The following is a 144,179-nucleotide window of genomic DNA, read 5'->3' on the forward strand; positions in this document are numbered from 1 at the left end:
TATTGTTTTTCCATCACTGTAATGAATCCTTCCCTATACTCATCGTTTATGGAGGAATATTTCGGACAAAATGAAATAAATAAATAAATAAATGCGTAAATAAATAAAAGTACTGTGAAATGTGAGCATAAATAAATAAATGTGTCACGAAATATGTTTTTCGTTGCTTATTTATTTATTTCATTTTGGCCGTAACATTCCTGCAAACCGTCATGAAATACGACTTGAAATAAAACTGTCACTTTCACTCGTCAAAGTTGAGAGGGTGGGCTCTAACATGCCCTCTAGTTACTGATTGGTGAATCGATAGCACAAGAATTAATTAGAAAAATGCTTACTACTGCCGATGAAATGGATTCTGCCGAAGATATTACGTATTTCAGAGAGAGAATTAAAGATTTATCGGAAGAAATTACAATGTTGGCGGCCCTTTTAGACTCCGATATAGATGAAAGTCTTTTTGAAATTATCGAAGAACAAGTGGAACGGACTCGACTACACTGCAGTTCAGGTGATGCAGTTCGCTGCTCTGGACGTCCATCCTTTGACATTTCAGCTGAGTCAATAGAACACCTTCTGTTATGCGGTTTAAAAGTACGACAGATTGCAGATCTATATGGTGTATCAGCGAAGACGATCACAAGGCGAATGAGCCAGTTTGATATACGGTAAGCTGCAACGGCCCTATTAGTGCAGGTACTTTGACATGGAATGCCCAAAGCAGCTCCAACTAATATTTTGAACTGAACAATTTTATCACTGATCAGAGCTGTACAGTTGTTTGAAAAAGTAGCTGCGAATATGCACCTGACTTTATACTCGTAAAACAAGGGTCAAATACTCAGTTTAAAAGGGCCGCCAACATTGTAATTTCTTCCGATAAATCTTCAATTCTCTCTTTGAAATACGCAATATCTTCGGCAGAATCCATTTAATCGGCAGTAGTAAGAATTTTTCTAATTAATTCCTGTGCTATCGATTCACCAATCAGTAACTAGAGGGCGTGTTAGAGCCCACCCTCTCAACTTTGACGAGTGACAGTGACAGTTTTATTTCAAGTCGTATTTCATGACGGTTTGCAGGAATGTTACGGACAAAATGAAATAAATAAATAAGCAACGAAAAACATATTTTGTGACACATTTATTTATCTATGCTCTCATTTCATGACACATTTATTTATTTATGCTCACATTTCACAGTACTTTTATTTATTTACGCATTTATTTATTTCATTTTGTCCGAAATATTCCTCCATAATCGTTGACATCGCTTAAATTTGGTGGAAAAAAGTCGAGAAGAGAATGTAAAAATGACATCTTCAGTGACATTCTGGCTCCCGTAAGCTGATACGCTTTCAGCAGGTTCTCCACAAGCTCATTATTATTCTCTGCTCCATGACTATCAAGAAAATTCTGGACATCCCGCACGAACGAGGGTGCTGATTCAGTGGGCTTCAGTTTCCTTTTGAACTCATCGTCAAGCATCAGTTCACGGATTTCAAGGCCAACAAAAACACCTTCCTTAATTTTGGCGTCACTTTTCTCGAGACCAAACTTATTTCTTAAATGCTGAAATGCATCGCCTTTACTATCCAGTCACCCTAGTTGTCCAAGACCTGGAACATCCATCCATCCATCCATTATCCAACCCGCTATATCCTAACACAGGGTCACGGGGGTCCGCTGGAGCCAATCCCAGCCAACACAGGGTGCAAGGCAGGAAACAAACCCCGGGCAGGGCGCCAGCCCACCACAGGACCCTTCACATCATAACTAAAAAATGGGATGTGCTGCTGGACAAAAACAGTTTTCAGATTTGGAGTCAGCAACTGAAATGTGTTAAAGTAAAAGGTGAAAGAATCCCAGTAGCAATCAGTGATTATCTTGTCATAGGATGAAGTGCCGTCCGGTGAGTTTGGAGGCCTTTACTGAACCTGAGAAGATCGGGTGTTTCTACACACCTCAGAATTCCTTGTGCCGTCAGCAGTTCCATCATCAGTGAAGAGAAGTGTGCCAGCCATACATGCCAAGCCATGCATCCCCAACACCGGCATTTCCTGTTTACAGATGAGGTGGTCTGCTGTGGATCTCAGGCAGTTCCTTGTGGTCTCCACACTTTGCTCTCGCCATCACTCTGATGAGGTTCATCTTTGTTTCGTCAGCCCACAAGACCTTTTCCCAGAATTCTGCAGGCTGTTTGAAGTCCGTTGTCACAAACTGTAATCTGGTGTCACACACGTGCGAGTAGGAGCCAACTAAAGGGCCTGAATAATGGCGATTCCACGTCCGACCTGGGGGCAGCAGGGTGCACTAACTGTCTTTCTCAATCCCTTGCAGACCATTCTCGGAAAATCCCACAGGGTTCCAGCACCTTTGATGACGACACTTCTGGTTTTGGCACTTTTGATGACGTCACTTTCCGGGCTCGCCTCCGATGACAACACTTCCACTTCCGGCCCCCGATAATATCATTTCCTCCACTGGCGTTTAAAGCCGCCATTTCGTCTAAATGTGACAATTCTGCTTTGGACTCAGTCTTGTGAAGAACTCGTAATCTTCAACTACCTTTTTGCAGCCAAGGCATATTGTTCTGGTGGCTGCATCTTGCAGTGCATCCTCTTTGTTTCTGCTCATGAAGTCTTCTGCTGATAGTCGTCTCTGACACGTCCACATCGGCCCCCTGAAGTCTGTTTCTGATCTGTCATTGGGAGCTTTTTCTTGAGCATAGTGAGGATTCTTCTGTCCTCAGCAGTGGAGGTCTTCCTTGGCCTACCAGTCCCTTTGTGATTACTGAGCCCACCTCAGTGTGTTCTTTCTTCTTCATGATATTCCAGACGGTTACTTTCAGCCACCTAAGGTGTCACTGACTTTCACAGGCACAGCTCTTGTCCTCATGTTGAACAATGGTAGCTACAGACTCCAAAGGCTGAGGTATCTTATGAAGCCACCTGAGGAATCACAAATATCTAAGACACCAATTGTCCCAAACATTATGGTTCCCTGAAATGGGACCACATAGAAAAAGTGTGGTGTGACCACAATGTGTGCAAATCCCCTTCAATGAGAGTCTGTAATGTGCACTTTAGTCACAATGTCTGAACTGTCTGATTTGTAATTTTAAACTGTGGAGCAGAGGGGGACATCAAGGAAAAAAATGTGACTTTGTCCCAAACGTTATGGGGACACCTTATGTTAATGTTACTCTTAATCATTATCTGCTTTGTCTTCTGTGCTTCTGCTATGTGCCTTGCATCATGTGGGTGGTTCCCCAAGAGGCGGAGCCACCTGCCCATCAACCCCAGGGACTGCCCCCAAAGTTATAAAGCTAAGCGTTTCCCACAGTTCCTGGCGGTTCATTCCAATGCCTTATGGAGTCGATGAGGTTACTTGTGTTTGCTGTTCTTGCGTTTTATTTTTTATTTATTTTTTTTATTTTATTAATTTTATTGCAATCCATACAAAGCAATCAAGTTTTTACAAAAAGAAAAACTGAGTTAAAGAACAGATCGATCCCCACCCCTGGGAGAGAGAGCAAAGCCAAACGGCGTAAAATTTAAGGCTTGTAAACATACCTAAATTAATAAATTCTCTGTGCTTTATAAACTTATTTTAAAATATTACTGATTAGATCCTGCCATGTTTTGAAAAAAGTCTGTACGGATCCTCTGAGTATTTGATTTTTTCCAATTTCAAATTATATAACACATCGGTTTCCCACTAACGTAAAAGAGGTTGTTCTTGCGTTTTAGGAATTTTTTTGACCCTCTGTTGTTTTACCGGCCATTCTCTGGATTATGGGATTGGGATTTTGCTATTGGATTGCAAACAACTTTTGCCTTTTGTGATCTATGGAGCTTTCTTTTGTTACAGAGCAAATCCCCTTAAATGAAAGTCTGCAATGTGCACTTTAATGACGATGTGTGAATGGTTTGATTTATAATTTGAAACTGCGGAGCAGAGGAGGTGAAATGAAGGAAAAATGGGTCTTTGTCCCAAATGTTATGGGGGCACCTTATGTTAATCTTACTGTTGCTATTTATCTACTTTCTCTTCTGTGCTTCTGCTATATGCCTTGCGTCATGTGGGTGGTTCCCCAAGAGGCGGAGCCACCTGCCCATCACCCCCAGGGACTGCCCCTCAACCTTATAAAACTAAGCATTTCCCAGAGTTCCTGGCGGTTCATTCCAATGCCTTATGGAGTCGATGAGTTTACTTGTGTTTGCTGTTCTTGCGTTTTAGGATTTTTTTTTTGACCCTCTGTTGTTTTTTCGGCCATTCTCTGGATTATGGGATTGGGATTTTGCTATTGGATTGCTGTTGTCATGGGGAACACCAGTTTTCTTTTTACAGTGCAAATCCCCTTCAATGAAAGTCTGCAATGTGCACTTTTATCAGGTCTGAATGGTTTGATTTGTAATTTTTAACTGGGGAGTTGGGGGGTGGTAATTAAGAAAGAAAGGTGTCTATGTCTCAGATATTCTGAAGGGCACCGTGGGAGGGTCCTTGTGCTCTTGAGTGCCCCCCACCCCATGGCTGAATCACCATCACCTCTTTAAGGCTCATTAGAACTTCCCTCCTTCATCTTCCTCTTGTTCCTCCTCTTCATCTACAATTCTTTTTATCAATGCCATGACTATGGAGGCACCCGTTATTTTTTGTCCTCTTTGAGTACTCCGTGTCTCCTTGACTCATTTATTCAGACTTCACTTCTATTTCCTACATAAATGATTTGACATCACATTTGCCACAGATCCAATGACGGTGGTGTCACAGGCTATCTTCAGCAGGAGATAGCAACTTGTTCCACTTTTAAAAGTCTGTATTGCCAGTGCTTGATTATAGATTGTAGATGCCGCATGGGCTGGACGGGCATCTCAGACATTCCTTACCCGGACAGAATGCTCCTAACAGGCAGACAAACATCCCAACCGGGGAGGAGAAGTGGATCAGACCTGGAAGGAAGGACCTAAAGGAATGGATGGACAGCCCACAGAAAAGAGAAGACGCCGCTGGGAGTTTTTGACTCCCCCAGCACATTAGATGGCAGAGGCCCTGGGTATCAGTGCCCAGTTGGAAGCCAGCAGGTCATGCTGGGAGATGTAGTCCGGTAGAGCAGCCCTACTGGGGTCAAGCTCCCTGTTATAATGGACTTTCACATGACTTGGAAGTATAGAAATAAATGTTGTTGTTCTTGTGATTGATTTGAGATGCCATTTTGGTAAATTTTGTCACCGTTGTAATTTTGAGGCGACGCTAAGCAGAATGACACTTCCACAGTGTGAGTTTCCCATTGATTGACCTTGACCCTTTTGTGGAGCTAGCGCTCCCTGCTGGATGCACTAATTCATGGTCAGTTCACAAACAGTGTATTTTAAGGTGTTTGCTCTGTCAGAGTTTGGTTATTTTTTCTTTTTTTTTATTTTCTTCTTCTTTTTTCGGCTGCTCCTATCAGGGGCTGACACAGCGGATCATCTTCTTCCATATCTTCCTGTCCTCATCATCTTGCTCTGTCACACCCATCACCTGTATGTCCCCTCTCATTACATTCATAAACCTCCTCTTAGACCTTCCTCTTCTCCTCTTTCCTGGAAGCTTTATCCTTATCACCCTTCTCCCAGTATACTCAGCATCTCTCCTCTGCACATATCTAAACCAACAAAAATCTCGCCTCTCTGACTTTGTCTCCCAACAGTCCAACTTGAGCTGACCCTCTAATGTCCTCATTTCTAATCCTATCCATCCTCGTCACACCCAATGCAAATCTTAGCATCTTTAACTCTGCTACCTCCAGCTCTGTCTCCTGTTTTCTGGTCAGTGCCACCGTCTCCAGCCCATATAACATAGCTGGTCTCACTACCGTCCTGTAGACCTTCCCTTTCACTCTTGCTGATACCCGTCTGTCACAAATCACTCCTGACACTCTTCTCCACCCACTCCACCCTTCCTGCACTCTCTTCTTCACCTCTCTTCTACAATCCCCATTACTCTGTACTGTTGATCTCAAGTATTTAAACTCATCCACCTTCACCAGCTCTACTCCCTGCATCTCACCATTCCACTGACCTCCCTCTCATTCACATACATGTATTCTGTCTTGGTGGTCCTACTGACCTTCATTCCTCTCCAGGGTCTCCTCAACCTGTTACCTACTCTCGCTACAGATCATAATTTCATCAGCAAACATCATAGTCCACAGGGACTCCTGTCTCATCTTGTCTGTCAACCTGTCCATCACCATTTCAAATAAGAAAGGGCTCAGAGCCGATCCCTGATGTAATCCCACATCCATCACTCCTACTGCAGACCTCACCACTGTCACACTTCCCTCATACATATCCTGTACAACTCTTACATACTTCTCTGCCACTCCCGACTTCCTCATACAATACCACAGCTCCTCTCAGTCACCGTGTCATATGCTTTCTCCAGGTCCACAAAGACGCAATGCAACTCCTTCTGGTCTTCTCTAAACTTCTCCATCAACATCCTCAGAGCCAACATTGCATCTGTGGTGCTCTTTCTTGGCATGAAACCATCCTGCTTCTCACTAATCATCACCTCCCTTCTTAACCGAGCTTCCACTTCTCTTTCCCATAACTTCATGCTGTGGCTCATCAATTTTATTCTCCCGTTGTTACTGCAGTCCTGCACATCCCCCTTATTCTTAAATATCGGCACCAGTACACTTCTCACTTTCCAAGATTCCATTAAACAATCTGGTTAAAAACGCCACTGCCGTCTCTGCTAAACATCTTCATGCTTCCATAGGTATGCCATCTGGACCAATGGCCTTTCCATTCTTCATCCTCTTCATAGCTGTCATTACTTCCTCCTTGCTAATCTGTTGCACTTCCTGATTCACTATCTCCACATCATCCAACCTCTTCTCTCTCTTGTTCTCTTCATTCATCAGCCTCTCAAAGTACTCTTTCCATCTGCTCAACACACTCTCCTCGCTTGTGAGTACGTTTCCATCTTTATCCTTTATCACCCTAACCTGCTGGACATCTTTCCATTTTTTTTATTTTATTGATTTTATTAAAAATAAATAGCATTTCATACAAATAGGAGTTTGGCTTTTCAATGCATTTTGTTGTTCCCTAATTCCTCCTGGGGGGATAACCCGAGCAGAAGCAAAAAGTAAGTGACATCCTGCTGTTTTATCAAGAAGGTTTTGAATTCCAATGCGATTACCGTGAACAATGCCAAGCTCTGGCTGATGCCATTTAACAAAGACAATTCAAGAACTGATGAAATGGGCGCAGCTTCTACTTCCACTTGATGAAGTGAAACTAGTCACTCTGGTGACTTTAAATAACTCCCATGTGCCTTACAGAGGGGAACTGACACAGGCAGACGGGACCCGCCTTAGAGAGTGGGACCCTCCTTGCTCCAAGGAGAAGCCAGCGTGCAGATGACAACGCGCGGATCATGTGGCCCCCTGAGGCAGGCCTTGGTCAGAGTGAAAAGGAGAACCGAGCCGAAGTCGACAGATTAACTCAAGTTACTAATCCTGACCCCAAAAGCCACAACCCTTAGGCATCCAAGTAAATTTTTACCACATTTCCTTTACGAATTTTAAAATGATTCATGTACTTGGCATTTACACCCTGGGTATGACGTTGTCTCATTGCTGAGGAAGCAAAGCAATCATTTGAGTGAAATTATTTTAAGTCTGCTGCCACCCCAGAGCTGATTTCAGCTTGGAGTGCCCCTAAAATTGAATTACGTGGGATTAATTAAACTACAGGGGTTAAGACATGACCCTAAATCCTGGGATGCACCTGGGTGGTCTGCTCTTCACTTCTTCACGCACTGCTGCAGTGTGTCTTTTTATAGCAAGAATAACCGTGACATCCTACCTTTACAAAGACAGTCATGTGTGAGTCCACCTTATGAGAAGGATTTAGGAGTCATAGTGGACTCTAAGATACCGACTTCCTGACAGTCTTCAGAAGCCATTAAGAAGGCTAACAGAATGTCAGGTTATATAGCGCCTTGATGTGTGGAGTGCAAGTCACAGGAGGTTCTGCTCAATGTCTATAACACACTGGTGAGGTCTCAAAAAGGGCTACGAAAGGACATAACAGCACAAGAGAAAGTTCAGAGAAGAGCAACTAGGCTGATTCCAGGGCTACAGGGGATGAGTTATGAGGAAAGATTAAAAGAGCTGAGCCTTTACAGGAGATGAAGAGGAGACCTGAGTGAAGTGTTTAGAATTATAAAGGGAGTTAGTGCAGTGAATAGAGACGGTGACTTTAAAATGAGTTCATCAAGAACATGGGGACACAGCTGGAAACTTGTGAAGAGTCAACGTCACACAAACAGTAGGAGGTTTTTCTTTACACAGACACTTGGAATAAGCGACCAAGTAGTGTGGTAGACAGTAAGACTTTAGGGACTTTCAAAACTCGACTTGAGGTTATTTTGTAAGAATGCCAGGTTATATAGCAACAACAACAACATTTATTTCTATAGCACATTTTCATACAAACAGTAGCTCAAAGTGCTTTACATAATAAAGAATAGAAAAATAAAAGACACAGTAAGAAAATAAAATAAGTCAACATTAATTAACATAGAATAAGAGTAAGGTCCAATGGCCAGGGGGGACAGAAAAAACAAAAAAAACTCCAGACGGCTGGAGAAAAAAATAAAATCTTCAGAGATTCAGACCATGAGACTGCCCAGTGCCCTCTGGGCAATCTACCTAACATAAATGAAACAGCCCACTTTGGATTTAGGGTTTTCACGGAAGGGCTTGATGATGATGGTGGTCACATAGACAAGATATGCTTCCCGTGCGGTGCTTGTTTGCTTTTCTCTGTCTCTCTCACTCTCTCTGCCTGACGGAGGGAGTGTGAGCAGAGGGGCTGTTTGCACAGAGGACACGGACGCTCTTCTACAAAATGCCGCTTTATCGCGGTGCTTCTGTATACTTAAAAGCATGTATTGATTTTTTGATTGTTTGCTTTTCTTTCGGCTCTCTCTGATATTTTCTGCTCTGACGGCTCCTTTAAAGATAAGATATATTTGCTTTCTTTTAATTGTGAGAAAGAACTGCCATCTCTGTCTTGTCATGGAGCACAGTTTAAACGTTTGACTAATGGGTGTTATTTCATGTCTAGAGGGCTCTAATAATGTTAACAGTGTGGGAGAGTTTATAAGGGCTTAAAATATATAAAAATAACTACACAAACATATGGTTTCTACTTCGCGGATTTTCACCTATCGCTGGGGGTCGGTCTGGAACGCAACCCGCGATCGAGGAGGGATTACTGTAATGTGTTTTCAGCAGTGTTTTAAAGTGCTCTACTGTATCAGCCTGGCGAATTCCTATTGGCAGGCTATTCCAGATTTTAGGTGCATAACAGCAGAAGGCCGCCCGCCTCACCACTTCTTTTAAGTTTTGTTCTTGGAATTCTAAGGAGACACTCATTTGAGGATCTGAGGTTATGATTTGGAATATAAGATGTCAGACATTCCGATATATAAGATGGAGGGAGATTATTTAAGGCTTTATAACCCATAAGCAGAATTTTAAAGTCAATCCTGAATGACACAGGCAACCAGTGTAGTGACATCAAAACTGGAGAAATGTGCTCGGATTTTCTTTTCCTAGTTAAGATTCTAGCAGCTGCATTCTGCACTCGTTGCAAGTGATTTATGTCTTTTTTGGGTGGTTCTGAGACTGTCCACATGGAACTGGATCTGTCAGGTGGCAGCACTGATGGCCATGATGCCCACGGCACTTTTCCATTGTTGTGATCTGAATCCTAGATCTCTGATACCACAACACCCTCACCGTGCCACAACTCTTCCTTTTTTTCTTGTCTGACATTTATTTTTGTTAGCTTGTTGCTCCAATCTGAGTTTTGTGATTTTCCTTTCAGTGCCCTTTTTTAACTTCTTTTTTTTTTTTTTTGGTAAAAAGCCTTGCGGAGGCTCATGGACAGCATAAAATACTCACGCGAAAGGGAAGTTGTGACAAATCTACTGCTGTTCGAGTTGCCAACGATCACAGACCTCTTGACCAGCGAATGACTCTCACAACGCTGACGCCACACAAGCAGGTATTTGCACCTTTTTTTGTTTGGCTTTGCTTTTTCTGGTGTGAATACAGTCATAGGCTATAAGTTTTGACAATGACCCAAGTTTGCTGCTTCAGTGTTTTTAGATCTTTCTGTCAGATGTTTCAATGGTACACTGAAGTAGAATTACAAGCAGTTCATTTCAAAGGCATTTATTGACAGTTAGGGCTGCAAGGTGGCGTAGTGGGTGGCGCTGCTGCCTCGCAGTAAGGAGACCTGGGTTTGCTTCCCGGGTCCTCACTGCATGGAGTTTGCATGTTCTCCCCGTGTCGTGTCTGCGTGGGTTTCCTCCCACATTCCAAAGACATGCAGGTTTGGTGCATTGGTGATACTAAATTGTGCTTGGTGTGTGTGTGTGTGCCCTGTGGTGGGTTGGCACCCTGCCTGGGGTTAGTTTCCTGCCCTGTGTTGGCTGGGATTGGCTCCAGCAGACCCCCGTGACCCTGTAGTTAGGATATAGCGGGTTGGATAATGGATGGATGGATTTATTGACAATTAAATTTATGCGCAGAGCCAATATTTGCAGTGCTGGCGCTTCGTTATTTATCAAGACCTCTGCAATTCACCCTGGAATGCTGGCAATCAACTTCTGGGCCAATCCTGCCTGATGGCAGCCCATTCAATGCTTGCAGTTTGTCAGAATTGCTGGCTTTTTGTTTGTCTACTCGCCTCTTGAGGATGGACCACAAGTTCTCAGTGGGGAGTTTCCTGGCCATGGACCCACTTAGTTGTCACTTTTGCCTTATGGCCCGGTGCTCCATCATGTTGGGAAAGGCATTGTGGATCACCAAACTATTCTTGGATGGTTGGGAGAAGTTGCTCTCAGATGATGTTTTGGTTCCATTCCTTTTTCATGGCTGTGTTCTTAGGCCAAATGGTGAGTGAGCCCTGCACTGCCTTGGATGAGAAGCAACCCCACGTGACATGAATGGTCTCAGGTTGCTTTACTGTTTGCCTGACACAGGACTGATGGTAGCGCTTGTGGTACAGCGGGTCCGCGGCGTCCAACAAACAAGGCCAAGTTTTAAATCCGTGCCTCATTGGCTTCCTGCGGTGCGTGGAGATATGTATATATATATGTATACGGGTCGACACCAGGAGAGGAGGGAGCTAGAAATGGAAGGAGAGAGATCGATCGGGAAGAAAGGAAAATGGAAGTTAAAGGACGTGAGAAAGGCAGTCTAAGCAGGAGGATCTGGCTACCTGTAAGGAGGAGACGAACGAGCTGGGGCCCCGCGGAGGAGCGTTTGTTGGTGGCGTTCTAGGGGCTAGTTTGCCCCACTGAAAGTTTGAATGAGTGGGGTGAGCAAGGTAGGTGTCCTCCCGAGGGATACGAGGAGCGACTTCGGGAGCGCGAAGGATGAAGGGAGGAGTGCCGACCCCGAAGGTCTGGCAGTGACTTCCGAAAGGATGCCAAGACGGAGGTTGGCAGAAGGAGCTCGTGGCTGTTGGGTCTCTGCTGGCTGCGAGAGCAATGGGTGAGCCGTAGAGAAAGAAAGACGGAGGTGGGCCGGAGAGTAATGAGTGAGAGAGACTGCGTATTAACCTCCGATTTTATTTATTGTTTTAGCCCCACTGGACACTGGTTTTAAGGAATATTTATTGAATTTGATGCACTGCACTTTTTTTTGGTTTTGATGATTGTTTTAATAAAAGCACTATTGCACTTTTGTATATATCCCCTGGCTTCATATGAGATTTGTCCTCACTTGTCAGCTCATCTTGGTGACATTATCGACGGTGTTGGGTTCAGGACTCCCATAGGGATGTTGGGAGTGTGGAGTGAACCCGCAGCGTCACAGAGCTGCTCACCTTGTCTTCTCTGGACTATCGGAAAGGGGATTCATCCGAGAAGATGACTTGACCACAGCAGTCCTCAGCAGTCCAATCTCAGAATGTCAGTCTGTCCCTGATGTTTTTCTTGGCTTCTTTGCTGCCCTTCTTGACACCCACCATGCCATGGGATTAATAAAGTATCTATCTATCTATCTATCTATCTATCTATCTATCTATCTATCTATCTATCTATCTATCTATCTATCTATCTATCTATTATATAATGCCATTCGTATCTATCTATCTATCTATCTATCTATCTATCTATCTATCTATCTATCTATCTATCTATCCTCCAAAAGTCTTCGCCATTACTCACACCTGCCTGCTGTCATTCCTGAGCAAGCTTTGCCCTGCCGGTGCCCGCAGCTGAATCACCTTTAGGAAACGGTCCTGGCACTAGCTGGACTTTCTTGGGCACACTGAAGCCTTCTTCACAACAACTGAACCTCTCTGTTCTAACTCATTCAGCATGACAGAGCAACCTCCAGCCTTGTCCTCGTCGACACTCTTAACCGTGGATCACTGAAATGATGCCAGCAGGTCCTTTTGTGGCAGGGCTGACATCAAGTTCAAGAGTATTTCTTGTCATTTCATCCATATACAGTAGTACAGCCTACAGTAAAACGAAACAACGTTCCTCTAGGACCATGGTGCTACAGAAAACACAGGACAAGATAGATAGATAGATAGATAGATAGATAGATAGATAGATAGATAGATAGATAGATAGATAGATAGATAGATAGATAGATAGATAGATAGATAGATAGATAGATAGATAGATAGATAGATACTTTATTAATCCCAAGGGGAAATTCACAAAGAACATAGAATCCACGGAACATAATATAAAGACACATAATATATAACAAGGTCCATGTGAGTCATTGCAGAGCAGATCACCATATATCAGATATCAGGCCGGTCCATGAGTGTTCAGGAGTCTGACTGCTTCAGGGAAGAAACTGTTCCACATTCTGGTGGTGAGGGCCCAAAAGCTTCGGCACCTTTTTCCCAATGGCAGGAGTGTAAACAGTGAATGTGAAGGGTGTGTTGGGCCATTCACAATGCTGGTGGCTTTGCAGATGCAGCGCTTGGTGTAAATTTCCATAATGGAAGGAGGACAAACACCGATGATCTTCTCAGCTGTCTTCACTATCTGTTGTAGGGCTTTGCAATCCCTGACCGTGCAATTTCCAAACCAGACAGTGATGCAGTTGCTCAGGATGCTCTCTATGGTTCCTCTGTAGAATGTTGTTAGAGTAGCTGGTGGAAGATGGTCTTCCCTCAGCCTAACGAAGGAAGTAGAGCCGCTGCTGACTTTCTTGGCTAAAGAGCTGGTGTTGTGGGTCCAGGTGAGGTTCAATGCCAGGTGAACACCCAGGAATTTGGTGCTATTGACAACCTCCACAGTTGAGCCATCAATGTTCAGTGTCAGATGGTCACTCTTAGTCTTCCTAAAGTCAACAATTATCTCCTTTGTTTTGTCTACATTCAGAGACTGGTTATTGGTTTTACACCAGTCCGTTAACGGCTACACCTCCTCTCTGTATGCTGACTCATTGTTGTTGCTGATGAGACCCACCACAGTCGTGTCATCGGCGAATTTTATGATGTGATTAGAGCTGAGCATTGCTGCACAGTCATGAGTCAGCAGTGTGAACAACAATGGACTGAGCACACAGCCTTGAGGAGCTCCAGTGCTCAGTGTGGTGCTTCTGGAGATATTGTTTCCAATCCTGACTGACTGAGGTCTCTCAGTCAGGAAGTCCAGAATCCAGTTACAGAGGGAGGTGTTCAGTCCCAGCAGGCTCAGCTTTTCCTTCAGTTGCTGAGGAATGATCGTGTTGAATGCTGAGCTGAAGTCGATAAACAGCATTCGAACATATGTGTCCTTATTGTCCAGATGAGCGAGAGCCTAATGGAGAGTGGTGGCTATTGTGTCATCTGTTGAATGGTTCCAGCAATAAGCAAACTGCAGGGGGTCCAGTGAGGGGGGCAGCAGGGTTTTGATGTGCCTCATGACAACATTCTGGAGTCGATGCAAATTGCCATCATAAACAGCAAGGCAGCAGACATTGTGAAAATTAATATTTGTGTCATTCTCAGAACGTTTGGCTACAACTGTACATTTTGATTCAATGGCTGCTTGAGATCTGCTAATTCACCTTGAGAAAATGGACAGAACGAGGGAAACACTTGAGAAAATGAGGGATGAATCTGGTGGTCTAACGTGGGGGCTGTCATTGAGATAATAAAGCAACAAACATCCCATCATGCTTTAGGCCAGACTGAGTCTTTCCGTAAAGTGATGGGACAGGTTTTGCAGGAGCTTTGACCTCCTGATGTTTCATGAGGAACTGTGCCAAGGGTGATACTGGCATGAAAGTCAGAAACAAGAGCGCCATCAGCTGAAACATCGTCAGTCCAAAGTGTAAACTTCTTGACCATCATGTCTGTCCATTGGTTTAGGGGGGAAAGAAACAGAGAGACAGCAGGGGGTCATTTAACTGTGCAGGTCAAGCTGAGGTGGAAGTGGAAACTCCTGAGAGGTCCGAGTGGTTAGGCTGTGATACGTAGAGTGGAAAGAAAAGTATGAGGACCTTTTGGAATTAACTGATCATAAAATGTGATCGGATCTTCATCTCAGTCACATGTATAGACAATCACAACATGTTTAACACACAAATATTTCAAATCCTTCATGTCTTTATTGAGGACACCCATCAAACATTCACAACGTGCTGTGGAAAAAGTAAATGAACCCTTGGATTTCATGACTGGTTGGATCTCCTTTGGTTTCAATAACCTCTAAGATGTGATTCTGGTAGCTGCAGAGCAGACCTGCACAATGTTCAGGAGAAAATGTGGCCCAATTTTCCTTACAGAACTGTTTCAGCTCAGTCATATTCTTATGATATTTGGTGTGAATGGCTGTTTTGGTCATTCCATAGTGTCTCCATCGGGTTAAGGTCTGCATTCTGACTGCATCACTCCAAAAGGTGGACTGAAGCCACTTTGTAGAAGATTTACTTTGATATTTAGGGCCAGTGTCCTTCGGCATCATTAAATCTTCTACTGAGCTTCAGCCAAATTGGGCGGCTATCCTGACATTATTTTGTAGGATACCTCAATAAACCAGGGAATTCATTTACCCCATGATGATAACAAGTTGTCCAGACCCTGAGTCAGCAAAGCAGCCCCAAAATCCTGAGGCTCCCTCCACTGTACTTCACCACTGGGATGCTGTGCTCATGTTGATTCTTTGTGCCCTTTGTAGGACTTACTGTATGTGCTGCTGCACAAATCAACCTGAGTTTCATCACTCCAAAACCTTTTTCCCAATAGTGTTGTGGAGCGTCAAGGTGGTGGTTAATAAACTTGAGGTGTGGAGTGGGGTTGGTTATTTATGGAGACTTATGAGACTCACTCTGAGATGTTCACCTGCTCCAGTGATTCCACCAGGCCTTTAGGTCTTACTTTAGGGTTCTTTCTTACCTCTTTATGTATTCTGTGTTGGGTCTTTGGAGTTATCTTGGCTGGCCAACCACTTCTAGGGAGAGCAGCCACACAGCTAAATCATCTCCATTTACACACACAGTTTGTTTAACTGCATACTGACGAATACCTAAACTCTTTAAAATGACTTAGTAAGCATTTCCAGCTTTATGGAAATCAACAATTCATAGTGGCAGATAATCAGAGATCTTTTTACTTGCGAGGCATCCTTCACATCAGCAGATGCTTCTTGAGAATAGCAAACTCAAAACATTTCAGACTTACCTACAGTTAAAGGTGCTATATAATAGATAGATAGATAGATAGATAGATAGATAGATAGATAGATAGATAGATAGATAGATAGATAGATAGATAGATAGATAGATATGAAAGGCACAATATTAAAGATAGATAGATAGATAATAATTCTTTGCATTTATATAGCACTTTTCTCACTATTTAAAATGCTCAGCAATTGCAGGTTAAGGGCCTTGCTCAAGGGCCCAACAGAGCAGAGTCCCTATTGGCATTTACAGGATTTGAACTGGCAACCTTCTTATTGCTAGTGCAGATCCCTAGCCTCAGAGCCACTAGATAGATAGATAGATAGATAGATAGATAGATAGATAGATAGATAGATAGATAGATAGATAGATAGATAGATAGATAGATAGATAGATAGATAGATAGATAGATAGATAGATATGAAAGGCACTATATAGTATAATAGATAGATGGGAGAGCAAATTCAGTAAAATACGTAGAAGGACGATGTGTAAGTTCAGCTGGGAGACTGCAGTGCTTAGCGTGTGTTTCCCATTTCCTCTTTAGTGGCCGTGGCTTCTTAGTGAAAAGAGAACTTCTAAAAGCGCTGCTAAAGAAACTTAACTTTATAAATGGGCCCTGCTTATTTCAAAGATATACAGAGAGGAGAAGCACAACATGATAGATAGATAGATAGATAGATAGATAGATAGATAGATAGATAGATAGATAGATAGATAGATAGATAGATAGATAGATAGATAGATAGATATGAAAGGCACTATATAGTATAATAGATAGATGGGAGAGCAAATTCAGTAAAATACGTAGAAGGACGATGTGTAAGTTCAGCTGGGAGACTGCAGTGCTTAGCGTGTGTTTCCCATTTCCTCTTTAGTGGCCGTGGCTTCTTAGTGAAAAGAGAACTTCTAAAAGCGCTGCTAAAGAAACTTAACTTTATAAATGGGCCCTGCTTATTTCAAAGATATACAGAGAGGAGAAGCACAACATGATAGATAGATAGATAGATAGATAGATAGATAGATAGATAGATAGATAGATAGATAGATAGATAGATAGATAGATATGAAAGGCACTATATTATAGATAGATAGATAGATAGATAGATAGATAGATAGATAGATAGATAGATAGATAGATAGATAGATAGATAGATTGTTCTATTCCAGAAGAAATATTGATCAGTCTTGAAGACTTGGATAGCACCTCTACAATTTATAAAAATAATTTGAAGTCCCTCCTTTTCAAAGACTGCAGAGTACATTGGTGAAAGGATCTGTCACTCAGTATTTCAGAAAAGGAGTGGAAGGCAGCCATGCCCAGAATACACTCAAGCTCCATATGCGCAAAGCATACAATCATCCATCCAACCAATATCCAACCTGCTATATCCTAACTACAGGGTCACGGGGGTCTGCTGGAGCAAATCCCAGCCAACACAGGGTGCAAGGCAGGAAACAAATCCCGGGCGGGGCGCCATCCTACTGCAGGGCACACACACACACACACACCAAACACACACTAGGGCCAATTTTAGAAACACCAATACACCTAACCTGCATGTCTTTGGACTGTGGGAGGAAACCCATGCAGACACAGGGAGAACATGCAACCCGGGTCTCCTAGCTGCGAGGCAGCAGCGCTACCCACTGCACCACCATGCCACCCATCTCAAGATTTATCTCATTTAAAATTGTCCAAAATGTTTCCAGGGTAAGATTCAACCTGTGAACGTTGCAATCAAGCTCTGGTCTCATGGGCCACATGTTCTGGGCCTGCACCAAATTAACATCATTCTGGACTAAAATCTTTAAATGCCTCTCAGACAGCCTTGGTGTCACAATCCCTCCCAGTCCACTAACAGCTGTGTTAGGTGGCCTCACAGGTGATCATAATGAGGAGAAGGACAAACAAACTGGAATTACCTTTGCCTCACTACTAACACGTAGACTTATCCTCTTCAAATGGAATAATCCCAGCCCACCACCTTTAAGTCAATTTAAAATAAGGCAGGATCTAATCAATAACTTTTTAGATTAAGCTTCCATTTTGAGGAAATGATGCTCTTCCATTTTTGTTGCTTTTTATGGAGCAGCTTTGGTTGTTGGCTCTCCTCTCGTTCTCTTGAGGGAGGTTGAATTTTGTTTTGCTTGCTTAAGTCTGACTTAATTGTATGGAATGTTATCTGCTTCTAATTAAAATCAATCAATCAATCAATAAAAAAGAAATTTGTTTTCTGAAGTGGTCCCTTTAGCTTTACAATATGATGCTGCCACCCTCATTTTTGACAGCTGGGGTGTGTGCTTTGCCTTTCTTCCTCCATGCATAGTGGTGATCATTATGGCTAACCAGCAGCCATGCCACATGCTCTTCAGAAGAGTTCATCCACATGAAGCTAAGCATGTTGGGGTAGTTCTTGGATGGGATCTTGGGTTGAAGCTGGAAAAGGCGTTGGTGAGACCAGCAGGAGGCGCTTACCCTGTGCTTGTGGATGCCAATGCCTCCAGTGCAATGACAGGGTCACTGTGCTCTCAATATGGCGCCGTCCTTTGGATGAGAAATAAAACTGGGGTTTCTGACTTTCTGTGGTCATAAAAGATCCCTGGGCCTTCTTCATAAAGAGTATGGTGTATCCTGATGGATGTCCTGGCTGAATTGCCCACCTTAGTCATTCTGGCCCCCTCATCATCCCCTGTCTCTAATTGTTTTTCTCTCCCTCCATTTCAACACCTAACAGCTCATGTATGGCGAGTGTACTGGTGCAAAAATGGCTGCCATCACATCATCACCATCCAGTTGCGTGCTACACATTGGTTGTTGCAGTGGCTCCCCTCTCTCTGAAGCGTTTTGAGTAGTGAGAAAAGCACTATAGAAATGTAATTAATTATTATTATTATTAAACAATTCTATTTGTTTCTCTGACCATGGATGGTCATTACCTTGATCTCTGACCCCACTTTTTTGCCAAATTAGTCTCTTTAGTAGGGTAGCGCCAGGCTTTTTCTTAAGATTGTAAAGGCCATCCCTGACACAGACAGACGTAGGACACAAGTTCAAGCACACGTGAGTTTTTATTTTCTTTTTCCCTTGTGGGAAACGCCTTCCCCGTTCCCACAAGCTCAACACAGTCCCAAACCACACAGCACACAATTCTCTTCTTTCTTCCCTTCTCTTTCTCTTCTCCTCCACTCCTCCCAGCAAGCTTTGTCTGCCTCCTCTCGACTCTGGCTCCTGGAGTAGTGGCTGCTGGTTCCTTTTATAGCCCACCCGGAGGTGCTCCAGGTGTTTGATGACTTATTTTCAGCAGAATAGCTGCTCTGTAGGGCTACAGCACCCCCTGGTGGCACCCATGGATTCAAACAGGGCTGCACCAAACTCCAACTACCATTAAGCCCTGTAGGAGTTCTAGGTACCGCTGCAACCGGGGTGGTTAACACTCTGGATAGGCTGGCTTCCCCAATCCTCCCAGCATGGAGGTGTCCCGTCCGCCATAGCATTTGTCAGGAGGCCCCTTCTCCCTTATGTAATTCCATCTTTACCCAAACAGTCTGACCCAGTGTGGTGAAGCAGGTCCACAGCTCCCGTCAAAGAGGCCATTTTTATTTAAATAAATAATCGCCACACTCGCGGCTTAGAAAGGGGGCATGGATGTGTGGCCAAAGTGGTTCCCGGGGTGATTCATGATGTGGACGGTCCTCGCTTAAGTGCACAAGTGAGGAGTCGTCCACATCCGTAATTGTTGCCAGGAGCTGCTGATTGCTACACCTGACCCACGTCCTTGTAATAAATAGAAGCACAAGGCTGCTAGGAAAGAAGAAAGGAAGGAGGAAAAAGAAAAAAAGTGAGCGGAGGTTAAGAGAAGAGAAGAAGGCAGCAAGAAGCAGGCAGGAGAAAGCCGGTGTGTGAGTGAGCAAAGTAGGTAGCTGAGCAGTGAGCTCTAGCGGGGTGTTTGGCTGACACCTATGGCAGTCGGTAGTGACCAGAAGAAGGATGGCTCGCCGCGGAAGACAGCGGGAGTTGGGAGGCTTGGGAGGTGGATGCCCCAGCGTGAGCATCCTGGTTGCTGGGGAACCCAAGTCTCGGTCTGGGAAGAGCAGAACCGAAGCCAGGGATCGGGAAGCCACCAGGCAGGTCAGCTGCAGCTAGGGCAACTCAACCTGTTGCGGGACCGGTTTGGGAGAAGCAGGGGAGCCGCCAGTAGTAGAATAACAAGAACAACAACCTTTATTTCTATAGCACATTTTCATACAAATAATGTAGCTCAAAGTGCTTTACATGATTAAAATCAGAGAACACTAATTAACATAGAATAAGAGTAAGGTCCGATGGCCAGGGAGGACAGAAAAAACAAAAAACTCCAGACGGCTGGAGAGAAAAAATAAAATCTGCAGGGGGTTCGAGGCCATGAGACCACCCACCCCCTCTGGGCATTCTACCTAACATAAATGACCAGTCCTCATTGTATTTAGGGTTCTCATGGAAGGACTTGATGATGATGGTCACATGAACTTCTGGCCTTTAATCCATCAATGTAGGAACATCACGGTGCTTTGATTAGGTGGTGGTGGCGCAGGTCATCACCACAGAAAACCGAAAAAAGAACAGAAGAGAGAGTAGGGGTCAGTACGGATTTTAGAGCCACCATGAATAGTAATGATAATTAATTGAATATGCAGAGCATCAGGATTAATTTAAAATGAAGTTATGAGAAGGCCATGTTAAAGTACAGTAATCCCTCGCTACTTCGCGGTTCACTTTTTGCGGATTAATGACTTCGCGGGTTTTAAATATAGTAGTAGTATTTCCTAGTCTAAGAACAACAAAACAAGTTCGGTGACTAAGTGCGTTGTAACACGGGCTGTGATTGGTACATGGGAGGGAGACGACAAATCACAGCTTCCCGCTTTCTAATCGGGCCCGTGATTGGTGCTTTGACTGATGCCCAGATCGCACAGCACCTCCCCTTGTCTCTCTGTCGTGGACATTTCGCTTCAAGCTTTCTTGCCGAGCGGTTTACTTTACACTGTACTGTGTGTGATATTTTTTGTGGTTTCTTTGTGTTGTCTGCAATGGCTCCCAAACGTGCTCCTTCTTCCAAGGCTGGTGCTGAGCCTAAACGCCAACGAAGAATGATGACGATCGCTGAGAAGGTGGATATGTTGAAGGAAGGGAGAACATCCGTGGCTGTGGCTGTGGCTGCAGACTGGCTAAGGATCTGCAAGAGCGGTCACAGGAATGGGACGACAATACGGTTCAATCGGTCCAATTTTGCAGCAAGGTCAACGACATCATGACCGCCTACAAGCTGCTCTTCGACCGAAAAAAGAAGCAGCGGCAGCAACTGCCGATCACAATGTTTTTGCAGCCTCGCAAAAAAGAGCCAGTTCCTACTACTACTACGGATATACCTTCGGAAACCGTGGAAGAGGTGCCCCAGGAAATGGCACCGCCGTCTGAAGAGACGTAAAATACAGTCATCAGCTGCGCAGTAAAAGTCATCATCACCTTCATCGTCATCATTTTTACTGCACAGCATATTCATCAACATCATCACGTCATATATAGGTACGTGTACTTCGCTGTACAGTAACTGTAAAATTATCTACCATTTTCATATTGCTTAACAGTTGTCCCTGTTATTAATAGAGTAAAGGGTTGGTTGTAAACAGTACAGGGAGGGTTTAAAAACATCCAAATAAACGTTAAATAATTAAATAAATATGGTGTCCCTACTTCGCGGAAATTCAGTTTTTGCGGCCGGCCTTTTAACCTATCTCCCGCGATAAACGAGGGATTACTGTAACGTGTTTTTAGCAGTTTTTTAAAATGCTCCACCGTATCAGCCTGGCGAATTCCTATTGGCAGGCTTTTCCAGATTTTAGGTGTATAACAGCAGAAGGCCGCCCGCCTCACCACTTCTAAGTTTAGCTCTTGGAATTCTAAGCAGACACTCATTTGAAGATCTAAGGTTACAATTTGGAATATAAGGTGTCAGACACTCCGATATATAAGATGGAGCAGATTATTTAAGGCTTTGTAAACCATAAGCAGTATTTTAAAGTCAATTCTGAATGACACAGGTAACCAGTGTAGTGACATCAAAACTGGAGCGATGTGCTCGGATTTTCTTTTCCTAGATAGGATTCTAGCAGCGAAAGGAACCAGGTTGATTTTAGAAAGGACATCTTCCAGCCATTGTTTTAACCTCGTTCTTTTTCTTTAAAGGATTTTTTTTTCTAGTGGATTTTAACCTCCACTAATTTGCTTGTTTTTACGGATTATTTATTTATTGACTTGAATGTGAAGCACTGCACTTTAATTTGAACACTGTTTTGAGTTTAGTTGTTTTAATAAAAGCACTTTACACTTTTACGCCATCCCCTTGCTTTGTGGTGCCTCGCTGCCTAGCTCATCGGTGACATTACTGACGGTGCAGGGTTCAAAGGCTCCCAGACACAAGATGGGAGCATGGAGCGAACCCGCATCGTCACACCCAGTCATTGTCTCTGAAGGTCCCCCACATGCCGTTTAGTGCTCTTCTGTCTTCCTGGCTACTGCTAGGATGCTGCCCCCCCCAAACTGGTAGCAGGTTCCCTTTTGTCTGTAGGCCTCAACACTCCAAGTTTTCAGGCATTGGTTACACCTTCAAAATTCAATTCTCACCCATATTGAAACTCCGAGGTACACAAGCCCTCCACCGCATCAAGGTAGGAATCAAGGAGGATCAAGAAATCAGGTTAGGCTTTACGTTCCCTAAATTGTCTCACCTTTGGTGTTTATTTTTTCCTCTTTAACTTCAAAACCTAACCCTGGTTATAATTGATTGCTTCTGTATGCGGTCTTGATGTACTCTAGATAGTGATGAGTCCACTATGACTCCCACATCCTTCCCATCAATGGTACTTTGAAACTCTAAACCCCCCATTCTGTATTCAAATCAGACATTTCAACTCATATAGTCCTTTAACTTTATTTCTACAGAAGTTCATCTGCCACAAATCTACCCAACCTTGTGCTCTGTCCAGGTCCAAACATTAGTCATTTCCGCTGACTCTTTATTATCTAAACTTTTACTTAGTTTGGTGTCATCTAAAGACTTCACCAAGCTTGCTATTTATTTTTTTAAAATTGTGCATGTTAAAAGATCAGTGGCCACAGCATTGACTCCCAACGCACACCATTTTTAAACTCTCACCTGATTCAGATAAAGTTTCTCACGCTGTAGCCCTTTTGCTCATTTTGTACCCACCTACACACAGCACCCTGAATACCCACATCTCTCAGTTTGATTGCTAACCTCTCATGTGGTATCAAAAGTTTCTGATAATCGAAGTAAATAATCTGATGTGTGTAATCGGATTGTCTGCTTTTATTTTGTCCTCATAGAATTTCAACGTTAGTGAAATATGACCTTCCTCATCTAAACCCAGGCTGACCGTTGAGTAAAACTTCTGTTTCTGCTCGATATTTACATTTATAATTACTTCCATTTTGTTGTGGGGTACAAAATCTATACATTTTGGTTTATATTTCCATCATATTTTGTTCAAGACAAAACAACAGATGAACAAAATTCAGGACACATCACAGCATATCCTCTTCCTAGTTGTACCTCACTTTTAAAACAGCTGTTCCAACAAAAAAAGGAAGACATGCTGGTGCCTAAGGCTATTGATTAGTTTATACCCTGGGCATCTGGGACAAAAGTAGCTAAGTTATTTTACAGCCTTAGAAAGGAAGACATGCTGATACCTCAGGCAACATCAAAAAAGTTTTATTGTTTGGGAAAACGGACAGTGAATTCATTCATCATATTGACAGCCAGCCCAATCACATCTTGCTAAACCCCCCCGGTAAAATTTTATAATAAATATGCCTCATCTGAAGAGCGAAGTAGGAGGGAGGAAGAAGAAGAGACAAAGACATCAGGAGAAGGGAACAGAGCGACATCAGAAGAGGGTGCCGGCAACATGCGACCATTTCCAAAAGCATCTCATGAACAACTACGAGTGCTCAATCACAAGCTGCCTGCGACATTCATCCTTGTCATCTTAACTTTTTCGTGAGCTTTTTCTAAAGACTATATATACTCAGCAAAAAAAGAAACGTCCCTTTTTCAGGACTGTGTATTTCAACAATAATGTTTTAAAAATCCAAATAACTTTACAGATCTTCATTGTAAAGGGTTTAAACAATGTTTTCCATGCATGTTCAATTAACCATAATCAATTAATTAACATGTACCTGTGGAATGGTCGTTAAGACCTTAACAGCTTACAGAAAGTAGGCATTTAAGGTCACAGTTCTAAAAACGCAGGACACTAAAGAGACTTGTCTACCGACTGTGAAAGATGCCCAGGGTCCCTGCTCATCTGCGTGAACGTGCATTAGGCATGCTGCAGGGAGGCATGAGGACTGCTGATGTGGCTAGGGCAATAAATTGCCATGTCCGCAGTGTGAGACGCCTAAGACAGCGCTACAGGGAGACAGGAAGGACAGCTGATCATCCTCGCAGTGGAAGACCACGTGTAACAACACCTGCACAGGATCGGTACATCCGAATATCACACCTGCGTGACAGGTACAGGATGGCCACAACAACTGCCCGAGTCACACCAGGAACACACAATCCCTCCATCAGTGCTCAGACTGTCCGCAATAGGCTGAGAGAGGCTGGACTGAGGGCTTGTAGGCCTGTTGTAAGGCAGGTCCTTACCAGACATCACCAGCAACAACGCCGCCTATGGGCACAAACCCACCTTCGCTGGACCAGACAGGAGTGGCAAAAGTGCTCTTCACTGACGAGTCACGGTTTTGTCTCACCAGGGGTGATGGACGGATTCGTGTTTATCGTCAAAGGAATTGAGCACGTCTGGGACCTGTTGGATCGCAGGGTGAGGGCTAGGGCCATTCCCCCCAGAAATGTCCAGGAACTTGCAGGTGCCTTGGTGGAAGAGTGGGGTAACATCTCACAGCAAGAACTGACAAATCTGGTCCAGTCCATGAGGAGGAGATGCACTGCAGTACTTCAAGCAGCTGGTGGCCACACCACATACTGATTTGTACTTTTGATTTTGAGCCTCCCTTCATTCAGGGACACATTGTGAAACATTTTTAGTTTATGTCTTATGGTGTTGACTCTTTTAGTGTTCATACAAATATTTACACATTAAGTTTACTGAAAGTAAAAACAGTTGAAAGTCAGAGGACGTTTCTTTTTTTGCTGAGTATATATCCAGACTTTACTGTCAGTCCTATTTTCTATTATTCTTTGTTCCACTGGTATTATTATTATTATTCCTGTAATAAATACCACACTGCTTTTATCTTTCTATGCTTTGTCTTAATGTCTAGAGTGATTGAAGTAATAAGTCAGATTTCTTTGAGCACCTGGGGCTTCATGTATAACGCCGTGCGTAGAATTCGCACTATAACATGACGTAAGCACAAAAGCCGAAATGTGCTTACGCACAGAAAAATCCAGATGCAGGAATCTGTGCGTACTCCAACTTCCACGTTCTTCTGCTACATAAATCCCGATCAGCGTGAAAACTAACGCTCGTGCACGCCGATTATGTAACGCCCCAAATCCTCCCAGAATTACGCCTATTTGAATATGCAAATCAATATAAATCACCCTTAAGCTCAGCCTTCTGTGAAAAGACAATGGGAAATGCACGGGGAAAATATAAGAATTTCAGCGAATATCAAGTGGAGGCAAAGGAAAAACATACTATTTGTTCAAATAAGCCGTGGTATAATCAACAAAAGGAAGTTGATCGAGTGGCATAGCGTGTTGGAGAAACTTGAAAGCTCACGTTCACAAAATCGCACAGTGCCGGAAATCAAAGTCGCCGTGGAAAGCCGAGTTGTAGCCCACTGTCTGAGTGTCATATGAAAGTTTATTAGGGTACAGAGAAAAAAAGGCACACAGTGGGGAAAAAGCACGAAATGTCAACTTCAATCTCGACATTTCCACTTTAATCACGTAGTTTATTTTGTCATTAAAGTAGAACATCATAAAATTCATCTTAAAATTGTTTAATTAACCAGTTTCTAAAATCACATCGTAATTAAAGTAGCACGTTAAATGCTTTGTTTTGTATTTGATTTTCTATGTGCTCTGTGTGTGTGAATCACTACTTGCTTCTTAAACCGGCTCTCTTCCTCCAACTGGACACAGAGTCCATTACATTTGTGATATTACAGCTCTCTGAATAACTAAAATACTGAGATGTATACGTGATGTCATTTTCATGATGATAGGAGTTAAAGAATGTTTGTCCTCATGACACAAGCATTTAACTTTTGCTGAAATTTGTTGCTGCGTTTTTAGCTTTGTTGTTATTTTATCTTTCTGTTTTATATTCAATATATATTGGCGTAGCCGTCACTGCAGTCAGTGCTTTTCTTTACCCAAGTAACCGATCGCCATACAATCAGCTCTGTAATAGAAGTTAAGCCATCTGTAAGCTTAGCGCCGATTCTTCAAAACGTTTAAAGAACATTGAAATATCTTCGTAGTACATGTTTAATTATTCTATCCTTAAAGACACTCCCAGTGAAGAATATAGATTATTTAAATGAAGTTAAAGTTTTATCTGTATAATTTAATAAACATATTTTGCTGCATGGGCGGCACGGTGGCGCAGTGGTAGCGCTGCTGCCTTGCAGTTAGGAGACCCGGGTTCGCTTCCCGGGTCCTCCCTGCGTGGAGTTTGCATGTTCTCCCGTGTCTGTGGGTTTCCTCCGGCGCTCGGTTTCCTCCCACAATCCAAAGACATGTAGGTTAGGTGGTTTGGCGATTCTAAATTGGCCCTAGTGTGTGCTTGGTGTGTGGATGTGTTTGTGTGTGTCCTGCGGTGGGTTGGCACCCTGCCCAGGATTGGTTCCTGCCTTGTGCCCTGTGTTAGCTGGGATTGGCTCCAGCAGACCCCCGTGACCCTGTATTCGGATTCAGCGGGTTAGAAAATGGATGGATGGATGGATTTTGCTGCATTTCACCTTAAAAATGATATCGTCATCATATGTAAATACGCGCTTTACAAAGTGGCTCAGGTTGTGCGATATTATAACTATAGTGCAAGTTTACAGTGGGGTGATTGTACTTATAAGTACAAACAGTTCTACAAGGAGCACTTGATTGGCTGCATTTAAAGTACTTGGGATTAAACTGTTTTGAACCGCGAGCTCCGTACAGGAAAGGCTTTGAAACGTTTTGCAGTGGCAGAGACAGCGTGTCCTTAATGCCGTATACCGATAATTCTCTTTCCGATCAGCTGCTGCTGTTATTCACACTCAGATACAGTGATAGAAATACTCCGAGTGGTGCAGTGAGAGAAATATGGAAAAAGATGATCCGCTGTGGCAACTCCTAACGGGAGGAGCTGAAAGAAGAAGAGGAAGAAGAAGAAGAAGTGAGAGTAACAACGCTAAAGCAGTTATGGTATTTGGAATACTATGGCTGTTCCCTGGACCATTATATTGTTACGAGTTAATTACAATCAGATGCGTTACACTAATAAACAATATGCGGTTAGTTTCTGTGTATTTATAAAGCCGCGTCATGAAAATAATGAGTAATCACACAAGAACAGTACCATTGCTTTGACGCTGGGTGCCGCCAGTTTGCAAAACCGAGCGGAGAACTTGCGTACGACAAGGCATGAGGTACCGTGGAAAAGTGCGTGGCTTTACGCCAAGTGTAGGTTTTATACATCATGATTTGAATGTGGAAAAGTTCTTACGCAACATTTCTGTGCGTACGCACCGTTTATACATGAGGCCCCTGGTGCAGCCGGAGGTTTGCCATACGCTCTGTGTTGCAAGGTTTATTAAGGTTGAGGGTGAGTTCTCCACCCAATATTAGGAAACAGTAAGTAAAGTAAGGCAATCTTGGCTGATAAATGGCCTATAGTCAAGAGTGCTGAGCCTTTGTATGTTTAAATATATTCTTGGAGACCAAAAGTAATATTTAGGTCTGAGATATCTTTAAAACATTGTGTGTTGTTTGTGCCGATAATAAATAAGTCTCTTGAAGTGCTGAGAGAGTGGCAGGCTGTGTTATTCCTAAGGCACTTGTGAGGTTTTAAGTACTAGAGGTTAACAAGCTGTGTGTGTGTCATTTGTAGGGCACTGTTGAGTTAATGTGTGTATGCATATAGCTATGTATGTGTGTGTTCATCTTAAGGTGCAACAGTAGATTAACCCGGTAACGAATCTGATGAGTACACTTACCCCTACGTAAAGGGTAAGTAGAGGGAAATATCACAATAATACACATTTATTTACCGGTGATGCACATTGATCTTTATGGCATATACTTATTTAGATCCACCCAATCTCATGTCTACATAATGGAATAACATTTACTGGCCTCCAGGCTGGAGCAGTACAGACTAGAATCCCCATAATTCCATGTTCAGCTTCTTAATGATGAGATTTTTTTTCAGGGACTCCTTAGTGTCCAGCCATCATGATTATACACAGAGATAGAAGTGTTTATGTAATTTCCCATCTCAGCATACATAATTTTATGTGGTTCAGTTTGTGCAAACGTAACATGTGTAAAATGTTAGAGGTCGCTGTTTGCCCCTTTCAACCCAACAGACAGCCACACTGAACACAGGGTAAAATCACCAAGAAGGTATTTAATTATTCTTCCTGTTACAGTAGTGCCCTGTAGCACCTCTGCCACCATACACAGGCAATACAATACTAAAAAATACAATAAATCAACACAAATCTCTCCTCCACACCTCCCAGCAAGGTTTACCTCCCAACTCAGGCTCACTTGCTGGGTCTCCAGCAGTACTTTATATAGCGTCTGACCCAGAAGTGCTTCGGTTCTTCCATCCACGTGTCTTTTACTGCACTTCCGAGTCAGCTGGAGAAGTTGAGTCTTTTGTCAGCCCAGCAGTACTTTGGAACTTCTGTCCCCGTGACTCGATAGCACTTCCAGGCTATGGAAAACATATGAATCCCCAGGTCCCCTTGCAGCGTCAATGGTATCCAGCAGGGCTGAGAAGCCGATCTCCAAATCCCATGGTGCCCTGTGGGAATCCGGGGCACCGCTATGCTGCAGGGAAATCGCCATGTGACGTTTTGAGGGAGGAAGTGTCCCACAGTAGCTGCCTTCCCCCATCCTTGGGTGTTCACCACACGTGCCAATTATAGGCCAAACTAATCATAAACGCCTGAAAGAGAAAGCATGCAGATGCAGACAGAAACCAGCCCCTCTGTGCCCAATTACGGTCTATCCTGTGATTTCATGACCATGCAAGTGTGAAGGATACACAGGATGGCAATGTAAGCTGTGCAAATATCACACCCAGTGCCGTTTGACTTCTCAGATCAATCAGAATGTCCAAGATGAAGTCAAAGATTTGAAGGACTCTGCATTGATTCATCCATTATGATTATACACAGAGTTAGAAGTGTTTATGTAATTTGCTATCTCAACATACAAAATCGTATGTGGTTCAGTTGGTGCAAACTTAACATGCCAATTATAGACCAAACTAATCATAAAAGCCTGAAAGAGAATGCAGAAGTCAGCCTGTGTGCACAATAATGGCCTATCCTGTGATTTCATGACTATGTAAGTATGAAGGAAACATGGGATGGCAACAGAAACTGTGCAAATATCACACCCAGTGCCGTTTGACTTCTCAGATCAATCATAATGGTCAAAATGGAGTTGAAGATTTGAAGGACTCTGCACTGCGTCACAGTTTCATGCAAAACAAGAGGAACATCGGGTAGATTCACTCTTACAGGCATTGGGGGGTACAACTGAATTTAGACATTGAGTAGCCCAAGCCGATGTCCTGACTTGGCAGGAAAACATATAACTAATTTCTTGAGAAAAACAAGAGGTGCGAGCAAAAGGCAAATAAAAGTAAATCAAAACGACTTACGAAACGAATTAAAGTCAAATTATATCGAAAACCAGACAAGAAAAATAATCACACAAGAAGTCAAACCTGAAAATAAGGATTTTATCTACAGATAAGATAAGGCTCAGAGTAAAAAGTCAACCTTTTATGCTGTTTATTGGCTAAGTCAAGGTCATGACCCCAGAGACCACACCCCTAGAAACATGACCCTGACAATGGTGCACAATATGGCTTCTCTAAAAGGAAAAACTTACAAAACATCAATATTTAACCTATTCCATAACAACTGATTAAGAGGGCAGAATCAGTTATGGGACGTCTCCTGGACCTGCTGGAGGTTGTAGTGAAGCAGAGAAAGAAGACAAACTCAACAATGCACCACATCCTCTCTGTGACACATCAGCATTGGGGACATTCAGCCAACAAAATTATTCAGCAGAATTGGGCCAAGAAACGTGACGGGGGGGCTCCTTCGTACCAACAGTAATATGCCACACTGTGACTGTGTCTGCTCCTTTAATCTTCAGCCAACTTTTCTTCTCTTTTGTAATTCTTTTGTGTGTGCTGTTGTTTGTTAGAATATTTCTATATTACTTAAGCTTCTCTAGAAAGTGCATTCAACCTTGTTATGCCATGAAAGAGAAATCAGGATGAAAAGGAGATGAAATGTAAAATATAGCCAAGGTTGAAATCCAAGATCTGTTATACCATTCACTGCAACCATAACCCTAAGAATCAAATAATCGTAGTTAGGACACAAAACAAAGAGTCAGAAATCAGGAAATCTAAAGCACAAGAATTAAGAATTAAATGTACTTACGTATGTATGTTTTTTGAGGATATCCGCAAACCCCGATCAAGGGTCTGTATTTGGACCATTACTTTTTGATATAATAAATATATAATGATATAATTTTGGATCAGTTCGTAAACTTGTGAAATCTGCAGATAACACTAAAATTGGGGAAATGGCAGACACTGAGGAGGCAGCAAAAAGAATTGAGAAAGACCTGGACAAGCTTCAGAGCTGGACAAACACCTGGAAAATGTGGTGGGCAAAAAATAACATCTCTATATATATAAAATCCAACATCTGTCTGCATGTCTGTCCGCTTTTCATGCGAGAACTACTTAATGGATTTAGATAATAATAATTTGCTTGAACATTCTGGTTAATTTTGCGACCTACCTCATCATGCTAAGTATTATAGTTTGCTTGTGGTACCGATTTATTTGCACGAATCCGAGAGAGCTGGGGCGGGGCCCTCCTCACTCACGTGCCAGCCTCGGGGCATACCTCTACTTAGCTAGTAAACGACAGAACTACTTACCGTATTTAGATCGTGTTTTTCTATAATTTGCTTGAACATTCCGGTTGATTTTGTGACTTCTGTCATCACATTAAGTATCATAGTTCACTTGCGGTACCGATTTATTTGGGTGAATCCAAGAGAGAGAGACTATGGGTCAAGAGGGTGTGGGACCTCAGGAGTAGGGAGCTGGACAGGGCCCTCCTTACTCACATGCCAGCCTCCGTTCAAGTCGCTCTACCTCTTGCCACGTGTTGGAGTGCATCTTGCCTCTGCTTAGCTAGCGATACCTGTTTGTTCACCAGACATTATCATCTAAAGATTGTTAAGGAGTAACGTTTGACATTTTTGAGAGAGATACAAATTCTAACATTTTAAAAAAAAAATTTCTTGATTTTTAAAATTTGTCCTGTTTCACTACTACACAGGCAGAGCTGTGGCGGACAGTTAATCTACTGTATACAAATAAAAGGCAAAGCCCTCACTGACTGACTGACTGACTCACTCACTCTCTCACTCACTGACTCATCACTAATTCTACAACTTCCCGTGTAGGTAGAAGGCTGAAATTTGGCAGGCTCATTCCTTACAGCTTACTTACAAAAGCTGGGCAGGTTTCATTTCAAAGTTCTACACGTAACGGTCATAACGGTTGATAACGGTCGACAACGTCCGCCATGTTGAACTTTCTTATTTATGGCCCCATCTTCACGAAATTTGGTAGGCGGCTTCACTGCGCTAACCGAAACTGATGTACGTACTTATATCAGTGGTATGATGCCACTGTCAGCCGCCATATTGAACTTTCCAATGTCACTAATTCTCCAACTTCCCGTGTAGGTAGAAGGCTGAAATTTGGCAGGCTCATTCCTTACAGCTTACTTACGAAAGTTAAGCAGGCTTCATTTCAAAATTCTATGCGGAACGGTCATAACAGTCAACAACGTCCACCATATTGAACTTTCTTATTCATGGCCCCATCTTCACGAAATTTGGTAGGTGGCTTCCCTGCACTAACCGAAACCAATGTACGTACTTATTTCAGTGGTATGACGCCACTGTCGGCCGCCATACTGAACTTTCCAACGTCACTAATTCTCCAACTTCCCGTATAGGTAGAAGACTGAAATTTGGCAGGCTTATTCCTTACAGCTTACTTACAAAAGTTGGGCAGGTTTCATTTCGAAATTCTACGCGTAATGGTCATAACTGGAAGCTATTTTTCTCCATATATGCTAATGGAGTTGAGCTTGATGGCCGTGGGGGCGGAGTTTCGTGTGACATCATCACGCCTCCCACGTAATCACGTGAACTGACTGTGAAGGCAGTACGTAGAAAACAAGGAAGACCTCCAAAAAGCGCTGAAGAAAACATGCATTATATAATTGAGAAGGCAGTAAACAATAAGAAGCGGCGAGTGACATATACTACCATATTCATGAGTGCTGCTACTGAAACAAAGCACGGTGTAAACCTAAAGTTTAAATTAAGTTCATAGACAGGCTGCTGCTGGCGTTTGTCATGCCCACGGCTAATGCGGGATACAAGTTTAATGAGAGGACGCAGGATATAAACGAGAGTTTTGATTACTTTGTAACTAAGTTAAAATTGCAGGTGAAGGGGTGTGCTTATGCAAATTCCGAGAGACTGTGTTTGTGGGGGATTGACAGTTAAGGCGGGTGGGGGAGTCACGTCATCATCTCCCCTTCCATTCACCTCATTTCGCTCTGAGCTGAGCTCCACGGCTAACGCTGTCTTCCAAAGCAACTTCGTCAGACTGCCACCAAATACTCACAGAAAAATCCACAAGTTAATACACACGCTGTCTCTAGAGTTTCTCCACACTGAATCCTCCAGGCACTACTTACAAAAGGTTACATTGACAATCGTGTTACGTTATTTTTAAAATGTTTCCTTTTCTTAGCACAAGCACAGCTGAGAAGCTTTGATGCATGTGCTCCATAACACGTTAAAAAATAATGCATTTAATCACACTTTGCATTCCAAGCAAAGGGGAACTTCTGTCAATGTATGATTTCCTGGTACACCGATTACATTGATGCACACATCAGAGCTACAAAAATGTTAGAGTCGGAAGAAAGCGCATTGCTACGACTGATTTGAGGAAAATTTCATTTCAAAAGACTACCCGACGGAAGCCTTGATAAAAGCGTGGTTTTGTGCACATATATATGTATATATATGTGGATGTATATGTATATATACTGTATATATGTGTGTATATGTATATATATATATGTTTATGTGTGTGTTACGTTATTATTAAAATGTTTCCTTTTCTTTTTTATTACTTCTTTAACATACTACTTTCTCCGCCAAGTAAGCTCAGTATTTTGCTAGTCAATAATAAATACAAGATGGGAGACACTGAGCTACAGGAAGTGTCCTCTGTAAAGGATTTGGGGGTTTATGTTGATTTGTTTTCAACAACAATGTGCAGTAGTGATTAAAATGACAAAATGTTAGGTTATATCATAAATGCCGTTGAATATAACTCAAGTGACGTTATTGTCACGCTATACAACGCACTGGTGAGACCACATCTGGAGTCCTGTGTGCAGTTCTGGTTACCACAAGAAAGGCAGAGCAGAACCTGAAGCTGTGCAGAGGAGAAGAACCAAGTGCATCATGGGTCTTAAAGACGAGTCCTATTGTGGCAGACTCCGACAATTAAACCTGTTTAGGAGACTGCGTGGGGACCTCATCCAGGTATTTAAAATCCTCCAAGACATTGACAAAGTAGAACTAAATGGTGAACCACATACTTGAGGACAAAAGTGGAATTTAATGGGGAGTGCATTTAGCACTGAAGCCAGGAAGAACTTCTTCTTGCAAAGAGATGTGGGAATCGGGAACAAACAAACAAGAAATGGAGTTGAAGCAGAAGCCTTGACAGCCTTTGAGAAGGATCTGGAGGACATATTAGCACAGCTTAGATATTAGCTAAACAAACAAGCCTGATGGAGTCAATGCTCTCTTCACATTTGTCAAATTTCTTCTGTTCTTATGGGCCCGTGTGCAGAAAGAGACAGGAGCAAAGGTGTGAAACTGTCCTGAGAGCGTCGCTTTGAATTTTTATTACCAAAAAGCTCAGCATTGCTCTCATCTGACCACAAGACCTTTTCTCAAAGTCTCACTGGTTTACTCTTGTGCTTTTGAGCCTTCAGATGACTCTTTGAGATTAAAAAATCTTCCATGATAACCACACAATTACACTCAGGCACATCACTAGAAGCCGCTGAACTTACTCAAGGTGTTTCAAAGTTGGGGGCTGCGTTTTGATGGACGTCCTTTAGTAGGCAGTGTGTGTGGTCACCTCATTGCTTGATATACTCTGGTAATGACAGGAAATTGAGTTTGATGTCTTCATGTCTGACTTCACCTTAACAGGAATCACCTCGAAAGCTAACTGGTCAGGTTATTATGTGCTTTGTAAAATGACCTGTACTCAATATAACTAAAATTAGATAGAGAGCTTGAAATGAAAGGCACTATATAATAGATAGACAGACAGACAGACAGACAGATAGATAGATAGATAGATAGATAGATAGATAGATAGATAGATAGATAGATACGAATAGCATTATATAATATATAGATAGATAGATAGATAGATCGATAGATAGATAGATAGATAGATAGATAGATAAGAAAGGCACTATAAAATGATAGAAAGATAGATAGATAGATAGATAGATAGATAGATAGATAGATAGATGGATAGATAAATAGATAGATATGAAAGGCACTATATTATAGATAGATAGATAGATAGATAGATAGATAGATAGATAGATAGATAGATAGATAGATAGATAAGGCACTAAATAATAAGTAGATAGATAGATAGATAGATAGATAGATAGATAGATAGATAGATAGATAGATAGATATGAAAGGCACTATATTATAGATAGATAGATAGATAGATAGATAGATAGATAGATGGATAGATAGATAGATAGATATGAAAGGCACTATATTATAGATAGATAGATAGATAGATAGATAGATAGATAGATAGATATGAAAGGCACAATATAATAGATAGATAGATAGATAGATAGATAGATAGATAGATAGATAGATAGTGTAGCCTTAGGGTTAGGGTTTTATCATGTAGTTCTAATCACTATTCATGGAGCTGGATACTTTATTGATCCCGAGGGACATTCAAGTACCATTAGCTAATTATCCATCAATCCATCCATCCTTTATCCAACCCGCTAAATCCTAACTACAGGTCACAGGGGTCTGGTGGAGCCAATCCCAGCCAACACAGGGCGCATGGCAGGAAACAAACTCTGGGCAGGGCGCCAGCCCACCACAGAGAGTTAATGATACCAAGTTAAATACAAATATTTCAGTCCTCTTCCTACACAAATACCATACAAATAACGCAATCTCACTACACTAGATGGTACATCCAATAATGCCAGTGCAGTGCGATTTGTGTAATAATACCACTACCAAAGTGACAGGTGGCACCTACTTTTAAAGTCAAAGTGACAGAAACTAAAGTGACTTCATGTCAATGTAAAACAGAATAAAGTGACATGATTTATGCAGGTAGGGTAATAACGCTTATGTAGTTTAACTTTGCTAATTTTGCAGAACACCTCAGCCAAATTTTAACCTGCAAAGTGGACTCCTGAGTTATCATTATCATCATTTTAGTTTCATTTTAAATTGTGCATGAAAGGGGTTGTTGACGCCAGAGGCCACAAGTGTTAAACTGTCACAATACCTGCCAGCGTAGACCCTGCACTTTACTTTGTATTTAGATGTCTTTTTAAGCAGTGTTCACACCAAAAATATCAGTAACAATATTCGGACGTGAAGATGTCACTTCACACCACCTGTCGAGATCAGCCAAATGCTAGCAGAATAGAAACAAGCTCCTTTCACACCAGCTGAGGAAATGGTGATGTGGAGGTTGCAACAAAACAAGTGTGACAAGATAAACTAAACATGTCAGTGTGGCCTTAATATAAAACCACCAGTGATTCCAGAGAAGCACACCAAAAAGTACACGGTGCTCTACAAAAGACCTGTCCAAAATGACCATATATGGTCAAATTACAAATGGTACTTACGTATCTTGTTCCAAAATGTAATTTATTACAAACTTGTAGGGCACAGATGGTGTCGTCATCCAAGAGGAATGAAATGTGGGGGTGCCAACTGGGTCACCCTGTTCAAAGAAATAATAATTTGACAGAAAAGAACAGACCCACAATTGCACAAACTGTGACAAAAAGCTGTTTCGGCTGTTGGTGGATTTGATTGAGTGGTCAGGCCTCAGGGTGGTGCTGCGTCCGGCTTGGTGCCGGACCAAAAATAAAAGAGAGAGACGCCTCCTTACGGGTCAGAACCTGCTCTTAAAGTCTGTAGATTGGAAAGGGGCGGAGTCAGTTGTCCTTATTTGGGCATCTTCTTGGAGAGGTGGGTAGAAAACAAGGCAAAGCAGTCAGCAATTGCACCCCCTGGTGTCTGGGGGTGGTAGTGCTTACCTGTGCCGAGCCTGGAAGATGAGTGACAGTGGAGACTCCTGAAGAACCTGCACCATGTTTGATTTGGTTTTTTTTTGTACTTCAATTTTTGTACAATCCATACGATGAATAATGATAATAATTGCAAACTCATCTGATCAGACACTCTTATCATCATATATCCAAAACGACTTACAAAAGAGGTCAATATACATCAGTACACTTCAGACCAGGGGACTATTTGGGAACGAGTGTGACAGGACAAGGTGACAAATCTGATCATCACAAGTAAAGAGTTTGAAACAAAATATACAAGCAGCTTACACTTCCTTACTTACAAGACCCACTCAAAGCCAGAAGTCCACCAAACAAGAATGTCTTCAAACTCTCCTTCAACACTTTAAAGTAGTCCAAGCAGAGGTGAGCAGCTTGTTCCACCAGTTAACAGAGAGTCTGGATTGACATTTGATGCCATGTAGAGGTGGCATCACCAGACCCCCCCACTCATCAGCAGATCTGAGAGTGGTCAAGAAGGAGCATAAGACCTCACAAGTGTCTCCATATCTTGAGGTGCAGACCACTACTTTGTAGTCAGTCATCGAGTATTTGAACTTAACGTGTACAACTACATGTAGTGCCCTGCAGAGAGGAGTGAAGTGTGGTCACCTCGGCTGGCTGAACACCAGATGTGCTGCTGCAGTGGTTTGGTGGCACATGCTGGTCCTCCTGCCAGCTGAGGGGTGCAGTAGTCCAGATGTGACAATGTCAGAGCCTGGATCAGGAGTTGTGCTCAGTTAGGTACGCTCTGATCTTGTAGAGGTTGTGTAGAATGCATCTGCAAGACCGATATACTGAAGCCATGTGGTCTCTGAAGAACAGCTGGTCATCAATCACCAGCCCAAGGTTGTGTGCAGGGTGTGGGTGATACAAAAAGTGGGTGCAAAGCAGACAAACAAGTTGGGGGATAACAAAGAGATATCTGTGAAATGGGCTGCCTGAGGGCAAATCTCACCTTAGAGCAGCCGCTTCATAGTGGAGCCATTACAGTATCTGAAAAGGAGCTGAGCTCACAGCCTTTTATCTCCAAGTCTTATGAGTGGAGCAAACATCAGGTCTACATGTAGACAGCCAGGAACCATGCCAGCAAGTCTCATCATATGGCGATCTTTAAAAACAATGAAATCTACTGATTGGCCCCTCACACCCCCCACCTCCCAGACAAGCTAAGACCATGGCAGTGTTAGCGTCACTTGGGTTATGGGCAGCCTCATCGCTTTGAATTTTTTACCAAAAAATTCTGCCTTGCTCTCATCTGACCACAAGACCTTTTCTCAAAGTCTCACTGGTTTACTCTTGTGCTTTTGAGCCTTCAGATGACTCTTTGAGATTAAAAAATCTTCCATGATAACCACACGTTTACTCTCAGGCACATCACTAGAAGCCGCTGAACTTACTCAAGGTGTTTCAAAGTTGGGGGCTGCGTTTTGATGGACGTCCTTTAGTAGGCAGTGTGTGTGGTCACCTCATTGCTTGAAATACTCTGGTAATGACAGGAAATTGAGTTTGATGTCTTCATGTCTGACTTCACCTTAACAGGAATCACCTCGAAAGCTAACTGGTCAGGTTATGTGCTTTGTAAAATGACCTGTACTCAGTATAACTAAAATTAGATGGAGAGCTTGATGTGAAAGGCACTATATAATAGATAGATAGATAGATAGATAGATAGATAGATAGATAGATAGATATGAAAGAAACTATATTATAGATAGATAGATAGATAGATAGATAGATAGATAGATAGATAGATAGATAGATAGATAGATAGATAGATAGATAGATAGTGTAGCCTTAGCCATAATGTCTTGGACAAAGTGACATTTTTTCCATGATTTCCACGTTTGCTCTACAGTTTAAAATGACAAATCAAGCAATTCAGACCTTGTGATTAAAGTGCACATTGCAGACTTTCATTTAAGGGGATTTGCAGACATTTTGGTCACACAGCACATTTTCCACATGGCCCCCCCATTTCAGGGCACGATAATGTTTAGGACACAGCAATAGCAGGTCTGTTAAAGCCGTTGTCATATTTAGTTCTTTGTCACATGTCCCTCACATGCAATGACTGCTTGACGTCTCCACATTCATTGACATCAGCAGGTGCTGATGGTCTTCTCTGGTGATACTCTGCCAAGCCTCTAATGTAGTCATCTTCAGCTCCTGCTTGTTTTGGGGGGCTTGTCCCTTTAGGTTTTCTCTTCAGCATATGGGAGGCCTGCACAACTGGTTTGTCCATTCAAGAATTTTCTTAATGATATTCCATCATCCTAAGGTTTTGGAGATGTCTCCAGTGGTGTTCTTGTTTTTCAACCTCCTGATGGCTTCTTTCATTGGCAAAGCTATTGGAGTCATGTTGAATAAAGACACCTACAGAATGCAAAGGGTAGAAACAGGCCAAGGTATCTTATGAATCCATGAAACCCACTTGAGGAATCACAAACACCTGTGACACAATTGTCCCAAATATGATGGTACCCTGAAATGAGGGGACTGTGTAGAAAAAGTGTTGTGTGACTACAATGTGTGCAAATCCACTTAAATGAAAGTCTGCAATGTGCACTTTAGTCACATCTGAATTGTTTGAAAAATGTGTCTGTCCCAAACATTATGGAGGGCACATCTATCTATCTATCTATCTATCTATCTATCTATCTATCTATCTATCTATCTATCTATCTATCTATCTATCATATAGTGCCTTTCACATCTATCTATCTATCTATCTATCTATCTATCTATCTATCTATCTATCTGTCTATCTATCTATCTATCTATCTATCTATCATGTTGTGCTTCTCCTCTCTGTATATCTTTGAAATAAGCAGGGCCCATTTATAAAGTTAAGTTTCTTTAGCAGCGCTTTTAGAAGTTCTCCTTTCACTAGGAAGCCACGGCCACTAAAGAAGAAATGGGAAACACACGCTAAGCACTGCAGTCTCCCAGCTGAACTTACACATCGTCCTTCCACTTATTTTACTGAATTTGCTCTCCCAGTGTCAGGTCCAGTGAATTCAGCGCCTGTCCCAGAAGCAGTGTCACATCAGGCTGTCATTTATTTGGTTTATCCCATCACACACACACACACACCCAGAGACCCCTGTAAGCCCGGGTCCATTTTAGTGCCACTAATTCACCTCAGGTGTATTCGGCCTGCCTGGCTTTGACGCCTGCTTTGTTTCACACGTACAATTTTGGGTTTTTTTAGATTTACTGGATTTGTCTTTCTTTCAGGTTTTGCTTCTTTTGTCCTGACTTACCTTTCTTGTGCTTCTTTGTTTTAATGTTTTGAATACATTTTTAAACATAAAGTTACTTGTCATTTTTGTATGACAGTTTTCCTCTCCTCCATTTTTGTCTTCTGCTTATTATTAGCCTTTGCCTCATTTTCTGTGGGCCTGTGGAGGCTGACAGCCTGCTTTGTGAGTTCAGGGCTAGGCTGCCAGAGGTGAGGCCCACTCTGTGCACTCAGTTCCTCTGAAGAGGGCACCCCACCGGGTCTTTAGGTTGATTTTCAGGTTTGCATGCCCTGCTCTAACTTTTTGAAACAGCAGGAACCATAACAGAAGACCCCCTTGAAATGCTGGACCCTCCTTATCTCGCACCATCAGTCATACAGTGCATTTAGAGTCTTCAGACCCCTTCACTTTCTGCACTTCACTGTGTTGTACATTTAATCTGAAATGGATACATTTGCCATTTTTACCTATCAGTCCACACTCCATTACCTATAATAACAAAGTGAAAACTTATTTTCAGAAAGACTTGGACAGTTGTTAAAAATCAAAAACGGAAACCTCTCATTTATTTAAGCATTCAGCCCCTTAATTTAATGCTTTGTAGAAGTAACCTTGGCAGAAAATCCAACATTGAATCTTTCAGGTAAATCTCAACAAGCTTTACACTCCTGGATTTGGGCTGTTAATCCCATTTCTTCCTGGCAGATCCTCTCAAGGCACCGTTAGATGGGATAGGAATGCTTCTGTAAATGGCTATCTTCACGTCACCTCTCAGATGTTCTGTGGGGTTCAAGTCTGGGCTTTGGCTGGATTACCCAGAGGCTTTTCCTGAAGCCACTCCAGTGTTGTCTTGGCTGTTTGTTTCGAGTCGTTGTTTTGCTGAATGGAGAAGCGTCACCCTTAGTCTGAGGCGGTGCGCACTCTGGAGCAGCTGGCTTTCTTCAAGGACCTCTCTCTGTATTTGGCTTCATTCACCCTTTCCTCAATTCTGACCCGTCTCCTTGTTCACATATGTGATGTTACCACCACCATGCTGTTTGGTTGGTAATGAGGAATGCCTGGTCTGCACAAGACATAGTGTTTGACGTTCTGTCCAAAGAGTTCAATTTCTATCTCATCAGACCAGGGATTCTTTCTCCTCAAGTCTTTGCAGCAGCAGGCATCAAAGTTAGAACAAGGAGGAAGCAGCAGGCCAACCAGGCCTTCACCCAAGGTGAAGCATAGCTGTGGCACAACTAAAGGGTGGGAGCCTTGGCATCTGGATGAGCCAGGCTCAGTGGTTTTCCAAAACCATATGATGAAGAAGCCCAATGCTAGGAAAGATGTCAGCTGGCCCAGGAAGAGGTGTAAGTGGAAGTGAAACAACAACAACAACAAAAAACATTTATTTATATAGCACATTTTCATACAAACAGTAGCTCAAAGTGCTTTACATATTAAAGAATAGAAAAATGAAAGACATAATTATAAAAAATAAATCAACATTAACATCGAATAAGAGTAAGGTTCAATGGCCAGGGGGGACAGAAAAACAAAAAACTCCAGACGGCTGGAGAAAAATAAAATCTGTAGGGATTCCAGACCATGAGACCGCCCAGTCCCCTCTGGGCATTCTACCTAACATAAATGAAACAGTCCTCTTTGGATTTAGGGTTCTCACGGAAGGGCTTGATGATGATGATGGTCACGTAGACTTCTTCCTTTTAATCCGTCCATCATTGTTGGAGCATCATGAAGCTTTGAGTAGGTGGAGGTGGCGCAGGCCACCACCACAAAGAAACCGGAAAAAGAAACAGAAAAGAGAGTAGGGGTCAGTACCGATTTTAGAGCCACCATGAATAGTTGTTATGATGAATTGAACATACAGAGTATCAGGATTAAGTTAAATTACGATTAAAATGAAGTTATAAAAAGGCCATGTTAAAGTAATGTGTTTTCAGCAGTGTTTTAAAGTGCTCCACTGTATCAGCCTGGCGAATTCCTATTGGCAGGCTATTCCAGATTTTAGGTGCATAACAGCAGAAGGCCGCCTCACCACTTCTTTTAAGTTTTGTTCTTGGAATTCTAAGGAGACACTCATTTGAGGATCTGAGGTTACGATTTGGAATATAAGGTGTCAGACATTCCGATATATAAGATGGGGCGAGATTATTTAAGGCTTTATAAACCATAAGCAGAATTTTAAAGTCAATTCTGAATGACACAGGTAACCAGTGTAGTGACATCAAAACTGGAGTGATGTGTTCTGATTTTCTTTTCCTAGTTAGGATTCTAGCAGCTGCATTCTGCACTAGTTGCAAACGATTTATATCTTTTTGGGTAGTCCTGAGAGGAGTGCGTTACAGTAATCTAGTCGACTGAAAACAAACGCGTGAACTAATTTCTCAGCATCTTTCAGTGATAAAGAGGTCTAACTTTACTTATGTTTCTTAAGTGAAAAATGCTGTCCTAATGATCTGATTAATATGTGATTTAAAATTCAGATTACAGTCAACAATCACCCCTAAGCTTTTTACCTCCGTCTTGACTTTTAATCCTAATGTATCCAGTTTATTTCTAATAGCCTCATTGTATCCATTATTGCTGATCACTAAAATTTCAGTTTTCTCTTTATTTAACTTGAGAAAATTACTATTCATCCATTCTGAGATACTAGTCAGACATTGTGTTAGTGAATCAATAGAATCGGGTCATCAGGTGCTATTGATAAGTACAGCTGTGTGTCATCAGCATAGCTGTGGTAGCTCACGTTGTGCCCTGAGATAATCTGACCTAACGGAAGCATGTAGATTGAGAATAACAGCGGACCCAGGATAGAGCCTTGTGGAACACCATATTGGATATCATGTGTCTTGAGTTGTAATTCCCACAACTAACAAAATATTTTCTCCCTGTCAGGTAGGATTCAAACCAATTTAAGACACTGCCAGAGAGGCCCACCCATTGACTAAGGCGATTTCTAAGAATGTTGTGATCAATGGTGTCAAATGCAGCACTCAGATCTAAGAGGATGAGAACAGATAAATGGCCTCTGTCTGCATTTACCCGCAAGTCATTTACTACTTTAACGAGTGCAGTTTCTGTGCTGTGATTTGTTCTAAAACCTGACTGAAATTTATCAAGAATAGCATGTTTATTTAGGTGGTCATTTAACTGCATAATGACTGCCTTCTCTAGAACTTTACTTAAGAAGGGCAGGTTAGAGATGGGTCTAAAATTTTCAAGAGCGAGGGTCAAGATTATGTTTCTTAAGTAGGGGTTTAACTACAGCAGTCTTAAGACAGTCTGGGAAGACCCCAGTATCTAGTGACGAATTTACTATGTCAAGAACATTATCAATTAGCACGCCTGATACTTCTTTGAAAAACCTTGTTGGTATCGGGTCAAGGACGCAGGTGGAGGTTTTAATTGAGATATTATTTTTGTAAATCAGGTAAATCTATCCTAGTGAAAGAGTTTAATTTGTTTATAACAGGATGTTGGGGTTTAGGGGATCCTTAGTGTTGGGGAGATATACTATGTTATTTCTAATATCATTAATTTTTGATTGAAAATACAGCGACAGCCTCACAGGTTTCACTGGAAGCACTTAGGAGGCATTCCTTTGAGCTACCTGGGTTTAGTAGGCGATCAATTGTTGAAAATAAGACTCTAGGATTACTAGCATTGTTATTTATAATATTAGAGAAATAGCAGCGTCTCTCAAGACGGACAGTGTTATTGTATTCTGTTATTTTGACTTTTAATATTTCGTGGTGGATAGTAAGTTTACTCTTCCTCCATTGACGCTCAGCTCTACGGCATGTTCTCTTTAAATCAGACACTCTTTGGGTCTTCCATGGTATACCAATGCTAGAAGATTTTTTCACTGTCTTTTCAGGTGCAACTATGTCAACAGCAGCTCTCACTTTAGAATTAAATCTTTCCACCTTACTATTTACATTGTCCTCGCTATTATAGCTGGCACTATAAACGGACTGATTGCTTAAAATGTTTGTAAGTTTTAAAGCTGCTGCCGAATCAAAGAAGCGTTTTTTAACAATATGCTTCTCATGAGTGTTTTTTTATCATTATTTCTATATTAAAAAGTAGAAGAAAATGGTCTGATAGACCAATATCAATGATCTGTTTTATATCAACTTTCAGTCCTTTAGTAATCACTAAGTCTAATGTATGATCTGCTTTATGTGTAGGCTGATTTATGAGTTGTCTCAAATCAAAAGAATCCAGGAGGTTCATAAATTCTTTTACTTTTAGATCACACTGATTATCTATATGAAAATTAAAGTCGCCAACTATTAGGAGTGTGTCATAATTAGTAATTAAAATTGACATTAAGTCAGAGAATTCCTCAAAAAACGACGCGTTATATTTAGGAGGTCTATACACGGATAGTATTAGAACTTGAGAATCTCCATGAATAACAACGGTTAACGAAAGATAAATGCTTGAGTGGGCTGGTGGGGATGAGTGGGCAGGACACGTAAGGTGGGAGCAAGCGATGAGCCGTAAGATCTCTTGATCAGATCTTTGGCGGGCTGAACCACACAGAATCAAGTTTCTCATTCACTTAGTGTAGGACCTCCTTCCCAACCCATCGTATCCCTGCTGCTGGAGTCTGACAGATACACCAGCATGTCCAAAAGAAAGGACCCCTGGAGCACATTTTGAGCTGCTGTCCGAAGGCAACATGGTTTTTGGCATGGCTGGGTGTTGAGGGCAGAAGCAGAGTCCATATGCTCAGGGATCACCCTCAGCCAGAAGCAAGTCCCAGCCAAACAAGGAATCCCATTTGTGAGGGCAGAAGAGGAGTTCCAGCCAAAATAAAGCACACCGAGTGGCTCACATCGGTGCGGGACTGGCCACTGAAGGTCCACTCAGGTGGACAGTGCAAATTTCCAAACGACATTTGCAGGAATCCCTCTCAGGCCAGATTTGATCCTGTGGTCCGAGTCTACAAAAGAAAGGGGTCCTGCTTGAGCTAGTTGTCCCCTAGGAAGACCGCTTGGAAGAGTCCTTTGAGAGGAAGAAGGCCAAGTATGAAGGACTGGTGAACGAGAGCCGTAGTCAGTGATGGAGGAGTCGTTGAGAGCCCATTGAGGAGGGCTCTAGAGGTTTTGCAGGCAGGTCTCTCCACTTGGGATTTTAAGACTACACTCCTGGAAGGCCATCAAGAACATCACTGAAGCTGCAGAGAAGACTTCACAATGGCTTTTGATTTAGGTTGGGGGGGGGTCCATGGACCATACATGCTCTTGGAGTGATTATAACTGGCCAATTGAAGTGGATACGACTCATGCTGGTTTGTATTAAGAAGACCCACGTCTGAAAGCAGCTCTGATTTCTCCAATCTATTTTCACTAACTTCTATAAGCGCACAGCGAAGTTCACCATCACTCGCTGCCTCACATTCTGGCATGGCACCTGCTCAGCTCAAGATGTTAAAGTTCTTGGAGTGACCATATCTGGCCAATTGAAGTGGACACGATACATTTCATGTCTTGTTAAAAAGGCTCATGTCTGAGAGCAGCTCGGATGTTTCCATGTATTTTCACAAACGTCTATGGGTACACAGTGAAGTCCACCATCACTCGCTGCTTCATATCCTGGTATGGCACCTTCTTAGCTTAAGAGCTTGAAGTTCTTGAAGTGATCATACTGTAATTAGTCAATTGGAGTGGACATGACACATTTTGGCTCCTGTTAAGAAGGCTCACATCTGAGGGCAGCCCAGATTTCTTCATTTATTTTCATTAACTTCTCAAGGCACACAGTAAAGTCCACCGTCACTCACTGCCTCACATCCTGGTGTGACACCTGCTCTGCTCAAGCTTCTAAAGCTTCTGGAGAGACCATAACTGGCCACTTTCCAGAGATTGCTCACCTCACGTTGGCTCACCCTGGTGAGGGTGTGTGACGTATGAAAGACCCAAAACACTCAATGATGGTGGGTCACATCACTGATGGTGTGTTCAGGCTGCACCAGAAGGTGTGTAGAAATTCCAAAGAAAAGTGAGTGAAAATGTAATCTGGAAGAGAATACGCCTCGGACTTGTGCATATCCAAGGAGAAGGTCAGTCCACCCATTGCAGTTTCACAGTCTCAAGTCAAGTCAAGTTGGGGAGCTTGCACTGATACAGTGTGTTGGCACACTCACCACACAACAAAACAACTCGGGAATCCAGTTGTAAACCCACCAGGTAGACACACAGTCCAGTCCCACCCTCCGGAAATGACTCTCTATTTTCCGCAACCAGGTGTTACGTGGGCGACCCCATGGCCTGGTCCAGCCACTCGGGTCTCCAACAATGAGGATCTTAATGGGGATCACCCTCGGGGAAATGCACCACATGGCCGTAGTGCCGTAACAGACATTCCGTCACAATGCAGGTAATGTGCCTCATTCGGGACTCCACGAGCAACACAAAGTCAAACCAACAGTACCCAAGGATTTTCCGGAGAGACACAGTACCAAAGGAGTCCAGTCTTTGTCTCAGGTCACTGGATAGCGTCCATGTGTCACAGCCATATAGCAAGACAGGAAGCACCAGAACTTTAAAAACGTGGACCTTCGCCCTTTTTCATAGATATTGGGAGCACCACACACTCCTTTCCAGCGACCTCATGACCCCCTAATGCTCTCCCAATCCATCTACTGACTTCATAGGAAGAGTCACCAGAGACATGAATGTCACTGCCGAGGTAAGTAAACCTCTCGACAAGGTCGACACTCTCTCCGCAGACAGACACACTGCTGATGGCCATGCCCAAGAGGGCATTAAAGGCCTGGATTTTGGTTTTTATCAGGACCCTCGCAAGCCCAGACACTCAGACTTCTCACTGAGTCTCTCGAGACTCCCGATCAGAGCCTCCATTGACTCCGTGAAGATCACAGCATCGTCAGCAAAGTCAACATCTGTGAATCTTTCTTCACCAACAGATGCCCACAGTCGCTGGACCCCACAACCTGCTCAACACCCAATCCATACAAGCATTGATCAGAGTAGGAGCAGGAAACACCCCTGAAGAACCCCAGAATCAACTGGGAACAACACAGAGGGTCTGCCTCCTCTCTGCACAGCACTCATAGTACCAGTGTACAGGCCAGCCATGATATCCAGCAACCTCGAGGGGATCCCACAAACCATCAGGATGTCCCACAATGCAGCTCGATCACTTTACAAAAATTGACAAAGGCTGCAAAGAAAGCCTGCTGATATTCGTTTTTGCGCTCCATGAGAACCCTTAGTGTCAGGATATGGTCAATGGTCGACTTCTAAGCCGTAAAACCAGACTGCTCCGGTCACTGGTAGGTGGGCAAGTGATCACGGATCCTATTGAGGATGACCCTAGCGAGGACCTTACCTGGCACCGAGAGCAGTGTTATCCCCCTGTAGCTCCTGCAATCCAGGCGATCACCCTTCCCTTTCCAGATAGGAACAACAAGTCCTGTTTTACAGTCAATTGGGATGACGCCCGTCTACTAGATGGAAGTAAAGATTGCTTGCAATGCCAGGAGGACAGCCTTACCACTAGCCTGGAGAAGTTCACCCTGGATACCACAGATCCCTGCAGCCTTCCCTACCCTCAGTTGGTTCACCACCTGTGCAATCTCAGTGAGACAGGGGGGTTCACAGTTGACTGGAGGATCAGCCTCAACAACCATGGACCCAGAGATATCCAACATTCTAAATGGAGGATCAGCTTTAAACAGTTGCTCACAGTAGCCAACCAAGTGGGTCACAACTGCAGTGTCATCTGTAAGGATCGTTCTATCAGCCACCCTGACTGTGACTCTCTGAGAATCAGATTGAGATGTGTGTAATGCTTCGATTCCTCTGTAAGCAGGACGTGGGTCGCTAGACCACAGATGGTGTGTCACCTGCTCACAGACGCCTCTAACAAACGTCTCCTTATCTGCCCTCAGAGCCCTCACAGCCGTCCTTCTCAGTTCCCGGTGCAGACCAGAGTTGCGACTCCTCTCGATGATAACCAGGGTACCCTGCGAGATGAAACACCTCCTTTTGGAAACACAGGCAACAAACCCTCAGTAACCTTCAGGGTCTTGTCACAGAGGGTCTCCCACATCACATTAGGATAAGCAGTCACACCCAAATCTGCAAGTTCCTCACACAAACTGCGTGCAAGCTTGTTAGAAACAGCTGAACTTGGGGACTGGCCTGGTCTAGCCTCATTCTGCTACTAGGTGGTAACCTGCTGGACCTATGCTGGATCCTAAGAGTAGCAACAACAAGTCTGTGCTCAGAATTCACAAGCTGGGCACTTGTGTAGACCCTGCAGTTTTGCAAGAGCCTCCAGCGTCTGCTCACGAGGATGTGATCAATCTCGTTCACCGCACCACCAGTATTTCACAGTCTGCTGGTAAATAAGTCTGAGGTCCTATGAATATAATTGTAGTATGTCTAAGCGTGAATGGTTTCTGTTTTGTCTTGGTAGTGTTCTCTATGACTCGACTTTCCCCTTTTGTATTCTTTATTGTGTAGCCTTTGTCAGAATGCCTCCAATCCCATAGACTTACCTCTGTGTATAAAGTGTTATACTTTAGAATGTCTCCCGGCCTTTCCTTCTAAATCTATAACCTTAGGCAATTATTATTGGTAGTGTTCATAAAATATTAACAATAAGCAAAGTACAAGTGAATATTGGCAACCATACAACCTGATAAATGCTGATGTGTAGTTTCAGGTGGCACACAGAGTTGTCAGTTACATAAAACGTCTCTAGTTACGTCTTCCCTTCTAGTCATCTTTCTTCAGGACAGGCTGCATGCCTGTCTCACTATGGCTGCCGAGTTGTGCTTCTCAGTGGGGTCTTCTTTCAGTCCATGGTGTGTGAGATGCTCCTTCATCATGATGGTTTGAGAGAGAGAGGGAGAGGTAAAGCAACCAAATCAATACATTCTTTGTCCAAACAGCCATACTTCAGACCAATGGGGTCAACACAATGCCTTTCACCCCTGCCCCAAAAAATCATTGGTTGAGCTGATGCTTGCCATCCAGATAGACTGACTTTCCTGTGGAGGGGAGAGTGTTCATTGAGAGAAAATGCCCTGCAGAGAATCGTTTGGAAAACTGGTTTGAGGCACTTCTCCCAACAGGCCAGGTCAGGTCAAGTCAGGTCAGGTCAGGTTGGGGGGCATGCACTGGTACAGCGCGCTGTTGCACCCATCACATGATGAAACAGCTCGGGATCCTGGTTGGCAACCCTCCAGACAGATAAGCGGTACCGGTCTCACCCTCCAGAAATGACCCTCTATCTGCCACGGCCACGTGTTACATGGGCATCCCCTTGGCCTGGTCCAGTCATTCGGGTCCTCAACAATGAAGGTCCTGTGAGCTGATCACCCTCATACAATACAATACAATTTATTTTTGTATAGGCCAAAAATCACACAGGGAGTGCCGCAATGGGCTTTAACAGGCCCTGCCTCTTGACAAATCCTCAATACGGTATACAAATAAAAATTTTAGAAGTACGTAGCAGAATTTAACAGTAGATGATATCACATAATATGATTTGGATGTGTTTAGAGTCCTGGAGACCTCATCCATCAAGCTGCCTCCCCCATTTGGCCATTCCACAGCTGAAACAGCCATTTAATGCTTTATATGTTAAAAGGAGGATTTTGAAATCAGCCCTAAACTTAACCGGGAGCCAGTGTAAGGATTTAAGAACTGGAGTTATGTGTTCGTATTTTCTTGTTCTTGTAAGAATTCTTGCAGCAGCATTTTGGATTAACTGGAGGCTGTATAAAGAACAGTTTGAACATCCAGTGAACACCGCATTGCAGTAGTCAATCCTACTAGAGATAAATGCATGAATTCATTTTTCACAATCCTGTTTATTTAGAAAGCGCCTTAATTTCCCAACATTTTTAAGATGGAAGAAACATGATTTGGACAACTTTGTAATATGTGCTTTAAATGACATGCTAGAGTCAAAGATAACTCCTAGATTTAGGGCTGATTCAGTAAAATTAATGGTGATTCCAACTGAGTTAAATGATGACAGAATATTATTGTGATCAGCGTCATTCCCTCCAACAATTAACATCTCTGTTTTATCTGTATTTAAAGACAAGTAGTTCTCATCCATCCACTCCTTTAATTCACTAACACAACTAATTAAAGAAAACATCGGAGAAACTTAATTTGGTCTAAAAGAAAGGTATAACTGGGTGTCATCTGCATACGAGTGAAAATTAACATTATGTTTCCTAATGAGAGATCCCAGTGGAAGCATGTAAAGTGAAAACAGTAAAGGTCTCAGTACTGAGCCCTGCGGGACACCATATTGAACTTCTGTGTATAATGATGGAGTCCTGTCAGCACATTTCTGTACATACTGGAATCGATTTGATGAATAAGAACTAAACCAAGCGAGCACGGGGCCTGTAAGCCCAACATCATTTTCCAGTCTGTGCAGTAAAATAGAATGGCCAATGGTGTCAAACGCTGCACTTAAGTCCAACAACATAATTATAGTGGAGTTTCCTTCATCAGAGGATATCAGAATGTCATTTACAACCCACGTTAGTGCCGTTTCTGTACTATTACCAGTGCGGAAACCAGACTGGAATTTCTCAAATAAATTGTAATGCGTAAGGTGTGACTGAAGCTGACTGGCGACTACTTTTTCTAGTATTTTAGAGAGAAAGGGTAAATTTAAATAGGCCTATAATTATTTAGTACAGTGAAAGGCAACCTTTTTCGAGATGTGGCGCACTAAGTCCAAAAATTTTCTTTCGCGGCGCACCTGAGGGACTGCCCATAAATCAAGTCGTGACGACACAATCTATGGACAATCGCCAATAAAAACAGTTAATCTTACAAGTTTGAAAGACATTTTATTAATAGAGGAATCAAAGGATAAATCTTAAATTTAATTAATGTAACCGATAAAATTGTTTTTCAGCACATGTGAGATTGATGCAAGCATCAATTTTCGAAAGACAGACGCGCATTTACTTGTCGATCATTTGAAGTCTCTCGCGTATCTTAGACTTAATTTCCGTAAGTGTTCCGTTATCTGTTTTTACAACATAAATTTTTTTTTAAAACATTATCTTTTTAATCAGCCAAAATTTCAAAAACACTAGCAATTTTAAATATTTTACAAAGTTTTCGCGGCGCCCCTAGAACATTCCATGGCGCACCGGTTGCCTGACAATGATTTAGTATGCGTGGGTCTAGGTCTGACTTTTTAAATAATGGTTTAATAACTGACACTTTTAGTGCATCAGGTGCTGCGCCATGCAATAATGAACTCATGGCTGTAGAGCCATAACCGATGCTCCCTCACAATGCAGGTAATTCCACACTCAGTCCTACAGGCTGGGGAGGGGGGTCTTTAAACTTGAAAACTTCTCACCAATGAAACACTAATAATGCATTTGCTTTGTCTACGTTACAAATAAAGACATTCCAAATATTTATCAACTTATTTACCAAATTTCACACAGCAGCAGTTTCCACAGGTGGCTTTTCTAACAATATCCTAAGACAGAATGCACGTGTTTCTAACATCGTGAACATACAAATGGACGACTTGACGTGGGAGGTTTTTGCCCGGACGTTGTGGTTGTTTGCTGTTCGGCGTTGGTCACCAGCGATCCCCTTAATACACTCACCTAAAGGATTATTAGGAACACCTGTTCAATTTCTCATTAATACAATTATCTAATCAACCAATCACATGGCAGTTGCTTCAATGCATTTAGGGGTGTGGTCCTGGTCAAGACAATCTCCTGAACTCCAAACTGAATGTCAGAATGGGAAAGAAAGGGGATTTAAGCAATTTTGAGCGTGGCATGGTTGTTGGTGCCAGACGGGCCGGTCTGAGTATTTCACAATCTGCTCAGTTACTGGGATTTTCACGCGCAACCATTTCTAGGGTTTACAAATAATGGTGTTAAAATGGAAAAACATCCAGTATGCGGCAGTCCTGTGGGCGAAAATGCCTTGTTGATGGCTAGAGGTCAGAGGAGAATGGGCCGACTGATTCAAGCTGATAGAAGAGCAACTTTGACTGAAATAACCACTCGTTACAACCGAGGTATGCAGCAAAGCATTTGTGAAGCCACAACACGCACAACCTTGAGGCGGATGGGCTACAACAGCAGAAGGCCCCACCAGGTACCACTCATCTCCACTACAAATAGGAAAAAGAGGCTACAATTTGCAGAAGCTCACCAAAATTGGACAGTTGAAGACTGGAAAAATGTTGCCTGGTCTGATGAGTCTCGATTTCTGTTGAGACATTCAAATGGTAGAGTCAGAATTTGGCGTAAACAGAATGAGAACATGGATCCATCATGCCTTGTTACCACTGTGCAGGCTGGTGGTGGGGGTGTAATGGTGTGGGGATGTTTTCTTGGCACACTTTAGGCCCCTTAGTGCCAATTGGGCATGGTTTAAATGCCACGGGCTACCTGAGCATTGTTTCTGACCATGTCCATCCCTTCATGACCACCCTGTACCTACCCATCCTCTGATGGCTACTTCCAGCAGGATAATGCACCATGTCACAAAGCTTGAATCATTTCAAATTGGTTTCTTGAACATGACAATAAGTTCACTGTACTAAAATGGCCCCCACGGTCACCAGATCTCAACCCAGTAGAGCATCTTTGGGATGTGGTGGAACGGGAGCTTCGTGCCCTGGATGTGCATCCCACAAATCTCCATCAACTGCAAGATGCTATCCTATCAATATGGGCCAACATTTCTAAAGAATGCTTTCAGCACCTTGTTGAATCAATGCCACGTAGAATTAAGGCAGTTCTGAAGGCGAAAGGGGGTCAAACACCGTATTAGTATGGTGTGCCTAATAATCCTTTAGGTGAGTGTATATCACAAACGTTGTTATCTCTGGACTTGCCCTTGACTTCAGGTCACACAGTGAGTCCCCGTGGATTAAACATTCAACCTTGTGGTTTACAAACCCACACTTCAGCCACTGAGGGGTCTCACTGCCCCCCCAAAGTACTTTTTAAAGTAAAGGGTCTTTTAACTCAAAGAGGCAAAACAGTGCATTCTAACGACGTCGGTGGCACGCATGTCATCTTATACGAGAAGATGTTTTGAAACGCAGCAAGGCCTGCAGCTAATTATAGACGAGGAGGTGTGGGTCGTGCGCCCACCCTCTTCTATGAAGTCATCGGGCAGGTAAAAAATGTTGTAAGAGCTTCTGTCTTGCACAACTGCAGGCATTGCTCTGCACCATGCAGATCAGAAAAACCACAAAAAAGGAAGAAGAGCTGACAAAATTAGTCACTAAGCTCATAAATGTTTATTAGCCTCATAACACACTTTACGTGAGACGTATAAGAAAAGAGGCTGGGCCTTTGAGCCACGAAGCAGAATATTCCAGATTGCCAGGACCACCTCCAGTCTGAGTATCGTCACTACTGGTCCACAGGGGAAGAATTGAGTCATCTTAAAAAAAAAATAGGTGTAAAAATAACAAAAAAGGGGGAAAAAGACTAAAAGAGCATCACCACCATTTAGATAGATAGATAGATAGATAGATATGAAAGGCACTATATAATAGATAGATAGATAGATAGATAGATAGATAGATAGATAGATAGATAGATAGAAAAGTCACTATATGATAGATAGATAGATAGATAGATAGATAGATAGATAGATAGATAGATAGAGAGCTGCTTGAATGGCTGCCACTCGTGGCGGCGCCAAATGTTGTAATTTCGGGAGTGGATGTGGAGGTGGTGCATTGCTACAAGTACTTTGGGGGGTCCACATCATTGACGAGCTGAACAGGTCTCAGAACACAGGGGAGCTACAGAAGAAAGGGCAGAGCCGACTCTTGTTTCTTGGACACCAAGCTCTTTTAATGTGGGGAGTGACGTCCTCTACATGTTCATTAACTCTGTGATGGCCAGTAACATCACTTCAAGACGAGCCCACCAAGTCAGTAAGCTGATTAAGAAGGCAGGCTAAGTTATGGGACACATTCCTGACCCCACGGACATACAGCAGTAGACGAGGAGGAGAGAATGAAGACAGAACTAACACAAGGTGACTCCACACTCGGACACTGAGGACCTGCAGACAGTGAAGCATTCAGCAGAAGTGCGTCGAGAAATGAGAGGGGGGCTCCTTAATGGCGATGGCAATGTGTCTGTCTGGCACCTTGTGATAACCCAGGCTGCTCTTCTTAGCTTTGCACAAGGCACACATTTTTCTCGGTGTAGCTTCTGAAAAAAGCCATTTTCTATCTATCTATGTACTGTATCTACAGTGGTCCTCCATAATGTCTTGGACAAAGTGACATTTTTTCCATGATTTCCACGTCTGCTCCACAGTTTAAAATGACAAATCAAGCAATTCAGACCTTGTGATCAAAGTGCACATTGCAGACTTTCATTTAAGGGGATTTGCAGACATTTTGGTCACACAGCACATTTTCCACATGGCCCCCCCATTTCAGGGCACGATAATGTTTAGGACACAGCAATAGCGGGTCTGTTAAAGCCATTGTCATATTTAGTTCTTTGTCACATGTCCCTCACATGCAATGACTGCTTGACGTCTCCACATTCATTGACATCGGCAGGTGCTGAGGGTCTTCTCTGGTGATGCTCTGCCAAGCCATCTTCAGCTCCTGCTTGTTTTGGGGGGCTTGTCCCTTTAGGTTTTCTCTTCAGCATATGGGAGGCCCGCACAACTGGTCTGTCCATTCAATAACTTTCTTAATGATATTCCATCATCCTAAGGTTTTGGAGATGTCTCCAGTGGTGTTCTTGTTTTTCAACCTCATGATGGCTTCTTCCATTGGCCAAGCTCTTGGAGTCATGTTGAACAAAGACAGCTACAGAATGCAAAGGGTAGAAGCAATGAAACCCAGAAAAATCTATCTATCTATCTATCTATCTATCTATCTATCTATCTATCTATCTATCTATCTATCTATCTATCTATCTATCTATTATATAGTGCCTTTCATATCTATCAATCTGTGTGATTGTCACAGGCTTTGTTTTCATGGAAGAATAAAACGGTTTATTGCTTTCCTTTACTTTTTACAAACACTTTTACGCACTCACCTTGTCATTTAGGCGCCTGTATGAAGTCAAATTTCAAGAGGTGCTCCGGCCTTCTCATACACATGGATGCTGCACATTGATGGTGGTTGAAGTGGCCATCAGCAAAAAACAGGCTTGTGATAAAACAAATAGCAGCAATTATAGAACTGATTTCAGATCACAGAATAAACAATAATAACATGTCACAGCAGTCTCAAAACTAATAATCTCTCAAAACACAGGAGAATTGTTTCAGTGGTGGCTTGTGCTCACCACATGTTCAGATACCATCAGTGCTGGCTGATCCTCTCAGGTTTATTCCATCTAATACATTTAACAGCAGATCAAAACGAATGTGTTTTTGAGGACAGCGTAAACCTCCAGTCTGGCGCTTGTACTTATCAAGCATCTCAGAGTAGGAAAACAGTCTTATCTGGATCACAGTTCTCCAAAAGGTGCAAATCTGGTCCTTCTTGCTTGAGTAGGAGTCATACAATTTCATCAATTTTCCTAATTTAAGAAATTTCTCTTAATTTCACAAAGGACTGGGGCAAGTGAGGAGGCAGCAACAAACATCTGGTGCAAAAGTGTGCATTCATTAAAAGCAAAAACGTCATTGTACTGTAATTAACAAATAAATGCTTTTGATAAAACAGTGCAGACAAGTATCCACTGCTAACTGAAACAAAGTTAGAATCCTTTCCATCACCACGTAGTTCTTCTTGCAGGCGAACTTCTCATTTCTTCTTCTTCAGCAGCACACTTGTCACTCCACAGAACTCGGTCTCATTGGCTGTCCCTCTCTGCCACCTCCTTCAGTTCCAACAGTGAGACTAAATGAGCCATCAGTCCCCCCAAACCAGCTCCTTACTACAATGCAGCAGGTTTAACTGTTCCCTCCGTAAAGGCACACGATGTTCCCATGGGATGTTTGAACGATCGATTGCAAACATCCAAGCACTCTTTCTCTTTCTTGTTCTCATTCTCTTTCTCTTTCTCGTTTTCTTTCTCATTCTTGTTCTCTTTCTCTTTCTCATTCTCTTTCTCTTTCTTGTTCTCATTCTCATTCTCTTTCTCTTTCTCACTCTCATTCTCTTTCTCTTTCTCATTCTCTTTCTCTTTCTTGTTCTCATTCTCTTTCTCTTTCTTACTCTCATTCTCTTTCTCTTTCTAATTCTAATTCTTGTTCTCATTCTCATTCTCTTTCGCATTCTCTTTCTCTTTCTCACATTTATTCTCTTTCTCTTTCTCATTCTCTTTCTCTTTCTTGTTCTCATTCTCTTTCTCTTTCTCACATTTATTCTCTTTCTCTTTCTCTTTCTCTTTCTCATTCTATTTCTCTTTCTCTTTCTTGTTCTCATTCTCTTTCTCTTTCTCACATTTATTCTCTTTCTCTTTCTCATTCTATTTCTCATTCTCATTCTCTTTCTCTTTCTTGTTCTCATTCTCTTTCTCTTTCTAATTCTAATTCTTGTTCTCATTCTCATTCTCTTTCTCTTTCTTGTTCTCATTCTCTTTCTCTTTCTCACTCTCATTCTCTTTCTCTTTCTCATTCTCTTTCTCTTTCTCGCTCTCTTTCTCTTTCTTGATCTCATTCTCTTTCTCTTTCTCATTCTCATTTTCTTTCTCTTTCTTGTTCTCATTCTCTTTCTCGTTCTTGTTCTCATTTTCTTTCTTGTTTTCATTCTCACTCTCAGTCTCTTTCTCTTTCTCTTTCTAATTCTAATTCTCTTTCTCTTTCTCGCTCTCTTTCTCTTTCTTGATGTGGCCTACCACTTCGTGGCTGAGTTGCTGTTGTTCCCAATTGCTTCCACTTTGTTATAACACCACTAACAGTTGACTGTGGAATATTTAGTAGCGAGGAAATGTCATGAATGGACTTCTTGCACAGGTGGCATCCTATCACGGTACCAGGCTTGAGTTATGGAGCTCCTGAGAGCAACCCTTTCTTTCACAAATGTTTGTGGAAGTCGTCTGCATGACGAGGTGCTCAAGTTTATACACCGGTGGCCATGGAAGTGATTGGAACACCTGAATTTAATGGTCTGGGGTGGGGGGGGGTCCCAATACTTTTGTCAATGTAGTGTATATCTAAGACATCGCACATGGTTCATGCCTATGATAAGTACTGTATATACTTGCAGATAAGTCGGGGTTTGATTTTACAGTATAATTTCTGTTATTTTATAATGTTGGTAGTATAAGTTGAATGTGGAAAACTCACGCTATTGGTCCAAGAGATTACGATATGCTAACGCCCACCTGAGAGAGCAACCACGGAGCACACGGTTTTTTCTTTTCTATGTATTGTGCCTCCGTGACCACACGGTAATACCTGAACCTTTCTGAAGTGATGTTTGCACTGATTTGTGTTTTTTGTATCAAATACCCTCATACATCTTTATTGTAAGAGCATCCCTCATCTACTGTACAATGGAGCATTCGATCAGAAGAAAATATGAAGCTGGTTTTAAATTAAAAGTCATTGAAGTGGAGAAAGAAATTGGTGACTGCGCTGCTGCAACAAAATTCAATGTGTCTGAGAAACTGGTGCGAGACTGGAGGAGGCAAGAAGATGAAAACAAAATTTTGTGTCGCATTTTTGAACTGTTGTGTAAGTCCAAAGACATGCTGGTTAGGTGCATTGGCGATTCTAAATTGTCCCTAGTGTGTCCTTGGTGTGTGTGTGTGTGCCCTGCGGTGGGCTGGGCTTTGTTTCCGGCCTTGCGCCCTGTGTTGGCTGGGATTGGCTCCAGCAGACCCCCGTGACCCTGTAGTTAGGATATAGTGGGTTGGATAATGGATGGATAGATCGGGTTCTAATTTTATGATCGATTTTTCGGGTTTCAAGACATGCATATATACGGTAAGTCTCTTGGAGTATTAGGGAAGGCGGACTGTGTTGTGTTGTTCATACGGTACTTGTGTGGGTTAAAGTGCTAGGGAATAACGTGCCGTGTACACGTCTTTTGTACAGTACCGTTGTGGCTAGGGTCGAGTGTATGTGTATATCTTCAGTATGTATGCGTGTGTTACTATTATGGTGCAGGAGCAGACCAAATCCAATAACGAACCTGAGGCGTGTAAAGGGTGGACAGACGATAACACAGAAGGATGTTCTGTAATCCTAAGGCCACACGTTCACGTCCCGCCACTGTTGTCTCTCAGGGAGGATGAACGGCCGGGACTTGAGAGAGTTGTGCTTGATCACATGCTGGGCAGCACCACTTGCTATGGAGTCGATGTATTGTAATCCTGAAGCCCCATGAGCAGCTGGGGGTTGAGAGTGGCGTCACCCTGAATAAATAACTCATGAATTCTGTCAGGAGAGGAGAAAGTCTCAGGGAGTGAGCATCATGTTGTCTAGGAGATGCCCTCCCAGAGTTGCTGCTCAATTGACCGTTGGACCAAAGAAGTTCTTCTATTAGTGTGTCTGACAAACAAGGCAGTTCTATAAACACAAGGGCCCAAGTTCACGTACCACCACTTCTCCCTCAGGGAGTATGAGCAGCTGGTGTTTGAGAGGGTGGTATCACCCAGAATGAATTCTTCTAGAATTCACTTAGAGGAGGGGAGATTAGAGATGTTCCATATGTGGCAGTCTTGTAGGTTGATGCCTGAGTAGATGGTAGGCTGAAGTTCTCCTCTAGTACTGTTCTGTGATCCTAAGGCCCCAACCTGACACCCCAAGGAGGACGAGTAGCTTGGGGTTGTCACCCTTATTGAAATCCTCTGTGATTCTCTGAAAAGAGTGGCAAGTGGAGCAAAGCTCAGGGAGTGAGCATGCTGTTGTGTAAAAGACGCCCTCAAAGAGTAGATGTCCAGCTGAAGGCAGTTCTATAAGCACAGGGGCCCACTAGTGCTGGGCGATATGACGATATATATCGTGGGGACGATAGAAAAGTGTCTATCGTCCTATTTCTCTTCTATCGTTTCTAACCTAATTTTATCAATTACTAAAGAAAATATTGCATTAAATAGGTTATGACAAATGAATGATAATGTCTTGTCGCTATGCAATGCATACTCTACCCTTTATATAAGTGAAAATCAAAAATAAAAATGAACTTTTTCGCAAAGAAACTCCATCTTGTGGTTTTGTGACAGTTCAGTTAAATGTCACTTCAAAATAAAGTGGCAAAAAAAAGTATGCAATGATATTTTTGTCAAACTTTTAAGAGAATAACTGGAAACGTACTTTATTGTGGGTGGTTTATCGTGATATATATCGTTATTGTGATATAAAATAATCCATATTGTGATATATGATTTTTCCCTATCGCCCAGCACTAGGGCCCACGTTATAGTCCCACCACTTCTCTCAGAGAGGATGAACAGCCTGGTATTTGAGGGGTGCTTTCACGCTGAAAGAATTCTCCTAAAATTCACTTAAAAGAAGGGCAACTAGAGCTGTTCAATTGGCAGCACCTTGTAGATTGATGCCCGAGTAGATGCTGGTCTGAAGTTCTCCTCTAGTACTATTCCAACTTGGCACCCCACCACTGCTGGTCTCAAGGAGGATTGATAGCTTGTGGTTGTCATCTTCACTGAAGTTATCCAGGATTCTCTTAACAGAGTGGCAGCTACATCAGAGCCAAGGCTCAGGAGTGGGCATGCTGTTGTGTAAGAGACGCCCTCACAGAGTAGATACCCAGTTTACCGCTGGACAGAAGGAGTTGTCCTTTAGTACGGCTGGCTGAGAAGGCAGGTCTGTAAGTGCAAGCAGCCATGTTATAGTCCCACCACTTCTCTCAGAGAGGATGAACAGCCTGATGTTTGAGGGGTGCTGTCATGCTGAATGAATTCTTCTAAAATTCACTTAGAAGAAGGGCAATTAGAGCTGTTCCATAGATGGCACCTTGTGGATTGATGCCTGAGTAGATGCTGCTCTGAAGTTCTCTTCTATCACTATTCCAACTTGGCACCCCACCACTGCTGGTCTCAAGGAGGATGGATAGCGCTTGTGTTTGTCATCCTTATTGAATTCAACAGAGTGGCAAACAGAGGCAAGGCTCAGGAGTGGGCATGCTGTTGTGTAAGAGATGCCCTCACAGAGTGGATACCCAGTTGACTGTTGGACCAAAGAAGTTCTCCTTCACCATGTCTGTCTTAGAAAGCAGTTCTGTAAGCACAAATGGTCTTGCTTGAGTCCCTTCACTGTTCTTGTCTCAGGGAAGATGAACAGCTGGGGTTAACAGGGTGTCCTCCTGACTGAATTCTTCCCTAGAAACAAATGGTGCAATGACATGGATTTGGTCAAATCGAACGCCTGTGTCATGGAATGGGTGGGAAGAGCAAGACAGAAGGAGAGTCTGCTGCTCCATAAGATGCACCCTTACAGGCAGATGCTTGGCCTGAAGTTCACCTCTAGGACTGTTCGGTGATCCTAAGGCCCCAACTTGACACCCACCATTGCTGGTCTCAATGTAAATGGATAGCTTGTGGTTGTCATCTTTACTGAAGTCCTCCAGGATTCTCTTGACAGAGTGGCAAGCGCAGCAGAGCCAAGGCTCAAGAGTGGGCATGTTGCTGTGTAAGAGACCCCCTCACAGAGTAGATACCCAGTTGACCGCTGGACAGAAGGCGTTCTCCTGTTAGTGTGTCTGACAAACAAGGCAGTTCTATAAACACAAGGGCCCAAGTTCACGTCCCACCACTTCTCTCTCGGGGAGGGTGAACAGCTGGTGTTTGAGGGGGTGGTGTCACCCTGAACTGAGTGAATTCTAGAATTCACTTAGAAGAGGGGGATTAGAGAGATTCCATAAGTGGCACCCTTGTAGATCGATGCCTGAGTAGATGTTAGGCTGAAGTTCTACTCTAGAACTGTTCGGTGATCCTAATTCCCCAACTTGGCACCCCACCACTGCAGTCTCAAGGCAGACTGACAGCTTGTGGTTGTCATCCTTTCTGAAGTCCTCCAGGATTCTCTTAACAGATTGGCAAGGGCAGCAGAGCCAAGGCTCAGGAGTAGGCAAAGAGCAGATGCCCAATTCACTGTTGTATCAAAGACTGACTAAGAAGGCAGTTCTATAAGCACAGGGGCCCAAGTTTATGTCCCACCACTTCTCTCTCAGAGAGTATGAGCAGCTGGGTGTTTGAGGGTTTGCTGCCATGCTGAATGAATTCTCCTAGAATTCACTTAAAAGAAGGGCAGCTAGAGCTGTTCCATAGGTGGCACCTTGTAGATTGATGCCCGAGTAGATGCTGGTATGAAGTTCTCCTCTAGTACTATTCCAACTTGGCACCCCACCACTGCTGTTCTCAATGTGAATGGATAGCTTGTGGTTGTCATCCTTAATGAAGTCCTCCAGGATTCTCTTTATATGGTGGCAAGGGCAGCAGAGCCATGGCTCAGGAGTGGACATGCTGTTGTGTAAGAGTGGATGACCAGCTGACCGCTGGACAGAAGGAGTTGTCCTTTAGTATGGCTGGGTAAGGCAGGACTGTAAGTGCGAGTGACCATGTTAGAGTCCCACCACTGCTATTGTCTCTGGTGGGTCGCTCCGCCGAGAAGGGGGGCTGCCGCCCTGAGCACAGAAAAGATCAAAGGACTCACACACACTATCTGCAAAGTGATCTCTTGCTCTAGCGAGATACTCAGCTCTCTCCTTTTTAAGCTCAGCTCATTTTAAGTTTATTGTCACATGTGCAGGGTGCAGTGAAATGTTTATGTGTTTAATAAAATGAATAATTCTGAGATTCTCTTGATACCTCTGGACCTCAAGTGGGTTTACACTTGACCTGATAACCTGTCCTCATTTTGCAGTATGCACACAAGCAAGAGTACGAAGGTCTGTAGACCCTCCAAATATGTCACGTGAAAGGCACCCTTGTACAGACTGGTGGGTGTTTGGGCTTCAGCACTTTAGATCACTTTAGAGGTGCAGAGCAGACATCACTCCAGGGTGACATGGATTAGCTCTGCATGCAGCCCTGCGTTCATTCAAAACCACTGAAGCAGTGGTGCAAATAAAAAGAGAAGAGGAGCAAAATGTCTTGGTTTTAGTTAATGTCACCACTGCTTGAGAAGAACAGCTGACAAAGAACGAAAGTCTCAGAGAAGAACAGCTGACAAAGAACGAAAGTCTCAGCAGAACAGGAAACGCACTTGTGCTTAAGGCGTCGTGAGGCTTCACCACCTAAAGTGACCAGGACAGCAAACTCGGTGGCAGCGCCTATTAACATGTGAGTATCCTCTAGTACCACTTTATTTAATTAGGGCACAATTTAAAATTTATGTTTGATTTACATACTGAAGTAGCTTGTCAAAAGAAAAACTGTCAACGGTGGCAAGAGCGCATGAAGCCTACGCTAACCATTTGAAATCTTCTTCAGCTTATGGTAGATACTGTGGTAGAACTGCCTTCAGACGGCTCCAGCTTTCTTTTCTTTTTAATATTTGAGAGTCACATTTTACTTTATATATAAATATGTTTCCATGTAGATTCAACACTACAGAAAATAAAATGCTAATGTACTGTTATTCTCAGTAATTTATATTCAGGCCTGTGTAGTAAAATAATTGAGATGTCAGACAATTACTTATTTTATAACATAACTGAGTTATCTTCATTATGAAGCTTTTAAAAATGAATCAGGAAAAGTAAAATTTAAAGTAATAAATGCAATAAAGAAAGACGCCTAACTGAGTAATAATCACCTCTGCAACTACACTTAGTCGGACTTAACACCAAAGCCTCTGCAAATGTCTGTTCTTCATTTAAATAAAACTTCATATCATTTAAAGAAAATGTTTTAAGTTAAAATACAATAAAAAAATCAACAACATCTTCTCATTTTGTTGAAGAAAAAATAAAATGCAATAGCAGAATTCACTGAGTACATCTGTAGGAATGTATAGCATGAAGTAATAACTACAATAACATCGATCTATCTATCATATAGTACAATGCCTTTTGTTCTATTATATAGTGCTTTTCATATCTATCTGTCTATCTGTCGAACCTATTAGGTGACTTTTCTAAGTCTGTCCTATATAATGCCTTCTAATCTGTTATATAATATCATTCATATTTATCTATCCATCCATCCAATTTCCAACCCGCTGAATCCGAACACAGGGTCACGGGGGTCTGCTGGAGCCAATCCCAGCCAACACAGGGCACAAGGCAGGAAACAATCCCAGGCAGGATGCCAACCCACCGCAGTCATATTTCTCTATCAAGCCCAAATTGAGTCTTTTTTTTATCATATATTGTGTTTTCCAGTGTATTATGAAGCAATACCCGCAACAATGTTGGACTGGTCTATCTATCCATTATATAGTGCCTTTCATATCTATCTATCTATCTATCTGTCTAGTGCCTTTCATATCTATCTATCTATTTTATAGTGCCTTTCATGCCTACTATCTATCTATCTATCTATCTATTATATAGTGCCTTTCATATCTATCTATCTGTCTATCTGAAAAGGCAATTGTGATAGGCTGTGTCACAGGCTTTGTTATCATGGAAGAATAAAACGGTTTATTGCTTTTCTTTTCATTTTACAAACAGTTTTATGCACTCACCTTCATCTATCTATCTATCTATCTATCTATCTATCTATCTATCTATCTATCTATCTATCTATCTATCTTGTTATATAGTGCCTTTCATGTCTATCTATCTATCTATCATATAATGACTTATTTTTCCCTATTTTTTTATTTAATGCATTACTTCTTCAGTAATGTATGTAGTTATTAAAATATATTCCATATTGCCACCGTTTCTCATTGACTTTTGTTTTCATTTGTTTATGTATTTTATCTATTTTATACACTCACTTCCTTGTATGTTTACCTTTCATTTATCATATTAGACATATTCTTATTGGCTTGTTTCTCTTTTAGATTTGTATTTAATTTTCATAGCTCCTGGTTATACTCTCTGTGCGGTGTGTATGTTCTCCCTGTGTGTGTGTGTGGAGTTCCTCTGTTTTTTTTTTTATCTCCACAGATGGCATTTTAGGTTCATTTCTGATTTTCATTTAAACATTTATTTAATTCATATAAACATGATTGTGTGTGTGTGTGTGTGTGTGTGTGTGTGTGTATCGGTCAGCTCCTCCAGAGTTGTTTCCTGCTTTGTGCCCCGTGCTGCTGTGATTGGCTTTGCACCTCCATGACTCTCAGAGACTTAAAGAGCTCCATTTTCCCCGTCAACCTGCTTCAGATAAACAGATTAAGACAATGGATGGTTAAATGTTATGTTTTTTGGTTTTCATTTTTAATGTCTGTATTTATTCCCTTTCAATGTTATCACTGTCATGCTAAGAGAAAAGCCCCTTTTAGCAGCACAGACACCTAGAGATGCGTCTTCTCTTCAAACTCGCAGCCTCTCCATGGCTTTGCCCTCCTGCACTCAGACCAGCAGGCTTCACCCTTTCGGACCTAAAGATCCACCAGGATGTGGCTTGGTATTTTAATTTGCACAAATTCAGTTTTCTAGTCATGCCAGTTATGAACAGTCCCTTATGAAAAGGGTGCTATATAGGCGCCCAACCCAGCAGAAAGAGACAGGGAGGCACATGTAAAAATAACACAAATTTATTGTCTTCACCTGTGGGGCACGTCTTCTCCGTGTCCCACAGACTCAGCACAATCTCAAAAGCACAAAGTAAAACACCACCAAAACAAAACACACTGGTCTTCACCACCGCTTCTCCCGGCAAGCGTTGTCCTCCTCCTCCTCCTCGACTTCCTCATCCTCACCCCCTCCTCCTCCTCCTCCCAACTCTGGCTCCTTGAGAGGTGGATGTCAGCTTCTCTTTTAGCCCACCCAGAAGCGCTCTTTATATAACCCTTTCCAGTCCACACGGGCTCGTTAAGCTGTGCAGCTCCCCCTGACGGTGGCCACGGAGTCCAACACGTCTGAGCTCCGAAGCCCCTTGCCTGTGGCCGTAATGCAACCCAGGGGGGCTGCCACCACACGTTCTGGGGTCAGTAGTGTGTAGCCCATGGCAAGTCCCCCAGACCAAGTGTCGAAGGGGCGTCCCGGCTGGACATGAGCCCCGGCCATCCATCACACCCTCATAATATTACATATAAAAATAGTGAGGAAAGGGAAAAATAAACCCATAAATGCTCTTGTTCAGTGTTGTACAAAAAGAAAAAAAACAACCAGAATATATTTAATAAAACAAACTACATGAAAAAACAAACCCCACAGCCATCTTTAACAGTTACTGCACGTCTCCGTTGTGTTTGGGAATGACTATGTGCCACGTTTTTTTAACAGTGGCATGACTTGAACTTTATTGAAACAGAAGAAATGTGACGGATGAGAGGAGGCCATTCAGTCCATCAGGCCTGTTTGTTTAGCTAATAGCTCAGCTGCCCCCAAGGCCTCATCCAGATTCTTCTTAAAGGTTCTCCGGTTTTCTGCTTCAACTCCGTGTCTCGGTAGTTTTATTCCAGACTCTCAACAACTCTTTGCATAATGAAGAGCTTCCAGGCTTCAATCTTCCTCTTAATTTCCACTGATGTCCTTGAATTTGTGATTCACACTTAAGCCAAAAGAATGTTGCTGGATGTGCTTTTGATCGATGCCTTTGAGGATTTTGAAGACCTGGATGAGGACCCCACTCAGTCTCCTCTGCTCGAGACTAACAGCTTTAATCCTCTGTGTCTGTCACAGTGCGACATGTCTATAAGTCCTGAGAGGTTCCTGGCTGCTTTCCACTGCACAGCTTCAGGTGCTGCGCTGCCTTTTTTGTGACGTGGCCACCACCACCACTCGCATGTGTGGTATTGTATGAGGAAGTCAGGAATGGCAGAGAAGTACGTAAGATGGGTACAGGATATGTATGAGGGAAGTGCGACACTGGTGAGGTCTGCGGTGGGAGTGACGGATGCATTCAACGTGGAGGTGGGATTACATCAGGGATCGGCTCTGAGCCCTTTCTTATTTGTAATGGTGATGGACAGGTTGACAGACAAGATTAGACAGGAGTCCCCATGGACTGTGATGTTTGGTGATGACATTGTGATCTCTAGTGAGAGTAGGGAGCAGGTTGAAGAGACCCTGGAGAGGTGGAGATATGAGAGGAGAGGAGTGAAGGTCAGTAGGAACAAGACAGAATACATGTGTGTGAATGAGAGGGAGGTCAGTGGAATGGTGAGGATGAGGGAGTTGATGAAGGTGGATGAGTTTAAATACTTGGGATCAGCAGTACAGAGTAACGGGAATTGTGAAAAAGAGAGTGCAGGCAGGGTGGAATGGGTGGAGGAGAGTGTCAAGAGTGATTTGTGACAGACGGGTATCAGCAAGAGTGAAAGGGAAGGTCTACAGGACGGTAGTGAGACCAGCTATGTTATATGGGCTGGAGACAGTGGCACAGGAGACAGAGCTGGAGGTAGCAGAGTTAAAGATGCTAAGATTTGCATTGGGTGTGACGAGGATGAACAGGATTAGAAATGAGGACATTAGAGGGTCAGCTCAGGTTGGACGGTTTGGAGACAAAGTCAGAGAGGCGAGATGGCATTGGTTTGGAGATGTGCAGAGGAGAGATGCTAAGTATATTGGGAGAAGGGTGCTAAGGATAGAGCTGACAGGCAAGAGGAGAAGAGGAGGTTTATGGATGTGGTGAGGGAGGACATGCAGGTGATGGGTGTGACAGAGCAAGATGATGCAGACAGGAAGATATGGAACAAGATGATCCACTGTGGCAACCCCTAACGGGAGCAGCCGAAAGAAGAAGAAGAATCACTTCTGTGCATTGCTTAGATGATGAAAACGTTGTGACAGCATAAACTCCCTAACTCCTCTTCAGAGTTTGCTTCTTGTAGCTCAGTGTCTCACATCGGGTGTTTATAATCGACATTCCCTTTGTCCACATGTAGTGTAGCACTTTGCAATTTTCCATCACATTAACCTTCATTTTTCAAGAGTTCACTCAGTTCTGAAGCTTTTCCAGAGCTCCTCGAATTCTTTTTGTCGCCTCCTCAATGTCTGCCATACCTCCAATTATGGTGTCATTTGCAAATTTCACAAGTTTATTAACTACAACGGAACCAATGTCATTAATATACGAGGTGTGGCAGAAAAGTAATGAGACTGATTTTTTATTTACCAAAGTTTTTATTTTTTTCAAACATCAATGTTATCCCCTTGTAGTTCCCTTGGGCAGCCACACACCGATGGAGACGTTGTTCCCACTGTTGGTAGCAGCGCTGGAAGTCTTCAACCGGTATGGTCTTCAGCATGTCCGTTACACTCTTTTGGATGTTTTTTAAAGTCCCGAAATGACGTCCTTTGAGGACATTTTCAGTTTAGGAAAAAGAAAAAAGTCACACGGACTGAGGTCAGGTGAATAAGGGGGCTGGGGAACCACAGGAATGCGTTTTAAGGTCAAAAAGTCTGTTATGGAGAGGGCAGTTTTTCGGCACCATTTTGGCACAGACCTTTCGCATGTGCAAATGTTCAGTCAAAATTTGATGAATGGTAAATCTGTTCAAATTGAATTGTTCACTCAACATTCTTAATGTTAAACGACGGTCTGATCTCACAAGAGTGTTCACACGTTCGATGTTTTCATTGGTTTTCGAAGTTGAAGTCCTCCCTGAATGGTGTTCATCTTCAACGTGTTTTCTGCCTTCCAAAAATGATTTGTGCCAGCGAAAAACTTGAGCTCAGGATAAAGAATGTTCCCCATAGGCCTGTTTTAACTTTTCAAACGTCACACTTGCCGTTTAATGGCACAACGTTGCTCCAAATTCCGCTGTTCCATTTTGCATGACGCACAACCAAAAACACAACTTCGCTAATAGCAGTCACAAAAATCACGTAGTTAACGGAAGGAGTTGAAACTCGCACTGAGCTATGGGAGGGTACTGATACACGTGCTCTATCAAGGACAACAGCGCAGCGTTGCCAGATCGCTTGCAGTGTTGCCAGTCTCATTACTTTCCTGCCACACCTCGTAAATCAGAAAAAGTAATGAGGGTCTAAGGACAGACCCATGAGGGACTCCACTGATGACCTCACTCCACGCAGAGTAAGGTCTATTGCTGGTAACACAGCTGATTGGGTCCTCAGGAGTAGGGAGCCGGGCAGGGACCTCCTGACTCACGTGCCAGTCTCCGTTTCTCGCTCTACCTCTGTGCTTTAGAGTGTACTTTGCCTCCGCTTAGCTAGCAATACCTGTTTGTTTATTGATTTTTAAAGTTTGTCCCGTTTTACTGCTACAGGGGTGGAGCTGCAAGGGACGGCTAGTATACAACACACAGGGAGATTCACTCGAAAGAGGCCCTGAATATTCTGTAATAACTCTCGTGAGGGCAAAGCAATCTGAACGAAACAACGTGCAATGTGCTCCTCAGCATATCAAACTTCAAATGTGATGACGTAGGCGCCGGACAGCCGTCATGACATTTACCCACCGTTTGCAACTTCTGGGTGCCTACTGCCCGTACCCCTTCACTCAGTCACTCTTCGGGATGTACAGTATTGAGCAGCACATCTTCATGGTGCGAACCTATCGGGTCACCAATCCGTTTAAGCGATGTCAGAATCAACTGGATCGTTGTGAGTTAAAGGAAGGTGGAGCAACGTTTCACACATTGGCAAGAAGCCTGGCAGAAAATGAGTACTTCTTCGGCAACAGGGTCATTTCAAAGGTCGCCTAATCTGACACCACCAGACTTCTTCCTTTGGGGTCTGCTCAACGGAAAAGTCTATTGGAACAAACCGGGCAACCGTGGATGATTTAAAGGGAAACATCCAACGTGAAATTGCTGCTATTTCCCCTGAAACGCTTGCCAATATGTTCAGGAGCCATGAGCGCCACGTCAAAATGTGTCTGGCAGAAAATGGAAACCAATTCCAGCATCGCATGTAATGCAATCGATTACACGTACGTCAGGGTGTTTGTTTGGTTCAGATTGCTTCATCACAACAGAATATTTGGGGCCTCTTTCGAGTGAATCTCCCTGTGTAATATAATAATAGACTATTTACACAATAAACAATACATAATATATTAATAAACACAATATGAGATACATGACACCATCACCACATTATATAAAAAGATAAAATGTAATTTGTTTACTGAATGAGTAAAGGTATTGCTGATGTGCATCATCTCTCAATATACAATTTAAAGAGTAATAATTCCTGAACTGAGACCCCCTTGTTCCATGTATGAGCAGCACGGCTCAGACACAGAGACGTCCCCTCACTCCTCGTCACCACACGTGTGTCGTCTCCAGCTTTTCCACAGCCCTCTTAGAAACTGTTAAGGTCTTACAAAGTTATCAACCCAATTCTCCTGAAAACAATAAACACTGTCGGCCATTTATACATCTTGAGAGGGTCCAGTGCGCCCAGATTTGCCTTTAACAGATTCTATACTATCCTCTGGTTGACAGTGGAGGGTCTTCCCAACATTTCTGACCTCCTCGTGTCACACTGCTTCTTCCAGAACCCAATCCACCTCACCATTCCATGCGGTGTCGGTGTCTGCCGCTCCATGTGGCCTCTCTTAGCAGGTCTAAAGACTAAAGTCCAAGTGATCAGATGTCATCGGATTCCTCAGTCAGGTCTGGACATTACAATAAGACACACTTACAGTGTGTATTGTTATATCTGAGGTGAAAAATCCAGAGCAGCCATTTTGCTTTAAATGAAGGGAAGTATGGACTTTTCGAGTTCTAACCATGTCAAGAGTTACTTGATTCGAGGGATTAATTTTTTGGTGACGATATCCTGACAGACGCACACACATATACACAGGGACATCATGGCAAAAGAAGTCACACTGTGTGAATTCATTGACAATATGGAGTCCATGTTTTTTTTAACATTTTATCGAATTTATTAAAAACAAGCAAGTCAAACTTGACAAAACTAAATTCAAATCATGAGAAGGAGAGCAAGGCCAACAGCCAGAGTAAGACTTTAAGAGTGGAAAAGAGAGAGAAGAATCCTACTCCCCAATATAAATGCTTATTCTAAAATGTTATTTATCAGATCCTGCTAGGTTTTTAAAAAATTTTGCACAGATCCTCTAAGTGAGAATTTGAATTTTTCTAATTCCGTTATAGCGAAAATCTTTACAACGAAATTTTCATTACAACAAAGTATTTTTATGGTCCCAACAGTATCCTCATATGACGCAAGTCTATAGAAATCTTGTTACTACAAAGTACATTCAGCAGATACTTTCACTATAACGAAGTGCCCAAAAGACCTTGAAATGCCTGAATGAATCATCCGCAGAGCAGTTAGTTCTGTGGCCGCAGCTCAGTTGTGCACAACGATCCCCAACGGGGCCGGCTCTACGCTGGGGCAAGAGGGGGCAATGCCCCCCTTAAACAAACGTCCTGCCCCCTTAAATCAAACTTTTAGAGGATGAGAAAGAAAATAATAGATTACCCACAAACTGAATATGGACAGGTTTCCTCCGGGTGCTCCAGTTTCCTCCCACGGTCCAAAGACATGCAGGTTAGGTGGATTGGCGATTCTAAATTGGCCCTAGTGTGTGCTTGGTGTGTGGGTGTGTTTGTGTGTGTCCTGCGGTGGGTTGGCACCCTGCCCAGGATTGGTTCCTGCCTTGTGCCCTGTGTTGGCTAGGATTGGCTCCAGCAGACCCCTGTGACCCTGTATTCGGATTCAGCGGGTTAGAAAATGGATGTATGGATGGATGAATATGGACAAGATGTACTACTATAGTAGCTGAAAAATCCACTGGAAAAGGCACAAATGAGATGATAGGTTTCACCTCCTGTTCGCTCTTTCCCTTTGTGCTTTATTTGTGCGCAGCTCACACAGCACTCCGCAAAGATCCCCCACTCACCCTCCCCCCAGCTAAACATCCAATCACTGTCAGTATGCAAATGACCCGGTGTCAGGTTTCTCAGTAGGCAGGGCAGAGCAAAATGAGCTCGTCAACTGCAGGAGGCTTTGAGGAAGCAGCAAATCTCTGTCGTCAAAATCATAGCGACTCGTGAAATAATTACCAACAACTAAAAAAATACATCTATACTTGTACAGTCAATGGGGGACTAGTCCATTGTTCTTCTCATAGTTTCAGTCTGGTAGAGAAGTGTTTCTTTCTCGATCCCACAAGCACCACTGCTGCTGCATAGAGCCGACTGGAGGACCTGCGTCTGTCTGTCAGACCCCGACACAAAGCCCCCCCGCTCCAGCTTTCAACTCTGCATTCAACAGTTTTCTCGTTTCGTATACTGATGTAATCACAGAGATTTTAGTAAAGCTTATTTATTCACTTTCCACCCCAGCTTCCAGCAGCTCACAAAGGGAAAGTTAATGCTGTGAGATGCATCCTTTTTCCCAAGCTTTTAAAAAGTGTGGCGCTGCTCCTGCCTGTACCAACAGCAGTAGCAATGATCAGAGACAGCAACTAACATGTCTACTCCTGTGGCATCAACAGGCACTGCTTCTCCTGTACCTCTGCCAACAATTGCTGCCCCAAAGCAACCCGCTCAGCTACCCAGTGAGTTAAATGGTAATACACCATCCCAGCCAATACTGGGTAGTTACCCCAAACGTGTATTTGGTGGTACAACATTAAGATCATTCAATCTTGCCTGGTACCGCACACGACCATGGCTGGAGTACTCTGTTGTGTGGGACGCATGCTTCTGTTCCTCTGTCGGAAATATGGCAGCACAGTTAATGAGAGGGATGTAGATTTTACCTTAACTGGTTTTAACAACTGGAATGCAGCACTTGATCGAGACAAGGGGCTACAGAGGCTTGTGTCCAGCCACAACCATGTGCATGCTTCAACCATCTGGACTGAGCATAAAAGCAGAGAGGCCACGGGGGGGACTGTGGATTCAATGTTGGTTGGTAAAACACAACTTGAAAAAAACCATTACTATGTCAAGAGTATCGGTAGTGCTGTAAGGTTTCTGTGTAAATGAGTTGGGGCTTCGTGGGACTGCAGAAAACTTGAGACATGATGCAGCGGGGTAATGATGATGACATTGCTTCAGGTATTTTTCTAAAACTGATGGAATATACCTTAGAGAAGGATGAGAAGCTAGCACGCATTGCTAAGGGTGTCCCAAAAAATGCAAAATGCACATCTAAGGATATCCAAAATGAAATTATCCAAACACTGGCTGACATGGTGCTAGGAGAGGTCAGGAAAAAATATGAAAGTGCTGATTCTGCAGGGTTTTGCCTCAAAAGTGATGGGACCAGGGATAGGTGCAATGTAATAATACGGTTTGTCAGAAATTTTGTGCCAGAGGAGCATCTTATTGGGTTGCTTGACTTGCAACAACTTGATAAAGAGTCCATCACCTCTGAGATCCTGTTCCACCTTTGTGATGTTGGCTACAGTGCTGACAGTATACTGAGCCAGTGTTATGATGGGGTTAGAGGTGGTGTACAAACTCTGCTCCAAAAGAAGCTTGACAGATATTTCCCATATATCCACTGCTACAACCACCAAGTGCACTTAGTGGTTGTGCACGCCATGCATAGTGAGCCGTGTGCAAAAAGATTTTTAGCCTATCTAGTTCACTCTACAACTTTTTTCACCATTGGCTCAATAAACATGATGCACCTTGTCTAAAAAGGCTGCTTGAGATCAGATGGACAAGCCACTATGAGGTGACAAGGTGCCCAAATGAAGTCCAAATTTTGCCCTCAATTACAACTACATTACTACAACTATTACTACTTCTTTAACCCCCCCATATACTGTATAGTAGATATAGAAAGTACTGAAACCCCATTAAATTCATACATTTGCCAGTTTTGCAAAAACTGAAATGTCTAATTTTATGGAAGTATTCAGACCCTTTGTTACAGCCCCCCAAATTGTGCTCACATGCATTTTGTTTACTTTAAATGGATAAAAACTTCAATGAATGAGATATTGCAGGTTTTGATTTTAATGAATTTGGAAACCTGTCTGAAAACATGTCACATATTTGCATTGAATTTGTCATACAAATCTCATATGAATGGCTTATAACAGACACATATGCAGTGCAGGGTGCACTGCAAACGTTACCACAGACGTCGAAGTTAATAACTTAGATTTCACTCCATCTTAGATGGGTAGCTGGGTATCACAGATGGTGTGTATATATATATATATATATATATATATATATATATATATATATATATATATATATATATATATATATATATATGTGTGTGTGTGTGCTTGTATTCACCTTGCAATGAGCTGATGCTCCGTCCAGGGATTGTTTCTGCCTCGTGCCCAATGCTGGACACATGCCTGGATTGATGGCTTTAATCATTAAACATCCTTTTCAGAGATATTGCGGCAAGGTGTCCTCAGACTTTGATGGATGTTTCAGGCAATTCACAACATAGCGAAGCCGGACCTGTTCTCACCATGATGATATCTTCCACTGCCACCTGGTGGAATCTTCCAGAGTTACGTAACATGCGCTTGCAAGTATGAACAATACAACGCTTGGGTAGCAGTAGCCTCCACTGGAGCGCACATCGCGTTACGTGAAGCATAAACCTGGCCTTTTGATCAAATCCATGGAATTTAAGATGAAATTTAGCCACTTAAGATGAAATTTAAATGATTTAGCCACCACTACTACATTGTGTCTGTTAAACTACTCCAAAGTTAAGCCAGACGACTTCTAATTAAGACATCCAGCTACAAGTGAAGCATTCTGCCATTGCAGCCTTCCATGACTAGAGGAGGAGATCTTCACTGAATGATCCTTGTCTGCCCTCACCACAAGTTATGAATGACGTGGGATGTAGTATGGAATTCAACGTGACATTTTATATGTTATTTTGTCTTTTAGGGGACGTATTCTATGAAGATTTGTCCAATGGATGCCATATTGACACTTCGCTTGGCTTAACACCATTGAGGCCACTGTGTCCTGATGATGAGCGTCCACCACTGTGGATTTAGATAATTATTTTTTTTAATCAAGTCGCACAGCTGAATGCTCAGGTAAAATTTATGTTTGAGTACTTCAAGTAGAAGGTCCCATGTATCTGAGCTGGGTAAGTGGGTTAAGCAATGGATGGGTATAGAAGAGAACCAAGAACATGGCACAGGGTGAAGGCGCATGGTGTGCTAACACACTTAGCACTCATTTACTGGGCATCTTATCAGATTAAAATGAAGGCCAATAGTAAGGAGATGTTTCTTCTACATCTCTGGCAACAAAAAGTCATGCTGTATCTCCAGAATCTCCTCTCTTTGGACCACCCAAGTGTGGTCCTCACACTTCATTAGCAGAGAATTTGCTTCACTGGGCCTCAGAATCGTCTCCACTTATTAACGAGCTGCAGCAGAGACACTGGCCAACTGTCCATGGTCATTGGAGATCTCTGCACCAAACAGCTCTAAAAGTAGTCTTCAGGAAAAAACAAATCTATCAGGTATCTTATGGCTGCACTAAATGAAACCCGCCAGGGGAATCACAAACACCTGTGACGCCAATTGTCCCAAACATGACGGTGCCCTGAAATGGGGGGAACCGTGTAGAAAACGTGGTGCGTGAGCGAAATTTCCTCAAATCCCCTTCAATGAAAGTCTGCAATGTGATCTTTACTCAGGTCATGAGGTAAATGTGCCCCCAACATTGTGGAGGACATTATATGTCAGGGTGGCGCTGGGCTTCTTATTACAAAAGGACACAATCAGAACATTTAGTGCACAAATGATGATTCATTTTGGGTTTTTTGAAACCAACAGAGGGTCACTATTGTACATATAACATAATTAATATTTGGTCAAATGTCCCTGAGTACACATCGTCTCAATCAGACACTTCTGCTAGCCTATCAACAAACTTCTAGATGAGTTCTAGTTGGATATTTGGCCACGTTGGTGGAGTTCAACCCAATTTATTGGTTTCCTGATAAAGAATGGACTTCTAAGCACAGTCCTCATATTTTCAATAGGGTTGCGGTCAGGGCTTTGGGAAGGCCATTCCAAACGTTTGATGTTAGCCTGATTTAGCCATTCCAACACTAACTTTGCTGTGGGTTTAAGGTTCAACCTTCTAGCTGATGGTCTGATGGTCTAGGGTTTCGCTGAAGAACTCTGAGATTATTCTTCTTCTTCATTATTCCATCCACAGTTCCACTTTCAGCACAACAGCCCCAAGAACACGAGGCTACCACCACCATGCTTTGCAGCAGGCACAGTGTTCTTGGAGTTGAATGCCTCATTCTTTCCCCTCCAAACACACCCAAAAACAACTTCATCTTTGCATCATCTGACCATAAAACATCCCACATTTTTCACTATCCATGTGATCAGCCACAAACTTTAGTCAAGTTGAAGGAGTCGATTTTGGAGCAGCCACCTCTCAGCTCATGGTGATGTAAAACTTGTTCGACTGAGGACATTGGCACTGGTGTTCCATAACTTCCAGTTCATGGCAGACCTGTTTCCTGGTGGTTGTTGGAATGAATCTGACCATACGGATCAAATTCCTCCCAGTCGAGGGTGATAGTTTAGTTCTTCATCCATTAACTACAGCTTCAAATTACTTGTACTTATGAACATCTGTTTGAATTAATGATCTTGGGATGTGAAGTTTGTTCAGAGATGGCTTCACGAGACCCTTTGTCACATCTGCGTTGACATCCTTGGACTTTCCCATTGTAATGTGTGTCGGTCAGTCCAATGTGGTCAGATGAGCTGCACAGTGAAGCGACCAGCTGTAGTCACTCCTGATCAGTAGAAGACGGGGTAAGACACATTTTCAGAACTGTCAGCACCACCTCATTAATAATCTAAGCAGGTATGTGTGGTGTACAAATATAAGACAACAACAACAACAACATTTATTTATATAGCACATTTTCATACAAAACAGTAGCTCAAAGTGCTTTACATATTAAAGAATAGAAAAATGAAAGACATAATTATAAAAAATAAATCAACATTAACATCGAATAAGAGTAAGGTTCAATGGCCAGGGGGGACAGAAAAAAAAAAAAAAAAGACAAGACAAGATGGAGTGCTGGGACACCTCAAAGGTGACCCCTGTATAATATGATGGAAAAAAATAAAATAACAAAAGATAGCAAATATTGATAAGGTCTTTTCAGACTGGAGTCAAACAACAGACCCCTTTAGAAGAAGCCAGACCAAAAAGGGGCGGGGCTGGGAACCTGAGACCTGGAAGTGACATCAGCTCAGGCTGTTGGTCATCTTAGTTGTAGGGGAGGAAGGAGGAGAAGCACTAGGCAACAGCGCCATCCCTCGACTCGGGGTTTAATTCTTCCAGGGCGGATGTCGACTTTTGTAAACAGGAGGGGTTGAGGGTGGTAATCAACTGCACATGGTGACAAAACTCAACGTACCAGTTTAGTTTGACTTGCTTTGCTAGAAGGAAAGCTTTGTTGATCTGATTCAGATTCCCTGCACTCGCATTGTAACAATCACCTGATACGGGACGCGATTACTACACTTCACCACCTGAGAAAAAACTGGACGATATTTGAAGGATAAAATAGCATTAACATATTTGGCCCCTCTTCTCCCCTATATGCGCCCCCCAAATCATGGCAAAAATCAGAAGGAGGTTGGACTGGTTAAGTATATTATAATCCATCCAGTATCCAACCCACTATATCCTACCCTACAGGGTCACGGGGGTCTGCTGGAGCCAATCCCAGCCAACACAGGAAACAAACCCCGGGCAGGGTGCCAGCCCACCACAGGGCACACGCACACACACACCAAGCACACACTAGGGACAATTTTAGAATCGCCAATGCACCTAACCTGCATGTCTTTGGACTGTGGGAGGAAACCCACCCAGACACGGGAAGAACATGCTAACTCCACACAGGGAGGACCCGGGAAGCGAACCCAGGTCTCCTTACTGCGAGGCAGCAGCGCTACCCACTGCGCCACCGTTGCCCGCCCATATTATAATCCAATCAATACATTTACTTGAATGGTGCCTAAGTGCTCATTTGTGATCCCTTTCCCCCAGACGCCATCCCCAGCAGCCAAATGTTAATCCCCAGTTTAAAACAGACATAAAGAAAAAAGACCTCAGAAAATAGAAAGATTTAAAGTAGTCCATGACAAGGCGAAGAAACCTGCAGTGCAGTTCCTACTGTATGATGACAAGTCAAGTCAAGTTGGGGAGCATGCACTGGTACAGTGTGTTACTGCACCCACTATGCGATGAAACAACTCTGGATCCCGGTTGGCAACCCCCCAGGCAGACACACAATCCAGTCCCACCCTCCAGAAATGACCCTCTATGTGCTGCAGCCAGGTGTTACGTGAGCGACCCCTTGGCCTGGTCCAGCCACTCGGGTCCCCAATAATGAGGATCTTACAAGCTGGATCACACTTGGGGAAACACGCCACATGGCTGCAGTGCTGTAACTGAGGCTCCCTCACAATGCAGGTCATGTGCCTCATTCAGGACTCCATGAGGAACACAAAGTCAAACCAACGGCAGCCAAGGATTCTCTGAAAAGACACAGTATTGAAGGAGTTCAGTCTTCATCTCGGATCACTGGATAGCATTCATGTCTGGCAACCATATAGCAAGACAGGCATCACCAGGACTGTAAAGACTTGGACCTTCGTCCTTTTTCACAGATATCAGGAGCGTCACACACCCCTTTCCTGCGACCTCATGACCCCCCCATGCTCTCCCAATCTGTCTACTGACTTCATAGGAAGAGTCACCAGAGACATGAATGTCACTGCCGAGGTAAGTAAACCTCTTGACGAGGTCGACACTCTCTCCGCAGACAGCCACACTGCTGATGGCCGTGACCAAGAGCTCATTAAAGGCCTGGCTCTTTGGTTTTTATCAGGACCCTCGCAAGCCCAGACACTCAGACTCCTCACTCAGTCTCTCGAGACCCCTGATCAGAGCCTCCATTTACTGTATGAAGAAGTGAAAAAAAAAATCAGTCCTCAGGTGAAAATAGCTTCCCGAAGAAAACGGGTGCACCCAGAGAACCTCAACCCCTGGCCTCTTCTCGGGGATTCGTCACACTGTTTCAACTTCGGGGTGGCCACCCACAAATAGCACACGTCCGTGGGTGAAGTCTGATCCTGAAGATTCTTTAGGGCGTAGCCTTGCCTTCTGCTTTTTTCTTTTATCCTCCTCCTCGATCCGCCATTCCCCTTAAAAAGAAAAGATTCCCGCCAAAACATCCTTTCCCTGCTTAGTTGTTATAGCAACATGACAACGGCAACTGGCAGCTGGAATCCTTACCGTTGAGGGGTCCTCCCAGCACTTGGTCATCCACAAAAGTGCCTGAATAGATATTCCTTAGACTCCCTCCCAGCCAAAGTGATGGCCAGTCCAGAAAGACGACCCGCTTGACGTGTTATGTAGCCTTGCTACGCCGTGAGTAGTTAAGCGCAAACAATGGCAAAAATGGCATCAACATCTGGCAAGAGAGAGGAGCAAATGCTCAAAGCAAAATACTCTTTGGATGACGTTTTGCATAATATTGCTGAATTGGACTCTGACTTTTCTAACTCTGGAAATTGAGATTGAAAACAAAAGTGAGGTGCCAGTTATCAGCTGGTTGGCCCCCAGCTAATCGATCCCTAGCTGATCGTGGTCCTGAACGTGTTGGTATGGCTGACGTGCCAACAGCAATGTTCGCCTGGGAGGACTGCCACTTACATTACACAGTGGTACAAACTAAACTGCGTTGCACTGTGAGTGTGGCCATTGCTGTTGTCCACGCCATGCGAAGACAGCCTGGCAGCCAGCCTACTAGTTGGGAGAGGCTCGAGCCACAAGAGACAGCGAGCTGGCGGCCACAGCACACAGCAACAGATGTTTTATGGTGATTTATGTGTGAAACCATTGCTTTGTGTGCCTTTCAGAAAATTGCTTTTTTTGGAAAAAATATTTAGCCCACAAAGAGTTAATTACTGTTAGATAAGCCTTCAAGTTGTCACCCAAGTGGATATTTATGACCCTGTGATGGCTTTAGATGACCCACAATAATTTGAACTTTGTGCGCTAGATTTCTCTTTCATTTTTTTTGTATGTTGTGCAATCATCTGAGAAAGGACAATTGTAGAAATCATTGAATGTTTCAATGCCGCTGTGACCTATGTCTCCGTTAAATGAATGTATAAAAACTTTTTCACCGCGACTGTAGATGTGCTCAGGCTGATGTGTGAATATACACCAGAGATCTGATGACCCTTTTTTTTCTTTTATCAACAGGAATCCAATAATGGAAACTTCAACATTTTATTTTTATGACTTTAATTCCACATTCACATGGGATGAGGATGACAATAATCCATGTGTGAAGGATAAGATTGCATCGAAATTCCTGCCAGTGTTTTACTCGATGTTGTTCATCATTGGACTTGTAGGAAACGCCTTGGTGTTGTACATCGTGACGCAATGCGTGAGGCTCAAGAGCATGACCGATGTGTCTTTCCTGAACCTGGCCATTTCAGATTTGCTCCTCGTCATTTCGCTGCCGTTTCTGGCCTATTACGCCGCTGATCAGTGGATTTTTGGAGACGCCATGTGTAAAATAATCATGGGGTTGTACCACGTGGGCTTCTATGGAGGGATCTTCTTTGTCACCCTGATGAGCATCGACAGATACCTCGCAGTAGTGCACGCGGTGTATGCCATTCGAGCGAGGACTGTGTTTTACGGCACCATTGCAAGCTCTGCAGTTTGGGTGATTTCGGTGGCAGTTTCTTTTCCTGAAATTTTATACAATAAGGTCATATATGACAACATCACCACTTGCAGACCCCAGTATCCACCTTTTAAACGAAAAACCTTAAAAATTGCCAGTATGTTTAAGATGAACATTTTAGGGCTTTTGATTCCCCTTGCAATTATGTGTTTTTGCTCCATCATGATAATCAAACGGCTTCTACGGTGCCATTCTGTAAAACGGGAAACCATCAAGCTCGTTTTCTTTATCGTGGGGGCCTTTTTCATTTTCTGGACGCCGTACAATATCGCTTCGTTTTTGGATGCCCTGCAGACATTCGGAATATTCAATGACTGCAAGTCGAATAAAAATATCGACCTGACGCTTCAGGTGACGGAGGTCATCGCCCACATCCACAGCTGTTTGAACCCGTACTTTTACATATTTGTGGGGGAAAAATTCAAAAGGCACTTCATCAGAATGATTGCCAAAGTGCCCTTCTTGAAGTGCAGCCTGCTGAAGCCGCATTTGCCATCAACCGTCAGTTCGTTTTATTCACAGTCTACTAGTGTAGCGGAGAACAGTGTGGCTTTGTGAATACGTTTATTTGAGACTAACAGCCGGCCACATTTGAGTCCATACATCGCTACTAATGCTTCATTTAGACTGCTGGTTAAAGTGACTCGATTTTGAATTTTGGTTCCTATCCAGTCTTTTGCCTGACTGTTTGAGATGAAATCTGATATGGCAGCATACCAGCATCCACCCTGAGTCTGCAGAATTAATAAAAAATAAATCATCAGACAGATGCAATTAAACAGACAACCATGAATACCTCCTACATGCCACCCTGTGACTTCCAATGGTTGGCAGTGCCCAATGCTAGCAAATGAGAAGACTTTAACCTCAGGCCATCACTTACAATACGCCTGTCAGTCGTGACACAACTGGTGATGACAGTCACAACATACACATCGTGATCATTATGTCATGGCATATCATGTTCTAACTTGCTTAATGCAGAAAAAGGTTGTGGGGGTTAGGGTGAGGGGTTTCTGGAGCCCAAACCAACTATTAGAATGGGGCACAAGGCAGGAATAAACCCAGCACAGGGGGCCAGTCCATCACAGCATCAATTGAACTGTAGTCGATTTAATGATCAGAAATTAAGAGTTGCAGATTCTCTCCAATAACCCTTAGATAGACAGACAGACAGTCAGATGGGGGAGCCCTGACCTTAACCGTAATGAGATAATTGTACGTTTTCAGTGGGTCCAGTATAAGGATGTTTCTAGATAGCGTCGCAGGAGGTACAGCTTAAAATGGGTTTGTCAAGAAGGATGTAAGTCGGGTGTAGTGTTGGTATTGGGCCTGGGTAGGCCGATGCCCACCAGTTTTTTTAATTGTTTTGTAGCGTACAATTATTTTTTAACATACATGGATTTTAATATACATCTCCCTTGATTAATTAATTATAAACCTGCTCGGCAAAATTGACAGAAAAGACAAAATGTACTACCTAAACAGTTAATTGAACTCTTAAAAAGTATTTATATACGTGTATAAATGGATGGCTGGGTGATCCAGTTCCCTCACAAGTCCCACAGGTTAGGAATTGGCGATATTGTATTAACCCTGGTGCGTGCGTTTGTGTGTGTTTGTGTTTGCTCTGTGACAGACTGGTGACCTATCCAGTGTTTGTTATTGCCTTGCGCCCTATGTTGGCTGGGATAGGCTCCAGTGCCCCCCTCAACCCTGTTCAGGAATAAGCGGGCTACAAAATGACTGACTCAAAATGATTTTACTGAGCATGACTACCTATCAGAAATAAGACTGACTTTCAGTTCTACCAACCACAAAAACGTAAAGCATCCAGTGTACACAGAAGGCTCTCAATCAGTAGCTTACTGAACAGAACAGTTACGCATGTACGTCCTGCTGGAGGGAAATGTGAACAATACAAGAGAAACATGAACAATGTCTCGACAAACAAAGCAAACCAAAGAGAAGCACAAAATGTTCAACAGTCCGATGTCAGCAGTGAAACCTTTGGTGATTCCCCAATGGCAAATGAAAACGCTGCCGCTATGCACTAATTCTAGCGATGAGTTTACTACTAACACTACTTATCAAGAGTGATAGAATGTCTACAACACACTCTGCCGCCGATGTCGAAGGATTGGCCAGGTCACGAATGTGTCTGATATTCACCAGCCACCAACTCAGTCTGCAACTTCTGTTACGGTCATTAAAGGGGTGCAGCTTTGCGTCAGCTCATTGCTACGTAGCTCTGTGATTGGATAGCAAAAGACGTTTTTTGACAAAAATATCCAGACATTTTGATGATAACCTAACTTGTGGATTCAGAGACTGAAATCGTGTCACACATCAAGTGTGTTCAAAACATGAGTCAAGTAAAACTCAGAAGGGACAGTACTTTGTAGATATAGAAATAACAAGAAATGCCATAACTGTTGCCAAAAAAAAATCTTTCTGCTGTTATGTAACATTATTATTCAAATTTATAGCATATTATTTGGGTGCTGCCAATTGAATAGTGAATAAGCGACTCTTTGGGGTTGATTTATTTGTAAATCGTACTCTGAAGGAGTTCGTGCCTCACCAGCCATGAACCTCACCGCACGTCACTGGTGGCAGCATAAATCATTGTACAAGTTAATAGCCCTCTATTTAGCCTGCCAGCCTAACAGGTAGCTTACAGTGATGGTGACAGTACAAGCATCATTTTATTGTGCAGTCCCATATAACGTTAAACGTATAAGTGGCCAATGAAACAAACCAACTAGTCTAATATAATCACAAAATTCAACGACATCAAAGCATAACGATTATCTTTAACCACGATTCTTGGTTACATTATCCTCGCCAACACACACCGAAAAACCCAGTATTACCAACCAACCAAGGCACAATGTCAATGAGTTTCTCCAGTGAGAGTATGGAGAACTCTTTTAACTTTTTTGCCTTCTGACTAGACTTTATACAGTATAGTGCCTTTCAAGGCAAACACCACACCAAAGCAAATATGCAGGACTTTTACAAGGTTATCTGCATTTCTACAACTTGAGCACCTGCAGGTCAGGTGGATCACTCAGGGTCATCCCGTAAGTCACTCATGTGAGTTGAATGAGTAATTACATCATTTTATATTGTGTCTGTCCAGGTGACCATCATTTTCAGGAATAGATAGATAGATAGATAGATAGATAGATAGATAGATAGATAGATAGATAGATAGATAGATAGATAGATAGATAGATAGATAGATATGAAAGGCACTATGATAGATAGATAGATAGATAGATAGATAGATAGATAGATAGATAGATAGATAGATAGATAGATATGAAAAGCACTATGATAGATAGATAGATAGATAGATAGATAGATAGATAGATAGATAGATAGATAGATAGATAGATAGATAGATAGATCTACAGCACCTTTCATAATGGGGCGGCATGGTGGCGCAGTGGTAGCGCTGCTGCCTCGCAGTAAGGAGACCTGAGTTTGCTTCCCGGGTCCTCCCTGTGTGGAGTTTGCATGTTCTCCCCGTGTCTGTGTGGGTTTCTTCTGGGAGCTCCAGTTTCCTCCCACAGTCCAAAGACATGCAGGTTAGGTGCATTGGTGATCCTAAATTATCCCTAGAGTGTGCTTGGTGTGTCTTGTGGTGGCCTGGCACCCTGCCCAGGATTTGTACCTGCCTTGTGCCCTGTGTTGGATGGGATTGGCTCCAGCGGACCCTGTGACCCTGTGTTAGGATATAGCGGACAATGACTGACTGACTGACTAACTGACCTTTCATGATTACAACTTTACAGGTATGTTACAGTTATGCCCACCTTCTACAGTTGGTATATTCTCAGATGAAGGGACTTATTCAGGGTCACACTGAGTCAGTTTCCTTGTGCATTGCAATCCAACACATAAACTACCAGGACAAGACAGTCCAAGGCTCCTGTGTGTGAAACATAAAGACTTGTAAAGATGCCATTCTGTTGTTTGTAGATGAGGACATTTCTATGAAAGATGACTTCAGTGCTTTTGTTTGAAAGAATTGTAACTTCCTCCTTTTCATCTTCCTCATCTGAAGTTTTTTTTATCTTGCTTCTTACAATGAAACTGTAAATCAGTGGATATGAAACAGCAGTGTGCTTGTGTGTGTCTCTAAATGAAAGATTGATCAGGGTAAACATTGAATATCCTGTTGCTTATACAGTGAGTGTAAATTAAGGTTTATTTTAATTACTTTAATATAAGGACTTGGAATGTATTATTTTCTTAACTTTCAAACAGGCATATTTTTATTCTTTTTAATAAATACATTTTATATGCACCTTGTTTTTGCTTGAATATATCTGACATTGCTATATTAAGTCCACCCACTCGTTAATGCAAATCTCCACCTCAGCCAATCATGTTGCTGCAGCTCACTCTGCACAGCATTTCAGATGGGGACATTTGTTGTTTCTGTCCATCAGTCTCCAATCAATAACCCATAATGACAAAGTGACGACAGGTTTTTAGAAAGGTTTGCAAATTTAATAAAACTCAAAAATTGAAATCTCTCATTCCTAGGAGTACAGGTATTCCGACCCTTGTGAAAGACCCCATCGAGGAAGACAGGAATAGTTCAATTAGATTTTTATTCAGTCACAGATGAGTACGTGGATTCTACATTCCAAGGCAGAAGAGCAAAATTCCATTTTTCGATTGGCTTTTCATAATTTCTTCTTCCTCCCACTTCCCCTTACTTAATCAAAAAGCATAATAAGCATTTTATTTTATTACACTAATGTTCTTATTTTTTTTTTTACTTGTCAGATAGACCCTAAAGAAGGAAAGGTCATCTTTCCTGTGTCTAATGGAGGCATTCTAAATAAAGTTGTTGTATTCGGTCAGCTTACCACACCCTGTCTTATGACAGACGCCTGTATGAATAACCTGCCATTACAGCAAAACGGCTTTGTCAGCTATTAACCCTAAGTAGCTTGCAAGCAGTTTATTTTTCTTTCAGACCCTTTACTGTGGCACTCCAAGTTGTGGTCAGGTGTGGCCTGTTTGCCGAGACGTGTCCAGAACTTGACTGGAGTCCACCTGTGGCAAACTGAACTGACTGAACATCATTTAGAGATGCACATGTGTGTCCCTGTATGTAGAGGGTCCCACAATTCACAATGCATGTTTGGACAAAAACCAAGCTATGAAGTCCAAGGAACTCACTGTAGACCACTGAGATTAAATTGTGGTGAGTCACAGATCAGGGCTGAAGGGTGGGGAGTCAAACCATTTCTAAAGCTTTTAGTGTCACCAGAAGCACAGTGATCTAAAATATTGCAAAATAGAAGAAGTCAGGAATTACCAGGACTCTTCCTAGAGTTGACTATCTGGCCCAACTGAGTAAGAAGGGCCTTGGTCAGGGATGTGACTGAGAACCCAATGGTCACTCTAACAGAGCTTCAGAAGTTCTCTGCTGTGATGAGAGGCCCTGTCAGAAGGATGACCATCTCAGTAGCCCTCCATCAATCAGATGTTTATGGCAGAGTGACTGGACAGGAGTAAAAGGCATATGACAGTTTAAAGGACTCTGAGCACACAAGGAGAAAGACTCTCTGGTCTGATGAGACAAAATTGAACCCTTGGGCAGAACTTCAAGCGCTATATCTGGTGAAGAGCAGCAATGCTCATCATCTGCCTAAGGCCATCCCGACAGCGTGTCAGCAGAGTAGGAGCTGAACCCAGGGAGTTGTAGATAGATAGATAGATAGATAGATAGATAGATAGATAGATAGATAGATAGATAGATAGATAGATACTTTATTAATCCCAAAGAGAAATTCCCATACTCCAGCAGCAGCATACTGATAAAAACAATATTTAATTAAAAAGTGATAACAATGCAGGTATAACAGACAATAACTTTGTATAATGTTAACGTTTACCCCCCCCCGGGTGAAATTGAAGAGTCGCATAGTGTGGGGTCTCCTCAATCTGTCAGTGGAGCAGGACGGTGACAGCAGTCTGTCTCTGAAGCTGCTCCTCTGTCTGGAGATGATCCTGTTCAGTGGATGCAGTGGATTCTCCATGATTGACAGGAGTCTGCTCAGCGCCCGTCGCTCTGCCACCGATGTCAAACTGTCCAGCTCCATGCCTACAATAGAGCCTGCCTTCTTCACCAGTTTGTCCAGGCGTGATGCGTCTCTCTTCTTTGTGCTGCCTCCCCAGCATAGAAGAGAGTGCTCACCACAACTGTCTGATAGAACATCTGCAGCATCTTATTGCAGATGTTGAAGGATGCCAGCCTTCTAATGAAGTATAGTCGGCTCTGTCCTCTCTTACACAGAACATCAGTATTGGCAGTCCAGTCCAATTTATCATCCAGCTGCACTCCTAGGTCTGCATCCTCTGCAAGTGGAGTATCAGGGCGATCCAGTGTGCCACCAAATCAAGTCAAGTCAAGCTGGGGAGCATGAACTGGTACAGTGTGTTGCCGCACCAACTACACGACAAAACAATTCGGGATCCCTGTTGGCAACCCCCCAGGCAGACACGCAGTACAGTCCCACCCTCTGGAAATGACCCTCTATCTGCCGCAGTCAGGTGTTAACGTAGGTGACCCCTTGGCTTGGTCCAGCCACTTGGGTCCCCAACAATGAGGATCTTATGAGCTGATCACCCTCAGGGAAACGCACTACACAGGTCATGTGCCTCATTCGGGACTCCATGAGCAACACAAAGTCAAACCAGAGGCACCCAAGGATTTTCCGGAGAGACACACATGAAGGAGTCCAGTCTTCATCTCAGGTCACCGGATAGCGTCCATATCTCGCAATCATATAGCAAGACAGGAAGCACCAGGACTCTAAAGACTTGGACCTTCGTCATTTGGCAGAGATATCAGAAGCACCACACACCCGTTTCCAGCGACCTCATGAACCCCCGTTCTCTCCCAATCTGTCTACTGACTTCATAGGAAGAATCACCAGACACATGAATGTCACTGCCAAGGTAAGTAAACCTCTCGACGAGGTCAACACTCTCTCCACAGACAGACACACTGCTGATGGCCGTGCCCAAGAGGTCATTAAAGACCTGGATGTTGTTTTTATCAGGAACCTCGCAAGCCCAGACACTCAGACTCCTCACTCAGTCTCTCAAGAGCCATCAGAGCCTCCATTGACTCCGTGAAGATCACAGCATCGTCAGCAAAGTCAAGATCCGTGAATCTTTCTTCACCAACAGATGCCCCACCGCCACTGGACCCCACGACGCTGTCCAACACCCAGTCCACACAAACATTGAGCAGAGTAGGAGCAGAACACACCCTTGATGAACCACAGAATAAACTGGGAAAAACACAGAGGGTCTGCCTCCTCTCTGCACAGCACTCACAATACCAGTGTACAGGCCGGCCATGATATCCAGCAACCTCGAGGTGCCACCAAGCTACTCCACAGTTAGTATAACAGAAAGGAATCCGTGAGCTGACATAAAATTCATGGGTGCCAGGTAGGACTCAACCAGTAAGGATGGCAGTTGATCACAGGGCCCACCCACTGTATATATATAGCCAATCAGAAATCTCCAGACAGCCTGGCCTTCAGATCTCTGGGGATGTGGGAAGAAACACCAAAGGGCAGTCGAGTAACCTCTGACTCAGGGTAAACGGAGTCATCTGAGGGGATGAACCAACTGGGAGCACAGGGTGCCGCAGAAGATCTGGAGGTGTGGTGGAAGCATGCTGAAGGAACAAAAGGTCCTTCAGCACCACACCAACTGTCTGGAATAAGGCAACTGAACCCATTGTTCCATTTCTCACATCACCAAGGTTGTTACAATATTGTTTTGTACAATAAATCAATCAGAGTTTATTGACAGGGACACTGTGCGGTATAAATGGTACAGTCCAGTGGATGAGACATCCGAGGTCCTGACTCTCTATGGTCATAAAAGATCTCCAGGCATCTTTTCTGAAGAGTAGGATGTTTCCCAATGTCCTGGCTAAACTGCCCACCACGGCCTGGTCATTCTGGCCTTCTAATCACCCCTCTTGTCTAATTGGCTAACTATCTCTCACAACTTCAACACCTAATAGCTAATGTGTGGTGAGCGTAGGAGCACAAAATGGTGGTGGTTGAAGTGGTTCCTACTTCTCTATGAAAAGCTCTTTGAGTGTCTGGAAAAGCACTGTATAAATGCAATGTCTTCTTCTTCTGCATGCTTACATAGGGCATCATTGTTTTTCTACATTCAGGGGCAACTGGGCAAAAGACATTTCGATGAAAAGACAACTCAGTGAAAGACAATTTGGTGAAAAAACAACTCGGTGAAAAGACAACTCTGCGACATCCTTTACCAGTTAGGTAATAGTTAGGTTCACAGAGATTTTTTAATGATATTTAACTGACAACGTAGGGCGCCAGAAAATCCACAGAATCACCTGCTTTATGAGAGTCCCAATACAACAACAACAATAACATTTATTTCTATAGCGCATTTTCATACCAACAGTGTAGCTCAAAGTGCTTTACATGAGCAAGAAAGAGAAAAAAGACAAAATAAATAATTAAAATTAGGGAACACAAATTAACATAGAATAAAAGTAAGGTCCGATGGCCAGGGAGGAGAGAAAAAACAAAAAAAAAACTACAGACGGCTGGAGAAAAAAATAAGATCTGAAGGGGTTTTGAGGCCACGAGACCACCCAGCCCACTCTAGGCATTGTACCTCACATATATGACCTCAATCAGTCCTCATGGTATTCAGGGTTCTCATGGAAGAATTTGATGATGACGGTCACGTGGACTTCTGGCCTTTAAACCACCAATGGAAGGACATCACGGTGCTTTGATTAGGTGGTGGTGGCGCAGGTCGCCACCACAGAAAAACGGAAAAAGGACAGAAGAGAAAGTAGGGATTAGTACGGATTGTGGAGCCACCATGAATAATAATGATAATTAATTAAATATACAGAGCATCAGGATTTAACTAAGATGACGCTATGAGAAAGCCAGGTTAAAGTAATGAGTTTTCAGCAGTGCTTTAAAGAGCTCCACTGTATCAGCCTGGCAAATTCCTATTGGCGAGATATTCCAGATTTTAGGTGCATAATAGCAGAAGGCCGCCTCACCACTTCATTTACGTTTAGCTCTTGGAATTCTAAGCAGACCCTCATTTGAAGATCTAAAGTTACAATTTGGAGTGTAAGGTGACAGGCATTCTGAAATATAGGATGGAGCAGATTATTGAAGGCTTTGCAAACCATAAGCAGGATTTTAAAGTCAATTCTAAATGGCACAGGTAACCAGTGTAGTGACGCTAAGACTGGGGTGATGGGCTCAGATTTTCTTTTCCTAGTTAAGATACTAGCAGCTCTATTCTGCACTTGTTGTAATTGATTTATGTCTTTTTTTGGAGGAGTGCGTTACAGTAATCTAGCTAACTGAAAACAAAAGCGTGAACCATTTCTCAGCATTTTGCAATGATATAAGAGGTCTATCGTTTGCTATATTTCTTAAGTGAAAAAATGCTGTCCTAGTAATCTGATTAATATGTGATTTAAAATTCAGGTCCGAGTCAATAGTTACCCCTAAATTCTTTACCTCCGTCTTGACTTTTAATCCTAATGTATCAAGTTTATTTCTAATAATCTCATTGTCTCCATTATTGCAAATCACTAAAATTTCTGTTTTCTCTTTATTTAGTTTGAGAAAATTACCTCTCATCCATTTGGAAACACAAGTGAGACATTGGGGGTCACAATGAGACAAGAGAGTCGGGGTCATCAGGCGCTATTGATAAATACAGTTGTGTGTCATCAGCATAGCTGTGGCAGCTCACGTTATGCCCTGAGATAATCTGACATAACAGAAGCATGTAAATCGAAAAGAGCAGCGGACCCAGGATAGAGCCTTGTAGAACACCATATAGAATATCATGTGTCTTTGAGTTATAATTACCACAACTTACAAAGAATTTTCTCCCTGCCAGGTAGGATTCATACCAATTTAAGACCCTGCCAGAGAGGCCTACCCATTGACTAAGGCGATTTCTAAGAATATTGTAATCAATGGTATCAAATGAGGCACTCAGATCTAAGAGGATGAGAACAGATAAATGGCCTCTGTCTGCATTTACCTGCAAGTCATTTACTACTTTAACGAGTGCAGTTTCTGTACTGTGATTTGTTCTGAAACCCGACTGAAACTTATCAAGAATAGCATGTTTATTGAGGTGGTCATTTAGCTGCATAATGACTGCCTTCTCTAGAATTTTACAGTTGCCACTGAACCGTTTTTGTAACATATATCCTTGTTTATAATATTCAAGAGCTGGGTGGTGGTCCACTTCAGTGTTTTGAGCTCTGTGGTAAACGTATGTTTGAACAAAGAGTTTCTCCCCTTGGTGTATTCATGGAGATATACTGTACATAAAATCAATAAAAGGCAAAGGTTAAGGAAATTGACTCTCACACTGTTGTTCTGATATAGATGTTTCTTCCAAGGCAAAATGGGTGAGGAATTCAAAAACAATCTACAAATCTTAGCTGGTCTTCCCAGAAGAGGCTCACCTGACTTTAGCCAGGTTTCTAAGGTACCCTGCTGACTTCAACTGGAGCAGGGCTAGAAATGGGGGTGCTGACAAAGTAACATGAAATATTCCAAAAGTGAAAGCCCCACAAGGAGGAGGATTACTGTCAACCCCTGGCTTATGCACCAAAATGCAATAAAGAGTATTTATAAATCAAAGATTTATTAACAAAAAAAGAAGCACTAAAGTCCAAAGGGGCAAAAAGAGCCACGGAAGGCGATCCATGGCAAAGACATTCCAAACACAAACAAGAAATCAGAATCTTTTCGACAAAATAAGCAAAAATAATAATAAAAAAGAAGAGATACAAAATAGAAAAGGGTCAAAACGAGGAAATCAAAAAGTGTTGAAAACCAAATAAAAGTCAGAAACTGAGGAGATCAATACAGAAAGCAAAGAATAATTGAGATAAGTTTAGTAAAGGTATTTTTTATCCAAAGCTCGGATAAAGACATGTCAAAATGGGTGGCTTTTTAAAACCATGGCTGGAATTAACAGTGTATTTTGGCCCCCCGAAATCCACACCCACAAAAGACAGGAAAGGTTACCCTGGCAAATGGAACAAGCTGCAGCACACTCGGGGCACAAAAGATGGCCACCAGAAGAAATAAAATTCAAAAATATAAAAATTCCAACACGTTAAAATGGCTTGTTTTTTTTTATCCATTGCTGGAATTAACAGCTGGTTACGAAAATCAGAAGCCACACCTCCCAAGGACAGGAAAGGTTACTCTGGCAACTAGAACAAGCAGAGGCGCACTTGGGGCACACAAGAAGGCCACCAGAAGGAATAAAATTCCAAAATATTCAACATCTAAAACAGCAATGCTCACGTAAAAGAGCTTGACACGAATGATTCCCAACTCCTGAGCCTTCTCAACCAGCTTAAACAGCCAGAGACAGGGCTCAGGAGTGGTGATATCAGGGTGGCCCTGACTACGTATATACATTTCTACGTATATACATTTAAAGAGACTGTAAGTTAAAGCTTTGAGTTAAACTTATATTAGTGTTTACTTAATTTCAATAGAATATAATTTTCTTTCATAGTGTCACCCACTCGTGTTTAGGAGACAGTCAACAAGCCCAGAGGTGAGTGAAATCCCACGAGGGAAAGGGTTTGTATGGGCTTCTAACATCTCTCTATCTCTATCTATCTCCAGATCCAAGGAAGACAAATAATAAATCAAATTGCTTACCTTCTCCGTATGCAGGCTCCCAAAATGGCCATTCCACATCCAGGTCCACAACGAAGACATCAGTCTCCGCTCCCCGCCAAAGACGTCACTTCTACCTTTTGGCATCACCCCTGTTGGTCAACAACGCCATCTTTTTGTTTCCCTATAAATACCCACAATGTACCCTCTTTGAGTTGTCAAATGTTTTTGATCAATTTAGACGAACGTCTAACCTTCTTTTGTTTTGTCTTTGAGACATTATATGGGGCTACCACCCCAAACCTTCTCAAGTAGTCTGTCTACATATTACAATAGTCATAGACAATGGCATAGTCTTTTCCCCCTATAAGTTATTAACTTTCTTGCTATAACTGAGATACACTTTGTTACTTGAGTCAGTTGTTGATTAGAAGAGGTCCAACAGGGACACAGGGACTTAAAGGACCCATTTTCAGCCTAGAAATGGGATAGGCGCACAGTTTTTGTAACGATTTGAAATGTAACAAGATTTAAGCTTTGACTAGAACATTTCTTAACAGGAATTTTTCTTTTTTTTTTTGTTATTTCAATTTTCTCCTTTTATTGTGAACTCTTTTACTTTGTCCCCTGCGGTGGGCTGGCACCCTGCCTGGGGTTTGTTCCTGCCTTGCACCCTGTGTTAGCTGGGACTGGCTCCTGTAGACCCCCGTGACCCTGTACTTAGGATATAGTGGGTTGGATAATGGATGGATGGATATATTGTGGCAGATGGCCGGGACCCTTGTGTTGAGATAGAGCGGGTTGGATAATGACTGACTGACTGACTGTTTTATTTTGAATTCTAACTTAAACTTAAAACGAAGATATTTTGTCTGTGGAATCATTTCAGCGCGTCAGGCTTTTGTTGAATCCCATTTTTTATGCTAGAACTGCTGAGTTTTGGTAATTTTTGGAAAACACAGCTACAGAGACAATAAACAATAGTAAACATAAAAGAAATATCAAAAATTAAACACATAATTGCTCCCAAATAACAATAAAACACAAACACATACATTACCACATGTGGTAAACGGCCCGGACACAGACAGGCAGACACTGAAGGTTTCAACACCACACACGCTTTATTATACATTCTCTATTTACAATGTCCTGCACACAACCAGTGCCCCTGCACCAAGCACCCTTCAGTCCAGGCCTTTCAACAATGCCTCTTCTCCTGACCGCCTCCACTCCTCTCCACCAAGCTCTGTCCTCTTCCAGCCAACTTCAACCATTGAATGGAGGGCGGCAGCCCCTTTTATGTTCACCCGGATGTGCTCCAGGTGCCCCCCGATGAACTTTCGCCGGCACTTTCTGGTGTGGCGGAAGTGCCAGCTGAGCACCCAGAACCACTCTGGGTGTCCCTGGTAATCCTTCCGCCAGCACCTCCAGGTGTGGTGGAAGTGCTGACGGCCAGGGCTCTTCAGGCATCTGAGTGCCACCTGGTGGTGACCACGGGCCCCTATAGGGTTGAGCTTCCCGTGGTCCCCAAACCAACCAGGGTGGCTGCCCTCTCATAGTCCTAAAGAAGGCATAGTCCCTCTTCCAGTCCTTCCAGGGGTCCCGGCTGGGTACTGCCCCCAGCTGCTCTCCACACACATAACAACTGGGAAGACTCTTTATAGAAATATCTAGAATCTTAGACATCAGGAACAGCTTTAAATATCTTCAGCATGGCAAAGTCACTTTCTTTTGTAAAAAAGTCGTCTGCTGAGGGTGCAGGGGCTGCTGGGGACAAGGAGGCCGGCACGAGATTTAAAAGGAGACCTGTTCTGCACAGAAGAAAGAACAAAGACTTTTGTTGTTTTGTGTCTTGAGTTGCCTGACTGTTTGCCATCATGTTTTACTACCTGTGCATTTTGTTTTGTCGTGGATCGTCTCCTGTTTTGGGTGTATGGACTGTCTGGTGTCTTCCTGCTGAGTGAGGACTGTCTGAGGATTTGTTGTCGACCTGTGAAGAAACGATCCTATTCATACGCCATCATGTCATCAGGAAATACTGGTAGGACTGACCTTTACATTCACTTACAGCGAGCTGATCTCTGGACTGTCTACCTCGTTTTCATGGACTTCCCCGTGTGTGCTTTTTGTTAGTGGTTTGTTATTGTTGAATTTGTGTTTATTGTATAGGGAACTGGAGTAGGATTGTTTAGTTTGTGTAGTTATATTTCGTTTATTGTTATTTAATACAGCCTTCAATTTCTGTTATATTACCGGTTGCTTTTTTGTCTCTGTGAGGGAGTGTGAGTGAGTCTGAGTCTGAGGGTCAAGGCTGGGTGCATTCCTGGGATTCCCATCGGAAAAAAATAAACAAATCACCGTCATAGGTGGTGAGAATCTTAGTTGTTTTTTTTAGTTCACTGTAATGTGATGGCAATGAAATTGCATTACAGTGAACCCTCGTTTATCACGGTTAATCCGTTCCAGACTCTACCGTGATAAATGAATTTTCGCGAAGTAGGATTCTTTATTTATAAATTGAATGTTTTCGCAGTTAGAGTATAGAAAACCTGTTTACGACCTTCTAAATACGTTTTTTAACATTATTAGAGCCCTCTAGACATGAAATAACACCCTTTAGTCACCATTACACTCGTATTACCCAATATATTAGACAAAATAAGAGAAAATATTAGACGTTACAAATATCATATTACTAGGCTCACTCGCCTTTTAAGGCGACTGACTTTTATCCTCAATTTTTGTCCGCTCCATGTGTACATCAGGCATGTAAGTGTAGGGAATGAGAACATCAAAGTGTCCATTCATACCATCTCCGGAAAACCTAAGTTTTTATCCCCTCAAGTGCCTGTCCAAAGTCGTACAATGTCAGCCCGAATCTGTACCGCTAAAGACGGAGTTTCATGCACTAAATAGCTATAGATGAGAATAAACAAGCACCATCTCCCCTGATATTTACTACGCGGTGAGGCATTTGTACTCCATCAACATTAACTATTTCCAGAGACATAATTTTGTCTATTTTTCCAGTGCATCGCGCACAAAAGCAAGGGAACGATGACAGCACCAGAACTCTGCTCACATCGCCACTGCCTCAAGCCACAAGTAGTGTGAACGCTGGCCCCGGCACAGACAGACGGACAACATTTTTGCACCCAACACACTTTTTATTTACACTATTTACAATTCCACAAAAGTCACGAACCCCAGTGCTACTGGCACTGAATCCCCAAAGTCCAGGGCCCACAGTTTCTGTGCCTTGCTTTCTGGCCGCCTCCTGTCCTCTCTCAAGCTTCGCCAACACTGCCTCCCGACGTCCACCCCGACTGGAGGGAGGCCTAAATAACGCCTCCCGGACGAGCCCCAGGTGTTCCCGGCATTCGCTCCTTAGCCACGCCCCAGCGTGTCAGCTGTCTTCCTGGCAGCTCTCCGGCGCCACATAAAGTCTTCCCCAGCACTTCCTGGTGTGGCGGAAGCGCGGGCTCCCGGGATAATTAGGCACTGGGCACGCCTGGCGGTGGCCACGGTCCCTACAGGGCTGGGCTTCCAAGCCCTGTACCCGAGGCCCCTGAATAACCAGGACGGATGCCCCCACTCGGTCTGGAGGAGGCACACGCCCTCCTCTGGTCCTCCAAGGCGTCCCGGCCGGGCTCCAGCCCCAGCCGAGGACCGTACGGGATAAACCGGCATCGGGGCGCCGCCTGGCGGTGACCACGGGCCCCTACAGGGTAGGGCTTCCATGCCCTCGACCCGTGGCTCCCAACAGAACCAGGACGGACGCCCCCTCGCGGTCTGGAGGAGGCACAAGCCCTCCTCACGTCCTCCTGCGTCCCGGCCGGGACCACAGTAGTAAGTCTGTAATAAGCAGAATACCGCTACACTTTGCACTCACGGGACAGAAGGACAATCCCGAATGTTTTTTATTGTAGATTATTGTATTGTACATTTAATTGCACACAATCACTAACCTATGAAGGCACGACCTCAGTAGGAGAGTCTTCAGAGGTGGTGCAGTATCTTCAGCAGGTGCGCTGTTGTCTTCAATGAAGGAGTACTAGGAGTAGGCAGTTTGTGTCTGGGCGGCTGAAGAACATCTTGATAGGCAGTTGCTGGTGCTGTCTTTTCATATGCGTGAGGAGGCTTTTGTAGGGTATTGCCATCTTTAATCATATCCAAGAGTTTCACCTTCTCCTGGATAGTAAGCATCTTCCTCCGGCACTTAGTTTTATTGTCAGAAGGCTTAGAAAAAGCAGCACGTTTAGGAGCCATCGTAGGGCTTAGATAAAAGTTCTCAGAAAGCGCATGCGTAGTGACGTAAGCGTGTATGAGAAAAAATCTCGATAGAGTGAAGCCACGAAAGTCGAAGCGTGATATAGAGAGGGATCACTGTACAAAATGGCCACCAGTCAAAAAAAAAAATCAAGTCTTTTGATAAAACAAATAGCAGTTAAAAAAAAATGGGAACCATAGAACTGATTTCAAATCACAGAATAAACAATAATAATGGGTTCCCAAAACTAATAATCTCTCAACACACAGGAGAATCGTTTCACTGGCGGCTTGCACTCTCCACAAGAACAGATATCATCAATGCTGGCTGATCCTCTCATGACATCATTCATCTAATAAATTTAACAACAGATCAAAATTAGTAAGTTTTTTAGAGGACAGCTTAAACCTACAGTCCAGTGCCCATATTTATCAAGCACTTGGCCTAACTGGCTCAAAAATGTCTGAATGGCGTAAATCTGGTCCTTCTCTTAGGAGTAGGAGTAATAACCTTTTATCAGTTTTCCTAATTTAGGAGACTACCCCCAACTTCACCAGGATGGGGTGGGCAAGTGAGTGGGCAACAACCACCTTCCACAATCACATCCCTCCACTGCTGCCTCTCCAGGAGGTTGAACAGCTGGGGACCGAGGTAGGCGTCACCCTGAGTGAATTCCTCCAGGAATCTCTTAGAAGAGGGGCAAGCGGAGGAAGGTTCAGGCAGTGGGCAGTCTGTTGTGTGAGTGAGGAGATGTTTAGATGCCCTATGCCCGTGGCCATTGGCACATACCCAGTTGGGACATCTAGTAGTTTGTAGGCGAGGATGAACTGAGGCAATTGAGGAGGCAACAACAAATGTCTGATGCAAAAGTACATGTTTATTAAAAGCAAAAGAGTCCTTGTATAGTAATAACTAAATAAACAGTTTCAATAAAACAGTGCAGTGGGGCATTCACTAATAAACTGAAACAAATTTAAAAAGACTATGAAGGTCGGCAGACCCTCCAAACATGTCATGTGAAAGGCGCCCTTGTACACGCTGGTGGGTTTTTGGTCTTCAGCACTTTTAGATCACTTTAGGATGACATGGATTAACTGCAGCCCTGCGTTCATTCAAAACCACGGAAGCAGCGGTGCAAATAAAAAGAGGAGTAAAATGTCTTGGTTTTAGTTAATGTCACCCACTGCTTGATGAGAGGAGCTGACTAAGAACAAAGGGCTCAGCGTATGTAATGGCGTGAAGTAGAAACGGCAGAACAGGAAACGCACTTGTGCTTAAGGCGTCGTGAGGCTTCACCACCTAAAGTGACCAGGACAGCAAACTTGGTGGCAGCGCCTATTAACGTGTGAGTATCCTCTAGTACCACTTTATTTAATTAGGGCACAATTTAAAATGTGTTTTATTTTTAATGCAATAATAGCCATAACAATAAACCAGGGGTATGGTGTTGAACAGTCTCGTTTAGGGTAGAGAAAAATAATTAGATAAGAGAAAAAAGAAAAAAAAAGGGATTAACCACAAACGTCTATAACTGTAATTAAAACATAAACAGATAGCGTCCGAGTAATAACGAGGGTATATAATGATAAAAACCCGTATCTTAACAAATAGGGGTATATAATGATAAAAACAGTAGGTTATTTATTCTTGCCATATCATGAACGGCTATGACTCACTATTATGTTTCAGAATAGTGCCGGGATCAGCTTTCTTAATTCCTTTTCTGCTTCTCCCTTGCTAGCGAAGACATAGAATTGACCCTGCAATTCCACTTTCAGTTTGGCAGGATACAAGAGGCTGTATTTGATATTGGCTTGCCGTAACCGCTGTTTAATGTTATAGAAGGCTGCGCTCTTAGTAGCTGTTGCTGGAGAGAAATCAGGGAAGATACTACGCAAAGATCAGTTCTGGCTGCAAAAAGACTGGACTGGCCAAATGTTCCATTCTAGCTTTACAAAGAAAACTAGAGGTGTGGGAATTCTCATACATAGAACAGTACCATTTGTAGCATCAGATGTAGTATTGGATCCTGAAGGGAGATATGTGATGGTCATGGGAGATTTATCTAACTGTAAAGTGATTTTGATAAATGCTTATGCACCTAATGTTGATGATAAGGAATTTATACAAAATTTATTTGCATCAATTCCCAATTTGAACACTCTTAAAATTATAATGGCGGGGGACTTTAATTGTGTTTTAAATCCACTCTTAGATAGGGCGACATCTAACACTGCAAAGATAATTACAAAGTCTATAACTGATCACAACTTATCAGACCCCCGGAGGTTTTTAAACCCAAACTCAAGAACATATTCCTTCTACTCACCAGTACATCATTGCTACTCAAGAATTGATTATTTCTTTATAGATAATAATTTATTGCCTTTGATTAAATCTTGCAAATACGATGCTATTGTTATTTCTGACCACGCACCTCTGATCTTGGAGCTAAAGTCACTATGCCCCACACACTCACCTCGCAGATGGCATCTCAACCCGCTTCTATTAGCAGACAAGAATTGTACAGAATTTATATCCAAACAAATCAGTTTCTTCCTAGAGACAAATACATCCTCAGAGATTTCTGCAAGAATTCTTTGGGAAACTCTTAAGGACTTCTTAAGAGGACAGATTATCTCATATCTTTCCCACAGAAATAAATTAGAAACCAAGAAAGTAGCAGAGCTAAAAAGCAAAATTACTAGAATAGATGAGGAACATGCCAGGCTTCCAAGCGAGACTCAACATAGGAAAAGGCAGGCTCTGCATTCAGAACTAAACCTCTTGACAACTAAAGAAACTGAAAAACTAATTTATAAATCCAGACATCATTACTATGAACATGGAGAGAAAGCTAATAAGCTTTTAGCTCAACAAATTCACAAGCAAGAAGCCTGTAATGCAATCTCAGTAATCACCAACACGAACGGAGACAAAATCATCGACCACAAAAATATAATGCACACATTCAGAGACTACTATAAATCCTTATATTCTACTGAGTTTAAAGAAGACAATACACAATCTAATGCATTTCTGGATACATTACAGATACCACAAATAGACACTTTTAGTGCGGAGGAACTCGATAAACCTCTGGCGTTATCAGAATTACTAGATGCTATAAAGTCACTTCAAGGCTGGAAAGCAGCAGGCCCTGATGGCTACCCTGCAGAATTTTATAAAAAATTCTACGCTCAGCTAGCTCCCCTCCTATTAGCAACATTTAAGAAGCCAGAGACTATCAAATTCTTCCTCAAACTTTTCGCCAAGCATTAATCACCGTTTTTCTAAAACAAAATAAGGACTTATTACAATGTGCATCATACAGACCAATTTCATTTTTGAATAGCGACGTTAAAATACTCTCAAAAATCATAGCTAGAAGGATGGAGAAAGTGCTCCCTTTGGTAATATCACAAGATCAAACTGGATTTATCAAGAGTCAACACTTATCTTACAATCTCTGATGCCTGTTTAATGTAATATACTCACCAACTAAATCAAACACCCCAGAAATATTATTATCATTGGATGCAGAAAAAGCATTTGACATGATTGAATGGAATACCCTTTTTACTACATTGGAGAAATTTCGGTTTGGCCCGAACATTTGTGCATGGATCAAGCTATGTTTGATGGCTGTGAACTTCTTTTAAATGATGGCTCACTGCGTGGTCTCGCATGATGTTGTAATAACAATAGTTGTCCTTTATTTCTGAGCCCAGACGTGGTTAAATTCTTTCTTGTGCAGGACGTAGCCTATAACGCTGCTCCCTATGGGGGTGGGGGGTTTGCGAGAATTGCGAGAAGGGCAGCGTGACGATATTTTTAAAGCCTGTACAGTCGCTGTTCCCATTGCCACTTTGTGTCTCTGCTGCTCGCGTTGTGATCGCGTCTCCGTGACCATAAATATACACCTCACCGAATTGTGTTTTCTTTGAAATTAAACTTGTCGTTGCTTTAACTGTTGCGGGCCCAGAGATTCTCATACTGTATGTTCCATTATTGTGTAAATCTACGTTTTGTGCATTGAATGATGCTCTGCTCTTTTCCTTTTATTTGTGACCTCGCTTTGACCTGCTGTTTCTTCAGTGACATCTCGTCCTGATTAATTTCCTTTTTTTTTGCGCTAATGCGATCTTTTATTCGTCGACGTTTCATTTATAACATATTGTCCTTTATACGCTTTATATACACTGAGACACCTGTATCGGTGATGTGTGCTGCTTCCCGTTACATTTTTTTTTTGCCCATTCTCTTTCTTTCGTCTCGCGGGTCTTTAAAATGTCTTTTGACAGCTTCCGAGAAGATCACGTCTCGTCGCCTGGCTTTTACATTCTAGGATTTTCTTTTATATAGAGAGAGATATTTATTCCCTTTCAATGTTATCACTGCCATGCTAAGAGAAAAGCCCCTTTTAGCAGCACAGACACCTAGAGATGCGTCTTCGTTTCAGACTCGCGGGCCCTCCATGGCTTTGCTCTCCTGCACTCAAACCAGCAGGCTTCACCCTTTCAGACCTAAAGATCCACCTGGATGTGGCTTGGCATTTTAATCTGCACAAATTTAGTTTTCTAGTCATGCCAGTTCTGAACAGTACCGCATAATATCACATATAACAATAGTGAGGAGAAAGAGGAAAAAAATACAGATAAATGCTCTTGTTCTGATCCAGGCCTTTAATGACCTCTTGGGCACGGCCATCAGCAATGTGTCTGTCTGCAGGGAGAGTGTCGACCTCGTCGAGAGGTTTACTTACCTTGGCAGTGACGCTCATGTCTCTGGTGACTCTTCCTATGAAGTCAGTAGATGGATTGGGAGAGCATGGGGGGTCATGAGGTCACTGGAAAGGGGTGTATGGCACTCCCGATATCTGCAAAAGGACGAAGGTCCAAGTCTTTAGAGTCCTGGTGCTTCCTGTCTTGCTATATGGTTGAGAAACATGGCCGCTATCCAGTGACCTGAGACAAAGACTGGACTCCTTCAGTGTCTCCTTGGGTCCCGCTGGTTTGACTTTGTGTTGCTTACGGAGTCCCAAATGAGGCACATGACCTGCATCGTAAGTGATCGTCAGTTACAGCACTACGGCCATGTGATGCGATTCTCTGAGGGTGATCTTTACTGTTGAAGACCTGAGTGGCTGGACCAGGCCAACGGGATGCCCACGTTACACCTGGCTGCGGCAGATAGAGAGAGGGTCACTTCCAGAGATTGGGGCTGGACTGCGTGTCTACCTGAGGGGTTGCCAACTGGGATCCCGAGCTGTTTCGTTGCATGCTGGCAGCCAGTGTGTGCTCCCCGACCTGACCTGACCTGACTAACGAGTTTCCTGCACCCTTTAGGCCCTTTGAACATTTACAAATGGATTTTTTAGGCATTTACCTGAAATGCAAGCTTTATTAGTATTAGTGGCTAAGCATCTATTAAAAGACGTAATCCCTCACTTTGGAATACCATGTTCACTGGCAAATGACAGAGGGACTTTGTAAATAAAGTAGTTCAGGATATTTGTAAAGCATTACAGATTCAACAAGAGCTGCATTGTTCTTATCATCATGAATCAGCTGGAGTAGTTGAGAGAACTAATGGCTTATCAAAAATAAATTTGCTAAAATGTGTGCAGAGGCTGTCTTGAAATGGCCTGATGCTTTAGCTTTAGTACTTACAGTATGTCTTCAGTACACCGTATCGTAAAACAGGACTTTCTCCTCATTTACGGCATATGTAACAACCTGCAACTGCTCCTTTGATGTTATACAAAATAATACATTTTATTTAAATAGTGCCTTTACATATAACACTAGCCACTGTACCTGCCAAAGGCCATCTCTTGGCCTACTTGTACCTTCATTGCCCTTCCTCTGTGTGTGAATCTCTCTCTGACATTTTCCCATAAAGCCTACTGTACTTCTCAGACTCTACTGTATGTATTGGGGCATGCTTAGCACATGACTTTATTAACATAAAGGTATGAGTCTGATATGTTGACCCTGTTACTTTATTTCATGCAGTGTCTATTTATATTAATAGTTACATTTTGAGTCTCTATATGGCATAAATAACAGGTTGGACGGTTTGAAGACAAAGTCAGAGAGGCAGATTGCGTTGGTTTGGACATGTGAAGAGGAAAGATGCTGGGTATACTGGGAGAAGGGTGATAAGGATAGAGCTGCCAGGCAAGATGAAGGCCTAAGAGAAGGTTTATGGATGTGGTGAGAGAGGACATGCAGGTGATGGGGTGACAGAACAAAATGACAAGGACAGAAAGAGATGGAGAAAGATGATCCACTGTGGCGACCCTAACGGGAGCAGCCGAAAGAAGAAGAAGAAGGTGGCATAAATAAGTTGTAGGCACAGATCTCTACAAATCACACTTCATTTCAGACTCAGCAGAAGAATTACACAAAATAAAAGCTTGACAGTTCTGTGAATGTGTGTTTTCGTGCAGTAAGTGCATCCTGTAGAAGTAAATCTGCTTATATATATATATATATATATATATATATATATATATATATATATATATATATATATATATATATATATATATATATATATATATATATATATATAGTGCAGAGCGGCATGGTGGAGTAGTGGTAGTGCTGCTGCCTCGCAGTAAGGAGACCGAGTTCGCTTCCGGGTCTTCCCTGCGTGGAGTTTGCATGTTCCCCCGTGTCTGCCTGGGTTTCCTCCCACAGTCCAAAGACATGCAGGTTAGGTGCATTGGCGATCCTAAATTGTCCCGTGTGTGTGCTTGGTGTGTGTGTGTGTGCCCTGTGGTGGGCTGGCACCCTGCCCAGGGTTTGTTTCCTGTCTTTCCCCTGTGTTGGCTGGGATTGGCTCCGTGACCCTGTAGGTAGGATATAGCGGGTTGGATAATGGATGGATAGATATATTGCGGCAGATGGACGGGACCCTTGTCCGGCCAGGACTCCTCCTCCACACTGGAAGGATTGGGGAGCCTGCCTATCGAGAGCGTTACCTCCCCAGAGCACTAGATGGCAGCCCCTGAACTGCAGCAGTGCCTAGGATTCCCACAGGGCTCCATGGGAATTGGAGTTTGGTGCAGCCCTGTTGGAATCCGTGGGAGCCGCCACCCAGGGGAGCTGCAGCCGCTTTTGAGCCCTCGTGGGCAGTTCTTCCACCCACCCAGAAGTGCTGCCGGAAATGGCTTAACAAGCACCTGGAGCTCTTCTGTGTAGCTTATAAAAGGGGTCAGCAACCGCTACTCTGGGAGCCAGAGTTGGGAGGAGGGAGGCAAAGCTTGCCGAGAGGAGTGGAGAAGAGAAGGAAAGGAAAGGAAAGGAAAAGAATTGAATTGAATTGTGTTGTGCATGTGCTTTGGGACTGTGTTGTGGCTTACAGGGAATGCCTGTGTGTTGTATGCCTGTCTGTGTTGGATAGTGGTCAACTATATATATATATATCCGTCCTGGTTATGTTGGGGCCACGGGTCCCTACAGGGCTGGGCTTCCAAGCCCTTACCCGAGGCCCCCAACATAACCAGGACGGACGCCTCAGGGTCTGGAGGAGGCACAAGCCCTCCTCTCATCCTCCTGGCGTCCGGCCAGGCTCCAGCCCCAGCCGGGGACCACAATATATATATATATATATATATATATATATATATATATATATATATATATATATATATATATGTATATATATATATATATATATACTATATATATATATATATATATATATACTGTATATATATATATATATATATATATATATATATATATGTAGTGTATGTAGGTAGAACATACAGTCTAAACATAGTAACAGTAGGAGATGCCACTGAGCCCCAAACCACAGATACAGTAATATAGTAATAATATATAAAAACACTCTGAGAACTCCAACGCAAATGCACCATTCACAAGCCTCCTTCCTCCTGCCCTATAACTTCACTTGGCTTAGCACCATTGACTCCATTGTGTCCTGATGATGAGCGCCCACCACTGTGGATTTAAATAATCCTTATTTTATCATCAAGTCGCACAAATGAATGCTCAGATAAAATTTATATTTGAGTACATCAAGTAGAGGGCCTCATTTCTCCTGAGCTGGGTAAGAATATGGATAGGTACATAAGAGGACTGAGAACATGGCAAAGGGTGACATGACAGTCACTCGGTTTACACTGTGGGCATAGGATGGCTAACACACTTACCACTCATTTACTGGGCATCTTATCAGATTAAAATGTATGCCGATGGTAAGGAGATGTTCCTTCTACATCTCTGGCAACCAAAAGTTATGCAGTATCTCCAGAATCTCCTCTCTTCAGACCACCCTTTCCAACACTCTAGTCCCAATACTTCATTAAGAGAAAATTTAGTTCATTGGGCACGAGAATTGCCTGCATTTATTAAGTCACGGACTTCACAAGGCGTTGACGGTGCAGCAGAGACACTGGCCAACTGTCCACACCGGTGTGTCCATGGTCATCAGAGATATCTCTCCTACAAACAGTTTCAAAGGTAGTCTGCAAGTAGAAACAGGCCTAGGGATCTTATGACTAAGTAAGAAAATGAAACCCACCAGAGGAATCACAAACACCTGAGATGCCAACTGTCTCAAACATTATGGTGCCCTGAAATGGGGTGTCCATGTAGAAAAAGTGTTGTGTGACCGAAATGTATAAAAATCCCCTTAAATGAAAGTCTGCAATGTGCACTCTAATCAAATCTGTAATGTTTTATTTGTAATTTTAAACTATGAATCAGAGGAGGAACTCAAGGAGAAATGTGTCTTTGTCCCAAACATTATGGAGGGCACTGAATGTCAGGCCAGCTTTGGGCTTTGTATTACAACAAAACACAAATCAGAAATTTAGTGCACACATTTTAATTCATTGTGGGTTTTCTGAAACCATTCCAGGGTCCAAACCATTACATGAACGTTAGGTTAATTGTCCCTGAGCACATTTCACCTCAATCAGACGCTTCTGGTAGCCATCAGTCAGGCTTCTGGAAGAATTCTGGTTGGATATTTGTCCACTCTTCTTGGCCAGATTGGTGGAGTTCGGCCCAATTTGATGGTTTGCGGACCACGAATTTTCAGTAGGGTTGAGGTCAGGACTTTGGGAAGATCATTCCAAGCATTTAATGTTTGCCATTCCAAAACCAACTTTGATGTGGGTTTAAGGTCCTTGTCCTGTTGGAACCCCTAATTGTGTCCACGTTTCAACCCTCTAGCTGACAGTCTGAGATTATTCTGAAGTACTCTGAGGTTACCCTTCTTCTTCATTATTCCATCCACAGTTCCTCTGGCAGTACAACTGCCCCAAGAGCACGAGGCTACCACCGTCATGCTTCACAGCCGGCACAGTGTTCTTCGGAATGAATGCCTCAACCTTTCTCCTCCAAACACACCTCTGCTCATTGTGCCCAGAATTAAACAACTCGGTCTTTGTCTGATCTGATTATAAACCTTCCCACCTTTTTCATTGTCCATGTGATCATCCACAAACTTTAGTCGAGTTTGACACTATCGATTTAGAAGCGGGGGGCTTCTTTCTTGGGCAGCAGCCTCTCCGCCTACAGTGATGTAAAAGTTGCTCGACTGCGGACATTGGCACTGGTGTTCTCACAGATCCCTGTTCATGGTAGACCTGTTTTCTTGGTGGTTCCTGGAATGCATTTGACCATCCAGACCAATTTCCTCTCAGTTGAGGGTGACAGGTTGGGTCTTATTCTGGATTTTGGCAAAGTGACTTTGCCCCGAATAACTTGTACTTACTGTATGAACAGTTGTTTGAAGTGATGGTTGTTTGAAGTGATGATCTTGGAATCTGGCATTCCAGGAGACCTTCCTGGCTTTGTGATATAGCGGGTCCGCGGCTCAGTAAGAATGGACGGTTTTTTAAGTAAATAATCGCTGCACTCGTGGCTTAAAGAGGGGGTGTGGTAGTGTGGCCAGAGCGGTTCCTGGGTGCCATACGGGCATGGGTGTTTCCGCACTGAAGTGCTCAGGTGCATGATCACCTGTGTCCATAATTGATTGTGGGAACTGCTAATCACCACACCTGTGCCACATCCCCATTATAAATAGGAGGAGTGCGAATTTGGAGGGAAAAAAAAAGAAAAAAAGATCAGAGGTGAAGAAGGAGAAGAGGAAGGCTGGAAGCCATAAGAGCCAGTGCAGGAGCGAGCGGGCGACAGTAGACTCATTGGTGGATACAGGAAGCTGGTAGGAGAGCCCCTGAGGAGGAGTATTAGGCCGACACTCAGTGGGCAGCAAGAAACAGTCGATCTGGCTGAGCAGTTTTGAGGAGCTGGAGTGACCGGCAGAGTGGACCACTCGCCCAGGATGGCAGCGCCAGTCAGGGAGGCTTGGGAGAGTTGAGCCCTACCGTGAGCACAATGGCCGTTGGGGAACCCAAGTCTCGGTCTGGCTGGAGCTCTACATAGTCGGGGAACGGAAGGCTACCGCACCGGAGTAGAAGGCAGCTGGGTGACTCCTCTGTTTCAGGGCCTCTGTGGGAGAAGCAGGGGAGCCACCAGGTAGAAGGAAGAAGGCACTGGGATTTTAAAAGGGGACTGCTTCCAGTTATTGTTTTTAACCTTGTTTTATTTGGATTTATTTATTTGAGATTTTAACCTCCACTTTTATCACCCTATTTTTATGGATTATTTATTTATGGGCCTGCAGTGGGCTGGTGCCCTGCCCAGGGTTTGTTTCCTGCCTTGTGCCGTGTGTTGGCTGGGATTGGCTCCAGCAGACCCCCATGACCCTGTGTTAGGATATAGCAGACTGGACAATGACTGATGACTGATTTATTTATAGATGCAGGACCCGCACCGTCACAGGCTTATGTAAATCTACAATCCCCTTTGTCACGTCTGCGCTGACCTCCTTGGACTTTCCCATTGTAATCTGTGTCGGTCAGTCCAATGAGAGGTCAGATGAGCGGAACTGAAAAACGACCAGCTGTAGTCACTCCTGATCACTAGAGGGCAGTAAAGAAGCACCAGACAATTTGGAACCCTCAGCGCCTCTTCATTAATAATCTAAGCAGGTATGTGTGGTGTAAAAATATAAGATAAGACAAGATGGAGTGTTGGGACACCTCAAAGGTGACCCCTGTATACAGTAATTTGATGGAAAAAAATAAAACAACAAAAGATAGCAAATATTGATAAGGTCTTTTCAGGCTGGAGTCAAACAACAGACCCCTTTAAAGGAAACCAGACCATAAAGGGGCGGGGCCAGGAACCTGTGACCCGGAAGTGACATCAACTGAGGCTGTTGGTCATTTTAGTTGTAGTGGAGGAAGGAGGAGAAGCATTAGAAGCAATAGCGCCATCCTCGACTCGGGGTTTAATATCTTTCAAGGCAGATGTCGACTTTTGTAAATAGGAGGGGTTGAGGGTGGTAATCAGGACAAGATGGAGTGTTGGGACACCTCGAAGATGACCCCTGCATAATTTGATGAAAAAAAATAAATGACAAGAGATAGCAAATATTGATACAGTCTCTTCAGACTGGAGTCAAACAACAGAAATCTACAGACTCAAAATGGCGGCTGAATTCCTTAAGAAGGTCTGACCAGAAAGGGGTGGAGCCAGGAAATGACATCATTGAGCCTGTCAGTCGTCTTATCTGCAGGGGAGAAAAGAGGAGAAGCATTAGGCAACAGCGCCATCCCTCAACTCGGGGTGGAATTACTGTTAGATAAGCCTTCAAGTTGTCACCCAAGTGGATATTTATGACCCTGTGATGGCTTTAGATGACCCACAATAATTTAAAGTGTGCGCGCTAGATTTCTCTTTCATTTTTGTGTATGTTGTGCAATCATCTGAAAAAGAACAATTGTAGAAATCATTGAATGTTTCAATGCCGCCGTGACCTATGTCTCCGTTAAATGAATGTATGAAAACTTTTTCACCGCGACTGTAGATGTGCTCAGGCTGGTGTGTGAATATACACCAGAGATCTGATGACCCTTTTTTTTCTTTTATTAACAGGAATCCAATAATGGAAACTTCAACATTTTATTTTTATGACTTTAATTCCACATTTACATGGGGATGAGGATGACAATAATCCATGTGTGAAGGAAAGGATTACATCGAAATTCCTGTCTGTGTTGTACTTGATGTTGTTCGTCATTGGACTTGTAGGAAACAACTTGGTGTTGTACATCATGACGCAATGTGTGAAGCTCAAGAGCATGACCGATGTGTCTTTCCTGAACCTGGCCATTTCAAATATGCTACTCATCATTTCGCTGCCATTTCTGGCCTATTGCGCCACTGATCAGTGGATTTTTGGAGACGCCATGTGTAAAATAATTATGGGGTCGTACCACGTGGGCTTCTATGGAGGGATCTTCTTTGTCACCCTGATGAGCATCGACAGATACCTCGCAGTAGTGCACGCGTGTATGCCATTCGAGCGAGGACTGTGTTTTACGGCACCATTGCAAGCTCTGTAGTTTGGGTGATTTCGTGGCAGTTTCTTTTCCTCAAATTTTATACAATAAGGTCAACTATGACAACATCACCACTTGCAGACCCCAGTATCCACCTTCTACACGAGAATCCTTAAAAATTACCATTATATTTAAGATGAACATTTTAGGGCTTTTCATTCCCTTTGCAATTATGTGTTTTTGCTCCATCATGATAATCAAACAGCTTTCACGGTGCCATTCGGTAAAGCGGGAATCCATCAAACTCGTTTTCTTTATTGTGTGGGCCTTTTTCATTTTCTGGGCCCCATACAATATCGCTTCGTTTTTGGATGCCCTGCAGACATTCGGAATATTCAATGACTGCAAGTCGAATATAAATATCGACCTGACGCTTCAGGTGACGGAGGTCATCACCCACATCCACAGCTGTTTGAACCCTTACTTTTACATATTTGTGGGGGGAAAATTCAAAAGACACTCCGTCAGAATGCAAAGTGCACCTCTTGAAGCGCAGCCTGCTGAAGCCGCATCTGCTGTCAACTGTCAGTTCGTTTTACTCACAGTCGACTAGTGTAGCGGAGAACAGTGTGGCTTTGTGAATACGTTTATTTGAGACAAATAGAAATCCTTGGAGTATTCTAACATTGTTATATATTGTTTTAATTCTTATTGCCCATGTAAATCACATTTTTATGAACACAGGTAATCACACATGTTTGTAGGTGCCATCTATGGAAGTGGGGAAAAGGGAGCAATACTGCAAAAGTGAAAATCAAAAGTCCACACCAGCCACATTTGAGTCCATACATCGCTACCAATGACTGCTGGCAAGAGAGACTCGGTTTTGATTTTTGGTATGACTGTTTGAGATCAAATCCAATATGACCATATACTGGCATCCATCCTGAATCTGCAGAATTGATCAAAATTAATTCATTAATAGACAACCATGAACACCACCTACATGCCACCTTGCGACTTCCAATGGTTTGCTGTGCCCAATGCTAGCAAATGAGAAGAGTTTAACTTCAGGCCACGCCCACTGCCATCACTTACAATACGCCTGTCAGTCGTGACACAACTGGTGATGACAGTCACAACATACACATCATGATCATTATGTCACGTCATGTCATTTTACAACTTGCTTAATGCAAGGGTTGCGGAGGGTGGGGTGGGGGGATTTGCTGGAGCCCATCCCAGCTACTAGCATGGGGCACTAGGCAGGAATAAACCCAGGACAGGGTGCCAGTCCATCACGGCATCATGATCATTATCATAAATCAAATGAACTGTAGTCGATTTAATGATCAGAAATTGAAAGATTAACAGGATGGAGTTGCAGATTCTCTCCTATAACCCTTAGACAGACAGACAGACAGATGGGGGAACCCTGACCTTAACCGTAAGGAAATAATTACACGTTTTCAGTGTGTTCAGTATAAGGATGTTTCTAGATAGCGTCACACGAGGTACACCTTAGAGTGAGTGTGTCAAGAAGGATGGAAGTCAGGCATAGTGCCAGTATTGGGCCTGCATAGGCCTGTGCCCATCACTTTTTCTAATTGCTTTATAGCGTACAAATACAGTTAGGTCCATAAATATTTGGACAGAGACAATTTATTTCTAATTTTGGTTCTGTACATTACCACAATGAATTTTAAATGAAACAACTCAGATGCAGTTGAAGTGCAGACTTTCAGCTTTAATTCAGTGGGTTGAACAAAAAGATTGCATAAAAATGTGAGACAACTAAAGCATTTAACACAATCCCATCATTTCAGGGGCTCAAAAGTAATTGGACAAATTAAATAACTGGAAATAAAATGTTCATTTTTAATACTTGGTTGAAAACCCTTTGCTGGCAATTCCAGCCTGAAGTCTTGAACTCATGGACATCACCAGATGCTGGGTTTCCTCCTTTTTAATGCTCTGCCAGGCCTTTATTTGAGTTGCTGTTTGTTTGTGGGCCTTTCTGTCCGAAGTTTAGTCTTCAACAAGTGAAATGCCTGCTCAGTTGGGTGAAGATCAGGTGACTGACTTGGCCATTCAAGAATTTTCCACTTCTTTGCTTTAATAAACTCCTGGGTTGCTTTGGCTGTATGTTTTGGGTCATTGTCCATCTGTATCATGAAACGCCGCCCAATCAATTTGACTGCATTTAGCTGGATTTGAGCAGACAGTATGTCTCTGAACACCTCAGAATTCATTCGGCTGCTTCTGTCCTGTGTCACATCATCAATAAACACGAGTGTCCCAGTGCCACTGGCAGCCATCACACTGCCTGACTCCACCGTGTTTTACAGATGATGTGCTATGCTTTGGATAATGAGCTGTTCCACACCTTCTCCATACTTTTTTCTTGCCATCATTCTGGTAGAGGTTGATCTTGGTTTCATCTGTCCAAAGAATGTTTTTCCAGAACTGTGCTGGCTTTTTTAGATGTTCTTTAGCAAAGTCCAATCTAGCCTTTCTATTCTTGAGGCTTATGAGTGGCTGGCACCTTGCAGTGCACCCTCTGGATTTCCTTTCATGCAGTCTTCTCTTTATGGTAGACTTGGATATCGATACACCGACCAAGCCCTGGAGATTGTTGTTCACTTGGTTGGCTGTTGTGAAGGGGTTTCTCTTCACCATGGAAATGATTCTGCGATCATCCACCACTGTTGTCTTCTGTGGACGTCCAGGTCTTTTTGTTGCTGAGTTCACCAGTGCTTGCTTTCTTTCTCAGGATGTACCAAACTGTAGATTTTGCCACTCGTAATATTGTAGCAATTTCTCAGATGGGTTTTTCTGTTTTCACAGCTTAAGGATGGCTTCTTTCACCTGCATGGAGAGCTCCTTTGACCGCATGTTGTCTGTTCACAGCAAAATCTTCCACATGCAAGCACCACACCTCAAATCAACTCCAGGCCTTTTATCTGCTTAATTGATAAGACATCACGACGGACTTGAACACACCTGCCCATGAAATAGCCTTTGAGTCAATTGTCCAATTACTTTTGAGCCCCTGAAATGAAGGGATTGTGTTCAAAAATGCTTTAGTTGCTTTACATTTTTATGCAATCTTTTTGTTCAACAAACTGAATTAAAGCTGAAAGTCTGCACTTCAACTGCATCTGAGTTGTTTCATTTAAAATTCATTGTGGTGATGTAGAGAACCAAAATGAGAAAAAAGTTGTCTCTGTCTAAATATTTATGGACCAAACTGTATTTTTTTAACATGCATGGATTTTAATATACAGTACATCTACCTTGATTAATTAATTATAAACCTGCTTGGCAAAATTGCCAGAGTTACATTATCATTTAAACAGTTAATCGAGCTCTTAAAAAGTAACGTGGTGCCTTGGTTTGTGAGCGTAATTCGTTGCGGATTTGTGCTTGTAATCCAAAGCACTCGTATATCAAAGCAAATTTCCCCATAAGAAGTAGTGGAAACTCAGATGATTCAAATTATAAAGTAAAAATACCTCAAACAAATTAACTTGCACTTTACTTTTGAAAAGAATAGTGGCTGGTGTGAGGGAGACGAGAGAGAGGAGGGTTAGGGTTAGGTTTAGGGTTATTGTGCAGGATGACTTTCACTCTTAACTAATGGAATCCCTGCTATCTGTTGGCTCACTCGAATCTTCTTTTTTTTTGCGACTTTAATAAGGAGCCTCTCCAATGACAGTTGCTTTTGCCTGACGAGTCACTACACTTGGACACAAAATTTAAAAAATGCTTTACACACTGTTTCTAAGGTTTCTAAACTCTTGTAGGATTCCCCACCCCAACGGGACAACACACAGAAGAGTGTCCTGAAGCAACCGCAGGCTCCCAGTGCTGTAGCGGTTCACCATAAAAGCGAATCCGAAAAGATCAGGGACATGCTACAAGCGCCTGCCATTGATGGGTGATACAAGTGTAGCAGTGCTATTAAGTAAGAACTTCATCTCCCAGCAGTCCTGGCAGGGGCTGCTGGGGTCAAAGGTGGTTAAAAGGAGGGCAGGTGGCAAATAGAGAAGAAAACAAAGCTTGTTTTGTTTTGGTGCGTTGGGTGTTATGTTTATCTGTCGTGCTGCCTGCTGTTATTTGAACCTTAATTATTCATTGTGTCCTGGACTGTATTCGTTTGTTGGGGTCTACCTGTGCACTGAGGACTGTGTTGGAATTCACTGGTTTTCCGGAAGAGTGGAGCGCTCCTGAACCATCCATCCGACTTCATCCTTTCTGTAGGACTGAGCTTTCTTTCACCCTTTCAACATACAGATCGCTGGACTTAACTTCATCCCCTCTCATTTCATCCGGTGTGGTTTACAAGGACATTGCAGTGTGGTGTGTAATATCGCCGAATGGGTCAGGGTGGTATCATTGTTTTCATTTAGTTCATTTAATTTCATTATATTCTTAATTGTTTAATGTTCCCAGCACGCTTCATTTGGTCTCTGTTGTGAGTGTGTGTGGGTCGATCCAAGGCTGGCGACGTTCCTGGGGTCACCTCTATCAAAATAAATAAATCACTCTCATCTTTGATGGTGTGAATCTTAGCGGCCCCTGACCGCTACACAAGGAACATTATACAGTAAATGCAGGGCACAGGATTACTTGGCCACTAACCTGCCTGACTGCTGTGTCTGTGTATAGGGCATGAGGCTCAACACACACACAAACGTGGTCACCATCCTATAGTAAACAGTATACGCTCGTACGGATGTTGACTACATGAGTGAGGCACGCCGACTGAGACCGACCTGAGAATGGGAGATGATTACCCACAATCCTGCAGCGAGAGAGAGAACCATCAGCTCATTTGTGATCACGTGATACTCGGCACACAAAGCGTATACGTACTACTCGCATTGCAAGACCTCGCTCGTTTATCAACTTAAAATTTATTAAAAATTTTAGCTCATCTTGCAAAAACACTTGCAGACCAAGTTACTCGCAATCCAAGGTGTCACTGTATTTAGAAAAGTATATAAATGGACGGATGGATGGATAGATAGATCGGTGCTCCGGTTTCCTCCCAAAGAGCCACAGGGTTAGGAATTGGCGATACTGAATTGGCCCTGGTGTGTGTGAGTGTGTGAGTGTGTGAGTGTGTTTGCTCTATGACAGACTGGTGCCCTGTTCTGGGTTTGTTCCAGCCTTGCGCCCTGTGCTAACTGGGATGGGCTCCAGTACCCCAAAGAGACCCTGTTCAGCCCTGTTCGGTCAAGACGGTCCGAGGCTCCTGTGATTGAAAAATAAAGACTATTAAGGACGCCGTTCTGCTGTTTGTAGACGCGGACATTTCTATGAAAGATGACTTCAGTAAAAGTGTTTCCGTGTTAATTTCAGAGCCAAACAGAATGAAAACATAACACAACGAATACCTCTAACGCAACATGAAACATAATTTTCTTCCAATTTATTACGTTTTACTATTTTTTATTATGGGAAATTACTTGCCGTAATGTAAAACAGGTAGTTCTATTATGCAAACGTAACATTTCCCATGAAAATAACAATCTGTTTAAATTGTAAATCCGCTAGTGGCAGAGTCGTGAAGTGGCTACCGCGTAGGGCCCGCCCGGGGTTGGCGAGCAGAGTGTGCAGTGGGCACAGCCCCCTAGTATTGATAAGAAGAAATGAAATAAGCTCCAAACAATGTATATATTGTCACGCATGCGCGCATGGGGAGCCGCGGAAAGACCCGACGAGCCGCGTATCGCATCAGGCCAGAGGATCGAGGTGAGGCACTAACCTTTCTTTCTTTTGTTCCCATAGAAAGACAGAGTCAACTCCGCCATAAAACCCCGGACGCCTAGAAAGTAACGCTAGCCACTTCCGCATTTCATCCCCTCCTGGTTCCGTCACGATGACGTCATTTCTCCCACACACCACCACGGTTTCCTTCCAGCATGTCATTCAATTTCCAGTCCCTCTTTATTTAAGTTCCCCCCTGCAACTGTGACTGTGGGATGTGATGACCACCTGTCAGAGCATAACGATTGTGTACAGGCTCAATATTTTGATTATTTCCTTACAGTATATGGGGCTGAAAACCCCAAACCCTTATCTGTCTTTGTTTCTTTATTACAATATATATCACACCCCAACCAAGCCCATAATAACACACAACCCCAAAATGACCGGTGGAATATAAAAATAAAAGGTGCAGCAAGAAATATACAAACACAAAACCCTCGCTTGTCCCTACGCTAAACATGAGACGAATACGACACACACAGAGTACACGAAACACACATATAAGTCATATAGAGTAAAGAGAAGATGAGAGTGAACCTTGTCTGGCTGGTAAGTGTCCCCAGTAAATAACATACGGATGAAAATGGTTGGTCGCTCCTTCCCCAGGTGACATAAAGTAGTCTCACCGTGATGTCCTCGGCGTGCTGTTGGGATGATCCTGAACCCCGGGGTTTGTGTAGTAATGGTGAAACACTTGAATGTTTGGCATCAAAAGCAGCAAGCACGCGTGAAGAGGGTGTAAATTCCGTATTGGCGTCTTTCTTTGGTTTCCAGTGAAGTGTCCTGGTTGTAACGGATCCTCCATTTCTTTTCATCCTCTTGTTTATATAGCAATGGCCTGGATAGAATTGATGTGATTGACAGGGACAATTACCTTGAGGGGTCACAGCTCTACAGCGTTCTCCATCCCCCTTTTTTGTTTCCAGGGGGAAAACAAACAGAAACACACAATAGACTGTATAAACAGGACAACGCTATAAAAGACGCGACTCAGCACAGAACACATTTAAGGCGTCCCCATTCATGCAACACCCACTCGTTAATATAAATCAGCAGCTCAGCCAATCATGTTGCTGCACCTCACTCTGCACAGCCTACAAATGAAGATCGACATGTTAGGATGCTGTTCGGCCAAACTTTGCAATGGCCAAGTTGAAGTGTGATCTTAGAATATTTGAACCCCGTACAGCTTATTCAGTGTGAAATGATATGCCTTGAGACGTCGAAAAGGTTTGGGGCAGCCAAAGGCGTACTTGAATAAAGTCTGCAACAAGTGAAAGTTGAAGGTGCAGTATTGTACAGTTGGAGTCCACAACAGAACCGATTGACAGAAGGAAGTTGGCTGGGTTTTAAGGCAAGGCGGAGGAAGTGATGTCATTTGACTTGGAATCGTATCTGGCCTGGAATCGGAAGTGATGTCATTGGGCCTGGAACCATAACTGGCCTGGAATCGGAGGTGATGTCATTAGGCTTGGGACTGGAAGTGATGTCATCGAGCCTGGAACAGCCAAGTGACGTCATTTGACCCGGAAGCAGAAATGATGTCAGAGGTTCCAGGCACAATTTCTTAATGCACCCCGTCACCCCCTGGCCTGGCATGCAATTACCTGCTATTGGTCCTTCTAGCTGCCTCCCATGTGCATGTGTGTGACATCAGAAAGTACTCAGACCGCCTAACTTTCTGTACATTTTCTTGTGTTGTACATTTCATTTCAGATGGGCACATTTGTCAATTGTGTCCATCAGTCTCCAATCAATAACCCATAATGACAAAGTGACGACATGTTTTCAGAAAAGTTTGCCAATTTAATAAAACTCAAAGAGCGATCCAGTGTGCCACCAAGTATAACAGAAAGTATCCCATCATTTCATCCATTATCCAACCTGCTATATCCTAACTATAAGGTCACAGGGGTCTGCTGGAGCCAATCCCAGCCAACACAGGGTCCAAGGCAGAAAACAAACCCCAGGCAGGGCGCCAACCCACCACAGGGCACAAACACACACCCAGCACACACTAGGGACAATTTAGAATCGCCAATTCACCTAACCTGCATGTCTTTGGACTGTGGGAGGAAACCCATGCAGACACAGGGAGAACATGCAGACTCCACCACGCAGGGAGGACCCGGGAAGTGAACCCTGGTCTCCTAACTGCGACGCAGCAGCGCCACCGTGCCATCACAGAAAGGAATCCTTGACCCAAAATAAAACAAGCGCCTTTCAGGAATCATCCAGTAGGACGGCAGTTGATCACAGAGCCAATCAGAAATCTCCAGGCAGCCTGACCTTCACATCTGTGGGGAAGTGGGAAGGAAAAACCACCACTGCTCATCCCCTACCTAATGCCATCCCAACCGTGAAGCATGATGTGTCACAAAAATGACTAAAAGTAATTATAAAGGTTTGGGGTAGCTACCTATATAATATATCCTGGTTGCAAAAAGGTATTTTTCAAAAGATATTTACAAGACAGAGTCCAAAACAGTACTGATTATATGAAGTCAAGATGGCGGCTTTAAAGGTCATGGTAGGAAATGACGTCATCGGGGCTGGAAGAAGAAATGACGTCATCAAAGGCGGGACCGGAAGTGACATCATCAGTGGTGCTAGAACCCTGTTTAATTTCCCGAGAATAACCAGGTTTCCATCCAAGGAGTTTTTGCGAAAAAATATTTAGCGCTTCAAATTTTAGCTGATGGAAATGCTAATTATCGATAAAATGTTGTACATGTCGACATAATATTTTTCCGTTTAACTTTAGCGCATAAATTCCATATCGATACTTCAGATGTCGCAAAAACTACATTGGAAACACTTTTTGTCGGAAAAAAGGGCTTTAACGCAAATAAATGTGTCACATGATACATTTTCATCACGTGCAATCAAAACGAGAATAGCGGAGCAGTTCGCATGGTCTGATGAAGAGACTCGTTATTTCTCGTGATGAGCCAATGCAGTAGCGGATAGGCTGGGTCTCCTGCTACTAAAAGGGGTACCTGAACTCCCTCCACATCAACTGTAGCCTGGGGGTCTCTCAGGATGTCTAAATAATACAAAAACCGCAAAGGTAGTTTACTGTGCCAGTCAAAATATTTAATAAACCGTGTGTTTCATTATCTAAACATTTTTTTCTTATTATTAAATGGCAGATGTTTTAGCATATATGAGAAATTTTCTCATTAATATTAACTTTAGTTTTTTGATTAAACGTTGTTATTTTGTATTAATTCAAATTTCAGTTTTAATTAAAAACCTTAAGGGAAGCAGGTTACAGTACTAATTCAGTTGTTATCGCACTGAGAAGGGATGTTGAAAGGTAGGCTCACCTGTACAGATCCGATGCTGCAAACACAGTTGCATCATGGGCACTTCCAGGAGTGCCAACGCAAATGTTGCGTTTCACGCACCTGTCATCAACAAGGGCCTGGAGAACAATAGATGGCCACCCTTTGAGATTAATATAATTGCGGTAGCCTTCAGTCGGGGGAAGAATAGGCACATGCGTGCCATCCAGCGCACCGTAAATCTGTGGCACAAGATGCACCAAGGAATTGCGGTATGCAATTTCATTGGCCTCCGCTACAGTCGGAAGTCTGATATAACGCCGCATTAATTTTTCTTTAATAGCGGTGCACACAGCATATACACATCGATGGACGGTAGTTTTACTAATCCCGAAAGTTTCTCCAACTACTCTATACTCGGCGCAGGTTGCCAGCTTGTAAAGGGCAATGGCAATCCGCTTTTGGGTTGGAACCAGTGGTCGGTGACAACCTGTGATGGGCGCAACATCAGGACTGATGAATCCACACAACATCTCAAACATCGGCTGTGTCATTCTAAAATGTTGCAGCCAGAGATTTTTCTGTGAAGTGTTTCCCCACCACCTCCTCCTCCCAGAAGGTCTTATTCTGTCGTCTCTCCCATACCCGTGGGTTTCGCACTGGGGTACTTTCTTCGAGCTCAAGGGCTATCGGACAAGCAACTGCTTCATTCTGCAGTCGTCTTCGGATATTATGTACAATTCCAATTATTTGTGAAACTGAAACAACAGTAAGCTGGCAAATTCAAAAAAAACTGTCTGAATAATCTCTCCATTTCTTTGTTTCTTTGTTTAGTGGAAGGGGTGTAATGTGGAAAGCAAAAGGTAGATAATTTGCGACATACACAAAATTATGTATCGAAACGGCTCAAGGGCAGATTTTTTTTCGCGATACAACAAAACTTATGCAACAGTTTGTTTTGGAGGGGATGACGTCATCACGCACACCATTTTATTGATAAAAAGCCAGTTGGATGGAAACAGGCTGGAGACGGCAAATTTCGCACATTTTTTTACGTATATTCTGCTTGTCGATAACAAAACGTCGCAAAAAACTGGATGGAAACTTGGCTACTGATCTGCAAGGGATTGAGAGGGACAGTTAGCGCACCCCGCTGCCCCCTGGTTGGACTTGGAATTGCCATTATTCAGGTCCTTTAGTTGACTCCTACTCGCACGTGTGTGACAGGTGGTGGCAGCATCTTGCGTGGAGGTGTAGGTACAAGGAGACGGGTCAGAATTGAGGGAAGGGTGAATGAAGCCAAATACAGAGAGAGGTCCTTGAAGAAAGCCGCCTGCTCCAGAGTGCACACCGCCTCAGACTGAGGGTGACGGTTCAGCTTTCAGCACAACAACGACTCGAAACATACAGCCAAGACAATGCAGGAGTGGCTTCAGGACAAGTCTCCGAAGTCACAGAACATCTGAGGAGTGACGTGAAGATAGCCGTTTACAAACGCTTCCTATCCCATCTAACGGAGCCTTGAGAGGATCTGCCAGGAAGAAATGGGATGAACACTCTGCTTGTTGAGACTTACCTGGAAGATTCAACGTTGGAATTTCTGCCAAGGTCACTTCTACAAAGCATTAAATTAAGGGTCTGAATGCTTAAATAAATGAGAGGTTTCCGTTTTTGATTTTTAACAACTGTCCAAGTCTTTCTGAAAATAAGTTTTCACTTTGTTATTATAGGTAATGGAGTGTGGACTGATAGGAAAAATGGCAAATGTATCCATTTCAGATTAAATGTACAACACAGTGAAGTACAGAAAGTGAAGGGGTCTGAAGACTCTCTAAATGCACTGTATGACTGATGGTGCGAGATAAGGAGGGTCCAGCATTTCAAGGGGGTCTTCTGTTATGGTTCCTGCTGTTTCAAAAAGTTAGAACAGGGCATGCAAACCTGAAAATCAACCTAAAGACCCGGTGGGGTGCCCTCTTCAGAGGAACTGAGTGCACAGAGTGGGCCTCACCTCTGGCAGCCTAGCCCTGAACTCACAAAGCAGGCTGTCAGCCTCCACAGGCCCACAAAAAATGAGGCAAAGGCTAAAAATAAGCAGAAGACAAAAATGTCCATAAGTGGAGGAGAAGAAAACTGTCATTGTAAGAAAGGACCAGTTTATCTTTAGTATGTTCAGGACTTATTGTGTTCACTCCGGAGTGTCGATCAGGACACTGGCAAATGATTCGGAGAATTCCACACAGCAGCTTAGATTGAAATTGAACTCATTTATTTGGAGATATACACTTGTACTCGAATAGGTATAGGTGGATTTGTATGTGTGGTCTACAATAAAAAAGAATACATAAAACTTATTGATAAAGTACCCAAAGTCCACTAGATGGCAGTATTACTGAAATTAAGCACTAGCTTACCGGCAGTATAGAATCCAAATCAATAACGTAATCAGTACATGTAAACGACTTTACGTCTTAACATATAAAAAACATAAAATACAAGTTAAATGCAAACGAACCCACCTTTGGTCATCAACGCACACTTATCTTAACTCGGTACACTGCTGATTCTTACTTATATCAAACAAATGCGGAATTGACTATTGCGGCACTCGTGCACCTTCTTCGCTTTTTTAACATCCCATAATAGACACTCTCGTGCCTGCTGGGAGGTGCACTTTTTAATGTGATCCGTGTCTCTTTATAATTAATCTCTCTAACAGTCATACAAAAATGACAAGTAACTTTATGCTTAAAAATGTATTCAAAACATTAAAACAAAGAAGCACAAGAAAGGTAAGTCAGGACAAAAGAAGCAAAACCAGAAAGAAAGACAAATCCAGTAAATCTAAAAAAACCCAAAATGGTACGTGTGAAACAAAGCAGGTGTCAAAGCCAGGCAGGCCGAATACACCTGAGGTGAATTAGTGGTACTAAAATGGACCCGGGCTTACAGGGGTCTCTGGGTGTGTGTGTGTGTGTGTGATGGGATAAACCAAATAAATGACAGCCTGATGTGACACTGCTTCTGGGACAGGCACTGAATTCACTGGACCTGACACTGGGAGAGCAAATTCAGTAAAATACGTAGAAGGACGATGTGTAAATTCAGCTGGGAGACTGCAGTGCTTAGCGTGTGTTTCCCATTTCCTCTTTAGTGGCCGTGGCTTCCTAGTGAAAGGAGAACTTCTAAAAGCGCTGCTAAAGAAACTTAACTTTATAAATGGGCCCTGCTTATTTCAAAGATATACAGAGAGGAGAAGCACAACATGATAGATAGATAGATAGATAGATAGATAGATAGATAGATAGATAGATAGATAGATAGATAGATAGATAGATAGATAGATAGATAGATAGATAGATGAAAGGCACTATATAGTAGATAGATATATGAAAGGCATTATATAGTAGATAGATAGATAGATAGATAGATAGATAGATAGATAGATAGGATGTGCAGAATTGTTCATGATGGTACTCAGTTTTGTTATCTACAAACTCCAGGGGTCCTTAGTGCATCCCATACCTCAGTCTGCTCCTTTAATTAACTTGTTGATTTATTGGGCCTCGACATTCTGTATACTAGAGGGTGGTGTGGTGGCACAGTGGTCAGTGTTGCCCCTCACCTGCAGACCCCTGGACTGTATCTGCCATCTCCCCTTGTGGGTTTCCTTCCACTTTGCTAAGGTGTGCCACTCCAGCTAATCGGTACCCCACCATGAGTGCCAGTGATGGAGTGGCATCCATTCCACGGTTGGTTCCTGCCTTTCACCTGATACTACCTCAACCCTGAAAGCACCCATTCATAAATCCTGACAACAAGACCACATTAGCTAAATCTGCTCATTTCAGAGTGGTGCAGAGTAGGAGCCAACACCAGAAGGAATGCCAGTCTCTCAGAAATCAGAGAGTCTGGAGCTTCATTTGCTGGGAGTAACATTTGTGGTGTTGTAGGAATAACGCGTGAAAAGATGAAGAAGTCACTGGTTCAAATCAAGCTCAACTGTATGCTTTGTAAACCAATTACCCAAAGTTCCTATTCAGTTTTAAACGGGTTGGCTGCTGTAGTCTCCCTTTATAGCGCCTTGCATGACCTTGATGGTGCTATATTAATTACAAACTCATTGATTGACTAATGGAATAGCATCCCATCCAGGGTTTGTTCCTGCCTTGCACCCAATGCTTGCTTGAAATGGGCTCCAGCTTTCCAGAGAACCTGCTCGGGGATCAGTGGGTTATGAAAATGGATGAAGAGGATGAATTATTGACCAGTTTATAAGTGAAAACTCTAAACTGACTGAGTTGGCATGCGTGAGGGCAAGTGTGCCACATGCTAGGTTGGTTCCTCCCTTCCTACACCTTGCTAATGAAAAATAAAAAAACGAGAGAAGGTGGTGAGTTTTTGACTAAAGAGCCCAGTGGTGGCATCACTTTAGCAGCTCCAAGTGACATGAGTACACAACGGAGCGGGCACTCGATGCCCACTCGCGGCTCTTCCGACTTTGTAGTTATTTTCAAAAATAAATAACGTCACATAGCCAAATGCGCCTTTTTCTTTCTTTTTCATTCCCATGTTCTCTTGTTGAAGTCGTAAATTCAGCTGTGCGCAGCCCCTGCGGTGAGACGTTCTGCTTTCCTCAATTCCTCTTCTTCCCTGGTGGTTTGTAACAAAAGCAGAACTTCTCATGTTTGCTGATGAAGTCTTTTGTTCTTTGGGCGTCCTTTGGGCCACCTGCACTTCTAGCAATGGGCACCAGAACTGCAACGGCCCATCCATCAGAGCACACGTCACCAGTCATTCAAACTGGGCCACTTCAGAATTACCAGTTATCCCAGAAGGACTGTTTGATTTATGTTAGGTAGATTGCCCAGAGGGGACTGGGCGGTCTCTTGGTCTGGAATCCCTACAGATTTTATTTTTTTTCTCCAGGCTTTGGAGTTTTTTTTTGTTTTTTTCTGTCCACCCTGGCTATCGGACCTTACTTATTCTATGTTAATTAATGTTGACTTATGTTTATTTTTTATTGTGTCTTCTATTTTTCTATTCTTCATTTTGTAAAGCACAGGGGGTGTGAAAGGGGAAGTAGAGTATGAGGGCGATTCACTGTGTCACCGAGCTACTCCACAAGCGGTTTAACAGAGAGGAAGCCACAATCCAACATACAATTCACAGAGCCTATCCAGGCAGTGCGGGCTCAAGGTAGGAATCAGCCAATTGGGAGGCAGTTGATCACAGAGCCCACCCCCCCCACTGCATACACAGAGCCAATCAGAAGTCTCCAGGCAGCCTGACCTGCACATCTGTAGGGAGGTGGGAGGCCATGCAGACTGAACTCAAGTCCAGGACCTGTGAGGCAGCAGTGGTGACCACCACACCCCTGGCTGACCAGGAATTAGTCGCCCTTCAAGTTATATGGTGCCAGTCACAGAAAGGGAATATAGAAAGATACTGAGACACCTGCAACCAGATGGCAATTCTTATAGCAGTATGGATCATTTAGATGTGTTAGTATTATTATAGGGTGTGAAGCCCGGGGTGCGTACAGCCACCCCAACCCCAACACAGACGGGCTGAGACACAAGATGCCACGCAGCACACGATTTATTTACAGTCAGGGTGCACCTTTCTCTGCTCCCCTCAGCACAGTCCCTTCCGCCTCCACTCCTCTTTACGAGCTTCGTCTTCTCCCACCCGGCCTGCTGGCACCTTCTATTAGGCACCCAGAGGTGCTCCAGGTACTCGCTGACCTACTACCAGTGACACTTCAGGGTGTGGCACAAGTGCTGCAAACAAGGGCTCAGCAGTTCTCCAGGCGCCCCCTGGTGGTGGCCATGGCCCAGAGCAGGGTTGAACTTCCATGCTCCAAACCTGTGGCACTGCTGCATGCCAGGGGGGCTGACCTCTAGCGCTCCAGGGGAGGTAATGGTCTGGATATGCTCTCTCCCCGGATCTTCTATTATAGGGGCGCCCCAGCCGGGCAAGGGCCCTGGCTGTCAGGCACAATGGCATACGCAGTACATGTACACCGATCAGTCACAGCATTAAAACCAACCACCTAATGTTGTGTAAGTCCCCCTCGTGCCACCAAAACAGCTCTGACCCATTGAGGCATGGACTCCACAAGACCTCTGAAGGTGTCCTGTGGCATCTGTGCACCAAGCCATTAGCAGCAGCAGTTCTCATAAACTCTGTAAGTGGTGAGGTGGGACCTCCACAAATCACATTCCTCTTTCAAGCAGATCCCATAGGTGCTCGATTGGATTGAGATCTGGAGAATTTGGAGGCCAAGTCAACACCTTGAACTCTCTGCCATGTTCCTCAAAACCATTCTTTTTTTGCAGTGTGGCAGGGCACAATATCCTGCTGAAAGAGGTCGCTGCCATCAGGGAATACTGTTACCATCAAGGGGGGTGTATGTGGTCTGCAACAATCTTTTGGTAGGTGGTATGTGTGAAAGTAACATCCACCTGAGTGACAGGACCCAAAGTTTCCAGGCAGAACATTGAGCAAAGCGTCACACTGTGTCCTCTGACTTGCTTTCTTCCCATAGTGCATCCTGCTGCCATCTCTCCCATGGGTAAAAAATGCCCAAGCACCTGGCCGTCCCCATGATCTAAAAGAAAATGGGATTCATCAGACCAGGTCACCTTCTTCCATTGCTGCATGGTCCAGTTCTGACGCCCATGTGTCTATTGTAGGGGTTTTTGTTGGTGGATGGGGGTCAGCATGGGCACTCTGAGTGGTCTGTGGCTGTGATGCACTGTGTGTTCTGGCACCGTCCTCTCATTAAGGTTTTCAGCAATTTGTGCTACAGTAGCTCTTCTGTGGGATCGGACCAGACGGGCCTTCACTCCCCATGTACATTAATGATCCTCGGGTGCCCATGAATCATCTTTGGGCCACGTTTTGTAGGTACTGACCACTGAATACCAAAAACACCTCATAAGACCTGCTATTTTGAAGATGTTCTGACCCAGCCGTCCAGCCATCACAATCTGGTCCTTGTCAAAGTCGCTGACATCCTTATGGTTGCCAGTCTTTCCAACATGTCACCTTCAAGAACTGTCTGTTCTCTGCCTGCCTAACATATCCCACCCCAGATAAAATTCCTTCACCACTATCTGTCTCTCTAGTACAGTTCCTTTCCTAAATATATATTAATTATATAGTGCCTTTCCTATCTTTATTATATCTCACCTTTGTCGGCCTTTTTCATCAACCTTTTATAAAGTACCTTTTATACCCAGCAATCTAATAATGGATACCGAATACAGCACCTTTAATATCTACCTGGTATCTAATCCAGTGTCTTTAATGTCTGTCAAGCTATTATGGACTTCCATTGAAATCTATATAAGCACCTCAAGCATGAGAAAGGCACCATATAAATAAAATGTGTTATTAGAATTATTATTGTTGTTGTTGTTGTTGTTAATATCATCATCTATATATTATATAGCACCTTTTATATCGTCTAGTCTATTATATAGAACCATTTATATCTATATAAGTGCCTTGAACATGGGAAAGGCACTATATGAATAAAATGTATTATTATTGTTGTTCTTATGATTATTATTATTATTATTATTATTATTATTATTATCATCATCTATATACAGTCATATGACAAAGTTTGGGCACCCCTCTTAATTCGTTGGATTTTTGTTTCTCATTGGCTGAGCTTTCAAAGTAGCAACTTCCTTTTAATATCTGACATGCCTTATGGAAACAGTAGTATTTCAGCAGTGACAAGTTTATTGGATTAACAGAAAATATGCAATATGCATCATAACAAAATTAGACAGGTGCATAAATGTGGGCAACAGAGATATGACATCAATACTTAGTTGAGCCTCCTTTTGCTCCTTTGAGCCTCTCGACGCTGTCCTCCTGTAGCCTGTGATGAGTGTCTGGATTCTGGATGGAGGTATTTCTGACTCTTCTTCATACAAAATCTCTCCAGTTCAGTTCAATTTGATGGACAGCCTACTTCAAATCATCCCATAGATTTTCGATGATATTCAAGTCAGGGGACTGTGACGGCCATTCCAGAACTTTGTACTTATCCCTCTGCATGAATGCCTCTGTAGATTTCGAACTGTGTTTTGGGTCATCGTCTTGTTGGAATATCCAAACCCTGCTTAAGTAACTTCAACTCTGTGACTGATGGTTGAACATTATCCTGAAGAATTTGTTGATATTCGGTTGAATTCATCCGACCCTCGACTTTAACAAGGGCCCCAGTCCCTGAACTGGCCACACAGCCCCACAGCATCATGGAACCTCCACCACACTTGACAGGAGGTAGCAGGTGTTTTTCTTGGAATGCCGTGTTCTTCTTCCACCATGCAAAGCGCTTTTTGTTCTGACCAAATAACTCCATTGTTGTCTTATCAGTCCAAAGCACTTTGTTCCAAAATGAATCTGGCTTGTCTAAATGAGCATTGGCATACAACAAGCGACTCTGTTTGTGGCATGAGTGCAGAAAGGGCTTCTTTCTCATCACCCTGCCATACAGATGTTCTTTGTGCAAATTACGCTGAATTGTAGAACGATGTCCAGATACACCATCTGCAGTGAGATGTTCTCGTAGGTTTTTGGAGGTGATCTGTGGGTTGTCTGTAACCATTCTCACAATCCTGCTCATATGCCGCTCCTGTATTTTTCTTGGCCTGCCAGACTTGCTGGTTTGGTTTAACAGCAACTGTGCCTGTGGCCTTCCATTTCCTGATTCCATTCCTTACAGTTGAAGCTGACAGTTTAAACCTCTGAGATAGTTTTTTGTAGCCTTCCCCTAAACCAGGAGACTCAACAATCTTTGTTTTCAGATCTTTTGAGAGTTGCTTTGAGGTTCCCATGCTGTCTGTCACTCTTCAGAGGAGAGTCAAAGGGAAGGAAGCACAACTTGCGATTGACCTCCTTAAATACCTTTGACCACTCATGATTGGACACTCCTGTCTATGAAGTTCAAGGCTTAATGAGGTCATATTACCAAGTGATCAGCACTGAGCAGTGACAGGCATTCAAATCAGCACAATGACAAGGGGACCCACATTTGTGCACAGCCAGTTTTTCACATTTGATTTAATTTCAAACAACTAAATACTGCTTCACTAACAATCTTTGTTCGGAAAACACCGCAGTACTCAGATGTTCGTAGGAAATGAAAGACACACCACTGTTATCTTTATTGTTGAAAGGAGAGTCAATTATTATGCAGGCTGAGAGGGGTTCCCTAACTTTTTCATATGACCGTATTATACAGTACCTTTTACAGTATATCGTCTAGTCTATTATATAGAACCATTTATATCTATATAACATGGGGAAGGCACTATCCATTTTCTAACCCGCTGAATCCAAAGACAGGGTCACGGGGGTCTGCTGGAGCCAATCCCAGCCAACACAGGGCACAAGGCAGGAACCAATCCCGGGCAGGGTGCCAACCCACCGCAGGACACACACAAACACACCCACACACCAAGCACACACTAGGGCCAATTTAGAATCGCCAATCCACCTAACCCGCATGTCTTTGGATTGTGGGAGGAAACCGGAGCGCCCGGAGGAAACCCACGCAGACACGAGGAGAACATGCAAACTCCACGCAGGGAGGACCCGGGACCCGGTCTCCTAACTGCGAGGCAGCAGCGCTACCACTGCGCCACCGTGCCGCCTCGGGGAAAGGCACTATATAAATAAAATTATTATTATTATTATTATTACTATTATTATCTATATATTATACAGTACCTTTTCTATCTTCTAGTCTATTTTATCGTACCATGTATATCTATAAAGTGCCTTGAACATAGGGAAGGCACTATATAAATAAAAGGAATTATTCTTATTCTTATTCTTATTATTATATACACTGTAGCACCTTTAATATCTTCTAGTCTATTACAGTAGTACCTTGAGCATTGAGAATGTATTATTATTACTGTCTACAGTATATATTAAATAGTACCTATCTGTCTGTTATAGAGTACCCTTCCTATCTCTATTGTATTGTACCATTAATATCTTTTGATTATATGGCGCCTTTCATATCTATCTCTCAAGCTCTCTACTCAAAGTGAACACTACCATAAGTCACCTTTCAATGATAAAGAACTGTTTTTATATTTTCGAACTGTGAAACGTGACCCGGATCAGAGTGACAACGTGTGGCTAACAGTTTAACACATGAGCCACTGTGGGGGCCACAATTTCAAGAGCTCTTTGTACAAATGCAGCCCTGCAGTTTCACTTTCTGTATCTCTACAAGTGGAGCTCAGTCAGGTGAGATGGTGGGGAGCGAGCCTGGAGATTTTATGTACTGCAGTGCCTTTAGCAGTGGCCATAATTCCCAGATAGTTTGATGAGGCAGTGTTTATCATTTTTACAGCAGGAGCCCCAGCGGGTGAAGCAGCCCACTCAGGGTCATATAAGTAGGCAGTGATGAAAACTGTTCTTTGAGATTGTATATAGCGCCTTTCCAAGTGAGCTCTACTAAAACCACTTTGTTATTGCTACACAACTGCCTCCTTTCTACAATGGAAGTTACAGAATGGGGGATTGAAACTGCTGCTTTAATGCTTAAATTGCAACATCTGCCCCCACTAATGTCATTTTTGTCACCAGCGCAGAATGTCAAGTATAATCGAGACTTTATAGTTCCAACCCAACTGCATTTATATTTCTTACAAAGTCAGCCCAGCCATGTTAAGTGGTGGGAAATTAAAAAAGAAGCCTTATGGTTTGCAGTTCAAGGTGTTCACCACCAGGCTTCGCCACAATTCTCACAGAGTTGGCAACACATTTCTACAGTGGGTGTCATGGCAGTTGAGGTGACTTATTTCAGAGTGTCACACATGTGCGTCTGAGGATCACCATCCAAGCCCTTCCCAAGTATGTGATACCACCCGGTGCCAAGAGGGGGCACTGCCACTAATGATCTTGTCATTTTCTTCCTCCACAGTCTTGAGAAACTGCCCGGTGAGGACAACTGACCCCACCCCTTCTGAAAGGACGGCCACCCGGAAAGAGGCATCTTTTATCGTGGAGGCAACCTGACCCATTGGCAGAGCTGAAACACTTAAATGCCACTTAACTACATGGCATCTACTTTTGTTGTCTCACGCCATTAAGTGTTTCTTCTGTTTTGGACCTTATCAGTAAATGGGGAGGGGGCTGTGTTGGTACCCCAAATAATTCCTGTTTCACTCAGGTGACCACAACAGTCATTCAATGAGCCAGGGGTAGAGAGCAGAAAGGGGCTGCAGTTCACCACATTAGCCACTGGGGGTCTCAGTATCCTAAAGTGAACACTTGAAAGTCCAACATCTTCGTCTTTGTAGCTTTCACTGGGGGGTCCGGCAGGCGAACGGAGTCCCAGAGTTCTGTGAGTGGGGATTGCAACTGCAGTTTTTATGACTTACACATGAACATGTTCACCACTAGGGGCGCATGATTTGCTAAAATAGATAGATAGATAGATAGATAGATAGATAGATAGATAGATAGATAGATAGATAGATAGATAGATATGAAAGGCACTATATGATAGATAGATAGATAGATACTTTATTAATGAAATGAAAACTGAGTCACAATTCCAATCTCCCTTCTCTTTATACTTCTACAATGGGGCCACCCATCAGGTGAATCGTGTCACTTACAGTCACACAGTTTTCATGAAGATGACTGAAACTGCAGCTTTGGGGCTTAGACTTGAATATGTTAGCCACTAGGAGGCGCAATTTCCTAAAGTCAACACTTTCCAAAATGGCTTCACGATTCCAGCTCAGTTCTCTTTAAACGTCTACAGTGGAGGCTCCATCAGAGTCAGCCAGGCAGTTCCACGGTGGGGACTGAAAGTGACGCTTTGAGGGTTGCAGTTGAGGGTGTTGGCCACTAGGAGGCTCCAACTCCCTGTTTAATAAAGGCTTTGCTGTAATTGATTCGACAGACACCGGCTTCAATTCACAGAAACAGACATTTGTGACACGAGTGACACGAGTGACACATGTGAGATGAGACGGTGGCTTGCTCCGGCCCCCTGAGTGCTCAGCTGACCAGCCTGCGTCACTGCTGCACTTTATTCTCAACCTAAACAGAAAGTCGCATGATAGGCAAGTGTCAGGAAATTAAAAGGCTCACTGCTGACAGGGGTCTCTAATCAGGCATGCAGAATCCAGGAAAAGGGTGGTCCGTGAAAGAAGCGCTGATTTATGGAGTGTCGCGGGGTGGTTTGCACTCCATACTGTCATGTGTTGGAGCATCGAAAGGAGAAATGCCAGCGTCTGGCCTAAAGTGGCAGCTGCCAGCTGGAGATCTCAAAATTCTGAATCATACTGGGTGACCCCCACAAAGAGCAAATGCCCCGAACAACATAGCAACTGGGGCCACTGGGACACACAGACCTCTCCATCCCGATAAGCTGGAAAGCTGAGGTCGTTAGAAAACTCCTCATTGGGAAAGATCTTGGGGTGGATGGCGTTCACCAGGAGTTCCTGAAGGCTCTAAATGTGGTTGAGCTCCCTTGTCTGACATGCCTCTTTACAAATGTGTGGACGTTGAGGACGGTGCCTCAGGATTGGGAGACTCAGGTGGTGCTGGTCTCCAACTTTAAGGTTATCAGATTACTCAGCCAACCTGGGAAGGTCAAGGGTGCTAGAAATGAAGGTCCATCTGTTGGTCAAATCTTGGATTCAAGAGGAACAGCGCTGATATCATCCTGATCGTAGAGCACCAGACGAGCTCTTCACCCACATGAGAATTCTTGAGGGTTCATTGGAGGAGAACCAACCAGGCTACATGTGTTTAGTGGACTTGGAAGAGACATATGACCATGTCCTTCGGGGTGCCCTGTGGTGGGTACTTCAGGACTATCATGCCAGCTTTTACACGCTATTCAGTCCGAGAGCGAGAGCGTGCATCACAATGCCAGGAGTAAGTCAGACACGATCCCAGTGGGTGTGGGACTCCAACCAGCAGTGCCCTGGCTAATAATCATTTAAGAATTTCTAGGCTAGTTTTAGGACTTCACGTATCTTCTGTTTCTTTTTGTAAAAAACATAAAGCCAGCAAACCTGCCGTGTGTCTTCTTAGACTGATTTCTGATGAGGCTGAAGTTGGACATTCATTCACATCTGCTCATTCATACAAGAGGATCAAGTTATTTAAAATGGAGTACATGAACAAGAAGTCATGAAGAACATTAGATTATTAGAAATATTATTATTAGAACATTCAGCCCGGCAAAGCTCGCCAGTCCAATCCATCAAATTCTTCTGAAATAACATCAAGTCAAGTTTTGAAGGTCCTTAGATACAGTAGATAGATAGATAGATAGATAGATAGATAGATAGATAGATAGATAGATAGATAGATAGGAAAGGCACTATATAATATTAGGCGCTATAATATATATAGATATAGATATATAGATAGATAGATGAAAGGCGCTATATAATAGATAGATAGATAGATAGATAGATAGATAGATAGATAGATAGATGAAAGGCACTATATGATAGATAGATAGATAGATAGATAGATAGATAGATAGATAGATAGATAGATAGATATGAAAGGCACTATATGATAGATAGATAGATAGATAGATAGATAGATAGATAGATAGATAGATATGAAAGGCACTATATGATAGATAGATAGATAGATAGATAGATAGATAGATATGAAAGGCAGTATATAATAGATAGATAGATAGATAGATAGATAGATAGATAGATAGATAGATAGATAGATAGATAGATAGATAGATAGATAGATGAAAGGCGCTATATAATAGGCCTAATAATTTGGCCAGTGGCCCCTGTTCAGTACCAGCTTAGGGTATCTGCTAAGTTAAAAGTATAACCGTAGGAGTGCCGTGGGCCAGCCTGCTGTGGATGGAGCTCAGACCAGGGTGAGCGAAGTCACAGAAGACGCCCAACTTCACAATGAATTCAAATAATAAAATCTGCAAGTCTGCTGAAGCAGGTGGCCTGCTGCACTCGCTCTTTCTTGCACACACAGCCTGACCTTCTTGGCGCGTTCGTTTCAAGACGCCTTTTGGTGGTTCGAGGCACCGTTGCCCCTTTTAACTTTCCACTGTGTGCAGAAAAACCATCTCCAGCCACGCTTGCACTTCTGAGCGCAGTTCATGTAAATGGCAAAAGAAAAAAAAAAGTACCGAGAAGTGCGGGGCAGCAGTGAAAGCTGAAGTGACTCAACTCGATTGTGGCGACGGCTTTCAAAAAGCTAAAAAGGAGAAGCAAAGCTCCAGGCTGGATACACCGGGAGATCGGTAATGAGATGGAGGAGTGCTCTGCTGCTTTGTTTGGTTGTTTTTGTTTCCTTTGTCTTTTTGACCCTCCTGGCATCCACTAAAATAAATCACCCAACTTGGTTTACTAGGAAAGGCGCTATATATATATATATATATATTAATTGCTTCCTGCCAGGTTGATGGTGCCAGCTTGTCTGAAGACAATGACTCTGACTGTGTCCTTAACCGGTTTGCTGAGAAAGGCGCCATATAAGATGCCACATAGGGTGGCATTGTGTTGCATACTCATTAGTAAAAGCATCAGTGTATGTGGTACACATGACAATAAGGACACCACAAAGCTATAAAGATGTCATTTAGTGGCCACTGATTATCTCAGTCATCCTCCTGATGTCCATCAATGTAAATAGCCTGTTTATGGTCTGCTGGGAAAGGCACTACAGTATATAAGAGCACAAGAATCATGGTGACAGCTCACGTCCCGGGGACACCGATGTCCTTGTTGTCCAGTGACTGAAGCCTCAAGTCCAAACTGTTTGTTATAAATTTGACTGCTACCTATACTTGTCTGTTGAGAGGGGCGCTATATAAGGTGGCACAATAGGCACAGCATTGTGGTGCAATAAGTGAGGGGCTGAAGGTCTGAAGTTAACAGTTAATGAGTTAAAAGAAGTTAATGCTGCTTGGTCAGTTAAGGCGGGTGCTTTGCTGTGGTCTCAAAGTTCTTGGTCTTCTCTCTGTGGGTGATCAGCCCAGCTTGTGTGTATTGGTTTTCATTAAAATTAGCAGTCTGCACATGGTCGACTGTGAAAGGCGCTATATTAACAATTGGGTTGTGTGGTGGTTTAATAGGAAAAAAGGCCACGTCCATAGTGGAGACCCCAGTGTCCTGCAATCTAAGATCTGAAGGCTCTCGACTTCATTGTCCATGTGGTGTCCATTCAAACGAGAAGCTAACACTGCTTGGCTGGTTTAGAAGGGCGCCAATCTCTAATGTCCTCATCTAATCCTGTCCATCCTCGTCACACCCAATGCAAATTTTTAACTCTGCCACCTCCAGCTCTGTCTCCTGCTTTCTGGTCAGTGCCACCGTCTCCCCAGTAATTACCAATTCAATAACACAAAATGGCCGATGCTAGCATAGAATCAGAATCGATATTACCATTTGAAAGGAGAAACGGAACTGAAATAAATTCCCCATCTAGCTATTAATATTAATTTAAACACAATAATTCATTAAAGTTACATCAAAAAAGTAAGAACTTGGAAAAGATCTGATTTATTGTATAACAGGAATACGAATGGCACACAATGGGCAAGAAGATCAGGGACCCGCCGGAATTGTTTATGTGTATCTGGGGCAGAAAGATCAGAGGCTGGGCGCCAGAGATCAGGGTCTTAAGCCTCTGCAGCCCCCCACCTCCTGACGCTACTGTCCAATTCAACACCCATCCCGTGTTTCCATCAGTTAGGGCAGCTGCCCCTTTCCTGTGTTATTAATGAGTTCAAACCCCATTTAGCTGCAGGTTGATAACGTCTGTTCTTCAAAATAACAATCCATCCATCCATCCATCCATTATCCAACCCACTATATCCTAAGTACAGGGTCACGGGGGTCTGCTGGAGCCAATCCCAGCCAACACAGGGTGCAAGGCAGGAAACAAACCCCGGGCAGGGCACAGCCCACCGCAGGCACAAAGAACACAAAGTTCCAAATCTCAGTTTTTCACAACAAAGCTTTTGAAGCCGATACCTACAGTAGGTAACGTGTGTCTGAACGGTGCAGACTACTTACAGTGACGAGATATTCTGGACACTGTCAGTATGATCCTGTTTACTGTATGCCCTCCAAATAGCACAGCTGATAGAAAATAACTTTAGAAGAAGGCAGCTTGTGCACGTCCAACACGTCTCACTTTACCTCGACAGTCTGTGTCTGTGTAGGTTTGGTTAACACGAGCTTGTTCTTCACTCAGTGAAGTGATGGTTAAGCCTCAGCAGCAGTTGGCTCTCGTTTTTCATGTATTCTTTCTTTCCCTGTCTGCTGTCTGTGAGGAGATTGTGCCGCTAGGACGCCACAGTTTGTGTGTGGTCATGTGACTGCATGGCTACGTCTGATTGGTGAAACTGAGCCATGTGATTATTGTTGCTATATCTGATTGGTGAAACTGAGCCATGTGATTATTGTTGCTACGTCTGATTGGTGAAACTGAGCCTTGTGATTATTGTTGCTACGTCTGATTGGTGAAACTGAGCCATGTGATTATTGTTGCTACGTCTGATTGGTGAAACTGAGCCATGTGATTATTGTTGCTTCGTCTGATTGGTGAAACAGTCATGCAGTAGACCCACTGATGGTTTCTCTCTGGCAAAAAATATAGCGTATCTAATGGAAAAAAAAGTAACGAGTTGAGTGTTTCCCAATGTAGGGGAGTCAGAGTAGCGTTTCTTCTTCACAAATGTACTCAAGTAAAAGCAAAAAGTATGGTGCAGTAAAACTACTCTTAGAAGTACAATTTTTTAAAAAAGTTACTCAAGTAAATGTTCCTCGTTACTACCCACCTCTGGTCACCATCAACACAGGAGCTCCACAAGGGTGTGTTCTCAACCCCCTGCTGTACTCCCTCGACACCCATGACGGCACGGCCACGTATTCCTCCAACACTATCGTGAAGTTTTCAGATGACACGGTGGTACTGGGCTTCATCGTGAATACCGATGAGACGGCCTACATGGATGAAGTGCGAAAAGCATGACCATATCAGCCCAATCCTGAAAACCCTTCACTGGCTCCCTGTCCCACTCAGAATTGAGTTCAAGGTCGTTCTCCTCACCCATCAGTGCATCTATGGACATGCCCCCCTTTACCTACAGGAACTCCTTACCCCTCATACCTCGTCACGCACCCTCCGCTCTGTACACACTAACACTCTCCAAGTCCCTAGAACCGCGCTTCGCAGTATGGGTGACGGGGCTTTGTCATCTGTGGCGCCGAGACTGAGTACCTGACTACCTGAGAGCCCCACAGTCGACCGATGTTTTTAAACGGAATCTAAGAACTCATCTTTTTAGAAAGATATTTTGTTAAAGTATCCATAGATCTGCGGTAGGTTGGCACCCTGCCCAGGATTGGTTCCTGCCTTGTGCCCTGTGTTGGCTGGGATTGGCTCCGGCAGACCCCCGTGACCCTATTCGGATTCAGCGGGTTAGAAAATGGATGGATGGATGGATATCCATAGATTTTCTTGTTTTATTATGTTTGTTTTTACTCTGTAGCACTTTGAGATTTCTAAAATATGAAGTGCAAAAGAAAGAAAAAAAAATGAAGTTGCGAACCTGACATTGTGGCGTCTGGAAAACTGCCTCCAGCTCAACGTCAGCAAAACCAAGGAGCTGATGGTGGACTTCAGCAGGAGATGGCAGTGGGACTATAAGCCCCTCATCATTAACAGGACTCCAGTGGAGAAGGTGAACAGTTTTAAATACCTGGGGGTCCACATCTCTGAGGACCTGACTTGGTCTGAACACATCCGAGTTCAGACCAAAATGGCAAAGTGGAGAATCTGCCATCTCAGACAGCTTAGGACGTTTGGGGTCTCTTCTGGGATTCTAAAGACTTTCTACTCTGGCGCTGTGGAAAGTATCCTGACACAGAACATGACATCCTGGTTTGGAAACTGCTGTGTTCAGGACCGTAAAGCCCTACAGAGAGTGATCTGTGCAGCTCTACCTTCTCTGCAGGACATTTACACCAGAAGATGCAGGACCAGAGCTCTCAGGATTATCAAAGACTCCTCTCATCCCAGCATCCCCCTGTTTCATCTGTTAAAATCAGGCAAAAGGTTTGTAGCCTCCTGGCCAGGACAGAGAGACTCAGAAGGAGTTCCTATCCTTGAGCCATAAGACTGTTAAATCAGAAGATGCCATCTCATCCACGACCCTCCACATACTTAGACTGGACTGTAATTGTACCCTGACGTCCACCCATACCTTGTTTCGAGAATTGGTCTGTCCTTTAACACTCTGCACCTATGCACCTGTCTAACTGGTTTGCACAATGATCACTGCACTAGCACTTTAACACTTAATTCTACTATATTTCCCTTAAATTTTCTATATTTATTAATGTTCTATTATATTCTTATCTTTCAGACTAGGACTTTTGATAATCAAGCTGAAATTCTTCGAATTTTGCACAGTTTTTGATAAGCGGATCAGGATGCATTTCACGGTGTGTTGTCCTGTATGACTATGCATGTGACAAATAAAGAATTTTGAATCTTGAACATCAGTTTAATCAGTTCTGTCTTATTTATGCTGACATCATCGCTTTCCCCTTTCATTGATTTCCAGAGAAGTGACTTTTTTGTCCTCCATCAGTTAATTCACCTGGAGCACAAGGAGAGGGCACTGCCATGTGAGCTGTGTGCCCGCACACTTTGCCTGACTCACTAGGCATTGGGCATCCGAACAGGCAGTCAGACTAGTAAAACAGGAAAATCTACGGTAATAAGCAAAAAGAAGAGTCGTGACAACTCCATGATAGATAGATAGATAGATAGATAGATAGATAGATAGATAGATAGATAGATAGATAGATAGATAGATAGATGAAAGGCACTAGATAGATAGATAGATAGATAGATGGATGAAAGGCACTATATAATTAGATAGATAGATTAAAGGCACTAGATAGATAGATAGATAGATAGATGGATGAAAGGCACTATATAATTAGATAGATAGATGAAAGGCACTAGATAGATAGATAGATAGATAGATAGATAGATAGATAGATAGATGGATGAAAGGCACTATATGATAGATAGATAGATAGATAGATAGATAGATAGATAGATAGATAGATAGATAGATAGATAGATGGATGAAAGGCACTATATAATTAGATAGATAGATAGATAGATAGATAGATAGATAGATAGATAGATAGATAGATAGATAGATAGATGAAAGGCACTATATAATTAGATAGATAGATAGATGGATGAAAGGCACTATATAATTAGATAGATAGATGAAAGGCACTAGATAGATAGATAGATAGATAGATAGATACTTTATTAATGCGTTTGAGGAATAGCCCCTGTGACAGATGGCCGGGGTCCATGCCTTGCGGGATGCTCCTTCGCCACATCTGCCAGAGGGACAAGGGTGGGAAGCCCAGTATCTCACCCACCTGAAGCAGCAGGGGAGTTACGCCAGACTGGTCTTTGTAGACTTCCTCCCACAACGATTGGTGTCCAAACTGGCAGATCTGGGACTTCCATCACTCACCTGTACTTGGATACTGGACGTCCTGTCTGGTCGCTCCCAGAGGGTCAGGCTAGGTTTCCACACATCCATTTCCTCAGCCTCGACACCGGGGCGCCACAGGGTTGTGTGCTTAGCCCACTCCTCTACACCCTCTACACATATGATTGTGTCCCCAATCATCATAGCAACAAGATCATCAACAAGTTCGCGGATGACACGACAGTGGTCGGACTCATCTCAGGCAAGTAGGGTGAGCTGGCATACAGGGACGAGGTGCAGCGGCTGTCAGAGTGGTGCACAGTCAATAACCTGCTTCTCAACACCACAAAAACAGGAGGAGTACAGAAAGTTAATCAAGGACTTTGTTAAATGGTGCGACTCAAACCACTTACACCTTAACACCAGCAAGACCAAGGAGCTGGTGGTTGATTTTAGGAGGCCCAGACCCCTCATGGACCCTGTGATCATCAGAGGTGACTGTGCAGAGGGTGCAGACCTTTAAATATCTGGGAGTGCAGCTGGATGACAAATTGGACTGGACTGCCAATACTGATGCTCTGTGTAAGAAAGGTCAGAGCAGACTATACTTTCTGAGAAGGTTGGCATCCTTCAACATCTGCAGTAAGATGCTGCAGATGTTCTACCAGACGGTTGTGGCGAGTGCCCTCTTCTACGCGGTGGTGTGCTGGGAGGCAGCATAAAGATGAAAGACACCTCACACCTGGACAAACTTGTTAAGAAGGCAGGCTCTATTGTAGGAGTAAAGCTGGACAGTTTGACATCCGTGGCAGAGCGACGGGCATTAAGCAGACTCCTGTCAATCATGAAGAATCCACTGCATCCACTGAACAGGATCATCTCCAGGCAGAGGAGTAGCTTTAGTGACAGACTGAGGAGACCCCACACTATGCGACTCTTTAATTCCACCCGGGGGAGTAAATGCTAACATTAATTTAATTTTTTTTTTCATTTTTATTACTATTTAATTTAATATTGTTTCTTTGTATCAGTATACTGCTGCTGGATTATGTGAATTTCCCCTTGGGATTAATAAAGTATCTATCTATCTATCTATCTATCTATCTATCTATCTATCTATCTATCTGTCTATCATATAGTGTCTTTCACATCTATCTATCTATCTATCTATCTATCTATCTATCTATCATATAGTGTCTTTCACATCTATCTATCTATCTATCTATCTATCTATCTATCTATCTATCTATCTATCTAAAAACGAAGGAGCTTGTTATTGACTTTAGAAAAAACAAAATTGACATCCAGGGCCTGTGTGGAGAGGGTCCCGGTGTTCAGGTTTCTGGGCATTGAGCTGGAGGATGACCTGACCTGGAGCTCCAACACCAAGGAGCTGCTGTAGAAGGCGCCGCTGAGACTGTATCGTCTGAGAATCCTCAGAATGAACCATCTCTCCAAATGGCTGCTAATTTAGGGTCGCCAATGCACCTGACCTGCATGTCTTTGGACTTTAGGAGGAAACCCACGCAGACACGGGGAGAACATGCAAACTCCACACAGGGAGGATCCTGGAAGCGAACCCAGATGGGTCTCCTAACTGCGAGGCAGCAGCGCTACAACAACAACATTTATTTCTATAGCACATTTTCATACACACAGTAGCTCCAAGTGCTTTACATAATGAAGAATAGAAAAATAAAAGACACAGTAAGAAAATAAAATAAGTCCACATTAATTAACATTGAATAAGAGTAAGGTCCAATGGCCAGGGTGGACAGAAAAAAACAAAAAAACTGGAGAAAAAAATAAAATCTGCAGGGATTCCAGACCATCAGACTGCCCAGTCCCCTCTGGGCATTCTACCTAACATAAATACCCGCTACCCACTGTGCCACCGTGCCGCCATCGTGAGAAATTCCTTTCGAAAATAAAACTGGTAGAGAGAATCAGCCAAGTCTACAGACGTGGGCAAATGTGTGGATCCCCTTACAGCTGCGACCACAAGAGGCGCCACTGAGCCCCTAAATGCAGACACATTTCTGCTCAAATAAAGGATTTTTAATTAGCTTCATCACCTTCGTCTCAAGAGCACCAGTGAAACAATCCCATTCACAGCCCCCCCTCTTCCTCCTCCAAACAGCATTGCCCACTGCCTCCCGACTCGGAATTTACAAGCCGAACCCAGGAATGCTTCTGGTGCCATGCTGTGTCTTCCTGGGCCACATAAAAAGCAGGGATGCCCCACCCCACAACAGCGCCCTCTATCGGCACCCAAGGACCCTGACAAGGTTGCAATTCTGAACTCCAACTCCCAGTCACCACTGCAGGTGTCCTGACTGGGGACCACTGCCACCTGCCATATGGGGGATAGAACTGTTTCTAGCCTCTGCCTTCTGCCGGTGGTTTAACCCGTATATTACACTAGGGGGCTGTGCCCCCTGCTCACTTCACTCAACTTACGCACCAGCCACTTCATGTCTGTGCCGCTCGCGTTGTGAAGAGGGGGGCTGAACGGACCCCAAGGAGACGCGGTCGCTCCTCCGACACCCCCTCTTAAACGGTGATACAATGGGAAACACATACTGGCTTCCTTTTACCTCCTCTTTGCTCGATCAGCGGCTGGCTTGCTGCTGCTGCCATGCCATGCCATGTGATCTGTCATATCACCTCTGCCCATATATTCGATCTCGTTTCACTTTTACCTTTTCATCAATATCGCATTGAATTTTGATTTCGTGTTTGTGACAACGCAACGTATAACTGCCCATAAGTGAATTTCGTTTCTTTCCCTCTACAATACATAAACACGCAGGACTTTCCTAAATCTCTTTGTATAAGTTGTTGACCCGTGGGGCTTCCGGCCCCTGGCGTGGTTACATCGCTTGGCACGAAGACTCGTCTCGCAGGACGTGAAAATGTCTCCGAGACAGTCGTGGGTTTTTTTTATAATAGAGCGATATATTCCAGCCAACAACAACAACATTTATTTCTATTCCGTAAAAGAGATGGAACTCAAAGTGCTTTACAAGATGAAGAAAGAAAAATGAAAAATATGAAAATAAGATTAGGCAACACTAAGTAACAAAGAATAAAACTGAGGTCTGATGGCCAGGAGGACAAAAAAAAAATTAAATAAAAAAATAAACTCCAGAGGGCTGGAGAAAAAAAAAAAAAAAATCTGCAGGGGTTCTGAGGCCACGAGACCACCCAGCCAGCCCCCACTGGGCAACTGAGCCAACCAAACCTCCCACTCGGGGCTCCTGGCCGGGACGCCTGATCCCCTCCTACACGGCTCACTGACAAAGTGCTCTGTGCCTCCTGAAAAGTGAAATGACAAACATCTGTCCCCTGTGTACCTGCACACCTCTGAGATGTCATCGAGTAAAACAAAGCAAGTGTGACAAGAGATCAAGTGTTGCTTCTTCTACCAAGATCTTCTAAAACTGGCCTGGACAGCTTCCTTGGGACCCCCTAGAAAAGATCACAAATAATTGAATTCAGGTGGTCGTTCAGACTCTTGAATTTTTTTATCACACGTGTCCCCAATCGTGCTGTCAGTCATTCAGACGATTTAAATGGAGAAAAGTTGAAGTTGTCACTCTGCTGTTTGGTGTCATTGCATGTCCCACATTGAACATGAACCAGAGAAAGTAAAGGACTGTGGTGGGCTGGTGCCCTGCCCGGGGTTTGTTTCCTGCCTTGCCCCCTGTGTTGGCTGGGATTGGCTCCAGCAGACCCCCGTGACCCTGTAGTTAGGATATAGCGGGTTGGATAATGGATGGATGGATGGAAAGTAAAGGAGAGGAGATCAGAAAGAAAAGGACAGACAAGCATGTGAAAGGCAAAGGCTTAGAAGACCATCTGCAAGTGGCTTGATGTTCCTGCGACAACAGAATCAAATATTATGAAGAAGTTCAAGGACACGCCCCTTGGAGCTGACTCCACCCACTTGGAGCTCCACAGTGGAGGCTCCGGGCGGCCAGAGACACATCGTTAATTAATGAGGGGTGCAAAACAGCGGGATAAGCCCAAGAAAAGAAAAGGAAAAAAAAAACCAAAAGGTCGATCCTTTAAATGTGAAGGTAGACGGAATAAAATCCAGGTAAAGCACTTTTAATAAACTTCCTTTATGGAAGTGCCTGATTGTTTTCATGATTAATTTTATTAAAGTGATTCCGACAATGTTTGTGTTGGTGTTATCTGAAACAAATCTTTGAGGGCATAGACACATACAGTAGAGATAGACGCCGCATTCACGGTGTTGTCCAACGACACGATACGTCAGCGCGTCCGCCATATTGCGAGTGGCAAAAGTGCCATTTAAACCAATACAGGTAGACGGGAAAACTGGGTTTTCTGATGGAAAAACAATAACGTTTAAAACAGTATCGTTTACATACAACGAACCTTTTAAATGCAATTATTTATATCCATTTATACACTAATAATGGCAATAATTAAATAATAGTAATAATAATTCCTCCCATATAAGTAACATTTCTCGGACTGCCTTCTTCCATCTCTGAAACATTTCTAGACGTCGTCCTGTTGTTACGCAACACAGTACTGAAGTATCGGTTAATATCTGAGTCACCTCACGTACAGATTACTGTAACGCTATTCTATCTGGCATCCCATAAAAACGTATCCATCGCTTAGTTACAACTTCTTCAAAATTCTGCTGCCAGGATAATAACCTGCTGTTCTAAATCCACTGAACACGTCACACCGATTGTCTCTCAGCTTCACTGGCTCCCTGTTCACTACTGAATCCATCCATTCATCATCCAACCCTCTACTGTATATCCTAACTACAGGGTCACGGGGGTCTGCTGGAGCCAATCCCAGCCAACACAGGGCGCAAGGCAGGAAGCAAACCCCGGGCAGGGCGCTGGCCCACCACATGACACACACACACTAGGGACAATTTAGGATCACCAATCCACCTAACCTGCATGTCTTTGGACTGTGGGAGAACGGGGAGAACATGCAAACTTCACGCAGAGAGGACCCGGGAAGCAAACCCAGGTCTCCTTACTGCGAGGCAGCAGCGCCACCCACTGTGCCACTGTGCCGCCCTCACTACAGAATACAATCCACAATCCCGCTCTGAACATTTAAAGCTCCCCACACCTCACTGATCTCCTCCAGGCTGGCACTCCTCTCACTCACTCAGATCCTCATCTGCAGCTCGACTTTCTGTACCGCACGTCAGACTCGGTGCTACGGCAGCTCGAGCGTCTCTCCTGGTGCTCCTCAACTCGAGAATTCCCTTCCCTCTCATAAACGTCAGCTCGATTTTAAAACTGCCCTCAAAACTTCTCTTTTCAAACTGGCATACCTATTGTGAATTTTGCACTGTTACTGCCAGTTATCTTTGTTTGTTTGCTAATTATTGGTTTTGATTTATCATTCTCTTGTTTTAATTTTACTTAAGTTTTTTAATTTTATTGTCAGGTAACCTTGAGTGCTAAGAAAGTCGCCTATTACATAAAATGTATTATTATTATTATTAATTATTGAGACGAAAACTTGCCCAATGTCTGAAAGTCAAAGTAGTAAGACTGCAACTGGCAGTCAGTGAAATGATCCACTCAATGACAAAAAGAAACATTTTTATTGTATACAAATTGGTTTAATAATTTCTGAAAACGTTTTACTCATTCCTCTCTGTCTCTGTCTCTCACACACACACACTCACACAATGCGGGTACTTAAATATACACAGGATGGGATCTAAAATCCTTGAAACAGAACTGTCTTCCATAGCTTTTTCCGTGTGTTGCCATCCTGTACTTTGAGAGTATTCAGCCTGGCAATGTGGCGCAGCCTTAGTTTGTGGAAGACAGACACAGCTAAAGACATGAGCATGAAGTGATGGCTGTCACTTTCAAACTGTGTTTCCTCCTTCATCTGAACCAATCTCAGCCCGAACAAACTGACTGATCAGCGATACACTGACTGCTCGCCCTCATGTCGACTGGCAGATAACACGCTCAGCTACTGTGACCACCTTGACTGGACCCTCAGAAGGACTCATCAGACCTCCTTTGTTTTTTAATGTCAGCGAGTGGTAGCTTTGATCACATGATGCCGTCACAGCATCTGTTACCAAACTAGCACGGCACACGTCACAGGACAGCTTTCTCAAAATGCCGTCTAAGGGCTACCTGACCTCCCACTGCTTATTGAGGTGGGAAACCTTCAGAGTTTGAGAAATGTTAACAGCTAACAACAATCTACATACTTAGTGACTAAATACGTTTAGCCAAGACGTTTGTTTGGAGGCTCACTTGAGCACATAAATGCATAGCTTTACTAGTTTAGCCTGGCGTAGCTAAAGTTAAGATTATAAAACGGGATTTTCTAATGGCCAAATATAACCAAAGCAATTGTTAAGCCTTACCTATGAAATGTAATCCCCTGGGATCTGGTTTGGAGCGTACAGCGGTTTGTACAATCCCCAGCAGCACATTATTCATTACTTCACTCCACAGCAGTGCCACTCGCAATATGGCGGCGACGTTGACGTACGATGCTGCTGGTCATGTGGCGTCTAGTAATTCTAGGTCTGTGTTTGTGGGCAACGAACGCTTAAAAATGTCAGTCAGTGTCCAACCCGCAATATCTTAACGCAGGGTCATGGGGGTCTGCTGGAGCCAATCCCAGCCAGCACAGGGCACAAGGCAGGAACAAATGCCGGGCAGGGTGCCAGCCCATCGCAGGCTTAAAAATGTTTTCCGCGTAAAATGAGATGTTAGTGAAACGGCTACAGGTACAGATTAGCTCGTTTTTAAGGGGAGTTCTGTCTGTCGTGTTAGCGCCCACCCCACCGAATCAGGGGTTCAGTCCTTTCAGATGTCCGCTCAGGCCTCGTGTTGCAGTCGCTGCGCTCAGACTTCGGTGATTTGTGAGGCAACTCAGGCAACAGAAACGGCGGCCTGAATTATTTTAAACGTGTAAAACGGGGAGATCCTGCACTTCCGATGATTTAAGTGCCTTTCATATCAGATGCTTGGGTCATTTTTTACTTTTCTAACTCCAGTTTCATTAAAGAAGTTTAGCTCAGCTTTACCCTCACGTGTGGCTGCCGGGTGTTTCATACGCCGCCGCCGCTGCTGCTGTTGTGTAAATTCAGCTGTTTGTGTCATCTGCTCACCTGGTGTCACTCGGCTGTCTGATTGCGCTGCTTGATGTCCTTCTCGTACAAATAAATGTCACGTTTTGCCCTTAAACATCGCATTTTTATTCCGTCCGTTGGTTGATTTTGGATGGCTGGCGGCAGGGATTGGAGGGTCCGGTGATGTCACGTCTGTGCGATCCAAAAACAAAATAAATCCGCAATTAAAGTGGGCGCAGCGCTCCGCGTTGACTGGTCAGGTTTCCAATTAAACTCCGGGGGTCTTGTCCGCACTCTTAAATATAAAGGTGCTCCGGTGGTTTTTCCGAGCAATGCCATAAAGAAACCATTTTTGGTTCCCACAAGCATGAAGGTTCCAGAAAGACGTTACATTTAACTCGTGTGGCTGACGCTTTTATCCAAGGCGACTTACAAAGTTTACAGAATACAATTACAATACAATTCATTTGTGTAGCCTAAAATCACACAAGACGTGCAGCAATGGGCTTTAACAGGCTCTGCCTCTTGACAGCCCCCCCAGCCTTGACTTTCTAAGAAGACAAGAAACCCCCTGAA

At 43.3% G+C, this 144,179-nt stretch overlaps 1 protein-coding gene and 1 pseudogene across 2 annotated transcripts; both read left to right on the forward strand.

Annotated features, from left to right (window-relative positions):
* The first annotated feature begins 10,015 nt into the window (after positions 1 to 10,015).
* Positions 10,016 to 82,709, forward strand: LOC120515896 (C-C chemokine receptor type 4-like). Of its 2 annotated transcripts, none has more exons than XM_039737256.1 (3): positions 10,016 to 10,075; positions 73,599 to 73,753; positions 78,990 to 82,709. In XM_039737256.1, exons 2-3 carry the CDS (start codon positions 73,746 to 73,748, stop codon positions 80,041 to 80,043), a joined length of 1,062 nt encoding a protein of 353 aa, XP_039593190.1. In that variant the 5' UTR covers positions 10,016 to 10,075; positions 73,599 to 73,745; the 3' UTR covers positions 80,044 to 82,709. The 2 variants fall into 2 exon arrangements, with proteins under 2 accessions (XP_039593190.1, XP_039593189.1); XM_039737255.1 differs by lacking the exon at positions 10,016 to 10,075 and adding an exon at positions 61,933 to 61,996.
* Positions 82,710 to 107,680: 24,971 nt separating this feature from the next.
* Positions 107,681 to 108,494, forward strand: LOC120516104 (annotated as a pseudogene).
* Positions 108,495 to 144,179: the final 35,685 nt, after the last annotated feature.

Source organism: Polypterus senegalus, chromosome 15 (genome assembly GCF_016835505.1).
Source record: "Polypterus senegalus isolate Bchr_013 chromosome 15, ASM1683550v1, whole genome shotgun sequence".
NCBI lineage: Eukaryota > Metazoa > Chordata > Cladistia > Polypteriformes > Polypteridae > Polypterus > Polypterus senegalus.